The sequence below is a fragment of the Vulpes vulpes genome, chromosome X (genome assembly GCF_048418805.1).
Source record: "Vulpes vulpes isolate BD-2025 chromosome X, VulVul3, whole genome shotgun sequence".
Lineage (NCBI taxonomy): Eukaryota > Metazoa > Chordata > Mammalia > Carnivora > Canidae > Vulpes > Vulpes vulpes.
In genome coordinates, this window is record NC_132796.1 from 85,955,630 (window position 1) to 86,099,808 (window position 144,179).

General features: G+C 37.5%; 2 pseudogenes; one reads left to right on the forward strand and one right to left on the reverse strand.

Moving 5' to 3' along the window:
- Positions 1-40,511: 40,511 nt before the first annotated feature.
- On the forward strand, positions 40,512-100,656 carry LOC140596264 (protein GUCD1 pseudogene; annotated as a pseudogene).
- LOC112910717 (F-box/WD repeat-containing protein 2 pseudogene) lies at positions 72,180-73,524 on the reverse strand (annotated as a pseudogene).
- Positions 100,657-144,179: the final 43,523 nt, after the last annotated feature.

Here is a 144,179-nt window from a genome sequence, read left to right on the forward strand (position 1 = left end):
GAGTCATTAGTCCATTTGAAAATGAATTTTGTGAATGATGTAAGGATCCAATTTCTTGTTTCCATTTGGAAAACCAATTATTATAACATAATTTATTGAATAGTTTCTCCTTCACCCAGACACCTATAATACAAATATCTCTGCCATATAGTAAAGATACATACATTTTTTTTATCTCTGGCTTCTCTAATCTGTTCTAGTGTTTTATTTCTTTGCACTGTGCAATTTTTTAAAATAAATACTGGCATATAATAGACCTTGTTTTACATCTTATTCCTTTTCTTCAAATATGTCTTAGCTATCATTAGTCTTTCCTTCATAGACTTGCATATGTCCCAAAGCACATGCCAGAAGTAACTTATCAAGTACCACAAAAATTATTAATGGACTTTTGAACAGGGTTGGACTGAATCTAGACCAAATTCAAGAGAATTGAAATGTTGATAATTCTTAATATATCCATCAATGTGATACAGCTATCCATCTAAAAAATCTTGTTGGGGCACCTGGGTGACTCAGTTGGTTAAATCAGACTTTTGATTTTGACTCAGGTCATGATCTCAGGGTCGTGAGATTGAACCTCAGATGAGCCCCATGTCAGGCTCCATGCTCAGTGGGGAGTCTGCTTGAGATTCTCTCTCTCTACCTCTGCCCCTCTCCCCATTCATGCTCTCTCTGTCTCAAATAAATAAAGCTTTACAAAATAAAAAATTAGGGATGCCTGGGTGGCTCAGAGGTTGAGTGTCTGCCTTTGGCTCAGGGCGTGATCCCGGGGTCCTGGGATTGAGTCCCACATTGGACTTCTTGTGAGGAGCCTGCTTTTACCTCTGCCTGTGTCTCTGTCTCTCCCTCTTGTGTCTCTCATGAATAAACAAATAAAATCTTAAAAAAATAAATATCTTCTTTAATGACCTTCAAAATATTTTGTTATTTCTGCAAACAGAGAAAATTACAAGGCAATGACAGCAGAGCTGTAGATGGTCCAGATGTTAGTTTTAGTGGACAAGTACTTTCAAGTAAGTGATTAAAGTACATGGGCAAAAAGGATGGAACGGGAAGAAAAGATGGATAATTGCACAGAGAATTGGAATCTGCGAAAAAATCAAATGGATACTCTAGAACTGAAAGAATATCTAAATCAGGAAATCATTAGATACTTTAACAGCATCCTACACTTGAACAGAATCATGGAAAGAATCTACGAATGAAGGCGAGAAAAGGACACAGAGCACGTGGAACTTAATCACATGGTCGAAATATGTATAATTGTCCTATAAATAGAGGAGAGAAAAGTAATAGGAAAGAAACAATATTTGTAGACATAGTGGCCCCAGATTTTCCAGATATGATGAAAGGCCTCATTTCGCAGACTGGTAACACTCCGCAAACTCCAACCAAGATAAACGCACATAAAAACCTTAGGTTTATCCTAGCCAAACTGTGGAAAACCAGTGATGAAGGTAAAATCTTCAAAGTACTTGGAGGAAAAAAAGACATATTACCTTCAGAAGAAGAACAAAAAGATGGAGAAATGACATTTCAGTAGAAACTATGAAAAGCCAATGCATGACATCTTTAAAAATGCAGAGAGAGGGACTCATGGGAGGCTCAGTTGGTTAAGTGTCTAACTCTTGGTTTCAGCTCAGGTCATGATCTCAGGGTTGTGAGATCAAGTTCTGTATTGGGCTCCATGCTCAGCGTGGAGTATGCTTGAGATTTTGCCTCCCTCTCCCTCTGCCCCTCCCTCTGCTCTCTGTCTCTGTCTCTCTCATATATATATATAATATTTTTAAATGCATAGAGAAACACTTCTAACATAGAATTTTAAACCCAGGAAAAGAAGCATTCAAAAATAAATGAAATTAAGGGCATTATCAAATATGCAAAAGATAAAAAGAATTCACCAATCACACCTGTATTTCAAGAAATACTAAATGAAGTTCTTTTTAAAAATATTTTATTTATTTATTCATGAGAGACAGAGAGAGAGAGAGAGAGAGAGGCAGAGAGACACAGGCAGAGGGAGAAGCAGGCTCCATACGGGGAGCCTGATGTGGGACTCGATCCTGGGTCTCCAGGATCAGGCCCTGGGCTGAAGGCGGCACTAAACCGCTGAGCCACTAGGGCTACCCTTAAATGAAGTTCGTTTGACAGAGGAAATAATTCCAGGTAGATTGTAATTCTTTACTTCCAAATGTTTTGACCTCCAAGTTTAACTTTTAGGCCTTTAATACTTTGTGGGAAAATCTACTGTCTTTACATAGACCCTCTGATGACTTTACAGTTCCTATGCTGCCCGTGCCTGTATAACTATATAAGGATTTTCTGTACCCAGAAGCTATAAGACACAATCTCTAATCCTCCTGAACTGCCTGGAGCGTTAATTTGTTGTAATCTTTTGGATCTTGCATGCTAGGTGTTGTCTAAAGTAGATTCCATGTTTTCAGATGAATAGGCACTAATCCTAAGGGTGCTTTCTCAGACAAATAGAAGCTAGAGAGATATCATATTTTCCTTTAAAAGTGTTTGCACTTGAGATTAATGTGATGTTCTTATGTACTGGTGATAGTAGCTAGGAGGGTGTTGAATCATCAAGAACATAACCCTGATAGTCCTTCTGCTGGTAAGTGGTGCAATTTGACCAGTTAGTACCTAACATTTCAAATGTTCGCTACCATACAACATTTAACATCAATAAACATTCTTTAATCTCCAGCTTTGAAAGAAATAACATTTTGTAAAACAAATGTCTCACATTTGTTCTTATTTTGGTTCTGTTAAGTTTCTTCAAAGTCAATTGATTTTGAACAATTTTCGCTTATTAATAAAAGCTATCATTTTCAATTTAATGTATGAATCATTCTACTATTTTGAAACTAAGCTATAGCAAATCAGTTTTCATGTGGGCATATCCTCTGTGACTTGGCTGTCCCCAATGCATAGAACCTCTATCCTTTGACAGAATTGATTACCATATTGGAGAGGACACATAGGCTGAATACAGCTGCCTGCCTTGCCGTGGTATATGAAGTAGGTATCTAGCAGCCAAAGATCCTCTAATTCTAAGAAAACCCTTTTTAAATTTGCTTTCATTCGTTTGTAATCCAGGCCATCAGCATGGGCTGATCAACTGTTTCTTTTTAAAATTATTTCTTCATACACCATTTATTGAGAAAATGCTAACATAATATTAGATACAGAAAGGTCACTTTACTTTCATATAGGGAAGATCTGGATTCAAATACTGGCTCTGCTACTTATTAGCTAGTAAGTGAGATTTTGGGCAAACAAATACTATGAGACTCAATTCTCTCTCCTTAAAGATAGGTATCGCTACTCTAAGAACAAAGACACCTTTTACCTAGTATTTCCATTCCAGGGCAAGCGAAAGCCTAAGAAAGTATTATACATAAACTTTCAGTCTGTGATTTTGCGTATATCATAGCAAGACTATCTTCTTATCTTATCACTTGAATGAAATGAAAAAGAGCCACAGGACTGACAGAAACGAACATCAATATTCATGATGCTATTACATGGAGACAGAGCATTTATGATATTTTCTTAAGCTGTTATGTCTGGTTTATAATGAGTATCCCAGAATAAGCAAAAGGCTAGACTTTCAAGTCTCCAAAGAACCATTCAGCTCTATGCATCTGTCTGAATTTAAATAATGAAGCTCCGCATGCACGAAAAGGAAGCTCAAGGCAAAGGGAGCTAAGAAAATAGTGTGCTCACATGGAGAGATTTTTAGAGCAATTCTTCTGCTTGTTAAAATCCAATGTTTGTAAATTCACAGAGAGATAACACCTATGACGTAAACGATTGCTGGACGTCCAGTGGGAAGATATTCCCTTGTGACTTCTTGGTCCTGAAAGGGGGTCAAGGTAAAGTGAAGTTTTTGGTTCCAATTTCTGGGCTACTTAGCAGTGTCGGCAAACATCAGATCTTTTAAAAGTGTTAAGAGTTATATTTGAAGTCCAGTTACACATTCTTTATATACAGGGCCAGAGACAGGCGGAAAAAAGCAGAAGGCTATGGATGCTGTATTCAGCATGAAAATGTCCTGGCTCCTTTATTCTTGAAAGGACCTGATTAGATAGATAGTATCTAATCACAAACATAGAATTAACTCGAAATAAGGATCCTTTCTAGAGAAGACTTCTTAGAAATATCTTTAGGAAATTACATTATTTTTGTAGGAATATTAAATGTATATGGCATTTTTCAACATTTGGAGCTGCAGGATTCAAGGGCACAGTCAGCCTATGGCAATTTAAAGTAATCTATAGGTACATGAGTAAAGATTTATCTGTAGTCAGGGCCAGAGAGCCCATGTGAATGTTTTCTGCGGGCCAAGGATCTTAGGTTCAAACAAGAAATGATAGAGTAGATTTTTCCTAGGGTTCTTTTCACCTTGAATAACTGCTACCTAATAACAAAAGTCTTGATATCTGGCATTCAGGGCAACTTATTCATTCAAAGAATGCTACCACACACAAAATCTCATTCCCAAGTCTTTGTTGCATATGTTACAATTTTTAATATAATAAAAATCCAGGACAAATAAAGTGTACCTTTTCTACCTGTAGCAGAAACTATTTTCAGTAGTTATAAATAAAGAATGCTTTCTTAGTTGCATACCACTACTCTTTCTTTCAGGCTGAACACTTAGGTAGCATAAATAAAATGGTGTAATGGGAGTATGTGTGTGTGTGTGTGTGTGTGTGTGTGTGTGTCTGTGTGTGTAATGGGAGTATACGTTCATAGTTTCATATCATTTCGTTATTGTCATCATTGCTTCTTTTGCTAGATTATTCAAAACCTTAAGATGTATTAGTGGCCTTTTTAGGAAATTGTTTAAGGCAGCGCATACCATTTCTAATCACTTTGTTGTTTTCATATATACTTCTGCACTCAATCTCATGTTTTCCCACTTAAGCACTTTACTTACTTATGAAAATTGCCCCTCTTTGTCTTAACAGAATTTTTGGTTTCTCAGTCCAATTATTTAACTTAACAGACATTACTGAGCCTTACAATTTTCCCAGGTGGCTCAGTGGTTTAGCGCCGCCTTCAGTCCAGGGCCTGATCCTGGAGACCCTGGATCGAGTCCCACGTCGGGCTCCCTGAGTGGAGCCTGCTTCTCCCTCTGCCTGTGTCTCTGCCTCTCTCTCCTCTCTGTGTATTCTCATGAATAAATAAACAAAATCTATAAAAAAAATTTTTCCAAGAACTTAGGCTGCAGTGGTTAATAAAACTTGCTTCCTATCCTCAAATAGCTCAAGACCAAACTGGAGAAACAAACACATGTATATCCAACATTAACACATAAACGCACCATTACTGGCTTAGCATATCAAAAGTATAAAATTAAATAGGAAAGTAGATTATCTCAAAGAGCAAATTTTCAGAAATGTAAAAATTTCTCCTAACAGTTGACTATCATCTGTTACAGCTTAATACAACCCTGGTACTCATTATAATTTTTTTCTAGTATGCTTTTTAATATATTTCTGTTGTGCTTTTTTTGGAATCAGATTCTTTGGGGGGTGGTACAAAGCTTAGGACCCCAGGTTTATCATCTAACAACTCCAGTAAGAGTTACTTTTCTCAGGTTCTCTGCAATACATACATTACCGGCCCATAGTCACTATTAGGGGTCTTTTAGAGAGCCATTAGAGGTCAGTTAATCTGGCCTGTTATGAGTCAATTAAAATGAAGGTCATTAATTTTTTGATAACCTCAGAATCAGCTCAGTCAGTGGACTCCAACATTAGCTATACAATGGAATCATCTGGGAAACTTTTAAAACTACTGATGCCTACATACTTCCACCACCATCCCCACTCCCCCACTGAGATTCTAGTTTCATTGGTCTGGAATGCTGCCTGGGCCTAAGAATTCTTAAAAGCTCCTCAGGTTTTTCTAATATGTAGCCAAGAAACATTGCCTAACTCTATATTGTTTCCTCTGATTTACATACATTTTTCTTCCTCTGTATCTAAATGAAAGATTATAAATATTGATGTCTTGAAGGCCTCCATCCTCATGTTCAGAGCACAAACATTCTTCATGATAAGTTTCTCTCAAATTATGGGCTTCCTTGTCTTCTAGTTTTGTGCAATGACATAAAAACAGGCCACTGATTTTTTTTAAACTCCTTCTACCAAGAGAGGAAATCTATGTCCCTCTGCCTTGAGTCTGGGTTGACTTTAGTTTTATACCTATTACAAGCAAGTTATAGCGGTAGTGCACTGAGCAATTCTCAGTCTATGTCAAACAAAACCATGAGGCTCCTGGCTGGTTCTCTTTGAGCAACCACAGTAGAAGCCCTGAGCCACCATCTGAGAAGTCTTACCATCCTGGAGTTGCCAGTCTATCAAACAATTATGGGGAGGTTGCCTGTAGCAGTCTGGCCAATAGTTCTAGTCTTCAAATCATACTAGTTTAGGCACAAATTGTGTAAGTAAAGAAGTTTATAGCTGATTTTCCTTTCCCTGCTCTACTACTGTGTCACTCAAGTCTTTGAATCTTCCCAGATGAAGTCCCTGATATTGCAAAACAGATCAAGTCATTTCTGCCACTTCCTGTTCAGACTTCTGACCCATAAAATCATGAAAAGGTACAGATTTTGGTAACTGGAGAGATGCTATTGCTGAGCCAAAAAAAAAAAAAACCCAAAACAAAAAACATGTGGTGGTGGTTTGGAACCATGTAGTAGAAACTGGAATGGTTCTCAGACTATTGGTGTGAGCCTAAAGGGGCCTCAAGGAGGCTGCCAATGTGAGTTTAAAAAACCTGTGGGAAAAATGAAGTTAATAGCAGGAGGAGGGACGCCTGGGTGGCTCAGTGGTTGAGTGTCTGCCTTTGGCTCAGGGTGTGATCCCAGGGTCCTGAGATTGAGTTCCACATGGGGCTCCCTGCAGGGAGCCTGCTTCTCCCTCTGCCTGTGTCTCTGTCTCTCTTTGTGTTTCTCATAAACAAACAAACAAACAAATCTTTTTTAAAAAGTGGGAGGAAATGAGATTTTTGATGTGTACCGACAAAAAGTTTAGCAAAATTATCATTTATGATTATATGGGAAATGGAGAAGATATCCCTTATGAATTGATGGTCTGGCTCAGTATTTCCATGTAAGATATCAAAAGCATCAGTTTTTCTTGTTAGCTGAGTATCATAAGGTATGTTTAGAAAAAGGCTAAAGAAGGAATTATTTATAAGTTTCAAGCACAATTTACACAAAATATAAAGAATCAATAACTTACTGTTTTTGAAAATAAGACTATAACTACCAATTTTCTTAACAGAAGGTTATCAAAGAAAGGGCTTGTATTAGAGTTCTCCAGAGAAACAGAACTAATGGGATGTCTAGCTATCTTTCTACACATATAGATTTACATGAATATATATTTATATATTGTTAGTTATATTGGCTCACATGATCATGGAGGCTGATAAGTCTCAATATCTGTAGTCAACAAGCTAGAAAACCAGGAGAGCTGATGGTATGGTTCCAGACTGAAGGCCAGTAGGCTTGAATGCAAAGAAGACCTAATGTTTGAATTTGGGTCTGAAGCCAGAATAAAAACTGATGTCCCAGTTTGAAGCCAATCAGACAGGAGGAGTTCCCTCTTATTTAGGAGAGGTTCAAACTTTGTTCTAGGAGGGCCTTCAACTGATTGGATGAAACCCACCCACATAAGCTTTATTCAGTCTACTGGTTTAAATGAGAAACTCATCTGAAAAACACTCTCACAGAAACACTTACAGCAATGTTCAACCAAATATCTGGGAATGGTGCAGACCAGTCAAGTTGACACATAAAATAGCCATCACAAGGCTTCAAAGCAAAGACCAAGTTTAAGGTGCTACAAGAAAATATCTCCTGGTAAAGAAAATATCTCCAGGTAAATATTACTGTGAAACATTTTTTTTTATTTCTCCAAAAGACTTATGATAGCACCTCCTAGACCCTTCAGACAAAAGGACTTAGAGGAAGATACGACTTCAGATATCTTTGGCGAATACAATCTGTCACATGTCTGTAACTTTCCTCTGGGATTTATGCCACTTTTCTGATCAATACCTTATTTTCCTACAACAGCTATCCTTTGTACAGTTCTAACCACTTGTCAATAAAATGCAGTTATGCCTTTTTATTTTACAGAACATATACCCTAGAAAAATCTTAGCTTCATGTTTTAAAATGGCCAGTCTTTTCCAGAATAATGTAGTATAAACCAGTAAAACCAATTCATGTTATTGTTTTCACTTTTTAAAAAAGACTTCATTTACCTATTTGAAAGAGAGGGAGAGCATGCTCCAGCAGGGGAGGGGCAGAGGGAGAAGCAGACTCCCTGTTGGGCAGGAAGCCTGATCTGGAGTGAGGCTTGATCCCAGGACACCAGGGATCATGACCTGAGCTGAAGGTGGATGCTTAACTGATTGAGCTACCCAGGTGTCCCTGTTGTTTGCACTTTTAACTCTAGCATATAGATTAAAGGACAAAATTGTTAAACAAAGCTATAGATACAATACTTTGTGAATGATACACAATATTAAATGATGTAAACTATAACAAACAACATAAAATATGGGGAACAAATAAATGTGTAGAACACCTTTATGCAATTGAAATTGTTATCAATTTAAAATGGTCTGTTATAACTATAAGATGTATTATGGAAACCTCATGGTAATAACAAGGCAAAAACCTATAATAGACGCACAAATGACAAAGAGAAAAGAATTCAAACATACCACTATGAAAAATCATTATTTCACAAAGACAGCAAGAGAGGGGGATAAAAGAACAGAGAAACTACAAAATAATCAGAAAACAATTATCAAAATCGTGATTATCAATCAAAACTTACTCTAGATGCTAATAATTTAAGTTCTCCAGTTAAAAGACATAAAATGGCTTGAACAGTTAAAAAAAAACCCACATGACCCATCTATTTACTGCCTATAAGAGACTCACCTAAGCTTTAAGGACACTCATAGGGGTGAAATAACATATTCCATGCAAATGGGAAACAAAAGAAAGCAGAGGTCATAATGCTTATATGAAACAAAGTAGACTTTAAGTCAAAGGTTGTAACAAGAGACAAAGGTGGTCATTATATAATGATAAAGGCCCATTCATCAAGAGGATATAATAATTGTAAATATACACATACTCAATATCGGAGCATATAAATATGTTTAACAATTATCAACAAATCTGGAGGCAGAAAGAGACAGCAATACAATTAACAGTAGGTGATTTCAACATTCCACTTTCAACAATGGTTAGATCATCCCAACAGAGTATTAATAAAGAAATAATGGACTCGAAAGACACTTTAGACCAAATGGACCTAATAGACATATACAGAACTTTCCATCCAACAGAAGCAAAATGCACATTTTTTAAATCATGTATAGAATATTCTCTTGGATAGAACATTTATTAGGTCACAAAACAAGTCTTAACAAATTTAAGAAGATTGAATTAGTACCAAGTATCTTTTTTAGCCACCGTGATATGAAACTAAATAATCAAAAACAGGAAGAAACCTGGAATATCTCAGATATGTATTAAACAACACACTTCTGAACAACAAATGGGTTAAAAAATGAAAAGTGAAATTAAAAGATATCTTGAAACAAATGAAACTGGAGACATGACATACCAAAGCCTATGGGATGCAGTAAAAGTAGATCTAAGAGGGAGTTTTAAAGCAATAGTTGTCTATATTAAGAAAAAAGAAAGACCCAAATAATCAACCTAAACTTACACCTCAAGGAACTAGAATAAGAGCAAACTAAGCCCAAAGTTAGTAGAAGAAAGGAAATGATAAGGAACAGAGCAGAAATAAATTAAATAAAACTAGAAAGACAATAGAAAACACCCACAAAAATGAGTTCGTTTATTAAAAAGATAAACAAAATTGGCAAATCTTTAACTAGATTAAGAAAAGAAACATGACTCAACACAATTATAAATGAAAGAGGAGATATTACAACTGATACCACAAAAGTACAAAGAATTATAAGATGTTGCAATAAACAATTATATGTCAACAAATGAGATAACTTAGAAGAAATCAATATATTCCTAGAAACACCGAGACTTTAATATATATTCCTAGAGACTTTCAATATATTCCTAGAAACACCGAGAAATTACCGAGACTGAATCATGAGGTTGTAGAAACTCTTAACAGACCAATAATAAGCAAGGAAATTGAATCACAAATCAAAAATCTCCCAACAAATAAAACCCAGGACTAGATGGCTTCACTAATAAAATCCTTCTAAATATCTAAAGAAGAATTAATACTGATCCTTATCAAAATCTTCCCCAAAAAATGAAAAAGAAGGAACTCTCTCTAACTCATTTCACAAGGTCAGCGTTACCCTGCTACTGAAACCAGACAAGGACCCTGCAAGAAAAAAATATTACAGGCCAATATCCCTAATGAACATAGATACAAAAATCCTCAAGAAAATACTGGCAAACTTTATTCAATAGCACATTTAAAAGATCATGCAACATGATCAAGTGGGATTGATCTCTGTGGTACCAAGATGTTTCAACACATGCAAATCAATAAATGTGATAAGCCATTTAATAAAATGAAGGATAAAAATCATATGATTATTTCAATAGATGCTGAAAGTGCATTTTACAAAATTCAACAACTTGTCATGATAAAAACTTTCAATGCAAATGCAAAGGTTAGGTATAGAAAGAACATACCTTGTCATGATAAAAACTTGATAAAAGAACATACCTTGTCATGATAAAAACATGATAAAATAACATACCTTGTCATGATAAAAACTTTCAATGCAAATGCAAAAGGTTAGGTATAGAAAGAACATACCTTGACTAATAAAACCTATATAAGACAAGCCCTCAGCTGATATTATACTTGATGATGAAAGGCTAAAAGCCTTTCCTCTAAGATCAGGAACACAACAAAGATGCCTACTCTTGCCACTTCTATTCAACAAAAACTAGAAGTCCTAGCCACAAAACTTGGGCAAGAGATAGGGGGAAAAGTACATAATAGAAAGGAAGAAGTAAAATCATCTGTTTGCCAATAATATGATTTTATATATAGAAAAAGCTGAAGACTCCACCAAAAATTTTTTCTTCGGATTAATTTAATTCAGTAAAGTGGTAGGATACAAAATGAATGTGCAAAAAGCAGTTGTGTTTCTATCTGCTAACAATAAACTACCAGAAATAAATTAAGAAAGCATTTCCACTTACAATAGCATCAAAACCAATAAATATTTAGAGATAAATTTAACCAAGAGAGTAAAAGACTTCTACACTGAAAACTAGAAGATACTGATGAAAGAACATGAAGACAAATAAATGGAAAGATATTCTGTGTTCATGGATTGAAAGAATTAATATTGTGACCCATATTATCCAAAGCAATCTACAGATTCAGTGAGATCCCTTTCAAAATTACATTGACCTTTTTCATAGAAATAGATAAATTATCCTAATATTTGTATGGTACCACAAATGGTTCTAACAACCAAAGCAATCTTGAGAAAGAACAAAGCCGGTGGCATCATGGTCCCTGATCCTAAACTATACTACAAAACTCTAGCAATTAAGGCAATATTTTACTGGCATAGGAACAGGCACATAAACCAATGGAACAGCATAAAAAGCCAAGAAATAAACCCATGCATATGCATTCAACTCATTTTTGACAACATCAAGAATACACAGTGGAGAAAGGACAGTCTCTTTATGAAGGGTGGTGGGAAAACTGAAAATCCACATGCAAAGGAATGAAACTGGACCCCTATCTCATGCGATTTACAAAAACTAATTCTAAATGGATTAAAGACTTAAATGTAAGACCTGAAACTGTAAAACTGATAAAAGAAAACATAGAGAAAAAGTTCCTTGATGTTTGTCTTGGCAATGATTACTTGGATAAGACATAAAATATATAGGCAACAAAAGCTAAAACAAACACATGAGACTGTATCAAAGTTAAGAGCTTCTGCACAGCAAAGGAAGAAATCAATAAACTGAAAAGACAACCTACAGGATGGGAAAAATATTTGCAAATCAAATATCTGATAAGGGGTTGCTATCTAAAATACATAAAGAACTCCTACAACTCAAAAGCAAAAAAGCAAATAATCCATTTAAAAAACGGGAAAAGGACCTAAATAGATACTTTTCTGAAGAAGATATTCAAATGCCCAATACATACACGAAAAGGTGCTTGACGTTACTAATCATCAGGAAATGCAAATCAAATCCACAATATCACCTCACACCTATTAGGATGGCTGTTAATGAGAGAATAACAATTTGGTGAGGATGTGGAGAAAAGGAAACCCTTGTGTACTCTCAGTGGAAATGTAAACTGGTACAGTCAATTCGGAAAAGAGTATTGTAGATCCTCAAAAAACTAAAAATAGATCTACCATAGAATTCAGCAATCCCACTCCTGAGTATATATCTGAAGGAAATAAAATCAGTACTTCAAAAAGTTATCTGTACTATCATGTTCATTGCAGAATTATTCAAAATAATCCAGATGTGGAAACAACCTAGGTGCCCTTCGACTGATGAATGGAAAAAGAATTTGTGGTACATATATTTACAATGGAATATGATTGAGCCATAAAATAGAAGGAAATTTCCCTCTCTGGTCTCTTCCCATTCAGTTTTTCCTCCTTTCCCCTATGATCCTCTGTATTGTTTCTTATATTCCACATATGAGTGAAACCATATGATAGTACTTTCTCTGATTGACTTATTTCACTCAGCATAATACCCTCCAGTTCCATCCACATCAATGTAAATGGTAGGATGTCCTCCTTTTTGATGGCTGAGTAATATTCCTGTGTGTGTGTGTGTGTGTGTGTGTGTGTGTGTGTGTACCACATCTTCTTTATCCATTCATCTGTAGATGGACATCTGGGCTCTTTCCATATTTTGGTTATTGCAGACATTGCTGCTATAAACATTGAGGTGCAGGTGTCCCTTCAGATCACTATATTTGTATCTTTGGGGTAAATACTAGTAGTGCAATCGAGAGATTCTTAACTATTGGAAACAAACTGAAGGTTGTTGGAGAGGAGATGGGTTGCAGAATGGTGTAACTGGGTAATGGGTATTAAGGAGGGTACGTGATGGGATGAGCACTGGGTGTTATACACAACTGATGAATTACTAAACTCTATGTCTGAAACTAATGATGTACTGTATGTTGAATAATTGAATTTAAATTAAAAAGAAGAATTAGAAAGGAAAACAAGAAGGAAATCCTGCCATTTGTGATAATATGGATGAAACCGGATGGCATTATGCTAAGTGAAGTAGCCAGACAGAGAAAGACAAGTACTGCACAAATACTGTATAGTATCTATTATATATGGAATCTTAAAAAAAAGAAAAAAAAGCTGATTTCATGGAAGCAGAAAATAGAATGGTGGTTTCTATGGGCTGAGGGGAGGGGGAAATGAAGAGATGTATGTTAAAAGGTAAACCTTCAGTTATAAGTAGAATATATTCTGAGAGTCTAATGTATAGTATGGTGACTATAGTTAATAATAAGGTATTACGTGCTTGAAAATTGCTAACAGTAAATCTTAAAGTGTTCTTCTCATACACAAAACAAGAGTTATTTCTGTGAGATGATGGCTGTGTTACCTTGATTTCAGTAATTATTCCACAATGTATATCAAACCATCACAATATACACTTTGATTACACGCAATTATATTTGTCAGTTATTCTTCAGAAACAATGAAGAAAAAAGGAAGTAAGGTTTAAGATAATTCTTTTCCATAGTCCAAATCCTATTCAGTATGTTCCATGACCTAAGATTCTAGAAGTTGAATTGTGACCAACATCGTTAACTTAAGCAGTTAGTATTTCACTTAATATTTTTAGATTTTAATGGGCTTACAAAGTCAGTTATTTGGGGGCCCATATGGGGTAAGATTTTAAATACCTACAAAGGATGAAGATATTCTAATTTATGACTCCTTTGTCCCCCATGCAACCCTGTGGACCAGAATTTACATGCTTGTCAAAATATGAGAGAATTCTGATAACTTAATAAAAGTATGGTAATAATGTTTGCAAAAAGAAATATAAAAGTCTAGAATCTATTTAGTAGCTTGCAATATCTAGGATGTAATTTTGTCAAAAGGTGAATTTTTGCTAAGAGTGAGGTTGCCCTGTGAGACAATTTCCTTCAAAGTAAGCTAGTTCCTCAGGAAATAGTAAACATTTGACTAGCTTGGTATAAACTGACTTATATTATTGTGGTCATAAAAAGGCTTGTGGCTCTTTTTCTTGATTCTAAAGCTGACACACAACCAGATGAGTGGCCTCAAATGCCCTCATTCAAGTAGTCATTGCTTTAATATACCTTTCTTTAGCACCTACTGTGGATTAGGTGCTGTTATAGAGATACAAACCACACAAAGAGGAATAGGCCATATCCCTTGGCTGAGCTGCTCACCATCTAGTGGGAAAGCCACTTCATACAGATTTTAATATATTTAATATGTTAATATTAATATTAAATTAATATTTAAAATGTTAAATAATTGCAGTGATAGAGGAATGCACTAAATTATACAAGAGATCAGAGGAGGAAGACTTACCTCCTGTCATAAGAGTTCACAAAAACAGAAAAGAGACTAAAGAAAAAAAATCATGGACTTTTTGCATCAAAGGCTCCAAACAGTTCATTGTTGCTAGAATATAAAATGCAAAACAGCAAGTAGTGGGTGATGAATCCTGATTAATAGTCTGGGGCAAATTGTAAGAATCATACGTTATGTTATGGAGTTTGGACATATGGGGACTCACTGGAAGATAGGAGAATAACATCACCAAACTTGCTTTTTAGAGAGATAATTCTAGTGCCAAGGTGGACAATGAGCTAAAGAAGCTTAAGGATGAGAGACCTAAATGTGAGACAAGAGTCCATCAAAATCATAGAAGAGAACACAGGCAACACCCTTTTTGAGCTCGGCCACAGTAACTTCTTGCAAGATACATCCACAAAGGCAAAAGAAACAAAAGCAAAAATGAACTATTGGGACTTCATCAAGATAAGAAGCTTTTGCACAGCAAAGGATACAGTCAACAAAACTAAAAGACAACCTACAGAATGGGAGAAGATATTTGCAAATGACATATCAGATAAAGGGCTAGTTTCCAAAATCTATAAAGAACTTATTAAACTCAACACCAAAGAAGCAAACAATCCAATCATGTTATTAAACTCAACACCAAAGAAGCAAACAATCCAATCATGAAATGGGCAAAAGACATGAACAGAAATCTCACAGAGGAAGACATAGACATGGCCAACATGCACATGAGAAAATGCTCTGCATCACTGGCCATCAGGGAAATACAAATCAAAACCACAATGAGATACCACCTCACACCAGTGAGAATGGGGAAAATTAACAAGGCAGGAAACCACAAATGTTGGAGAGGATGCGGAGAAAAGGGAACCCTCTTACACTGTTGGTGGGAATGTGAACTGGTGCAGCCACTCTGGAAAACTGTGTGGAGGTTCCTCAAAGAGTTAAAAATAGACCTGCCCTTCGACCCAGCAATTGCACTGTTGGGGATTTATCCCAAAGATTCAGATGCAATGAAACGTCGGGACACCTGCACCCCGATGTTTCTATCAGCAATGGCCGCAATAGCCAAACTGTGGAAGGAGCCTCGGTGTCCATCAAAAGATGAATGGATAAAGAAGATGTGGTTTATGTATACAATGGAATATTACTCAGCCATTAGAAACGACAAATACCCACCATTTGCTTCAACGTGGATGGAACTGGAGGGTATTATGCTGAGTGAAATAAGTCAATCGGAGAAGGACAGTGTATGTTCTCATTCATGTGGGGAATATAAATAATAGTGAAAAGGAATATAAAGGAAGGGAAAAGAAATTTTGGGAAATATCAGGAATGGAGACAGAACATAAAGACTCCTAACTCGGGGAAACGAACTAAGGGTGGTGGAAGGGGAGGAGGGCGGGTGTTGGAGGGGAATGGGTGACGGGCACTGAGGTGGACACTTGACGGGATGAGCACTGGGTGTTTTTCTGTATGTTGGTAAATTGAACACCAATAAAAATTAATAAAAAAAAAAAAAGAAGCTTAAGGTTAGACACAGAGGAAAAAACTCAGAGGTTTTCTGAAGTCATCCAGTTGGGAAATGATGGTATCCTAGACTATAGTTCTGGCAATAAAATGAGCAGAAGTAGAAAAATCCAAAATACAGTTTGAAGGTAAATTTGGAAATCTTTGATGATGAATTAGACGTAGAAGGTAGTGTCAGAGAGGATAGAAAGTGGTGAAGAATGACTCCGAGGCTTTGAGCTTGGGAAAGGAAGTGAATACGAACACCATAAACTTAGAGAACATTGGAAAAGGGCTACTATTTTATTGCATAGACATGGGATGAGAGATGTCATAAACTCACTTTTTGACAAGCTGTGTTTGAAGTGCATTTAGGCTGAATATAAGATTCAGGTCTGGAACTCACATAGACTTTCTGAGGTCCATCGAGACCTGGTAGTACAAACAATGAGACTGGATAAGATAACCCCAGGGAAATGTGTGGGATAAAATGATAGTGGGGCAAGAAAAGAATCCTATGCCACATAGGTGTTTAATGACCCAGCAAGTCAAGAGAAGCCTGCAAAGGAGATGAAGACAGAATACAGAGGTAGGGCAAAGAGCAGTAGATGCCATGAGAGTGGATGAGATCACTAAATCACAATCAAAGTTAACGACAAAGTTCTTAACTTTCACTATACTTGAAGGAAGATCCCCAGAGGACTTGACATTTTCTAACTGAGCTTTGGGGATAAGGGCAACAATGGGGCCTAAGGGAGATGCTTTTCACCACAAAAAGCAGAAAAGGAGTTATGTGCCTAATTTACAGACCTACAGTTTGTTGTGTGGTATTGCAAGACAAGGCATTTGGTAGTAGGACAGAGGATATGATTTGCTTTGTCCTGTTTCCATTTAAAATGGACTTAATATGCTCTAAATTTTTGCTTGGGAAAAACATGTTTTATAATTGTATTAGTCGGGGCACCTGGGTGGCTCAGTGGTTGAGCATCTGCCTTCGGCTCAGGGTGTGATCCCAGGGTCCTGGAATCGAGTTCCGCATCAGGCTCCCCACTTGGAGCCTGCTTCTCCCTCTGCCTATGTCTCTGCCTCTCCCTCTGTGTCCCTCATGAATAAATAAATAAAATCTTTAAAAATAATGATAATAATAATTGTATTAGTCAGGGCTCTCCAGAGAAACAGGCCAGCAGGAAGACACACACAAACATATATATACACATACATATATACACAGGTGTATATATAGAGAAGTTTATTGTGTATATTATAATATATATTAAATGTGAGTATTTGCATGCATGTACATATAGTGTGTATATATATGCATGTACATATATATGTACATAGTATATATGATAATATAGTATTATATATGAATAGTGAGGAATGGAAAGAATCCGAGGTGACCTCAATGTTTATTGACCAGGCAGGATAAGAGAAACCTGCAAAAGAGATGAAGACAAAATAGAGAGATAGGGGAAAGAATAGTAGAAGCCACAAGAGTGGATGATATCACTAAATCACAATCAGGGTTAATGACAAAGTTCTTAAACTTTCACTAGTATATATAGTATAGTATAATATAATATAATATAATATAATATAATATAATATAATAGTATAATAATATATATAATATATTACTATTACTAATAGTAATATATTACTATTATAGTACTATAATACTAAGACTTTAATATATATTGTATATGTAGTATATACATATATGTGTACATATGTATATGTATACATGCATATATATATGTAGTTTTTTATTATGAGGAGTTGGTTCATTTGACTTTGTGATTATGGAGGCTGAGAAGTCCCACAATCTGCCATCTGCAAGGTGGAAACCCAGGAAAGCTGGTGGTATAATTTAGTTCAATTCCAAAGGTCTGGGAATCCAAAGAACTAATGGTATAAATCCCAGTCTGAGGGCACAAAAAGATGGATGTGTCAACACAAGGCGTGGAGCAGAAGGAATGAGGCAAAAAAGGGGAGACTTCCTCTTTCCTCAGTCTTTTGTTCTATCCTGGTCCTCAGTGGATTGGATGGCATCTACCCACATTGGGAAGGGCAATCTTTACCTAGTCCACCAATTCAAATGCTAGTCTTCCAGAAATATCCTCAGAGACACACCCAAGAAATGATGTTTAATCTGGGGACCCTGTGGCTAATCAAGTTGACACATAAAATGAACCATCACAATATTCATTTCAGTACTTAAGTGATACAAACATTTATTGAGTATCTGCTATGTTTCAGGCAAAGTACCTTCCGTCCTTAGAAACTCAAACCTAGTAAAGGACCCAGATATTGGAACAAATAAATATTGTATTGTGTATTGTGACCAATCCTGTAATACCAATAAGTGCAAAATGCTGTTAGAACTCAGTTAAGGAAGTAAATAATTCTTTTTTTAAAGATTTTATTTCTTTATTCATGAGAGACAAATAGAGAGAGATGCAGAGACATAGGCAGAGGGAGAAGCAGGCTCCTCACAGGGCACCTGATGCGGGACTCATTCCCAGGACCCCAGGATCATGACCTGAGCCAAAGGCAGACACTCAACCACTGAGTCACCCAGGTGTCCTGGAAGCAATTAATTCTGACTGAGTTGTAGTTTGGTGAGAATAGAATATATAAGGAAGGTGACAAGAATTGAACCTTGAGAGATCAGTAGTGCTTTGCCAGACAAACAAGAAGTGAGTAGAAGAAGCATTACAAGAAGAGTATACGGGGACCCACATCAGACTCCTTGCGGGGAGCCTACTTCTCCCTCTGCCTGTGTCTCTGCCTCTCTCTGTGTCTCTTATAAATAATAAAATCAATCAATCAATCTTTTAAAAAAGAAGAGTATACTAATGGTAAAAAAGAAATAAATATGAAAGTTCGGGAATGATAGAACGCAATCTAAAGTAGCTAGATATTTGAGTGGCGCCTGGGTGGCTCAGTCAGTTAAGCATCTGCTTTCAGCTCAGATTGTGTTCCCAGTGTCCTGGGATGGAGCCCTACATCAGATTTCCCGCTCAGCAAGGAGTCTGCTGCTCCCTATGCCTCCAACTCACCCCACCACCACCCCCACTTGTGTGCTCTCCCTCTCCCATAAATAAATAAATTCTTTTTAAAAAGTAGCTAGATATTTGAGAGAAAATAATCAATGAGAAAGAAAGGGTGAAGCAGTTTTGTGGAAAACCCTGAATTTACACTTGCTGATAAAGGAAAAACGGTATGCTTAAAACAAGAGAGCAACATTGTCAGATTTGTACTTTGGAGAGATTGAGTAAGTAAGAGATACTGGTGGCATGAGTTTCTTTGGAAAGAAGGGATCATATATAGGAGAACTTTGAGGGGGAGTGCAAAGGACTTGGCACTCTGACATTTCCCTTCCCTTATCATCACTAAGAGATTTCGTGCTTAATAGACTGTTTGAAAGGCAATGCACTTAAAAGGATAGAAAGGATGGCTAAATGAAGAATAGGTGTGAGATTTGGCAAGGCCATAGGGATGAGAGAAAGATCTGGCAGAGAGAGACCGAACTTGGTTTTATACGTCTTGACTTTGAGGTCTTGTGCTCACTCTATTCGGTTTTCCATTCAGATGACATAGTGACCATATGACTACTTCCTTCAATGACTCTCCATCATGTAAGTATTAAGTGGGGATTTACAATGGCTTATAAAGTCTCTTCATAATCTGAATCTGCCTTTCAAGTATTATATTTTGTCACTTCTCACTCCCCACTCTCCATCCATTACAGCCATATTGAACTATACCGTTCTAAAATGCTGCACTCTCTCCAACCACTGAATCCTTGTATCTTTGTTTATACATTGTCCTCCCCTCCACCCCTGACTAGAACATGATTTCCTGCCTCTTGCTCACTCCTACTTATTATCTGGGACTTAGCTTAGACTTCATTTTTTTCCCTGTAATTTGGCTACTTGTTTCTAGCAACTTCTATCCTACATGCACAGTGAGGTCAGGAACTTTATCCAATTCATCAGCTGTTTTATCCCTAGCACTTAATGTATTCTTTAAGACATCACAGATGCTTACTGGTGAGTAAGTGAAATTCCTGACACTCATTTGGGCAGAAGGGTTCTATAATCCATTAGATATGCAGATCTCTATTTCAAAAGAGAAATATTTTGAATTATGTTGATTATATATGTGTTAGTCGAAGTCTTTAAAGTGGACATCGTAACTCAGGGAGGCCACTCGAATGGGAAAACTATGGCTTAATGAAACTCAGGGGAGTACTCATGTTTAAGAACAGGTTGGACTCTGGGAAGAGACATGGAAAAAGTGGTCAGGAAAGTGTGAGAAGAAGAGAATAGAGCCTCAGAAACCAAGGAAGGAAAGAATCTCAGTAGCGTCAACAGCATTACACTGCAAGAACAACAATTTGGAAGCACCGACAAGAGGCCATTTGCTTGGGTAATCTAAAAATTAAGAGGGAAAGAAGCCAAGAAACAAAGGCTTCAGGATATATTTTTGAACCTCTATTTCCAGTGATCCATGTTTTTACATATTTGTGCTCTTGCAGCTTGTTATAGGTGTAATTGGGGAAAAAATCCAATAAATATTGGGATTTGAGCTTAGCGATGGAAAGTGATGCATCAACCTTTTTACCATTACAGGCACATTTCTGTGCACTCTCAGCCATGTTATAAATGAGGGAGCCTGCTATAAATGCTCAAAGCCCTTAACTAGCTAAATAAAATAAATATGCTCAAATACTTTGGGTTTTGCATTCAAATGAGTAAACATTTTGTACATACTGGGTTTCATGTTGAAAATATTTATGAGTAAATGCTCGTTGTAAGTTATGCACCTAAAATTCTAATTATAGATCATTATTCCTTTTGCAAACAACATAAATTTAATTTTAAAGTGAAAGAAAAAGATAATTCACAGTGCCTCACTTGATATATCTTCAGTATTCAATTATACCTCCAAAACATGCTTTTAACTTTTTAAAAAAGATTTTATTTATTTATTCATGAAAGACACAGAGCAAGGCAGAGACATAGGCAGAGGGAGAAGCAGGCTCCCTGTGGGGAGCCTGATGCAGGACTGGATCCCAGGACCCCAGGATCCTGACCTGAGCCCAAGGCAGACGCGCAACCACTGAGCCACTCAGATGTCCCTGCATCTGAGTTATCTTACTCCATACTTTCTTAATTGTACTCAACTTCAGAGAGCTTCATTAGGTAACTAGATTTCTCACATGAAGTAAATCTTTACTACTTCAGTTACTGGCAATAATGGTATGACAATTCTCACTTGGTCAACCCTGGGATCCATTCATCAAAGGCAGTCAGAATGGCATAATGGAAAGTCTAGGACCCTATCTCATTGTTTGTTTGTTTTTAATGTGCCTTCAAAAAACAATTTCAAATATCCAGAAAGGAACTTAGTAAGTTGAAGTTAGTAACTGTTGACAACACTTAAAACCAATAACTTCCAACTGACTTAATTATTCCAGCTTTTGTCCATATTTGGGGTCTAACATCATAAATATTACAAGAAAGAAATGAGAATGATGTTCTGTTAGGTAACAATGACACTGACTATGGCAAGAAGTTTGGATAATAATCAATAATGGAAAGACATAATTTTAATATATTTTGTTTAAGAACTTGAATCAATTAACATGCAAAAACTATATGGAGTTTATATTCATCAATTTACTTAAAGTATAACAATTTCTTGGGCTTCATCAAATTTATCCTTAAAACACACAGCCATATTTGTTTGTTTGCCCTTTGTCTCACCATACATTATCTTTACTCCATCCATAGTGACATGATTCAGTGCATAAACATTTTTTTAAATGATTTTGAATTTATTCGAGAGAGAGAGAGAGTGAGCAGGGAGAAAAACAGAGGGAGAGGAGATAATCTCCAGCAGACTCTGTGCTCAGTGCAGAGCCAGACCCAGGGCTCAATCCCATGATCCCAAGATCATGACCTGAGCTGAAACCAAGAGTTGGATGCTTAACTGACTGGGCCAACCAGGCACCCCTCAGCACATAAACATTTGTTTAGGAGCTGCTTTACATTGGTTGTCAGCATGATGTCTGAATGTTTTCATTATTTTAAAGATTATTTTTCTATGTATTCCTTTACTTCTTTTTTATCTTCTTTTTCTCGGGGGAAGGGAATATATGTAATTGCTTCACATTTAATGAAGTATAGTCCATTGTAGCTCATTCCAAAACTATTACTTTGGCTTATTCTGGAATTACTACCTTCTCCACAAAGCTCACATAAATTCCAAATGCAATGTCAAGAAACAATTTTATTGGTATTCAAGTGTTTCCTTTCATGGGGACTATAGCAAAAAATAAAAATAAAAAAATCTAACATTTGTGTAATCAGAGTCCCAGAAAGAGAGAAAAAAGAGGGTGAGAAAAAAAAGAAGAAATAAAGGCTGAAGTGTTTCCAACTTTAACAAACAACATAAATCTACAACTTGAAGAAGCTGAGTTAACAGGATAAACCCAAAGAAATTCATGTCAGGAAAAATAATAGTTAAAATTTTTGAGAGCAAAAGACAAAATCTTGAAAACAGTGACAGACACTTGACCTATGGGGGGAAAACAACTCAAAGGACAGGCAGTTTCTCATTTGAAACTATGGATAGCAATTTGAATGACACATTATTCAGGCGTTGAGAAGAAAGAGCTGTTGATTCAGAATTTTATATCCAGTGAAAATATCCTTCAGGGATAAAGGGAAAATAAAGCCATTCTCAGATGAAGGAAAAGAAATTTGTCACCAGTAGGCTTGCTCTAAAATAATGGCTAAAGGAAGTTCCCTAAACAAAAATAAAATAATAATGAATGCCTGCGTGGTTCAGTGGTTGAGCACCTGCCTTTGGCTCAGGGCATGATCCTAGAGTCCCGAGATCGAGTCCCACATCAGTCTCCCTGCATGGAGCCTGCTTCTCCCTCAGCCTGTGTCTCTGCCTCTCTCTCCGTGTCTCTCATGAATAAATAAATAAAATCTTTAAAAAAAAACAAAATAAAATAATACAACAAGGAACTTCAGAGCATCAAAAAGAATAAATACAGAAAGCAAAAAATGAATAAATACAACAGACTTTCCTTCTGCTCTTCAGTTTTCTAAAATAAGCGAGATGAAGTAAAAATTATAACACTGTCTAACACTTATAACACTGTGGTTTTAAATGTATGTAGGAGAACGATTTAAGGCAATGCTAATAGAGTGAGGGTAAAGCGACATAAAGAGAGATGAGTTTCTACACATCACTCAAACTGTGAAAATTACGGAACAAGCAGACTGTTACAGGTATGAATATAACATAGAATGCCTACAGAAACCACTGAAAAAGCTATATGAAAATATAACAGAAACAATCGATATGTTAAGATGGAATTCTAAAAAAATTAATGTAACCCACAGGAAAGCAGGAAAATGAAAACAAAGACATGAAACACACGAGGTAAAAACAGAAAACAAAAATTAAAATGGCGGAAGTGTCCGGGTGGCCCACTCAGTTAAGTGTCTGCCTTCGGCTGAGGTCATGATCCCCCAGTCCTGGGATCAAGCCCCACGTCAGGCTCCCTGCTCAGGGGGGAGTTTGCTTCTCCCTCTCCCTCTGCTCCTTCCCCATCCCTCTACCACCTACCCCCTGCTTGTGCATACTGTCTCTCTCAAATAAATAAAATCTTTTTAAAAAATCAAACGGCAGATTTAAATTCTATCATATCGAGACTTACATAAAACCTAAAGACTAGGGACATCTGGGTGGCTCAGCGGTTGAGCATCTGCTTGTGGCACAGGGTGTGATCCCGGGGTCCCGGGATCAGTCTGTGTCGGGCTCTCTTAGGGGACCCTGCTTCTCTCTCTGCCTACGTCTCTGCCTCTCCCTCAGCCTATGTCTCTGCCTCTCTCTGTGTGTTTCTCATGAGTAAATAAAAAAAATTTTTTTTAACTCTAAAGACTAAATATGCCAATGAAAAGACAGAGATTGGCAACCTGGATGAAAAAATAAAGAACCACTTTTACACTGTATATAAGAAGCACACTTTATTTTTTTTTTAAGATTTTATTTATTTATTCATAGACACACAGAGAGGCAGAGACACAGGCAGAGGAAGAGGGAGAAGCAGGCTCCAGGCAGGGAGCCCGACGCGGGACTCGATCCCTGGCTTCCAGGATCACACCCCAGGCTGCAGGCGGCGCCAAACCTCTGCGCCACCAGGGCTGCCCAAGAAGCTCACTTTAAATGTAATGCTAGATGTGGGTTGAAATTAAAAGGATGGGAAAAGATATATCTTACAAATGTTAATTATACCTCTCCTAAGACTAACATAACAAAAACAGAAAGAATACAAATTACTAGTATCAGGAATGAAACAAGGGCTATCACTACATCAGAAGGTTCATAAGGAAACACTATAAACAACTTACATAAGCTTGACAACTTAAATGAAATATACCAGTTCATTGAAAGTCTCAATCTATCACAACTGATACAATACAAAATAGATAATTCAAATGGTCATATTAGTCTCGAAGAAATTGGAGAATTTTTGTTTTTAGAAATTGGAGTTTTAATTTACAAACTCTCCCCACCAAAAAATCTCTAGATCTCAAGGGTTTCATTAGAAAATTCCACAAAATGTTTCCAGAATGAATGCCGAATGTACACAAGCTCTTCCAGAAAATAAGAGGTGGAAATATTTTCCATTTTATCTTACACAGCTAATATTACCCTGATACCAAAACTGGACAAAGGTAGTTAAAATGGCTATTATCAAAAATGACAAGAGATGACAAGTGCTGGGGAGAAGCCTTATACATTTTTGATGTGAATGTAAATTGATACAGCCATTATGGAAAATAGAATGGCAGTGCCTCAAAAAAATTAAAAATACAACTACCATATGATCTATCACTTCTACTTCTGGGTATATGTCCAAAAGAAATGAAATCACTATGGCAAAGTGACTTCTGCACCCTGTGTTCACTGCAGCATTATTTACAACAGGCAAAACATGGAAAAAATCTAAGTGTCCATCAATGAATTAATAAAGATAAAGTGATATAATACAGTGTGTATGAGTGTATATATATACACAGTATTATATCACTTATATGTGTAATCTAAAAAACAGAACTCAGAAATGGAGAACAGATTAGTGGTTTCAGGGGTAGGGGTTGGGGGGTGGGGAAAGACGGGTGAAGGTGGTCAAAGGATACAAACATCGTTTTAAGATGAACAAGTTCTAAGGATGTGATGTACATCATGGTGTCTATAGTTAACATACTCAATTGTATATCTGAAAAGTGACAGAGTAGATTATTAAAATTCTCACCACGAAAAAAGTAACAATGTAAGGTTATGGATGTGTTAACTAATCTTATTGTGTTAATCATTGTGCAGTATATACATACAACAAATCATTATGTTGTATATTTTAAACTTACACAATGTTATATGTCAATTGTATGTCAATAAAGCTGGAGAATAATACATACATAAATTGTTGATTCTCTAAAAAAATTTTAAAAAATGACTCCAATTGTATTTAGACATTGTATTTAACAGGAAAAGATTTCAAAATAAAATATTATTAATATCTTCCTGATACTTATAAAATTAATACTGTGCCCAAAATACACTGGACAAAATTTGGTAAAATTCAAAGGATAAATAAACAAATCTAAAATAAGCGGCACAGATTACAACATCTATCTCTCAATAATCTTCTCCCTGTGTCTTCACATTTCCTTTCCTCTGTGTCTATGTGCAAACTTCTTATGAAGACACCAGTCAGGTTGGACTAGCCCCCATTTCATTTTAACTTACCTCTGTAAAGTCCCTTTCTCCAGAGATCCCTGGGTGGCTCAGAGGTTTAGCGCCGCCGACCGCCCCCAGGCGCGATCCTGGGGTCCTGGGATCGAGTCCCACATCGGGCTCCCTGCATGGAGCCTGCTTCTCCCTCTGCCTGTGTCTCTGCCTCTCTCTGTGTGTCTCTCATGAATAAATAAATAAAATCTTTAAAAAAGGTCCTTTTCTCCAGATACCATCATTTTCTGAGGTACAGCTATGTGGGGGTGGGGTGAGGACTTTAACATGTGAATTTGGGTGGGGGAGCACACAGCTTAGTCTCTCCTAGGTGGATAATAAGGAAATAAACATAAATGAGAATGATATCACCAAAAATAGCAGAGTAGGGAACTCTGGGGCTCCATCCCTCCACAATGACAAAATGCTGGTGAAAACAATCAGAATCAAGTTTCATAGAATCTGAGATCTGATAAAAAATTTACAACAACTAGAGGAAACTTTAGTGAAGAAAGAAGCTGCTGCCCTGTGGTAAGAGAGCCCTGTGACATTTTAAGTAACTAACTACCTTCGGTTGTCTCCCATCCTTCAGATGCCCCATGGCTACAAAGATAGAAACCTATATGCAGGGGGCAAGATTTTTCATGCAGAGAGGCAGTGAGGACCATATGCTCAAAGAATTGTGGTTGTGTTGTGTTGTGTAGTGGCTCTCTAGGAACCAGTGCAAGGACTTCATTCATTTGTTCATTCATTCATTCATTCATTCATTCATTCATTTTTACAAATAAAGAGAATTCCTAGGCCTAGAGTATCTTCCAAAGTGGCATTTGCTGCCAGGTGGCATTTGCTGAGAGCCTTTGAAGCAAAAGTATTGGCCACAGCAGCTCAGGGCAAGGGACTAACAGCCAGGATAAGCAACAGACAGGCTACAAAGTCTGAGAGAAAAGGAATTGAGAAGGGAGATACATGGACAGTGCGGGGCGGGGTGGGGGGGAGGTGGAGTTGTTAAAGGCTCCCACATACACTGGGGAATAGAAAAGACTGACCACATGCTCAGGGTTGGATGCCTGCACAGAAAAGACTTGAGAAGACCCTGAGCTATCACCCCTGACTGACCATGAAGATCCAACAAGCATAAAGTGAAGGCCAAGGCAGAGTTGTAAATGGCCTAGGTAAGCACCGAAGGAGTGCCCCCCAGAGTGCCAGTCTGCCACACCTGGGAAAATACTTTATTGCTTTATTTTTTTCTCTTTTTTCCCTTTATTTTTCTTTCTATTTTTTTTCATTTGCTCCCAGAATTCAAGGAAACCATCAAAATGCTGGCTGGTCCAATAAACTAATAATGTAGAGTCCAACGGTGCCCAGGACAAATAATACAGATTTTACAAAAATGATTTAGAAAAGTAACTCAAGAAAACCAATAACAAAAACCTTTAACAAATATATGGAATTACAAGTGACCCCAAATAGCCAAGACAATCTTGAAAAAGAAAATGTTGTAGGGATCCCTGGGTGGTGCAGCGGTTTGGCGCCTGCCTTTGGCCCAGGGTGCGATCCTGGAGACCCAGGATCGAATCCCACGTTGGGCTCCCAGTGCATGGAGCCTGCTTCTCCCTCTGCCTGTGTCTCTACCTCTCTCTCTCTCTCTGTGTGACTATCATAAATAAATAAAAATTAAAAAAATAGAAAAAAATAAAAGAAAACGTTGTAAAACTCATGCTTCCAAGATGTCAAATCTTAACTACAAAGCTACTGTTGATCCAAGGATGAACATATAGACCAATGGAATAAAATTGAGAGTCTGGAAAAAAACTCATACATCTACAGTTGATTGACTTTTTTTTAAGTTGCAGTATAGTTAATAAACAATGTTTTTTTTTAATTTTTTTAATTAATTTTTATTGGTGTTCAATTTACCAACATACAGAAAAACACCCAGTGCTCATCCCGTCAAGTGCCCACCTCAGTGCCCGTCACCCATTCCCCTCCAACACCCGCCCTCCTCCTCTTCCACCACCCCTAGTTCATTTCCCCGAGTTAGGAGTCTTTATGTTCTGTCTCCCGTCAAGTGTCCACCTCAGTGCCCGTCACCCATTCCCCTCCAACACCCGCCCTCCTCCCTTTCCACCACCCCTAGTTCATTTCCCCGAGTAAGGAGTCTTTATGTTCTGTCTCCCTTCTTGATATTTCCCAAAATTTCTTTTCCCTTCCTTTATATTCCCTTTCACTATTATTCATATTCCCCAAATGAATGAGAACATACACTGTTTGTCCTTCTCCGATTGACTTATTTCACTCAGCATAATACCCTCCAATTCCATCCACGTTGAAGCAAATGGTGGGTATTTGTCGTTTCTAATGGCTGAGTAATATTCCATTGTATACATAAACCACATCTTCTTTATCCATTCATCTTTCGATGGACACCGAGGCTCCTTCCACAGTTTGGCTATTGTGGCCATTGCTGCTAGAAACATCGGGGTGCAGGTGTCCCGACGTTTCATTGCATCTGAATCTTTGGGATAAATCCCCAACAGTGCAATTGCTGGGTCGTAGGGCAGGTCTATTTTTAACTCTTTGAGGAACCTCCACACAGTTTTCCAGAGTGGCTGCACCAGTTCATATTCCCACCAACAGTGTAAGAGGGTTCCCTTTTCTCCACATCCTCTCCAACATTTGTTGTTTCCTGCCTTGTTAATGTTCCCCATTCTCACTGGTGTGAGGTGGTATCTCATTGTGGTTTTGATTTGTATTTCCCTGATGGCAAGTGATGCAGAGCATTTTCTCATGTGCATGTTGGCCATGTCCATGTCTTCCTCTGTGAGATTTCTCTTCATGTCTTTTGCCCATTTCATGATTGGATTGTTTGTTTCTTTGGTGTTGAGTTTAATAAGTTCTTTATAGATTTTGGAAACTAGCCCTTTATCTGATATGTCATTTGCAAATATCTTCTCCCATTCTGTAGGTTGTCTTTTGGTTTTGTTGACTGTATCCTGTGCTGTGCAAAAGCTTCTTATCTTGATGAAGTCCCTATAGTTCATTTTTGCTTTTGTTTCTTTTGCCTTTGTGGATGTATCTTGCAAGAAGTTACTGTGGCCGAGTTCAAAGAGGGTGTTGCCTGTGTTCTCTTCTATGATTTTGATGGACTCTTGTCTCACATTTAGATCTCTCATCCATTTTGAGTTTATCTTTGTGTATGGTGAAAGAGAGTTGTCCAGTTTCATTCTTCTGCATGTGGATGTCCAATTTTCCCAGCACCATTTATTGAAGAGACTTTCTTCCAATGGATAGTCTTTCCTCCTTTATCGAATATTAGATGACCATACATTTCAGGGTCCACTTCTGGGTTCTCTATTCTGTTCCATTGATCTATGTGTCTGTTTTTGTGCCAGTACCACACTGTCTTGATGACCACAGCTTTGTAGTACAACCTGAAATCTGGCATTGTGATGCCCCCAGCTATGGTTCTCTTTTTTAAAATTCCCCTGGCTATTCGGGGTCTTTTCTGATTCCACACAAATCTTAAAATAATTTGTTCCAACTCTCTGAAGAAAGTCCATGGTATTTTGATAGGGATTGCATTAAACGTGTAAATTGCCCTGGGTAACATTGACATTTTCACAATATTAATTCTGCCAATCCATGAGCATGGGATATTTTTCCATCTCTTTGTGTCTTCCTCAATTTCTTTCAGAAGTGTTCCATAGTTTTTAGGGTATAGATCCTTTACCTCCTTGGTTAGGTTTATTCCTAGGTATCTTATGCTTTTGGGTGCAATTGTAAATGGGATTGACTCCTTAATTTCTCTTTCTTCAGTCTCATTGTTAGTGTATAGAAATGCCATTGATTTCTGGGCATTGATTTTGTATCCTGCCACGCTACCAAATTGCTGTATGAGTTCTAGCAATCTTGGGGTGGAGGCTTTTGGGTTTTCTATGTAGAGTATCATGTCATCGGTGAAGAGGGAGAGTTTGACTTCTTCTTTGCCAATTTGAATGCCTTTAATGTCTTTTTGTTGTCTGATTGCTGAGGCGAGGACTTCCAGAACTACGTTGAACAGCAGTGGTGAGAGTGGACATCCCTGTCTTGTTCCTGATCTTAGGGGAAAGGCTCCCAGTGCTTCCCCATTGAGAATGATATTTGCTGTGGGCTTTTCGTAGATGCCTTTTAAGATGTCGAGGAAAGTTCCCTCTATCCCAACACTCTGAAGGGTTTTGATCAGGAATGGATGCTGTATTTTGTCAAATGCTTTCTCTGCATCTAATGAGAGGATCATATGGTTCTTGGTTTTTCTCTTGCTGATATGATGAATCACATTGATGGTTTTACGAGTGTTGAACCAGCCTTGCATCCCGGGGATAAATCCTACTTGGTCATGGTGAATAATTTTCTTAATGTGTTATTGGATCCTATTGGCTAGTATCTTGTTGAGAATTTTTGCATCCATGTTCATCAGGGATATTGGTCTGTAATTCTCCTTTTTGGTGGGGTCTTTGTCTGGTTTCGGAATTAAGGTGATGCTGGCCTCATAGAACGAATTTGGAAGTACTCCATCTCTTTCTATCTTTCCAAACAGCTTTAGTAGAATAGGTATGATTTCTTCTTTAAACGTTTGATAGAATTCCCCTGGGAAGCCATCTGGCCCTGGACTTTTGTGTCTTGGGAGGTTTTTGATGACTGCTTCAATTTCCTCCCTGGTTATTGGCCTGTTCAGGTTTTCTATTTCTTCCTGCTCCAGTTTTGGTAGTTTGTGGCTATCCAGGAATGCGTCCATTTCTTCTAGATTTCCTAATTCATTGGCGTACAGCTGTTCATAATATGTTTTTAAAATCGTTTGTATTTCCTTGGTGTTGGTAGTGATCTCTCCTTTCTCATTCATGATTTTATTAATTTGAGTCTTCTCTCTCTTCTTTTTAATAAGGTTGGCTAATGGTTTATCTATCTTATTAATTCTTTCAAAGAACCAACTCCTGGTTCTGTTGATCTGTTCCACAGTTCTTTTGGTCTCGATTTCATTGAGTTCTGCTCGAATTTTAATTAACTGTCTTCTTCTGCTGGGGGTGGGGTCTATTTGTTGCTTTTTCTCTAGTTCCTTTATGTGTAAGGTGAGCTTTTGAATTTGAGATCTTTCCAGTTTTTGAATGGATGCTTGTATTGCGATATATTTCCCCCTCAGGACTGCTTTTGCTGCATCCCAAGGATTTTGAACGGTTGTATCTTCATTCTCATTAGTTTCCATGAATCTTTTTAATTCTTCCTTAATTTCCTGGTTGACCTTTTCATCTTTTAGCAGGATGGTCCTTAACCTCCATGTGTTTGTGGTCCTTCCAAACTTCTTGTTGTGATTAAGTTCTAATTTCAAGGCATTATGGTCTGAGAATATACAGGGGACTATCCCGATCTTTTGGTATCGGTTCAGACCCGATTTGTGACCCAGTATGTGGTCTATTCTGGAGAAAGTTCCATGTGCACTTGAGAAGAATGTGTATTCAGTTGGGTTTGGATGTAAAGTTCTGTAGATATCTGTGAAATCCATCTGGTCCAGTGTATCATTTAAAGCTCTCGTTTCTTTGGAGATGTTGTGCTTAGAAGACCTATCTAGTATAGAGAGAGCTAGATTGAAGTCACCAAGTATAAGTGTATTATTATCAAAGTATTTCTTCAGTTTGGATATTAATTGGTTTAAATATTTGGCAGCTCCCACATTCGGGGCATATATATTGAGGATTGTTAAGTCCTCTTGTTGGATAGATCCTTTGACTATGAGATAGTGTCCCTCTTCATCTCTCACTATAGTCTTCGGGGTAAATTTTAATTTATCTGATATAAGGATGGCAACCCCTGCTTTCTTTTGAGGACCATTTGAATGGTAAATGGTTCTCCAACCTTTTATTTTCAGGTTGTAGGTGTCCTTCTGTCTAAAATGAGTCTCTTGTAGACAGCAAATAGATGGGTCCTGCTTTTTTATCCAGTCTGAAACCCTGCGCCTTTTGATGGGGTCATTAAGCCTGTTCACGTTCAGAGTTACTATTGATAAATATGAGTTTAGTGTCATCATATCTATTCAGTCCTTTTTTTTGTGGATTGTTCCACTGAACTTCTTCTTAAAGGGGAATTTTAAGAGTCCCCCTTAAAATTTCTTGCAGAGCTGGTTTGGAGGTTACATATTCTTTCAGTTCCTGCCTGTCTTGGAAGCTCTTTCTCTCTCCTTCCATTTTGAATGAGAGCCTTGCTGGATAAAGTATTCTTGGTTGCATGTTCTTTTCATTTAGGACCCTGAATATATCCTGCCAGCCCTTTCTGGCCTGCCAGGTCTCTGTGGAGAGGTCTGCTGTTACCCTAATATTCCTCCCCATAAAAGTCAGGGACTTTTTTCTCTTGCTGCTTTAAGGATCTTCTCCTTATCTTTGGAATTTGCAAGCTTCACTATTAAATGTCGAGGTGTTGAACGGTTTTTGTTGATTTTAGGGGGGGATCTCTCTATTTCCTGGATCTGAATGCCTGTTTCCCTTCCCAGATTAGGAAAGTTTTCAGCTAGGATTTGTTCAAATACATATTCTGGCCCTCTGTCCCTTTCCGTGCCCTCAGGAACCCCAATTAAACGTAGGTTTTTCTTCCTCAGGCTGTCATTTATTTCCCTTAATCTATCCTCATGATCTTTTAATTGCCTGTCTCTTTTTTCCTCAGTTTCCCTCTTTGCCATCAACTTGTCTTCTATGTCACTCACTCGTTCTTCCACCTCGTCAAGCTTTGTCGTTAGGGCTTCTAACTTGGATTGCATCTCATTTAATTGATTTTTAATTTCTGCCTGATTGGATCTAAATTCTGCAGTCATGAAGTCTCTTGAGTGCTTTATGGTTTTTTCTAGAGCCACCAGTAGCTGTAAAATAGTGCTTCTGAATTGGCTTTCTGACATTGAATTGTAATCCATATTTTGTAACTCTGTGGGAGAGAGGGCTGTTTCTGATTCTTTTTTTTGAGGTGAGGTTTTCCTTCTAGTCATTTTGCTCAGTGCAGAGTGGCCAAAAACAAGTTGAATTGGGAAAAGGAGAAAAAGAGAGAGAAGGAAAGAAAAGAGAAAAAGAAAAAAGAGGAAGAAGAAAAAAAAGGGGAAAAAGAGAAGAAAAAGAAAGAAAAAGAAAGAAAGGAGAAAAAAGAAAAAAAAGGGGTGGGGTGGGGTGGGGGAAGCAATCAGAAATCAAGAAGGAAGAAAGAAAAAAAAGCACAGAACAAAACAAAAACAAAAACAAAAACAAAAACACAACAACAACAACAACAAAAAACACGGGGGAGTATCTTCCGATTCTGTATACTTTAAGTCCCTTGACTTCCCTTGGAACTGGTCCGTATCGCTGGTCTTCTGGGGGAGGGGCCTGCTGTGCTGAGTCTCAGGTGTTAGCACTTGGGGGAGCTGCTCTGCCCCTGCCTGGTGCAGGGCTCAGTGGGGGTTGTTCACCCCGTGAGGCCCCGAGGAAGCCACAGTGGCGGGGGCAGCTCTGGGACCCTGAAGTCAGCCCCCGCAGTAGCTCCGGGGCTCTCCGTCTGCAGGGCCTGGGGGCTCCCGGGCGGGGCCGCTGATCTGCTCAGTTCCAGGCAGGAGCGTCCTTGCTGTCCTGGGCCCTCCTGGCCTCTGGCTGTCCGGGGGGAGGCCGGATCCTGGGCTGTGTCCCGGCGCCCTGCGCTCCGGAGCCTGCGCTGTTGGATTCGCGCTCCCGGCGGTGCAGCCTCCTCCGCGGAGCCGCCGCCCGAGCCCCTCCGAGCTGTTCCCGGAGTCGCGCCGCCCCCTCCGGGCTGAGCTTCTTCCTCCGCCCGAGCCGCCGCTGCCGAGCTGTTCCCGGAGCCGCGCCGCCCCCTCCGCGGAGCTTCTTCCTCCGCCCGAGCCGCCGCCGCTGAGCTGTTCCCGGAGCCGCGCAGCCCCCTCCGCGGAGCCGCCGCCCGAGCCCCTCCGAGCTGCTCCGGGTCCCGCCGAGCGCTGCAGCCCTTAGGGAGCTCGGCGCCCTCTCCCGGGGCGCAGTTCCTCTGTTGCTGTCCCAGGGAGCCCGAGGGCATCCCCGCCTTTCTGGGGATCCTGCTCCAATTCCCCGGGAGGCCTTTCCCCCGGGAAGGTTGGTGCAGCTCCTGCTCCTCCGGGACGGGGCTCTCCTGTCCTGGGGACACTCGCCCCGGCCTCAGCCCGGCTCCTCGCGGGGCCCCTCCCCCTTGGAGGCCTTTTGTCTCTTTATTTCTTTTTCCCCGTCTTCCTACCTTGATAGAAGCGCGAACTCCTCTCTGTAGCGTTCCAGCTGGTCTCTCTTTAAATCTCAGGCCGAATTCGTAGATTTTCAGGATGATTGGATGGTTTTCTAGGTAATTTGTTGAGGACAGGTGACTTGGAGACCCTACTCTGCCGCCATCTTGCCCCCGGTTTGGTCATAAACAATGTTATATTAGTTTCAGGTGTACAATATAGTGATTCAACATTTCTCTACATTACTCAGTGCTGTTCATGATAAGCATACTCTTAATCATCTTCACCTCCCCTCCGGTAACCACCAGTTTGTTCTCTGTGGTTAAGAGCCTGCTTTTTTGGTTTGTCTCTTTTTTTCTTTGTTTTGTTTCTTAAATTCCACATATGAGTGAAATCATATGGTATTTGTGTTTCTCTGGCTGATTTCACTTAGCATTATACCTTCTGGATCCATCCATGTTGTTGCAAAAAACAAAATTTCATTTTTTATGGCTAATAGTCTATAATATAGATATGTAGATATATAGATATCTCATGACTTCTTTATCTATTCATCTACTCATGTTTACTTGGACTCCTTCCATAATTTGGCTATGGTAAATAATGCTTCAATAAACATAGGAGCCCACATATCTTTTCAAATTAATGTTTTCATATTCTTTGAATAAATACCCAGTAGTGGAATTACTGGATCATAGGGTAGTTCTATTTTTAATTTTTTGAGGAACCTCATACTCTTTTCCACGGTGGCTGCACTGGTTGGCATACCCACAAGATTTCCTTTTTCTCCACATTCTCACCAACACTTGTTTCTTCTGTTTTTGATTTTAGTATGGCCATCTGATTTTTGACAAAAGTGCCAAAACCAATCAATGAGGAAAGAATAGATTCTATGACAATGGTGGATATCTACATGCAAAAATATGAAGTTGGATCATACTGCATACCATATACAAAAATTAACTCAAAATGGACCCAGACCTCAACTTAAGAGGTAAAATTATAAAACTTAGAAAGAAACATGCCAAAAAAATCCCTGTGATAGTAGATTTAGCAATTCTTAAATATGACAATAAAAGTGAAAGCAACAACACAACATATTGTACTTTATCAGGACTAAAAACTTTTATTAGAACTAAAAACCTATCAAAAGACACTATCAAGGACGTGAAAGTCTATAGAATTGAAGAAAATATTTGCTAGTCATATGTCTAGTAAAGGTCAAATTTCCAAGATATTAAAAAACCCCAAAACCAAAAACCTCAGCAATATAAAGATACACATCCCACTCAAAAAATGGGCAAAACTTTGAAGAGATATTTCTCTAAAGAAGATATGCAAATGACCAACGAATGCATGAAAAGATGTTCAACACCATTAGATAACAGAGGCATTCAAATCAAAACCGTAAGATATCACTCCATAACCATTAGAGTGACTGTAACAATAATAGTTTTAAAAGTGGGAAACAGCAAGCATTGGCAAGGAGGTGCAGATATTGGAATTCTCATACCTTAGTGGCAGAAATATAAAATGTATGAATCTTCATAATTAGTGGTGGGAATATAAAACAGTACCACAATTGTGAGAAAGGGTTTGGTAGTTTATCAAAGAGGTAAAGCTCGAAGTATGTGACCCATATATTCCATTCCTAGGTATATTTCAAAATAATTGAAAATGGGTATTCAAAATATTGTACACAAATGTTTATGGCAGAGCTATTCACAGCCATCAAAAAAAGGTGGTAACAACCCAAATGTCCATCAACTAATGCATGAAAAGACAACTTGTGGTATACACATGAAAAGGAATATTATTCTCTTATAAAAAGGAATGAAGTACTGACACATGCTATAACATGGAGGAACGTTGAAAACGTGCTAAGAGAAAGAAGTCAGACACAAAAGGTAACAAATTGTATATGACACTTACTGAAATTTTAAGAACGGATAAAACCATAGAGATAGAACGTAGATAAGTGGTTTTCAGGGGCTGGGAACAGGGACAAATGGGAAATGACTGCTTAATGGGCATGGGAATCACCTTTTGGGGTGAGGAAAAGGATTTGGAAAAGGATCACTCTTTAGAAGAGATGTTTTCTCAACACTGTCAATGTACCGAATGCCATTAAACTGTGTGCTTTAAAGTGGTTGATCTTTTGTTATGTGAATTTTTCCACAGTCAAAAGAGTTGAAAAAATGAACAAAACTTAGAGGAAATCCAATGAAACCAAAAGATAGCTATTTTATTTTATTAACTTAAATTCAATTAGCCAACATATAGAACATTATTAGTTTCAGAGGTAGAATTCAGTGACTCATCAGTTGCACATAATACCCAGTACTCATTATATCACGTGTCCTGCTTAATGCCCATCACCCAGTTACCCCATCCCCCACCCCCTCCCTTCCAGCGACCCTCAGTTTGTTTCCCATAGTTAAGAGTCTCCCATGGTTTGTCTCCCTCTCTGATTTCTTCCCATTGCGTTTTTTCCTCCCTTCTCCTATGATCCTCTGTGTTGTTTCTAATATTCCTCATATGAGTGAAACCATGTGGTAATTGTCTTTCTCTGATTGACTTATTTCACTCAGCATGATACCCTCCAGTTCCATCCACATGGATGTAAATGGTAAGATTTTGTTCATTCTGATGGCTTAGTAATATTCCATTGTACATATATACTACAAAAAGATAGCTATTTTAAAAAACTGATAAAGATCTACTCTTCTGTATTTACTCAAAAGGATTCAAAACATAAATACTCAAAAAGATTTGTACAATATTGTTTATTGTATCTCTATTTCGAATAGCCAGAAATGGAAAACAATGTAAATGTCTTTCAATGGGAAAATAGATAAAAAGGGGGATCCCTGGGTGGCGCAGCGGTTTGGCGCTCGCCTTTGGCCCAGGGCGCGATCCTGGAGACCCGGGATCGAATCCCACGTCGGGCTCCCGGTGCATGGAGCCTGCTTCTCCCTCTGCCTATGTCTCTGCCTCTCTCTCTCTCTCTCTCTGTGGCTATCATAAATAAATAAATAAAATTTAAAAAAAAATAGATAAAAAGGGTGCAATATTTAAATAATAGAATACTACTCTGCAGTCAAAAGGAACAGACTGCTGATACAAACAACATGACACATCTCACAGACACAATGTCGAGCAAAATAAGCCTGTCATAAAAGAGTATATAGTGTATTATTCTAAGTATATGAGACAAAATTATTGCATGGTGATGAAAGAGACCAGATCAATTATTCCCTCTAGGAAACTGTGATTGGAGAAAGGCATGAGAGAACCACCTGGGGTTATGAAAATATTTTACAACTCAATTCAGGTGATGGTTATATTTGCATATTTTTGTCAGTCATTCATTAACTCACACAATTAAGATCTGTTCATTTTAACCTATGTGAAATACATCTCAAAAATATAATATCTAGGGACGCCCGGGTGGCTTAGTGGTTTAGCGCCGCCTTCAGCCCAGGGCATGATCCCGGGGTCCTGGGATCAAGTCCCACGTCGGGCTCCCTGCATGGAGCCTGCTTCTCCCTCTGCCCGTGCCTCTGCTACTGTGTCTCTCATGAATAAATAAATAAAATCTTTTAAAAAATAATATTTAATATCAAGTTTATATGTACCTACCCTAAGGCACTTATGAGCTAAATCTTTTCTTCTCTTTGACTGTACTACTTTTAATTTAATCTAGCTGAGCAGATCCTGTGGGTAATGTCAACAAATCATATGGGCCAAGCAAGTTTACTAACGGCAAAATCTAGAGAAGAGATCTGAACTTTATTGGTCTTACGGATTTTTTTTTCAAAAGTAATATTCTTTAATGAAGCCTAAATATATTACACTAAGCGTCATTCCTTTGGTTTTGCAGTCATTCTAATTTTCCTGGTTTCTCCGTAATTTTGTATTTGTAGCTATTTCTATATATGGTATGTGGGGATGGGTGGAACATGCTACAAGTGTGGGCAATAAGACAAGAAGGTACAGTTGAGAACCATTTCAAACACCTTTTTAAAAAACCCTTGTAGGGATCCCTGGGTGGCGCAGCGGTTTGGCGCCTGCCTTTGGCCCAGGGCGCGATCCTGGAGACCCGGGATCGAATCCCACATCGGGCTCCCGGTGCATGGAGCCTGCTTCTCCCTCTGCCTGTGTCTCTGCTTCTCTCTCTCTCTCTCTGTGTGACTATCATAAATAAATAAAAAAAAAAATTAAAAAAAAACCCTTGTAAACATTTTTTTTAAATTCTGAAATGTACAGAAGAAAAAAAAGGCCTAAGTAAATACATATAGCCCATCAAACAGTTAGAAGATAAACGTGCATCTTGGCTATCCACATCAGGGAATAGAACTTTGTAAGAGGCAATCCTTACATTACCCTGTGTCCTTTCCTGATCACAATTTCTCCCCAGCCCTCTAGAAGTAATCACTATCTTGATTTTTTATGGTAATGATTTCCTAGTTTGCAGTTCTACATTTAACCATCATTGCATGCATTCCTAAAAAATATAATTTGATTTTGCCTGGTGTTCAACTTTATAAAAATGGAACTATGTCTTGTGGATTCTATGCCCTTTTCCTCTTTTGGCTGAAGTTCACTTTTGTAACATTCATCTTTTGAAGTGAGCTTAAGTCAAGCTTCTTCTTAAATCTTTAGAACTCATGCTGAGTTATTTTACATTTATGCTTATTTCATCTCTTGTTCTTGTAGTCTGTTCTCTTCATTGTCTTTTCTGGCCTTATACTCTGTTTTAACTGCTTTTAACTCTGCACCACATTGCAACATTTTCTCATCGGTATCCAGAAATAGAGAAGTTTGGGAATCTTTACTATATAACTGTCTGGGAATTAAAACATATCTAGCTTTGACATTTACCTAGGGAAAAGATATCTCAGGCAACTAACACAACAAATTTTTCTCTGTCCTCTATGAGGGCAAGGCCTTTATTAGATTATAGAATTTCTATCACTTAATTGCATGTTTACTGGTCTCATTTCATGATATAACAATGCGGTCATTAGTGTGACTATTTCAATTATTTTGATTCAGAAAAGGACTAAATTGGAAATCAAAATGACAGAATTTAAAGAATGTGTCAATTTAAATATTTCTTTTTTAGTTGAAATTGAAGAAATGTACCAAAGCTATAAAAAGTTAGCTCATGGCTTAATGTTAAGTATTATAAAAGAAAATTCAGAAATGTTAAGTGAAGTAGAGAGAACTTCTTGTTGAAAATAAGAACTACCCTTCCTTTGTCTCCCCATCCTCCCAAAAAAGTTAAGGCTACTTCACGTGATAGAAGCATATATGCACATACATGTACTCTTTGCTGAGTAATCCCATTCCACCATTGTATACTAACACCAACAATGAAAGTATAAGGGGAACTTACATTTTATGATTTTGGATGCTTTTAGAAAAAATGGTGAAATCACAAATGCCAGTATGTGTATTTTCAAATGGTTGTTGTAATGAAGGTGTATTTGGGAATAGTTGGTCATTACATTCTGTCTAGCAATTGATTTTCGTTTAGTTTGGAGTGTGTGTGTGGGTGGGTGTGTGCATGAGTTTAAGTGTTTAGATTTTTTTTAAATGACTGAATGAACTGATTATCATGATGTCATGCTGGACATACACTTATTTCCTTGATGAAAAACATAATTTAAAAAACACAATAAAGCATTGTACTTGTCTTATGCAACGGAAGGCAGGTTAGTCAATAAAAGCATTCCCCTTCTATTCCCTGAATAGATTTTTGCTTGATTCATAATGGATGTTTCAGGATCAATTGTCTTCTTTTTTATGTTGTCTTGTTGAAATGATTTGAAACAACAAGAAGACCATGATATATTTCCCCAAAGATTCCTTGCCCTCCAGCCAAAGACCACCAGGCACACACCTGTAGTTTAACACGCTGGATTTACTACTCATTGGAGTGAGGGAGGACGAACACCCTGGGGAACCACAGTGTGTCTCAGGAAGAGGGTGTTAGAAAGAACCTATTATGGCCTCCCTGCTTTGGTTGGGGAATTTGGGGGATTGGGTGCTCCTAAAACTCAGGGGCAATCCTATGTATCACAATAAACCGTCTTTAAAGGGAGGACAGACTAAAACTGATAAAGAAATAACATTCTGTCCAAGAGAGTATGTATACAATATTTTGTAGGTTGCACAGTGACCTTATTTCAGTCTGTGCTTAGATAATATTATGAAGGGACCTCATTTTGTCTTACTCTATCATGGTCACAGAGTGACCTTGTCTGATGTTGGTGTTCTGGGAAATTGCTTATGCCCAACAGAAGAACAATTTGGACTAGCTGTGTCAGGCCAGCTTCTGAAAAACCCTGAGGCCTAGCTTGAAGTGTCAGACCAGTTCCCAGATGTCAGGGGCTAGGTTTTTAATTTTTTCCCTTTCTCACACTTTTGTTTTACTGTAAAAAAAACCAGAGAATTGAAGATACTGCTCTTAAAATAATTTTTAAAGATATATAATGAGGTCAAAGACTCATTTTTTGGTGCCATCCTTACCCGTGAGATTTTTAGCAGAGGAGGAAAAACACCGTGTTTAATGAAGCTTAGATGCCAAGTGATAGAGGTAAGCAAGGATTATTTCTAATTTCAATTTTTAACTGAATCTTATTTTAATTCCCCTTTTTCCTACTTGGTACTTTATCAGTCTTTCTCCTTCTCTCTGGCTAAGTACAACCTTAGAAGAACCAGCTACCACCAGCAAGTTTAATCTTTCTAATTTGTGACATCTCCAGCAGGTTGCCTTTGGACTTGGTTGGCACCGTCGGCTCCTCTGGGTCTCTAGTCTACTGGCTCACACTGCAGATATTGTATTCACCAGCCTCCATAATCCCCAGAGACAATTTATTATAACAAATCTCTCTTTCCACACACACTCTCTCTCTCTCTCACACACACACACATACACACATACCCCTTCCCAGGGTCCTAAGACTTGCCCTAAGCATCCTCATTGACAAACCCAGAAGGATGAATGTGGCTGTGCACCCAGAACTATTGGTCCTCTCTAAATTTCTAAACTCACACTTTCACATCTTACCAAGTCACTGTCCCCAGCATAAATCAACACAGACTCATGTTCTTCCACGCCCGTGATGTGGAGTCCAACACACAGTTTCAAATACCAGCCTGACACTAGAATAGGCAAGTTACTCAAACACAGTGAGCCTCAGTTTTCTTATTTATAAAACTAGAGTTATATTAATAATTCATAAAGGGGCACCTGGGTGGCTCAGTCAGTTAAACGTCTGCCTTTGGCTCAGGTCATGATCCCAGGGTCCTTGAAGGAGCCCTGCATCAGGCTCCCTGCTCAGTGGGGAGTCTGCTTCTCTCTCTCCCTGCTGCTTGTGCTCTCTCTCTCTCTCACATACTTACTCTCAAATAAATAAATAAATAAAATCTTTATTATAAAAGGAAGAAAATCATGAATACATTTTAAGTTCTGCATGAGATAAGGCCTGTTGGACACAATCCAGGAAATGACCACTGCTATTATTATTACTGTTCTTATTACTGTTCTTATTATTAAAATTATTATGCTCACAGTCTCCATTCGCATCATACAATAGAGTGGCTGTATTTCATGTCCTTCAGACAATAACAGACAGTTCTCTGAAGTCATGTGGGCAAGGATTGTATGTTGCTAAATATAGATAGGTTTCATAAACTTTAAACACTGAAGTAGTGGTTGTATCCTTTTTGCTTGAGAATTCTATCCTAGGTGAGGCGCTAAAATAGCTGAATATAGACTAACCATAGTAGCAATGTTTTCTATGAAATATGATTCTGGATAATTCCTATTACACAGGAACAAACAAAACATTAAAATGATCATCAACCATTATTATGAAAGATTAGTTAATGGCTAACATATTTTTTTTTGATAAACAGACAAGTATAGCCTAAAATGGTTGCCCATCCAGATCATAAAAATATCTAGGGGTGCCTAGGTGGCTCTGTAGGTTAAGCTTCCTATCTCAGCTCAGGTCTGATCTCAAGGCCCTGGGATTGAGCCCCACATCAGGCTCCATCCACAGTGGGGAGTCTGCTTCTCCTTCTCCCTCTGCCCCTTTCCCCACTTGTGCTCTCTCTCTCAAATAAATAAAATCTTAAAAAAACATCTAAGTAATGCTTTAATAAACATCTGATTTGAACAATGTGATTTTCCAGGCATCTAGGTGCAAAAATGTATCTTTAACAATAACATGCAGTAGTCTTGTGCATTTGATTAAAAGAAAAATACACTAATAACATCACCTGACTGTTTTGTTTTGAAGTATAAAAGATTTAGGAATAAATATAATGAAAAAATGGGTTTTAAAATTTTATAATAGAACCCCCCCACTCCCCAACTTCTGTGACTACCAGAGAGCAAAATACTAATCTTGTATGAAATCATAGTCAGATTGCACATAGCATTCTATACAATTTTTCTGGTTGCAACACATAAAAGTAAGTTTTTAGAAGTACATAAATTTCAGCAGATGAAAATTCAATCAAGATGGCAACAAATTTCTTCAAAGTAACCCTCTGGAAGCAAGGTCTTCAATATTTTGAAGAAAAATTATTTCCAACCTTGAATTCTTTGTCAACTAAACAGAAGTGCAGAATTTTCACATGCACAAGTTCTCAAATATTTGCCTCCATTACATCCCTTGTAAGTATGCAATAGAAGTGCTCTACCAAAATAAGTGGGAGACAGCAAGAAACAGAAAGAAATGGGATCCAGAAACAGGGGATCAATAAGAGTGACTGAGGCTTAGTTAACACTGGTCTAAGTTGAAATAGAATGATGGAGGGCTCCAGTAAAACTATCTCCAGAAAAGAGACAAAATTAATAGATTACCAAAAGTATTTTCTCAGTACATATGTACTGAGAGGAAATTTGCATTTCCAGAAAATTAGTCATAAGTACATAAATTTTTAACGAGAAAAAAAAAGAAATTTCAGGAAATAGAACATTGTACCAGGAAGGATGTGTAATTATTTTCAATTCGTGGCTCAGATGTGAGTCTGATTTAATTGTAATGTCTATGCTCTGAATGTTGATCTAACCGTGCCAATAGACAGTAGTGGTGGAGAATTTCTTAATTAGTCTTGTAGAAGTGTTTTAATTTTTAATAATGGTTGAAATAATTAGTAAAAAATGTAAAGTGTCGCCCAAAGGGTTTAGTTCAGAATGTCTGGGTTTCTACTGATAAAAATTAAATAGATTTGATGTAGAGATCAAAACCACAGAACCTGGTCAGTCTGGCTCAGGGTGATTATGCCTTTTTAAATAAATCCATTCCGTATCATTTCTATGTAAAACACAGATTGATCTGTATTTTTATTTGCTTAAGGAAGCAGAAATTACTCAAATGATATATGCAATAAGGGGCTAATAGCCTCTAAATATAGGGGTTACAACTCAACACCAAAAAAATCAATCCTGCTTTAAAATTAGGCACAGGATCTGAATAGACATTTTTCCTTTTCCTTTTAATTTCTTTTTTTTAAGATTTTATTTATTCATTCATGATAGACACACAGAGAGAGGCAGAGACATAGGCAGAGGGAGAAGCAGGCTCCCTGTGGGAATCCCAGAATCCTGGGATCACGTCCTGAGCCAGGTGGAAGGCAGGGGCTCAACCACTGAGCCACCAAGGTACCACTGAATAGACATTTTTCCAAAGAAGACATATAGATGGTCAGCAGATACATGAAGAGACATACAACATAACTAATCATCAGGAAAATGCAAATCAAAACCACAATGGAGATATCACCTTACAACAGTCACAATGACTAGTGTTAAAATTTTAGACAAGAAATAGCAAGTGTTGATGAGGATGTGGAGAAAAGGGAACTCTCATGCACTGTTGGTGGGAATGTAAATTGGTGCAGCCGCTGTGGAAAACAGTATGGAGGTTCCTTAAAAAATTAAAAATAGACTATACGATTCAGTAATTACACTTCTGGGCATTTACCCAAAAACCCAAAAGTGCTAATTCAAAAAGGTATCTGCAACCCTATGTTTACTGTGGCATTATTTACAGTAGCCAAATATGGAAACAGCCTAAGTATCATCTATAGATGATAAAGAAAGTGGTGGTATATATACATATACAATAAAGTATTGCTCAGCCATAAAAATATAAAATCAAATCTTGTCATTTGGGACAACATGGATGGACAACATAGAGGGTATTCTGCGAAGTAAAATAAGTCATAGAGAGGAAGACAAATATTATATGATTTCACTTACATGCAAAATCTCAGGAACAAAACAGACAAAAACAGGAAAGAAAAAAAAAAGCCCTCCTAAATACAGAGAACAAATTGGTGGTTGCCAGAGGGGAAGGGGTTGGGGAAATGGGCAAAGTAGGTATAGGGGATTAAGTGCTACAAACTTCCAGTTATAAAATAAGTCAGTCATGGGGATGAAAAAAGTACAGCAAAGAAGTATAGTCAATAATATTGTAATAATGTTGTATGGTGACAGACAGTAACTACACTTAAAATGGTAAGCATTTTATAATATACATAAATGTTCAGTCACTATGTTGTACACCTAAAAAATGATATGGGAAGATGGAAAGTAAATGATTTATTTTCTCCATTTAATAGAGAAATGGAAATTTCTCTCCACAAAGAGCAAAAAGGGAAAAGAGGGGGAAGGATAAAAAGAAATACAGGCATTCAAAAATCTAAGTCTATCATGACCCCAGTAGCAGTAAGAACAGGAGGACATTTTTTTCTAATAAAAATATATTTTTTAAAAAAGGGGGGGCAAAAAAAAATAAAAAAGGGGGGGCAGCCCTGGTGGCACTGCGGTTTAGCGCCGCTTGCAGCCCAGGGCGTGATCCTGGAGACCCTGGATCGAGTCCCACGTCGGGTTCTCTGCATGGAGCCTGCTTCTCCCTCTCTCTGTGTCTCTGCCTCTCATTCTCTCTCTGTGTCTCTATGAATAAATAAATAAAATCTTTAAAAAAAAAGGAAGCAGAAATTAATTTTAGGTTATATCTCATCATCCACCAGGGCCCCTTGTTTTTGCCTTTGGATTGCTTTGTTCTTTTCTACGTATCTGATACAGTTTCACGTAGAGTAGTTTATTATGTGATTTTTTTTTTTTACTTTTTAATTCTAACCCGGCATCAATGGTATTGTTTAAGCATATGTAAATAGAAAGTTCATTTGCATATTTAAGCACCACTGAGCCAGGATATATAAACACAAACACCAAGTTCTTTTGTCAATATCAACTTGCATAAAATTAGAGACACAGATAAGCTGTTTATTTAGAAGCATAACCAGTAATCCTGAGGACACTCTGGGTGCTTGTCCTTTGGTACAAGTAGAGAAATTAGTAAAAATGCCCGCACTTGAGGTTTTGTAATTTCATATTGCAATATGAAAGTTTAGCCATGCAAGAATATTCATATTCTAGGATTAGCATAGGAGGCAAAGAACAGAGAAAAACCTATTTGCATGATGGAACAAGTCACAACTCTGAATTTGCATAGGCAGGCCTAGCCTCAAAGGTAGATATAGTCAATAATTAATTACCCATGTGATACGATTCACACCATTCACCCACAGTAGTCCTCTATCCAGCAGTGTAGAAAAAATCCACAGCTAGCAATTCAGAATTGAATGTTATTATATCACCTATGAGAAAATCTTTCTAAAAACGAGATGGGTTCCATGATTATTAGAAATTGTGCATTCTTTCTTTAGCTTTATTTCTTCTCTGACATGAAAGATGGGTCGGCAACATGGGAGTTCGGGGATTGAGACTCTGATATGTAGGAAAGGACAAGAGGATAGCAAAAATAGGGGAAAGAAAGGAAAGTCTAGGACGTTAATAATAAATTTTCCCTAATTTCATGATTTTTGTCTCCAGTTCTGATCAAACACGATCTCAAAACATGATAATAAATCATTCCAAGAGAGATCATAAGGTCAGTGGCATTATGATACAGACCTATTCTAAAAAGAAATCATTTGAAGGCTTGATAGTTGTAAGGTGGTTGGCTGCACACAGAGTCAATCATCAGGAAGTCTTAAGTGGGTTGTATTTTCTTCCCATGTCCCTCCATTCTACGTCCCCTCTCAACACACATCCCACAGATATTTTGAACCCTGTTTCCCATACCCTGAAGTTACAACTGTGCCAGACTGAACTAATCCCCTAAAATACAACGTTTCTTCTTCATTTTTTTATTAGTTCGAATCTGATATGTTCTTCCAAGTTTAGGTCCGTTTCAATTTCCTTTGAGACAGGCAAAGCTGGTTTCAGAGAATTAAGCATTGTACACTGTCTTGCATTGTACACTGCTAATTTCACTTGTGTGAGCCTCTCCAACTTCCCATGGTTACGTTCTTGTGGGTGAAATGATGTATTCTCCAAAGCTATGGGGATCTGAATCTTCAAATCTCGTGTGAATTTCAAATGTCTTATCCCATTCTACTCTATAAATACATTCACCTTTGTCAGATTATGTGTTCCAATCACAAGTTTGGAAAATATGGTTATGATACTCATTAGTGCCCAAGAATACTGATTTTCTACCCCTCTGTATGAACACAAGTATCTACCAAAGTTCTAAACATGCCCTCTTATTGTTTGTAATCCTTCTCTCTCTTGACTCTTTCCTAAGATTTTCGATTGGGTCCTCTACTCAAGGATTAACTAACCTCCAGACATGCTCAACTTTATCACTGAACATTTAATCCTCTTTGTTCTTATTTTTTTTAAAGATTTTATTTATTATTCATGAGAGACACACACACACACACACACAGAGAGAGAGAGAGAGAGAGGCAGAGAGACAGGCAGAGGGAGAAGCAGGCTCCATGCAGGAAGCCCAATGTGGGACTCGATCCTGGGACTCCAGGATCACGCCCTGGGTCGAAGGCAGGTGCTAAACCATTGAGCCACCCAGGGATCCCCTTCCTCTTTGTTCTTAAAAGAAGATTCTCCCCCTCCCTCATCACTCTTGTTGGATCCTGCATGTCATCCCATTTCCCATATGCGACAGAGCACAGAGCAGTGTGTGTAGCTGTGATGGGGCCAGGATTATAGAAGCGTTTGTTTGCTCTCTTTCCATTGTAGCATTTAAACCACTACTCTTCCACTGCCTAGATGTAAAAACATCCTGGGAAGGCTACTGAAGTGAGCCAAATTCCACATGTATAGGATCCGCTAAATTAAAAAAAGTTGACTGACTTCATAAGGCAATATTTTCAACCATAATTTCAACTATAATGATTAGCAGGTAATGTCACTTGAGTTTTATTACATAAACCAGAACTCTTAGATGGCCTGTGAATAGGTGAAATTAAGTTATTAACTTATTGGAATATGGTTATAGACATAAATCAAATGGGGATAGATGCATGGTACAAAATGGATATAATCTTTAGTTTTTCAGGAAAATATCGGGTATATGTACATTTTTAACTTGAAGGTACTATTCTAAATCAGGGTTTATATAAATTAAATAAATGTTAGAAAGATGGTTAATTAAAGTATTAATAACATAATTCACTTTGCATTGCAGTTTGCAAAGTTCAAAAGGATGGTTTAATTAAATCTAAATTCAATTTATTTTCATGAAAATTACGTTTTGACCATTTCCGTGATATTTAAGAGATGAGACAAAATCATATTAATCTATTTAAGAAACTAATTGCATTTGAATAATTATGTTTTAATAAACGAATAAGCACCATCTATGCGGCTGAAAATCTTGATCAAAACTGGTATCATTCTGAGTGTCTCAGAAATATGGCTCATTATCTCTCTGCAATCCTCCTTACAGACAGTTTCTATTGGAAATCGTCACTTTGTAAGAAAAAAATGTCCCCTGCATCCTCCTGAATTTCATAGTAAGTTTTCTTTAATACCTATCCTACTTTGGGTTCCCGCAGAAGCAGAAGCAGTCCCAGGGATTAGTGTGTAAGTGGTTCACGAGAGAAACGATCCCCCAGGGAGTATCAGTAAAGAAGTGAAACAGGTAAAGGAAGAATGTCAATACTGTGTTTTAATTAGCAGGTCGGGGTGTGGGTAACTAGTGTTCCGTCTTCCTAGGGACCTCTGAGAATGATTCATTTAAGGTGCTCCATGCAAGGGAGAGGAAGCAGGGGTGCTCATTCTTCCAGTTCCCGGCTATTGTTGGCTTAGGGTTGTATTAGTTTACCACGGCTGATTTTAAAAGCATCACAAAAGTCATATTATCTTGCTTGTTATTATGATGCCTAAGGTTATGATCATCAATCATCTTCCAGGTCTGTTAGTCGGGAGTCCACGGTGAATCGCGGTTCGGTAAAACCACAATGTCACTGATTTTTATATTCCCCAAATGAATGAGACCATATAATGTTAGTGAAAGGGAATAAAGAGAAAGGAGAGAAAATGAGTGGGAACTATCAGAGAGGGAGACAGAACATGAGGGACACCTAACTCTGGGAAACGAACAAGGGGTGGTGGAGGGGAAGTGGTCGGGGGGATGGGGTGACTGGGTGACGGGCACTGAGGGGGGCACTTGGCGGGATGAGCACTGGGTGTTACGCAATATGTTGGCAAACTGAACTCCAACAAAAAATTTTTAAATAAAAATAAAATAAAACCACAATGTCAGCCAGCGGCATTTCCCTCAGGAGGCCCTAGGGGCGAACATACTTCCTTGCATTCTCCAATTCTGGAGGCTTCCTGTGCCTCACAGTGCCCTTCCTTCAACTTCGAAGCCAGCAACGTTAAGCGAAGTCCTTCTCACGGACCATCTGCCTGGCTCTCCCTCTTCTGCCTCCCACTTCCATCACCCAGATAATTCAGGATGATCTTCCTAAAGCAAGGTTGTCTGATTGGAAACCTTGGATTTTTCTTATTGTGTGTTACCTGACAGAGTCGCAGTTTCCTAGAGTGAAGCTGCGGGCATCAGCAGGGGGCCCGTATGCTCCCTTCCAGAAGGTCTGTTTCCCAGCATTACATCCCCAGGCTCCTGGCCACACAGGAAGTCCTCCCGCAGAGAGTTAGGGCAGCTTGCAGCCGACGCTCCTTGGCATAGAAGGGAAGCCTATGCCTGGGGCACCAGCCTTCTCTGGCATAAATTCCTTGCCGTGATCGATCTTTTCAAGGAACACACTGTTTCACGTGTGGCCTTCTCAAACAGATACTGTTAATATCATGGCCCACGGACTTAATGACCTATATTGTTAGCCACCGAGTTATTATGGCCTCTGCCTCTTCTCCGCCGACTTTCAGGTGCCACCGCATAGCAGGAAAGAACTGGAACCCTGGCACCAGATGGTGCTTCAATCCTAGTTCTTTTACATACTTGGCAGTGCAGCTGGACAAGGTACTTACCATCCCCGTGTCTGTTTTCTCATCTATAAAGTGTCAATAATGCTTTCCTAATAAGGAAGCTGTGACAATTACAGAACATAATATATAAACAGAACTTAGATCACTCCCTGTGTTTAGCAAGAGCTATATGAGTATTTGCTGCTGCTGCTGCTGCTGCTGATGATGATGATCTGTTCATCTAAAGCACATTGCTCCTTATTTACCTTTCTCCCCCTCCCCCCCCAACTCCTGGTCCTTTCATTTGCTTGGATGACTTGAAAACCCATTAACCACTCACAGGCCCTTGACTCCCCAAACATTCACATGAGCTAGATTTTACTAACCCATTTCCATGGTGACGTCCTGAATTCTGATCCTACTCTCTGACCACCAACTTCTCTTTTTCCAGCTCATTCCTTCCCATTATACCTGCTTTATGAAACTACTGTGATTTTCTGTCACATTTTTTCAACTCTCAGTTCATTAGCTCTCAACTCAGTAGACTTTTTCCCAGCCTCGATCCAATGGCCGATCACTGAAGTATTCTCTGACCAGCACCCTTAGTTCTTTCTAAGCACCCTTACGGATCATCACATTTGGAGCAATCTTAAAATTAGTCTTCTCTGCTTCTGTATCAGAGCTTGGGTGTTGATGGCTGCACAAATGTTCAGATTAGTTTCTCTGCAAAATATTTTACTAAGTGAAAGAAGCCAATCTGAAAAGTCTCCGTACTGTATGTTTCCAACTGGGTGACATTCCAGAAAAGACAAAACTATGGAGACAGTAAAAAGATCAGTGATTTCTAGGAATTAAGAGGAAGGGAGGGATAAATAGGCAGAGCACAGAAGATCTTTAGGACCAGCGAAACAACTCTGTATGATACTATAGTGGAAGATATATGTCATTATATATTTGTCCAAACCCATAGGATGTACACCACCAACACCCTAATGCAAGCTATGGACTTTGGGTGACAATGATGTGTCAATGTAGGTTTAGCAGCTGAGCAACTGTGACAAATGTACTCTGGTGGCAGATGCTGAAAATGGGAGAGGCTATGCATAGGTGGAGGCACAGAGTATATGGGAAATCTCTACATCTTAATACTCTTTTGAACCTAAACTGCCCTTAAAAAATAGAATGTATCAAAAACATTGCTTGTTGAAACATTTTTTTATGATGGGTGCTGTAAAATTCATGTCAGAAAGCTCCTACACCTCATTAGTCTTGGTGTTGGTGTCTGTTTATTAACTTTCCTCATTCACATTGCCATTTTTTGGATCTTTGTACTATAGGTAAATTTCTCTTGTATCCTGAGTGTTTTGTATATAATAATTATGAGGCTCTGGATCCTATTGTTTCTCCTATTTCAGCGGGCAGTTACTGCGCGATGTAGCTTGAAGGCCAGGGTGGAGGCTCAGCCTACTTCTTGGCCCTGTTGCTATGAGACAGGAGGTGAAGTATGGTGGTGACTGGCCCACTTCACGTCACTTCATCTCATTAAGTTTCTTTATGCCCATTGGGAATGGAGGCTCTGATCACTGCTGGTCTGTGTTGACACTCCATGGCTTGGGAATTGGAGGACCACTGTCTTTTGCCCGGTGGCAGATTGAAGTTTAGTCCCATGCTTGACTGCGCTTACCACTGGTTGGGGAATGAGAACACTGCTACTGACTTTTGTCAGGGTTGGGGATAGAGTGGAGGATCAATTACTCCCCACTTGGCCCTACTGAAACCACGGGAGAGTAGTGTGTGGTTTTTCTGTTGACTGGATGGCTGGAGTACTGTGAGAGCTGCAAAAACTTTGTTGTTATTGGGTCAAGCTTTTTCTGGTCCTTGTATTAGAAGGAACAGATGTTTCTTGGATCATGTTTTTTTGGCCTGGGCTTGTTGGCAGTTTCAGGTTGGAGGATTCCATAGCACCTTTTCTTTGATATATGGGAGGCAATAGGAAAACCCAGAGAACTCAGGACCATGTCACTCCTCAAGTCCCCATGTCCTTAGGCAGACAATCTACGTTTTCCAACTTTCAGAATCTCCCCGTGCTTGTTTATTAATAGTAAGATGAAAAACATGGGAGGAATAGGGATGCTCCATCTTAGCAGAAATGGGTATCCCATTCCATGGAAGTTTTGTATATTTATTTATTTATTTATTTATTTATTTATTTAGATATTTTTAAAAGATTTTTATTTATGTGAGAGAGCAAGAGAGAGAGGGAAAGAGCAAGCACAAGCAGGGGGAGAGGCAGAGGGAGAAGCATACTCCCCACTGAACAGGGAGCCTGACACAGGGATCATGATCTGAGCTGAAGGCAGACCCTTAACCAACTAAACCACCCAGGTGCCCCTCATTCCATAATATTTTATTTTATTTTATTATTTTATTTTATTATGACTTTATTTATTTATTTGACAGAGAGAGAGAGAGAGAGCACAAGCAGAAGGAGAGGGAGAAGTAGGCTCCCCGAGGAGCAAGGAGCCCTATGTGGGACTGGGATCATGACCTGATACAAAGGCAGACACTTAACCAACTGAGCCACCCAGGCACCTTGCATTCCCTAGTATTTTAATTAACAAATTTATTTACTGAATAACTGCTGGATGCAAAACATCATGCAGGTGATATGAAGAAATTTAAGAATGCTAAGCCATATCCAATCCCTCTAGAAGTTTACAATATATGTAGTTGAATAGAACATAGTGACATAAAATGGAATACAAGTTTTATATAATAAAGATTCCTAGTAGTATAAAATGTTAAAACTATCAAAGTCAAAAGAGTTCAGTGTCGGATGAGGTAGACAAGAGGGAAAGTAAAATTTAAGCTAAGGATCATTACATTAAAAACAATTTCATTAAAAAAAAAAGCTACTGATGTTTTTAAAGGAGTTTGGGGTTTCCTGCTATCCAATCATTATGTTATTTTCTTACTGATTTGCTTGTTGGTTGAGTGGCGAAAATGGCCGAGGTGGGAGACAAAAACAAATCTAGGAAAGAGAAAGGATTTCATCCCGCATCTCCAATTTACTCTTTGATTTGGAGGACACTACCATTACATGAAGCATTCTATTTCCATGTAGTGATGCCTGCCAGTTCCCGGTATAGCCTTTCCTACTGACTTCCCTCCCTGCCTTCCTGTTTCCTTCCCTTTCCCTCCTTTCTTTCTTATTTGTATATTCATTCAGTGCACATTTGCTGAGCTTTTTAAAAAAATATTTGATTTATTTATTCACGAGAGACACACAGAGAGAGGCAGAGACACAGGAAGAGGAAGAAGCAGTCTCCATGCAGGGAGCCCAATGAGGGACTCGTTCCTGGATCCCAGGATCACGCCCTGAGCCAAAGGCAGATGCTCAACCTCTGAGCCACCCCAGGTGCCTCCCCTGCTTTTTTATTTTTGGTACCAGACAATATCACAGGTATAGCGTCTAAGATACTTCTTTCTTGGAGTTTGTTGTCTAGAAAAAGGCATTAGCAGAACACAGAATTAGCCACAATGCCAAATAATATGTTTCTACAATACCATCTAAGCAGTATAGGCAATACATGCAGTAGTAGGGTTTTTTGGGAGAACTATTGCTGTTTTCTATGATACCTTCTGAAAGATCATAGATTTTAACTGGCATATTCTCCACTTGCATTTCTCCCCACCACCCTTCTTAGCCACTCAGCCCCACCTCTCATATCCATACTTAAATTTGCATTCCAAATGAAGATTAGTAATCAAGCATGGCCTGTAAATTCAACCCCATGTTTCAGCAGCCAAGCTAAACAGTTTCTGGAACACTATAGAAGGAAGATCACGGGATACTGAAGGCAAGGTGATCAAAGCTTTTTTCCAAGAAAAGACGGGAGAAATGAAGGGATACATTTTAGCATCATCCCAAATTAATTTAGAATTTTTCACTTTATAGCCCAATCACTCAAGTATTAAAAAACCCTTCTATAAAAATTTGGTATGAAATGTTCCATTCAGCCCAGCAGTGAAATTTTTTCTTGTATTTGAGAAAAAGTGAAAAGAAAAACAACAGATGTTGAATTATAGGAATAAGAATTTTAGATGGTTTATTTTCTTTGGAATTCATGTAACTTTAGGACAGACCCATTTATTTAAATTACATTTTACAGATGGGTTGTCTGTGAAGAGATTCCTCCTGGGAGTGGAAAAAAGTAAAAAGAAAAAAAAAAGAAGGAAAACCTGAGTTCTGCTATGGTTCTTCATGTCTTTGAGCAAAATCCTCCTTATGAATAGATTGTTTTCTTTAGCCTACACTTCTACGAAAAATGTCAGGGTCTTGCCCCCATCCTGAGCGCACATAGCCTGCCTCTCTAATACCCAGCAGAATCAAAGTCTCTCTGCTTTTGGCAATCAAGTTTCCTTCTAGGTAGGTTCTTCCTGTCATTCTCTGTATGGGCTGCTTCTTCCATGACAGTCAAGTTCATTTTAGGAAGAAAACACCCTGCATGTCTCCTGTAACAAACCTTCTTTCCTTATTTTTTTAAAGATTGATTTGTATTTACCTGAAAGAGAGAGAGCACAGAGGGAGAGGGAGAAGCAGACCCCTGCTGAGCAGGAAGCCTGACATGGGGCTTGATCCCAGGACCCTGAGATCATGACCTGAGTCGAAGGCAGACACTTAACAAACTGAGTCACCAAGGCACCCCTCGTTCCCCATTTTTTTAAAGAAATTTGTGGTTGATCTTGCTTTCAAGATGGAATTTGCTGGAGGTAATTGTATAAATTGTACAAATTCCAATCATATTTCCTCACGATTGTTTCTTCCTATGTTTATTTTTTTGTGTGTGTGTTCTAATATTTTTATTTGTCTTCTTTGGTGAGGCTCAATCCCATGACCCTGAGATCATGACCAGAGCCAAAACCAAGAGTCAGATGCTTAACTGACTGAGCCACCCAGAGGTCCCCCACACCCTGCAACCCTTTCTTTTGATTCCACTTTATGATTCTCACCAATACATTTCTCCCTGTGGTAATTTGACTTAAGTATGATATATACTTCCACTTAATAACTGAGATTTTTAGATCCAGTATCTGAAAGACTGGTCTTTTCTCACATCTTGAAGGGTCTATAGAGCCTCTTTCAGGAATCTTTGGCCTCAGCAACAAAATTGTATTTTAACCAATCTGTCTCTGTCTTTTCAAGCTCATTTATTCTCATAGATTTGCTTAATTTCTTTAGTTTAAGTTATATTTCTAACCAGCATTTATTCTAAATTATTTCCTTCTCATTTCCTCTCCTCTAATTATATAACATGTTTATTTCAAAATATTAAAACTGTTCATTAAAATATAATAGACTGAATATGTACAATAGGCCAGACTATATATAAAAATAAAATTCTGGGACATCTGGGTGGCTCAGTCAGTTAAGCAACCAACTCTTGACTTGGTCAGGTCATGATCTCAGGGTCCTGGGATCAAGTCCCATATTGGGCTCGATGCTCAACAGGGAGTCTGCTTAAAGATTCTGTGTGTGTGTGTGTATGTGTATCTCTTTCTCTCAAATAAATAAATATTTTTAAAAAATAGAACTCAGATTCACAATCTGCATCATCAGCCTAGGGAAACAGCCCATTATCTACAGAAATCATCCCAGGAAGCCAGCATGCTATCTAAAAGTCAGACCTGTAGGAAATTGGGTCACTATCTATAACAACCAGTTCAGGAAGCTGAATATTGATCCCTATAAGAGTTGACCCCAGAGGGCCATAACTTGATTAATAACTGGCAGCTTCCCTAATCTTTGTCTCAGTTTCCAACTGAGGACCAACCAGAGAAAGCCAAATATGTATTCCCTAACCAATCACATGTGATGCCAGGCTTCTAGTTAGCCCACTTATGGCTTCCCCATGGCCATGGCCTCCAATCAGGGCATACTTGAAGCTGTCTCTTTTTTCTACTTAGAAAGCTTTCTCACAGCCCTCCCTGACTTGGAGTCTCTGCCAAAGCATAAATGGTGGTGGCTGAATCTCTTACTATATAACAAGCCCTGAGCAAACAACATTCACTTGTTCTCATTTGGTTGGTCTTCATTTATTTATATAACATTTTGCAAGGCCCCAAGGTCAGGCAGAGTGGAGGGTTATGGGTCTTTTCAGGTCTTTCTCAGACATGTGCCCAACCCTGAATAATTATACAGCCTTTTAGTTCTTCAAAAACTCACTGAAGTTTTTCAAAGGTCCTCATGGACACTGTATTCCTCCTCAGATCTTCCTTTTAGGTTTTTGGTCAGGCTCTTGTTTGTCCCAGCTGCAATGTCACACATCATTGCCCCTGACTATTTTCACCAAACCCCAGTGGTAATGCTTTCCCCAAGAAGTGAACTTTTGGTTCAATTCAAATAATGAAAAGGCCCTGTGATTAGGGCTTTTCTAGGGAGATGTGAGACAGGTGAAATAGGGACCATTCTCTGGGAATGGGGCTTTTCAAGAGGCTCTAGATCAAGTCATCTCCCTTTGTGGCTATAAGGCTGCTGGTTTTCACAGTGATTGTGAACTGGGGATGATGGAAGGCTGCTTTTTTTTCAGGGTTGCCACTGAGCTGAGGAGAGGGACTTGGAGTAGTCTAACTCAAAATGCCTCAAATCCTGCTATTCTCATGGAGGTCCTCCAGTTTTCTTGAAAATATCCTGCTGAGATTTTTGAAAGCCTTTTTTAAAATTTCCAGAGTTCTGAAAAAAGTTGATTTAGACCATTTTGGGGAGTCAGTGTCTTCATTGCTTTTATAGAGGATTATATTTATAGAAGTCCTCAATCCACCATTCCAGAAGTCCTCACATTTTTGCTGAACACTGATAGACGTGGTTTGCTTTTATTTTTCCTTTTGTTAGAATTTTGGCCCTTCTATTTAAGAGTGAGAATGACCTCTGATTTTCCTTTTCCTAAACTGTTCATGTCCCATTTTTGCAATTAAGTTTACATTAGCGTCATACAGAAAATACTATCTTTCTCCAGGTAGGATTTTCTTTAAGATCTAGCAAGCAGCTAGAAATGGATCAGATTATCTTAATCCAATAAGGAATTGAGATACTTTGAGGATAAGTTCAGTTTGTAAGTGTGGTGTATTTCTAGCTCTCCCTAACTCTGCTAATAGAGTTCTCTGAGGTCCCAGTTGATAGTCTGGGCTGTTTCCTAGGACCCAGGAACCGTCAGGTGCCATCATCACTATTTTTTTTTCATCCTTAGTACTATGAAGACAGTCAATAGCTATGCTTAGCTTTTCAATTTATTAGCAGCTGCTATCTGCTTGGCTTTTCTCTTTCTTGTTCTATGTCACTTAGAAATTATTGAATGTCTGGAGAAGAAAAGTTGCTCAGAATGTCTGGCTCACTTTGTTGTGTTTTCTTCCTTTCCTTAATTTTAGTCTGGTAAATCCTGAGCCTTTTCAAAACTGGAAACTCCCACTTTTTTGGTCTTTCCTCTGCTTTTTTGCCTCTTAAGAACAACTTCCCACACGATGTTGGGTTAACATCTCAAAGGGAGAGAAAACAAATTTTCTGGTGTTTCTTTATAGAAGGAAACTAATCGCATCACAAGATCCCCACCCTCATGACATCCTGCAGACCTAATTACCTTCCAAAGGCCTATCTCCAAATACCATCCCATTGGAAGTTAGAGCCTCAACACAGAAATTCTGCAAGGACACAATCTAGTCTGTAGGCCCATATTTTCTCCCACCCCTAGCCACCACCCATTCTGTCTCAAGGTTTCCTTTCACACTTTAGTCTGCATTTTCTAGAATTTTATATAAATTTATTCATAAAGTCTGTACTTTTTAATGGTTGTTTTATTTGTTCCACTCTGTATAATTATTTTGAGATTCATCCATGTTGTGGGTATCAATAGTTCATTCTCTTATATTACTGAAGAGTATTCCATTATGTGACTATACCATGGATTGTTGTTTGTTGATTTGTTGATTTGATGAACATCTGGATTATTTCTAATTTGGGTCTTTTAAAATGAAGCTGCTATAAATATTTTTGTATATCAATTTTTGTGGGAATATATATCTTCATCTCGAGCAAATAACTAGGAATAGAAAGACTGGATCATATGGTAGGTATAAGTCTAACCTAAAACAGTTCTGTCAAACCTTTTTCCAATGTGGTTGCATCATTTTAATTCCTACCAGCAGTGTTTGAAACTAGGTAGGGTCAATCATTTGAATTTTAGCAAGTCTAATATATGAGTAATGGTATTGTATTGTGGTTTTATTATGCATCCCTTAATGACGATTAATGTTGATCAACTTTTCATGTGCCTTTTCCACTCAACAGGTTTTTTTTATTAAGTGTCTATTAAACGTCTTACCTATTTTTAATTATTTTCTTATTATTGAGTTTTGAGAGTGCACACTGTGTTCTGGATAGAAGTCCTGTAGTAAACATGACTCAAATATTTTATCTTAGTCAGTGGCTTGCATTTTCATTCTTTTTTTTAAGATTTTATTTTTTTTATTCATGAGAGACATAGAGAGGCAGAGACAGGCAGAGGGAGAAGCAGGCTCCCTTCAGGGAGTCTGATGTGGGACTCGATCCCAAGACCCTGGAATCATGACCAGAGCCAAAGGCAGATGCTCAACCACTGAGGCACCCAGGTGCCCCTTGTGTTTTCATTCTTAATAGTGGTCCTTCAGGATAAGAGTTTTTTTATTTTGACAAAGTAAAACCTAGCCAATTCATTCTCTTATAGATGGACTATTGGTGTTGAGCCCTCCTGCAAAATTTAACTTAATGCAGACTCATACACACACAAATTCTGTGCTTTCTTCCAGAATTTGTACACATGTAGGGTTTACATTAGGATGTATGATCCATATTGGATTAATTTCTGTATTTGCTTTGAAGTATGGATTGAACTTCCTTTTTATAAGCAAATGGATATCTGATTTCCAGTTCTATCTGTGGAACTATTCTTTTTCTACTAACTTCCCTTCTCACCTGTGTCAAAGATTAGTTTTCCATATATGTATGGGTCTATTTCTGGACAGTAAATTCTCTTTCACTGGCCTATTTGTCTCTATTTGTATCAACATTTGTATCATTGATTAATGTGATTTTATAATATGTCTTGAAATTAGGTAACATTGGTTCTCAATATTTGTTCTTTCTCAAAGTTTTTTTGACTATTCCAACTTCTCTGGACTTTCACATGACTTGAGGAATGTCACTTTCTAGAAAAAAAAGAGTTAAGGTATTTTTATTTGAATTACATTAAATCTAGTGATCCATTTGAGGACAATTGATATTGAATACCCAGCTTGCCAGTCAATGAAGAAATTATATCTTTCCATTTATTTAGGCCTTCCTTTATTTCCTTTAGCAAGGTTCTGTCATTTTTAGCATAAACGTTTTTCAAGTCTTTTGTCAAGTTTATTGCCAAATAGTTCATATTCTCGAAGGTCTTTTAGATGATTTTTCTTTCAGTTTGCCATTGTTTATTGCTAGAATGTAGAAATAAATTGTTTCTTATATGTTGATTTTGTATCCTACAACCTTGCTAAATTCATTATTTCTATCAGCTTTGTTGTAAATTCTGTAACATTATCTACATAAATGATCATTATGGACATTATATCATGAAATATTTTTCCTGTGCCTCCAAAGGAGGGGAGGCACAGAAAAAATAATGTATTTCTTATTTATTTATTTATTTATTTATTTATTATTTATTATTGTATTTTGTATGTGTTTATGTTGTATTGTACATCAGGCTCTTGAAGTTATCCTTCAGCTAACTGAGGCCATTTTCTTTGCTTTCAATACTTTTTTTCTCTGTTTCATTTCTAGTTTTTTCTATCATGGTGTCTTCTAGTTTACTAATCTATTCTTTGGCAATAGCTAATCTGTCATTAACCTATCAAGCATAGTTTTCGTCTCATATAGTGTCATTTTCATTTCAAGACAGTTGATTTAGTTCTTCTTTAAAAAAACTCTTGCATGGGGATCCCTGGGTGGCACAGTGGTTTGGCGCCTGCCTTTGGCCCAGGGCGCGATCCTGGAGACCCGGGATCGAATCCCACGTCGGGCTCCCGGTGCGTGGAGCCTGCTTGTCCCTCTGCCTATGTCTCTGCCACTCTCTCTCTCTCTGTGACTATCATAAAATAAATTTTAAAAAAAATTAAAAAAAAACTCTTGCATATTTTAACTTCTTAAAAAATCTCTTGCATATTTAAACTTTTGAACATACAGAACACAGTTGCAATAACTTTTTAAATGTCTTTCTCAGTTAATTCTAACATTTGCATCAGTTTCAGGTTGCTTTTAACTGATTATTCTCCCCATATATATCTTTCTGCCTTTTTGTATGCCTGGTAATATTTCTTTTTAAATTTTTATTTATTTATTAGAGAGAGAAAGCAAGCGCACGAGAGAGAGAGAGAGAGAGAGAGAGAGAGAGAGAGCATGAGAAGAGGGAGGGGCAGAGGGAGAGGGAGAAGCTGAAAGCCCAACTCAGGACTTGATCCCAAGACTCCAGCTGGGATCACCACCTGAGCCAAAGGCAAATGCTTAACCAACTGACCTACCCACCTGCTCCATGTGCCTGGTAATCTTTGATTAAAAGTCAGATATTGTGAATTTTACCTTGTCACCTGCTGAATAATTTTTATTCCCATCAATATTCTTAAGCGTTTTTTCTGGGACATGGTGAATTTACTTGGAAACTGTTTTTATCTTTTTGGATCTTACTTTAGGCTTATTTGGGATGGGACCAGAGAATTGTTCAGTCTAGGGTGAATTATTTCCAGTTATTAAGGCAAGATCTTTATGTACACTGTACCTAACGTTTCATGAGTCATGATGTTTTCTTATCTTTTTGGTAGAAGTCAACACTATTTCTTTCCCTGTGTGAGCACCAGGCATCATTATCTCTAATCTTTTAGGACAGTCATTTTTCCAGTGTCAGTTAGTTTCCTTGCATACATTAACTTTCTAGTTCTTGGCTAAGTACTAGCAAGGGGTTTTCTGAGGACTCCTGAGTTTTCTCCCCACTCTGGCATTCTGTCCTGTCTAGGTGTTTTGGTCTCCCCACACTCAGCACCATTTCCTCATCTCAGGGAGTCCTGGGTTCTGAATTTGTATATGGTGGTCCAGGGAACATACATTCTAAACCCAGTGGGGGCAGGGGGCAGAACTAAATGATCCCTCTGAAGGGCCACAGGGAGACTTTCAGAGAAGTTCAACCACGGGTTGGTTGGTTAGCAGCACTGTGCCAGTCAGAACTTGGAGAACATTCTAAGGTGACTATGCAAAGTTTGCCCCTTGATCGATATAAAATTGTTACAACAATGATCAACATTCTTTCTCCTTGATTCATAGTCAAACCGAACATGGGCCTTGAATTAGTGTGCCAGAGAGCATGTGAGCAAATTGCCTTTTGATCAACCTATCAAAGAAAACAAAATGTTTCTGACAAAGACATATCACTCCCGGAACTGAATGCCAGAATTTTGCACTATGATTTTGATTAAATATGGACTCGTATTTACTTCTGTCAGGACTTTTTTCTGAAATCCTGCTGGAAGTTCAAGGGACACCATTCAGTGGACAAAATGTTTGTTTCCCACATGCCTTAATCAAAGAGTATATTAAAATTGTAAAAAACTTGCACATTGTGTTCTGGTTTGGAGGGTACATGAGTGATTCAGGTGTATTAAATGAATCTGCACAGCCACTGTCCGTTGTCAAATAAAGAAGTACATGAAAATTACCCATGGCCTACAGAATGTAATCCAAATAATTGAAATAGTATCCTGAAAGCCTGAGGGTGAATAGAATGGCTGCCTAAAGATATTGAATGGCCGCCATGTGAAAGAGTAAAATTATTCTGTTTGACTTAGGAGACATACAGTTCATATTAATGGTTCAAAATTTTCCTATGTTGATTTTGGTTTATTTGAAGAAAAAAATTTCTACCAAGACTATGCCATCTTGGAAAAAGTTTCTTCACATAATAATTATCATTTCGTTCACTCACAAATACTTTATATTTTCAAAGCATTTTAAAAAATATTTTGTTTACTTATTTGGCAGAGAGAGAGAGAACCAGGGAGCACAAGTGGGGGGCAGGGGGTGCAGTGGAGGGAGTTGGAGAAGCAGGCTTCCCACTGAGCAGGGAGGCGGACATGGGTCTTGATCTTAGGGTCTTGATCCCTGAGATCACGACCTGAGCCAAAGGCAGACATTTAACCAACTAAGCCACCAGGCACCCTGATTCTGATTCTTAAAACAATCCAGTGAAGTAGACAAGAGAAATAGTGTCAGTACCCTGATTGACATCAGCTTGTAAGAACCAATTTTGTGCATCTCTCACCAAGTCTATGTTCAGTGGTGTCATGGCAATAGCTTGAAATTGGCCATAGTAGAAGTATTAGCACTTTGCAAATCAACAAATGCTACAAAAACGTACCTGTCCCCAACAAATGCTACAAAAACGTATCTTCCAGCCAGCTGTGAAGTATTTACTAACACATCATTCGATAAAGATAAATAAGAAGGAGTCTGAGGTTTACATAAGTGAAGTGATTTCTCCAAAGCCTAGTAGCAAATAGGTGAATGAGTAAATGAATCAGCTTTGCCTTGGGACAGAGGTCAGAAAAACCACTGTCTGAGAGCTTACATCCTGTGTTTGCATGGCCTTCAAACTAAGATTGGTTTTACATTTTAAAAGGCAAAAAAAAAAAAAGTATGCAACAGAGGACATATGTCATAGGAAACTTGTCAAAGGCAAGCAGTTTAAAATATTTATTATTTGACCCATTACAAAACCAAGTTTGCTAATCAAGAGCCTCAGCTCTATCATACGCCCTATGGCAGAGACTGCTACTTGTCTATCAAATTCCATCCTCCATATCTTCTGTAGTAATTGAGCTGTAGCTGGACACGTGATTGCCTAGCTAAGCTATATTAATTACCCAGCATCCCTCATGTCTAGGTGGAGCTAAATGATGATGAACTTTCCAAAGGATGAGCTTGGAAGTGGTCTGTGCAATTTAAGTCATTTTTTAAAAAATGAAGATCTCTCTTGGATCACTATGCCTTTACCTTCCTGCTGACTGGAGAATTTGAAGGTTGGAGTAATGATGTTAAAAACTATTTACTAGGGATTGCAGAACTTTTCTACTAATCTGGGATCCCAGGATCAATTCGTGAAGCAGAGTCCATTTACTCACCCGGGAATTTTTAAATTTTCTTTCTTTCTTTCTTTCTTTCTTTCTTTCTTTCTTTCTTTCCTTCCTTCCTTCCTTCCTTCCTTCAGAGAGAGAGAGCTCATGCACACAATCAGGGGTGGGGAGGGGCAGAGGAAGAGAGAGAGAGGGAGAATTTTAAGCAGGTTTCATGCCCAGCATGGAGCCTGATATGGGGTTCAACCTCACTACCCTGAGCCGAAATCAAGAGTCAGATGCTTAACCAGCTGAGCCACCCAGGCGCCCTCCAACTCAAGGTTTTTTTTTTAATGTGAAAAAGAAATACATTCCTATCTTTTGTTAGCCATTGCATTTTTTGGTCTCTTTGTTATAGTGATTTAGCCTTTATCCTATGATGCTTCCCTCTTCCCTGCCTAAGGCTCTTGGCTGTGATACTCACCCTGCAAAAGACTTTCCCATGTCCCCAGATCTCTCTTCAATTACTATTTAAGCTCAATTACTTTGGCTTAAATGCTAGCGACTGGTGAAGCTAACACTTGAAACCAAGTGTTGCAATTTAATTATGATATAAAATAAGTGACTGTATAGTATGTGTGTACTGGAACTTAAATAAAAAGCTCAATATTTTCCCTGAGAGGAAAATATGGACAATAATTTCAGCTAGTCTTACTACGGTACTCTCCTGATATCTATGCTGGTGAGCAGAAAGGTCATGTTCATGCATTGTTATATTTTTACTGTTATAGTGGGCTTTCTCAGAGAAAATAGTAACAAAATTAATGTCTATGAGCTATTTTAAAAGTGAAGCCAGTTTCAGTGTTTCTTTATTCCACATTCTTGTCAGCTTTTGTCGTCTTATGTCTTCTTGGTGATAGCCATTCTAACAGGTGTGAGGTGATGTCTCATTGTGGTTTTGATTTGCATTTTCTCAATGATGAGTGATGTTGAGCACCTTTTCATGTACCTGTTGGTAATCTGTATGTCTTCTCTGGAAAAATTTCTATTCAGTTCCTTTGTCCCTTTTTAAATTGGGTTGTTTGGGGTTTTTTAGCTATTGAGTTGTATGAGTTCCTTATATATTTTGGATGTTACCCCTTTATTGGATATGTGGCTTGCAAATATTGTCTCCCATTATCTAAGTTGTCTCATACACTGTTGGTGAAAATGTTAACTGGTATGGCCACTGTAGGACTCTATGCAGAGGTTCCTCAAGAAATTAAAAAAAGAACTATATGATCCACCAATCCCACTTATATATATCCAAAGGAAATGAAACCATTATCTCAAAGAGATGTCTGTATTCCCAATGTTCATTGCAACCTTATTCATAATAGCCAAGGTATGGAGACAACCTAAGTGTCTGCCAATAGAAAAGTGAATCAAGAAAATGTAACACACACACACACACACACACACACACACACACAATGGAGTGTTATTCAGCCTTTTAAAAAAAAAGAAATCCTGTCAGTTGCAACAACATGAATGACCTTGGAGGGCATTATGCTAAATGAAATAAGCCAAACAGAGAAAGACGAATACTGCATGGTATCACTTATATGTGGAATTTTAAAAAAAGTTGAATGCAGTGAAACAATGAACAAAAAAAAATGATTATCAGGAGTAGGGGAAATAGGGAGACCTTGGTAAAATGATAACAAACTTTCAGTTATAAGATGAATAAGTTCTGAGGATCTAACATGCAACATCATCACTACAGTTGGTAATACTGTATTGTCTGAGTGTAATTTGTTAAAAGAGTAGAACTTAAATGTACTCACTTCCCTCCAAAAAAGTGAAGCAGTGGATATGTTAATTAACTCTATGAGGGGGATTGTTTCACAATGTATACGTATATCAAATCATCGAGGTTTCACACTTTTAATATATTACAATTTTGTCAATTATACTTCAGTAAAGCTGAGGAGGAAAAAAAGAGAAGTCAATTCAGTAGGCACTCCAATTTGCTCACCTAATGATGAGTATAGAAAGAATCTTTGGTCGCAAATGAAATCTTCAAATGACTTAAAATAGCTCACCATTCCAATCCTGCTCTCTGAGACCAATCTGTAAATTACATTACACCAACCTGTAATGGATAAAATGTATTTAAAGTAAAGTCATGCTTGTTTGGATAAATGGAAAAAGACTTTTTGAAATGAGAAATGCAATTTTGATTTAATTTGTTGAGGCACTAAATCAATAGATTGTGCAAATTGAAAGAGCACTTAGGCCAAACTTATAAATTCAGATCTTCTAATATTTCCAAGCCCTAGTCTGTATCTTCTTTCGGGTTCTTGAAAATTTTTGCTTGGCTCCCTAGTCTCTAGTTTGGTGGAGCCTATTTCTCCTGTTGTGTTTAGGCATTTAATAGCACAGAGGACAGAACCAATCACTATCTTTCTGCTTCTCCGTCTCTGTCTCTGTCTCTGTTTCTCTCTCTCTCTCTCTCTCTCTCTCTCTCTCTCACACACACACACACACACACACACTTTTTAAAGGAGGTTGGGTTGATCATAAGGCATTAGAAACTCTTGCATTTTATCTAAATACACTCCTCCTGCATAATGGTGTCGAAGTAGGTCATTGAGATGATGTGACTGTCTGTTGACCTTAATGCTGAACCAGGGGAACTGGCGGTTGCTCACCTACTTCTCTGTCCTTGGAATATACATTCCACCGATCATTTCACACCAGGAGCCATTTTAAGAATGTATCCTTGAGACAGTAACATGAGGTTGAGACACTCTGGACTGTGTATATAACTGAACCCAGCTGAGATACATATTATTAATATATAATTGTATAGAGATATAAACTTTTAAGATTCTATTGGGCAGATGCAGAGATCTACTTGTCTTGGGGCCATCCAAGACAAGCCCCATATGTAAGTTCCCTTGTATAATTAAACCTGTCACCTACCACTCCAGAGTAGTCTCTTTCTCCATAGTGCATGGCAATTTCGAATTTCACCTGGGAAACTCCTAAGTTGTGAACCAACAAGTGTTTACTCAAAGATACAATTTCTGTGATCTGCTGAAGAATTATCTTATTTAAATCTGGTTCAGTAGATTAGATAAGGGTACAAAACCAACTCCATAGGATTAGTCCTCTGGACTAGTTACTATCAAACAAAGCTAATCTAGACAGCAATCATCATGCTTGCTTCGAACCAAGATTATTAAGAAAAACAGGGATATAATACTCATTTCATCCTTTTACTCATTTAAAAATATTTATTCAGGGCTGAATGATACAGATTGAGATAATACTGGAAAAACAGCAGTGAAAAAAAAAAACAGACATGATTTCTGCCCTCATAAGAATTTACCTACTGTGGAAAATAACATCAAGCAAATAACATGTGAGTTGAATGTTATGAAAAGCAAAGCAAATGAGCAGTGGGATGCATAGTGGAGTTTTCTCCTTTCTCCAGGTAACCTTGTTAAAAATGAAGATATTCCTGGGAGAGCTGACTACTAATCTACTAATCAGTCATAAATGATTCAATCTTTAAAGCACTAGGATCAGCTGCATTTTCTCCTGAGAGTAGGGATCAGGAGAGAATGAACACATTGTCTTGGAGTCATGAGCAACTGGAAATGAAGAAAATATTGTGTATGCTAACTTTTTTTACCAGGGATTGTGGTGACCAGCTCACATGCCAACACATGCTGTGTTGCAAGAATCAATAAAATACCAACGAGTGAAGGAAGCTGGCTGCATGTAAGACGATATAGTGTGGGGGGTTGTAGAGAACTGGATCACGCAACTACAGAGCACAGTTGCCATCCAGCTGCCACTACAGGAGTATATATGGTCAATATTTCCAGATCTTTCAACTGTGAGAAAAGTCAGAAGTCTAGATTGCAATGTAAAATCTCCCAATTTTAAAATGTTGGCAGTTAACTTGTTACATGTTTAAGCATTTTTTAAATTATGGACTAAACAAAATATGTATCTGTAGCCAAGATGTGGCTTGGGAGTCACGACTTCACCATTTCTCTTCTATAAGTGAAAAGATTTGTGAAATGAGAGAGATAAGAAAGGGAAATGGACAGTTTTGAAGAGAGTGAAAAGGACGAAAAATGATGAGTTAGCAATGGTTTAAGACATTTCCCAGGTCACAGAGGAAAATATTAACTGAATGGTTTCTTTGGGCAAAGAGCACCCAGGAAATGGAGCTTTGCTAAAAAGGTGCTAAATGAAATATTTCTGCCCAGAGTAACTGCTATCCTCATTTGTGTGTTTATAGTTTCGTTGCTTCTTATTATAGTGGGATTACATGTGTAGATGTGTCAGGAAAACAGGACCATGACACATATTATGAGTGTTATGGACTAAACTGTAAGAAAATAAATTTCTGCTGTGTAAGCCACCCAGTCTGTGTTATTTTGTTATTGTGGCCCTAACAGACTTAATCCAATGTCAATACATGGTTTATGGTGGCAATCAGATCTTACATCCCCCGGAATCATTAATAAGGGTGGATGGAAGAGAATGTCAGAGAATGTGAGGACATTTGAGAAACAGAGCACATGTGGCTGCCAATTCATACCATGAAAGATTTAATGGAGAGTTCTATGGAAACTGTCATCTTTGCAAAAGCTGTTCTGTTAGTGGAAACTGCTTCTCTGAGACCATGCCCAAGCCCTTGGTGATGCCCTGGAGCCTGCCACTGATTGGTAAGGCCATTCATCAGAAAGATGAGCTGGCAATGAATGGAACAGAAGAGCAGAACAAGATAGGGCCCTCTAAGCTTCTTTGTCTATCACTATAACTCCCTTCCACAAAGTTCCTAATGTATTAGCTTCTGTTTCACTTCTGCCCTCCAAATGGCCAACTCAAATGAAGAATTATATAGGGAGGAGGATTCTTGAAAACATAGCTCCCACTTTTAATCGGGAAGAATAGTGCCATGCGGATGACACACCTCCATGCACAGAACAGATCATTAACAAGAAAGCTATTATTTACCTTTGAACTTATGAACAGTAGCATACTATATGTACTCGTCTATGGCTTGGTCTTTTCAACCAACATTATGAATCTGAAATCAACCATTTATGAATGCTGCCAGAGTTGCTTTCTTTTTTATTCATATAGAATATACCATTATTTATCCATTCTCCTGCTGATGTGCATTTGGGCTCCTCCTTGTCCATGTCATATGGCACTCATGTGTAAGAAGTTTTCTAAAGGTGTATGCATAAAAGTAGGATTCCTAGATATGTGAATTTTTGAATTTTTCAGATAATGTCAAATTATTTTCCAAAGTAGTTTCCCAAATTTGAATCCCAATGGTAGTATGTAAGAGTTCCTATTACTTCATATTTTGGAAAACAGTTGGAATGTGCAGGCTTTTTATTTTTGTGGTCTGGAAGGTATAAAACTGTATTTCATGTGCCTTTAATTCTCAATTCCTTGAACGCTAATGAAAACTAGCAAATATTACTGTAATTTTTGAGCTTCATTTTATGTGAAATTCTATTCATAGAGTTAGTCCATTTTGTGTTGAGTAATTTGTGGTTTTCTATGTTTAATCATAGGGGTTATTTATTATATCAGTAGTTTAGCAATTATATGCACTGTTGTAAATATCTTCATTTAATTTTTGACTTGTCTTTATATAGTGTTTTTGATGAACAGACTATCTTAATTTTAACATAATCAAATGCATCTGTCTTTTCCTTTATAGAATTTGTATTTTGTAGATTATAAAGAAATCCATTCTTACCTGAGATCATAAAGATATTCTTCCATACATTCTTCTAAGAAAGTTTTGATTTTCACATTTAAGCATTTAATCTACTGTGAATTTATTGTTGTGTGTGTGTGGTGTATGGTTTTTGTATTTCAATTGAATATACATTTATATTTTGTATCTAAAATGGATAAACCTTTCTCTCTAAACATTTCTCTCAGCACTATTTCATCACTTACTGAATGGTCATTCCCTTTCCTTTTACTTGCAATGGCACCCCTGTCATGTATCTATTGTCCAATTATCATCTATCTTCTTCCTCCTTTCCTCCCTCCCTCCCAGACTGCCTTCTTCCCTCATTTCCCTCCTTCCTTCTTTTCCATTATGATCCACTGATCTACTTATGTAGCCCTGATCCAGCACCATATCATCTCAATTTCTGTATTTTATATAAACTTTCTAGATAAAGTAATATTTTCATTTTACTTCTTCAGCAGTGTCTTCGCTTCTAGCTTTGCCACATGAATTCCAAGATCATGTTATCATGTCTAAGAAAAACACTGCCATTACTTGCATTGGAATGCATTGAATCTATAGATGAATATTGGAAGAAGAGACATTTTGTATTGGTTTTCCTATACAAGAACAAAATTAATTTTACCATCTACTTATGTCATCTTTAGTTATTTTTCAATACAGTTTTATAACTGCCACCATAATGTTCTTAGATATCTTTTAATACTTCAACTATAAGTGCCATATATTATGATTTTTAAACATCTTTATTGAAATATAATTCACATACTATGCAATTCACTCATATAAAGTGTACTGTTCGGAGCACCTGGCTGGCTCAGTCAGTAAAGCATGCAGCTCTTGATCTTGGAGTTGTAAGTTCTAGCCCCACGTTGAGTGCAGAGATTAATGAAAAATAAAATCTTAAAAAAAGTGTACAATTCAATGGTTTTTACTATAGGCACAGAATTGTGTCACCATTGCCACAATCAATTTTAGAACACTTTTATTTACCCAACCAAAAAATCCCAGTTCTGTTAGTCTTCAACTTCTAACCTTTTCCATCTGTCTCTGAGGCCTAAGCAGTGACCGATATACTTTCTATCTCCTTAGGTTTGCCTCCTCTGGACGTTTTATGTAAATGGCATCAGACAATCTGTGGGCTTTTGAGTCTGGTTCTTTTCATTAGCACAACTGTCTCTGTGAGTCCATGCCTTCAGTTGCTTTGGGCATATTCCTAGAAGGGGACTTGTTACATCATGAGGTAATTCTATGTTTGTTTTTCTGAAGGGCCACCATGCTGTTTTCCACAGTGACTGCACTAGTTTACATTTCACCAAACAATTGCAAGCTTTCTAATTTCTCCACATCCTTGCCAACATGTTATTATTTTTTTCAATAACCATCTGTGATGGTTAATTTTATGTGTCAACTTGTCTAGGCTACAGACAGATATCTGGTCAAAAATTATTCTTTTTTAAAAAAGATTTATTTATGTATTCATGAGAAACACAAAGACAGACAGAGACACAGGCAGAGGGAGAAGCAGACTCCCTGCAGGGAGCTGGATGCGGGACTCAATCTTGGGACTGCTGGATCATGCCCTGAGCCGAAGGCAGATGTTCAACTGCTAAGCCACCCAGGCATCCCTCAAACATTATTCTTTATGTTTCTTTGGAGGTCTGTTTTTAGATGTTATTAAAATTTAAACCAGTAGACAATGAATAAATTAGATTACCCATCATGATGTGGGTGGGCCTCATCTAATCACTGGAAGATCTTAATGGAAACAGACTGATCTCCTTTCAAGAAGAGGGAACTCTGCAGCAGAATGCCTTTGGATCCCAACCACAGTATCAACTCTTCCCTGGATCTCCATTCTGCTGGCCCACCTTGAAATTTGTGAACTCGCCAGTCTCCACAATCTTGTGAGCCAATGCCTTTAAATCAATCATGCAATCACACCTGTACATCCTATTGGTCCTGTTTTCATAGAGAACTCTGACAGAAGCATCATCCTAATTGGTAGGCAATGGTTTTCATTTGCATTTCCCTAATTATTTGTGATATTGATGATTCACCTGATTATATAAACTTTATTGGAGTATGATTTACATAACATAAAATATACACGTTATATGCAAACATTCATGAGTTTTGACAAATGTATATATCTGCATAACTGCTATTATACTCAATACAGAAAACATTTCCATCACTTCAACAGTTTCCCCTTAAATCTTTTCAATCAATTCCCCCAACAATCCTGGCCCCAGAGTCACTATAGATTCATTTGACTTCTTCTAAAATTTCATATAAAGTGAATCATACTTTATATATAGCTACTTGCTTTTTTTGAGTAATTTTGATTTTTTATTTGTTCTGATGAGATGGATATTCTTTGGATTTTATTTTATTTTATTTTTTAATAATAAATTTATTTTTTATTGGTGTTCAATTTGCCAACATACAGAATAACACCCAGTGCTCATCCCGTCAAGTGCCCCCCTCAGTGCCCGCCACACAGTCACCCCAGCATAACATTTCTAAGATACATCCATTTAATTAAATGCATCAGTAGTTCCTTCCTTTTTATCACTTAGTATTATTCCATTGGACAGATACAACTCAATTTTCTTTTTAAGATTTTAGTTATTTATTCATGAGAGACAGAGAAGATGGACAGAGACATAGGCAGAGGGAGAAGTAGGCTGTGAGGAGCCTGATGGGGACTCGATCCCAGGATCCAGGATCATGACCTGAGCTGAAGGCAGATGTTCAACCACTGAGCCACCCAGGGGCCCCCACCTCAATTTGTTTACACATTCATAATTTGGTGAGAAAAGTTTGGATTTTTTCTCTAATTTTTGGCAATTATTAATAAGGCTGCTATGAAATTATATCACAGTGTAGTTGATTTCTATTTATTTTTTAATTTTTTATTTAAATTCACTGTGCCAACATATTACATCCAGTGTTCATCTCATCACATGCACTCCTTAGTTCCTATCACCCAGTTACCCCATCCCCACACCCACATCCCCTTCTGCAACCCTTTGTTTGTTTCCTAAAGTTAGGAGTCTCTCATGGTTTGTCTTAAAACATGGCAAACATATCAGGAGTAAAAGAGCTATGAAGCTCCAGCCCCTCATTACCCCCCCATGGAAATATTAAAACACAAACAGAAAATGGCTGAACATATGTTTTGTGAGAAGATATGTATTCTTTAAACTTAGATATATGCCTAGGATTGAAATTGTGGGGTTGTATGGAAAATATATGTTTTACTTTATAAGAAATAGCTAAAATGGCATCCAAACTGGTAGTAGCATTTTATTAAAAAAATTTTTTTAAGATGGGTATGTTTTACAGGCAACCAATGAGCAGATTAATGAACCATATAACTCTCTTTACTTTAAACTAAAATTTGAGAAATATGACCCAAAATGCATCCTTCTATCCTGAACAACATAACCAAGTACAAATGAAGTCAATGGTGCACCCCATTAGCGTCCTAGGCTGTATACCAATAAAACAAGCCCTCCCTGGCCCTGAGCCCCTGCCCTGGGGCAAATGCAAGTAAATGATTGTGCATTGTGTGATGATACTGTTAGGCGAGAACTTTGGTTCATGCAGTTGACTAACTGCCATCGAGGGGGCACTGAAAACCCACACCCTCAGCACTTAAGTCAGTCAGCGATGGTAAGCTTATGGCATCAGTCATGCCCCTTCCACAACACCAGGTAATGGTGTGGTCAGGTATACTGGTGGCAAAGACCAAGCCTATATCATTGTGCCCATCCAATCCATCGGGCCAGGATGCTTCACCCGCGGGAAGCTTGAGCCTATCCTTGATTTCTGCTACTCTGGCAGAGACCAGTAGAGAATCGGGCTCTCTGTTTGCAAGTCCACGAAATACAGGGAATGGTTGTCAAACAGCAGGGCAAAGATATCTCTAAAGCCAAGCAAGGCCAAGTTTGCTATCTCAGGAGTCTTGATGACCCTGCCAATATCACAACTGGCAAAGCCTCATGGGTAGAGATGCAGTGCCAAACTACAATGTATCTTCCATCAAACTGAAATCCTGGCTGCAGGCAGATACTTCTGTCCTCAGAGACAGACAACATCTTTAAGCACTTACAATTGATTTCTCTCCCAGTTGGCCAAATCTTGATCTCATATTTGTCCACACGTGGGGGTATGTAGTCTCCAGGGCTGTGCAAAAAAGACTTCGCACTTTTGCAAAACCACCTTGGTGACCCATTCCATGCGCCATTGAGTGTGTTCAGGCTTATCCCAGGAGACAAAGCTCTTATTTCCACAGTGAAATATTCAGATCCATTCACCAAGGTATCTAGCTCATCATTGTAGTCAATGTTAAATACCGCCTCTGTGTGCCCCCAGAAGTGCTAGGTGCTGGCTCCAGAACTCCATTCCCAACAGGCCACAGTGTTGTCAAAGGAGTCTGTCACAAGCTTCTGCTCATCAAACCTCACTGCTGCACCACTGTGGGTCTGAATGCCATTAATGCACTCCCCTGTGCTCATATACCACAGTTTTGCAGACAAGTCATCTGACCGTGTGCAGAGAAATGCATCTTTGTAGTAGAGCACATACGCTCTGGCATTGTGTCCAATTAATGATGAGGTCTCAAAGGCTTCAAGGTCCTCCAGTTGCCTCTTTCTCAAATAGGCCTTCAAAGCTTCTACCAGTGCAAGGCATCCTGAACAGAATCATCTATGTACCAGCTCAAATTTTTACACGTGGTTTGCGACACCTCTGTATGGGCACTTATCACCTTCTTCCACTGTTTAGACATGAGGCAGCATGTGAGTCAAGCCCGAGGATCGAGCCATTTTAACAAATAAAAATGGAGCTCCTGGGGGAGGAGTTTGAAAAAGTCTCCAGGTTATTGGAGAGATGCCTGAGCTGGACTGCCCCACTCAGACTTATCAGGTGATCCAGAGTTTCATTCTTCTGCTAGTCCCTCAGAGAAAGACATGTAACAGAAATGTTACCAAGCCATGCCTCCAAGTCCCTTCTCTCCATGAAGTTATGGAAAAATTGACCTGAGCAAGTGCCCCAAGGGCCAGGGATCTCGTGCCAGGCTCACACCAAGTAGGTGAGTTGGGCTGCCAGAGCTTCCAGTAGCAGGTCCACTGGGCATCCCTGGCATCTGCAGGTAGTAAAAGAAAGACAAAGGACTGGCACCAGTGGCAGCATTTTTAACTTCCACCAGCAATGTGCAAGAGTTCTTAATAAAGAATTGTAGAGGCACCTGGGTGGCTCAGTTGGTTAAATGTCTGCCTTCGATTCAGGACATGATCTTGGGGTCCTGAGATGGAGTTCTGAGTTGGGCTCCCTGCTCAGTGGGAAGTCTGCTTCTCCCTCTAACCTCTGCCCCTCCCCCTGTTTGTGCTCTCTTTTCCTCTCAAATAAATGAATAAAGCCTTTAAAGAAAAGAATCTTTATATTTTGGCTAAAATGTTCTTTTAAAGATATATGTATTCAAGTATATCTTCCTATTCATTTTTTAATATGAAAAAATAAGCTTTATTAATCTGCCTTGCAATATATAAAATTTGTATGCTTGTATAAAAATATGCTCATGAAAGAAAAAACTTTTGGGGGCCTTATTTTTTTTCCTATTCAGTGGCTTAGCTTTTCACTTTCTTTATGGCACCTTTAAGTATATAAAAGTATGATTTTCAGAATGTCAAATTTGTTAACTTTTTTCTTTTATAGTTCATGCATTTTGTGACCCATTTTTGCCTGTGCCAAGAAAATCTTTTTGTTTGACTAAGGCTAGATAAAAATCGATCCAAAAAATTGTTGGATTACATATTCTGTGGGACAGGAATTGACACTGGGCTTAGTAGAAATGCCTTGTCTTACTGGGACCCCAGTGATGTCTGGGACCCCAGTTGGAAGACCCAATACCTGAGAATTATAATCCTTTGAAGACACTTATACTAATGTGTAAGTTAATGCCAACTCTCCATTGGGACCTTAGTTTGTATTATCAGTTGGTAAACCTACATATGGCATCTCCATGTGACCTAGAGTTCCTCAGAACATGGTGTCTGGGCAACTATCTCAAGAAAAAGGAAGAACAGTTATAAACTATATCCATTTTATGACCTACCCCGAAATCACACAACATTATTTCTACTACACTGTGTTGGTCAGAGAAGTCACAATTCCCTACCCAGATTCAACTGGGAGAGAACAGAAACCTCAACTCTCAGAGGGAGGAGACATCACTCACATTGTAACATACATGTGACATATATTTGCCATGGATCTGCCATCTACCACAATCTGTCCACTGATCAAAATAATTCACATTTCTCTTACATACAAAATTCACATGTGCCTCTTACAGAACCCCCAGACTCTCATCCCATTAAGTAACAGGTTCAAACTCAAGACCCAATTTCCCACCTAGATCTGTCCTATGTTGGATGAGGCTGCTCAGCCGTCATACCTAATCAACATATACATGTTGTCAAGTATAGCTCCTCTTGATTTGAAAATCCTGTGAATTAAAGAGATGTTATCTGTCACTCACACCCACACACAAACATACAAACGCCAACACGAAATGTTTGACAGCCACAGATTTTCCTTTGCAAAAGGAGGAAAGCATGAGGCATGTTGGAGTCAGTGGTCCATAGCAATTTAAGAATCCAGTCAGGTGCATGTTGCTAGTTCTTCGGTTAGGGCTCAGTCCTCCTACTGCCCGGTCATATTTCTTCATTACGGCATCAGGAGGGGTGGTTGTGTTGGGAGCAGCCCTAGGTAAAAACACCATGGATTTCAACTGTTCTTACTAAGTACAGCAAACTTTCTTGAACACTTCTTACATTGTTTAATGCCTTTGACAAATTTCCAGAGTCTTTAAATTGTAGTTGTTTTTTTTTAAAAATAATTTTGTCCATTTGTATTACTGCTTTTCCAGGACAGTAATGACCAAGATGGTCATTCAACATACTGGAAGTCCCTTCCACCTCTGCTTTCTTCACCTTCATTTTTGAAAAAAAAAAAAAAAAAAAACTTTCACTGAGTAAGGAATTTGTGCTCCACCATGTTCTAGCTCATATTTTCAATAAAAAAATCTATCATCATTCTTATCTCTGTTCTGGTGCATATAATAAGCATGTTCTCTCCTCTAAATGCTTTAAAGATTTTCTCTATATTGATGTGTTTACATGATTTGATTTCAGCATAACTGAGGGTCACTTTCTTCATGTGTCTTATGCTTAGAGTTCATTCAGCTTCCTGAAACTGTAAGTTGAATATTTTCATCAACGTTGGAGTCATTGACTCAAATATTCTTTCTGTTCCCCCACTTTCTCCTCTCCTTCAGGAACTCCAATTCCACATATATTGGCAGCTTGGGTTTTCTTTTATTGTGCATGTATGCCCTATTTATTTTTCCCCTCTGCTTCATTTCAGATAGTTTCTATTATAACACTTGCATTCATTAATCCTTTATTTTGCACTGTCTGCTCTGCTGTTAATAACATTCCGTGTATTTTTTTATCTTAGACATTGGGATTTTTTTCTCTAGGAATTTTATTTGGATCTATTTATATTTTCCATGTCTTTATGTAATATATTCAATTTTTTCTGTAATTTCTTAAAAATATGGAAATTATACCAATAACTATTTTAATGTCTTTCCTACCTAATGTATAATATCAATTTGGGGTCATATATGACTGATAAATGTTTTTCATTGTTAAGTTTCTATGTTCCTTATTTATTGCATGCCTTGTTAATTTTGGCTGGATAACAGCCATTGTGAATTTCATCTTGTTTGGTGATGGATATGCTGGCATTCCTAAAAATGTTCTTGAGCTTCATTCTGGGACATATTTAAATTACATGGAAAAAGTTTTATACCTTTGGGTATTATTTTTATTGTTGTTAGGTGACACGAAAGCAGTGTTTAGTCTAGTCTTACTTATTTTTTCCCATTCCTGAGGTAAAAACAAAAATGAAAACAAACAAAAAACTTCTGAGAATCTACTCGATGCTCTTAATTATGAGACTGAGATTGTTCACTCTGGATAGTGGGAATGGGCTTTATGCCTAGCCTTGTATAAGCTCTGAAGATTGTTCTCTGTAATTCTTTTATTATGATTCTTTCTGCAACCTCACACATATGTAACGATCAATATTTAACTAAGTACTCTAGGAGAGGGGTACCTGGGTGGCTCAGTCTGTTAAGTGTCTGCCTTTGGCTCAGGTTGTGATCCCAGGGTTCTGGGATTGAGCCCTGAGTTGGGCTTCCTGTTCAGCAGGGAGTCTGCTTCTCCCTCTCCCTCTGTTCCTCCCTGCCTGCTCATGCTTTCTCTCTCTTCTCAAGTAAATATATAAAATCTTTAAACAAAATACTCTGGGAGATTGCTTTGCAGATATGGACTTGTTTGTGCAGTACTCCCTTCACTACTTGTCCCTATGAATTCTAGCTGCCTTGACCTCCCCACACTCCCAGCTCCATCTCTTCAACTCAGGGAGACTGCTGTATTCCACTAGAGTCGCCCATCCTATTCTCTGTGGCCTGGGGATTTGCTCTAGGCACTACTTGGGCAATATTAGGGAACAGATTATTTCTTCTCTGATTCTTGGAGATCAATGGCCATCATTACCCAGTGTCCAGTATTTGGAGGATCAATTTTAATATACTTGCATGGTTTATTTGTTGTTTCAGATGGTAAGTCAATGATAAATGTAACTATTGTATTCACCCACATATTCTTCATATTTATTGCTTGAGATTCTTTCATATAATTTTAAATCATCACTGATATAATTTTGCCTTCAATCTGAAGAACTTCCTTTAACTAGTTTTTGTAATCCATGACCACTGACACTGAATTATCACAGCTTTTTTTTTTTTTTTAATTAATTTTTATTGGTGTTCAATTTACCAACATACAGAAAAACACCCAGTGCTCATCCCGTCAAGTGTCCACCTCAGTGCCCGTCACCCATTCCCCTCCAACACCCGCCCTCCTCCCCCCTTCCACCACCCCTAGTTCGTTTCCCCGAGTTAGGAGTCTTTATGTTCTGTCTCCCTTCCTGATATTTCCCAACATTTCTTCTCCCTTCCTTTATATTCCCTTTCACTATTATTTATATTCCCCAAATGAATGAGAACATACACTGTTGTATCACAGCTTTTGACTAATCTTGAGTTTTCATTGTGCCTTCTAACATTTTTTTGTTTTTTCTTTCAGCACTTACTGAGTTTCACTGTCTTCCGGTATACATTTCTTTTCTGATCATATACCTGCCATCTTTTTTTTTTTTAAGATTTATTTATTTATTCAGTCAGAGAGAGCGAGAGAGAGGCAGAGACACAGGCAGAGGGAGAAGCAGGCTCCATGCAGGAGGCCCGATGTGGGACTCGATTCCGGGTCTCCAGGATCACACCCCAGGCTGCAGGTGGCGCTAAACCGCTGCGCCACCAGGGCTGCCCACCTGCCATCTTTTAAAAAGAATCTTTTCTTGGGGTACGTGGATGGCGCAGTTCATTGAACATCTGACTCTTGGTTTTGGTTTAGGTTGTGATCTCAGGGTCATGAGATGGAGCCCCACGTGGAGCTCTGCACTCAGTGGGGCATCTGCTTGAGATTTTTCTTTCTCCTTCTGCTTCTTCCCTTCCTGCTTATACTATCTCTCTCTCTCTAAAATAAACTAATTTTTTAAAAATAATTCTTTCTCTTTGTGTATTCATCCTTCTTTTGGTTGATTGAATGACTTTTTTCCTTGTTACTGGTTTTCAGTTATTTGATCATGATGTGCTTTGGTGGTGTTTTTTTTTTTTTTTTTTTTCCTGCTTGAAGTTTGCTGAGATTCTTGGATCTATATTAATACTTCTTTTCAAACCTGGAAAACTTCAGCCATTATTTTCTAAATTTTTTGCCCTTGTTCACTTCTGATATTACAGTCATACATATGTTAACCAGATTCCCTGATGGTCTGCCAAATTTATTCATTATTTTCTAACATGGTAGCTCAGTTTGGATAGTTTCTGTCTCTGTATCTTAAAGAGTCTATCCTTTATTCTTCAGTATTTAACTCACTGATTTTCTCATCCAGTAAGATTTTCATTCTCAATAATATATTGCTCAGCACTAGAATATTCATTTGGCTCTTTCTGCAGCCCTGGTTTCTCTCCTTATTTTCCTGTGTTTCTGGAATTTCTTGGGCATCTTTACAACAGCTGTTTAAAATGTTTGTCTGCAAATTCTACCATCTTTCTAATTTCTGGGTCGGTTCCTATTGACTTATTTTCCTTCAAGTTATAGGTCACATTTTCCTGCCTCTTTGCATGTCTATTAATAGGAATTGGATGCTTCAAGAGTGTGAAGTTTATGCTGCCAAGTAGTGGAAATTTGTTATCTCGCTTTAGCCAGTATTGGATTGTGTTATGATTGGCATTAAGTGTACTTTTGGATCAGCCTGATTCTTTTGAAGCCAGTTTTAGGCTTTGTGGCATGAGTTTGGGGTGGCACTTACTCTAGGGCTTGCATAGTCCTGTCTCTAAGGTATGACACTGGTGGGATCTCAACTGAATTATTTAGATGCATGGCAAATTTCATACTAGCTGCTTAGAATCAGACTATTTTGCTGCCCTGGGAAATCTCTGAGAATTGTTGTCTCAGAGCTATTTTATTTTGATTTCACCACGGATTTTCACCTTCTTCATGGGTGCCAGTATTGCGCAACAGACTCGGGGAATCACCTACAAATACTCTAGAACACTTTCTTTGAATAGATCCCTTTTGTTCACAAATGTCAAGTGCCTCAGCCTTCCCAAATGCCAATATCTATCTTCTTAAATCAGTGAAATGTCTATTCTGTGCTTAGCTTTTCACTCCTTGTGCTTTTGGTCCAGAGAGTGTCTCCAGGAAGAGAGACGAAATGATCAGAAAGCTCATCTCATTATTTTCACTCCTCACCAGGGTAAAAGTCATTCCTTTTCTATTGTCTAATGTTTGTAAACAGTTGTTAAAAATACTCTCCAGCTTTCTAGTTGTTTTAGAAGAACTAGTACCTTTTACATTTATTCCATCAAAAAAACCCACATTTATTCCATCATACTAGAAGCAGAAAATGGAAACTGACTTGTAAAAAATTTCTCTTATAAGTTGTTCGATATTGAATTGTACTTTCTAGTTTTTTGATACTGGTATATAGAAATGAACTTCAATGTTTTACATCCAGTAGCCTTACTTTTCTAAGCGCCTTCTGATACTTTATCTGTGGTTTCTTTTTTAGTTTTTGATATAGCCCATTTTATCATGTATAAATAATAACTTTTTGTTTCAAGCTTTCCAAAACTTACACTTTGTGCTTCTTTTCATTGTTTCCTACGCTGCGAGGACTTCTGGCCCATGAAAAATACAAATACTGATAGTGAGCTATACTATCTTGTTCCTGATTTTAAAGTAAACACTACCACCGTTTTTGCCATAATGTCTGATGTGCTGTATAAAGTTCTCTTAAATACTCTATACTGCATTGAGGAAGTTTCCTTCTATCCCTTTGTGTGTCTCAGGTGTGAGTCATATGGCATTTCAGATTACCAGGGGTCAGAAACAAGCTCAAGACCAATTGTTTAGCAAGTAAAGGCTGAAGTACAAACTCCTAATTATACTTAAATTAACCAAGACAAGACAAGTAAAAAAAAAAATCAATGAATCAATATCAATGTCCCCAACAGCAGTGTTCTGAAGTCATCAATTGTCTTGAGCCTGATACTAAATTTATTTCCCAATGGAGGTGTTTAGGTATCCCCAGCTTAGGTCATAAGTAGTATCAGAGTAAAAGTGTCCCTAAACTACAGAAGCAGTCATTGTTGGCTCAGGGAGCAGTGCTTGTGAGCTATGATATAATCAAACACAGTCTTTCCATTTTAGATTGCTAGAGACAAGAAGTGCAATTATCAACTTTATTTGCCAGCTGACCAAACTGAACTATTGAGATAATGCTAGAAAAAAGATACCATTCATTCTTCCTTCAGAAAATGTTTGCTTTGTCAGAAAATATGCTAGAAATGGAGAAATCACAAGAGAATTAAGTTCACATAGTCTCTGTCTTTCCTCACAGAGCCTGAAGTCTATTGGACTCATGGCTGATTTAGGTCTATAGTTTTCCTTTAGAGCTGCTCCATTTCTGTTCTGTGACACTTTCTTCCCATTCACATGCCCATTCAGATGGTGCAATGCCTGCCTGCCCAGATATTGGACTGCCCCTCTTTCTACTTTCTACTCACAAAATAAATGTGTGCTATAATCTGTTCACAGAGGTTCCCCAAATTCCTCTGTTCACAGATCACTTAGTGTCTCAATAATTGTGTTCACTTTCCACCCCCACCAGACCAAAAGAAGATCTCAATTTCAAACAAATTAGTAGTTAATTTCAAACAATTTGGTAAGTGATATTTTTTGCAGTTTGTTTCTAATTTCAGTGTAGTTAATATACAGTGTTATACTCATTTCAGGTGTGCAGTATAATGATTCAAAAATCCCCTAAATTGGGGATCCCTGGGTGGCTCAGCGGTTTGGTGCCTGCCTTTGGCCCAGGGCGCGATCCCGGAGTCCTGGGATCAAGTCCCAAGTCGGGCTCCTGGCATGGAGCCTGCTTCTCCCTCTGCCTGTGTCTCTGCCTCTCTCTCCTCTCTCTGTGACTATCATGAATAAATAATAAAAAAAATAAATAAATCCCCTAAATTACTCAGTGTTCATGAAGATAAGTGTACTCTTAATCGCTTTCACCCATTTCACCCATCCCCCCATCCACCTCCCCTATGGTGGCCATCAGTTTGTTCTCTACAGGTAAGAGTCTTTTTTGGTTTGTCTCTTTTTTATTTTATTTGCTTTTTTTTCCTTAAAATTCCACAGCTGAGTGAAATCGTATGTTTGCCTTTCTTTGACTGAACTATTTCACTTAGCACCATACTCTCTAGATCTATCCATGTCATGGGAAATGGCAAGATTTCATTCTTTTTTTATGGCTGAGGAAAATTTCATCATATATATTATATATAATATATATATAATATATATATACTATACATATAAATGTGTGTATACATATATATACTCCATTACATATATATGATATATATCACATCTTCTTTTTCTATTCATCTATTGATGGACTCTTGGGCTGCATCTATAATTTGGCTATTGTAAGTAATGCTACAATAAACAGAGGAAAGCATTTCTTTTCAAATTAGTGTTTTCATATTCCTTGGTTAAATACCAAGTAGTATTAGTATTTAGTAGTGGAACTACTGGATCATATGGTAATTCTATTTTTAATTTTTTGAGGAACCTCCCTACTGTTTTCCACAGTGGCTGCACCATTTTGAATTCCCACCAACAGTGCATGAGGGTTCCTTTTGCTCTACATCCTTGCCAAAACTTATTGTGGTTTTTATTTTAGTCATTCTGTCAAGTGTAAGATGATATCTTATTGTAGTTTTGATTTGCATTTCCCTGATGATGAGTGATGTTGAACATCTTTTCATGTGTTTGTTCGCCATATGTTCATCTTCTTTAGAGAAATGTCTGTTCATGTCTTCTGTCCATTTTTAAATAGATTGTTTGTTTTTTGGTGAGTTGTACAAGTTCTTTATATATTTTGTATACTAACCCTTTATTTGGTATGTCATTTGAGAATATCTTCTCCCATTCAGTAGGTTGTCTTTTAGTTGTGTTGATTATTTCCTTGCTGTGCAAGCATTTTATTTTGATGTAGTCCCAGTAGTTTATTTCTGCTTTTGTTTCCCTTGCCTCAGGAGACATATCTAGAAAAATGTCACTATGGCAGATGTCAGAGAAATTACTTCTGGTCTCACCTTTCCAGTCAGAGAGTCCCCTTTACCATTTCTTGTAGTGCTGGTTTAGTGGTGATGAATTCCTTTAACTTTTATTTGTTTAGGAAACTATATGTCTCTTTCTTTTCTTAATGCTAGCCTTTTGGAAAGAGTATTCTTGGCTGCAGTTTTTTTCTTTGAGCACTTTGAATATATCATGTCATTCCCTTCAGGCCTGCAAAATGTCTGCTAAAAAATTAGCTGATAGCTTTAAGGTATTTGCCTTGTATGTAACAGTTTTCTTTTCTCTTAGTGCTCTTAAAACTCTCTCATCATATTACTATTTGCCATTTAAATTATTATGTGTCTTGTTGTGGACCTCTTTGGGCTGATTTTGAAGGCTGTCTGTACCTCCTGCATCTGGATTTCTGTTTCTTTCACCAGATTTAGGAAGTTTTCAGCTATTGTTTCTTTAGTAAATTTTCTCTCTCTCCTCCTTCTGAGAACTCTATAAAGCAAATGTTTTTATGCATGATGTTCTGGCTAAGTTCCGTAAGTCTATTCTTATTTTTTATTGTTATTTTTCTTTCACCTGTTCAGCCTGATTGCTCTCCATTACTCTGTCCTCCAGGTCACTGATATGTTCTGCTTCCTTTAGTTCATATATTTCATCTAGTGTGTTTTGAATTTCAATTATCAAGTTCTTCAAGTCTAATTTATTCTTTTTATGATTTCTATTTTTTTGTTAAGGGTACCATTGACATCCTCCACTCTTTTCTCAAATCCAGTGAGGGTCTTTATGGCAATTACTTTAAATTCTTTATCAGGCATATTACTTATCTCCATTTCATTTAGGTCTCTTGCTGTGATTCTTCCCTGTTCTTTCATTTCAGACATTTTCCTCTGTGTTCTCATTTTTCCTGTCTGTGTCTCTGTGTTAGGAAATTCAGCTTTGTCTTCTGCTCTTCAAAGTACTGTCCTTATGAAGAAGAAGTCCTATAGTGCCCTGCAGCGCAATGTCTCTTGTTCACCAGAACCTGGAGCCTCAGAATTGTCTGATATGTGTGTTGAAACACAGTGGGGGGATCACTGTTAGCAAGTTAGGCAGTGAGTGCTGGCATTGCATTAGTTCCTACAGATGTCCATGTGTCTAGGCTGGGGGGTTAGAGAGGGAGACGGTGCCCTAAAGTTCCTTTGCTCTTGGAGAAGTGTCCCAATGATCCCTATTCCTATAGCATGTGCTCTGAGATTAGTGAACAAGTCTTCCTCCCATACCTCCAAAGTGTTTTTCAAACTGCTGATTCCGTGCTGTATCTCTGCAGGGCTGTTTGTTATGCTGTCTCTTTAAGTGCAGGACTCAGTTTCCTCTTGCCCTCCTGGCTCTTCCAAGGGCCTGATGATTTTTTTAAGAAAGATTTTATTTATTTATTTGAGATAGAGAGCATGAGCAGGGAGAGGGGCAGAAGGAGAAGCAGACTCCCCACTGAGCAAGGAGTCTGATTCGGGGCTCAATCCCAGGACCCTGAGATCATGACCTGGGCTGAAGGCAGATGCTTAACCAACTGAGCCACCCAGGTGCCCTGAGCCTGTTGATTTTTTAAGGTTCTAGCTTTTAAGCCCTGCTAATTGTAAGAACTCATGAAATTTGGCCCCTCTGGTTTTCAAAGCCAAATGTTATGGGGATTCATCTTCCCATGTGGGCTCCCCTGTGTGAGAATCTCTTTCTCTCCTCTTTCCATGCCTGCAGTGTCCCTCCTCCCATAGATGGACCTGTAGGTCCATTTATCTCCCGATCCCTTTTGTGCCCTTCCTGCCCTCTTCAGTGTAGTTCTTCTTTACATTTAGAGGCAGAGAGTTGGTTCTGCCAGTCTTTAGGTTGTGTTCTGGGCTATTTACACTGATATGGGTGTTATCTAGTTGTATCCATGGAATGAGGTGAGCTTACAGTCCTCTTGGCCATCTTCCCTGGAAGTCTTAGAAACTCTTTATGTCCTAACAGCTTAGTGGCAACCTGAAAAAAAACTGTATACATAAATTGAGGAAAATATATTTATATTTCACTTACTTATTATTCACTTACTTATTATATTGCTTACTTACGTGATACATGTTCCTCCTCAATGTTTTAAACTTTTAAAATCATCTTGGATATCATCATTTCATGTTCAACATGGTTTTCACACAGTACTTGCTTTTCAATCACAAGAACTGCCAAAATCCCAGCTTAGTAAATGTCTGATGTCATCAGAAACAATGTAGCACAATCTAATGTTGAAATTGTGAAATATCTTGAGCTAGTACTCAGTGTGCTGACTGGTATGTGTCAAATATCATACTGTTTCCCTTTAAGTTTTAAAATATCCCACAGCACCCCTGTGAATTTCCTGTATCTTCCTGTGGTACATTGGTGTAATTTGGAAACCATATCTCGTGTCCTTTTCCCTGTTTTGAGTGTTCCTTCATTTTACTAATGAATCTGATGAGTAGCCAACTTGGTAATGGATGGCCATGGTTTTAATATACTACCATTCTTGGGTAAATTCTTGTTATAAAAGCAACCTTATGATCCTATTCAAAGTAAAACAAACAAACTCCAAGTATTGTAATTGGGTGGTGAGGAAACAATTTTAGATGTGGCTAGTGCATATCTTGACTCCTTCATTCCTACCTAGAAGTAGGCAACCTATTTCATCCTTCAAAAGAACCACTTCTGTTCAGGTCTACTATTATCACCAGAGAATGTCCAGATTTCCTCTAAAGATACAGTTACCGTAGGGACCAGACCACTGCACTCAAATCATTGGCTCTGTCAGTTACTAACTCTGTGACTTTTCAGGCTACTTAACTTCCTTGTAACTTACTTTTCCCATTTTTAACATGAAGACAAAAATAGCACTTATTGCATAATCCAGGGGGAAAAGATTAAATGAGGTATTGCATATATAACATTTAGAACAGTTCTTGTCCCAATTAAGTGCTCAGTAAGTGTCAATCATTATTATAGGCAGAAATAATAGGGATCAGCGGTCTCCCATGAATGAAAGCTATATGAATGAGTGGATCTATGCCTTCCTTTTATCGTTTGCCTAGATCCAATAATAGGATAATGGATATTATCCAGTATAGGATAATGGGGAATCTGTAGTCTTTACCTATAAAAAAGTGATCTCAGCAAGTGTTTCTGGTTATATGGGTCATCTTGATTTTTTCTGGCTTTTTATACTGACCAAGTTGTTGGCAATACTAATACATCTTGAGTTATGGGGATAGAACTATAGATATGTGTACCAGGACTTGATGATCAGCCATATTTGGCTTTGAGAGAAAGGGAGTGAAGAGAGGAGTGAGGGGAGAGACAGAGAGGGTGAAAGAGCTTATTAAGGACTGACTGATTGGCATTCAGTTGAAAATAAAAGAGAGGAGAAGGTAAAAATGTACAGATTTTTGAATCCTTGAAAGGGTCTAATGCTAATTGCTCTATCTTTAGATCATTGTTCAGTTTACATTAAAACTATAAATGTGAGGGAAGAAAAAATAAAACAAACTTTGTAACTTGAAAGTCTTGAGTAATATGGTATTTCTATTTTATAATACCCAGGAGTAGAAAGAATCATAAAATCTCTACCAGCTGATATTGGTTTACTCAAAACAGCACACCACCCAAGACAGCTGATAATCCCCGGCCTCCTGGATAACCCACTGAATTTTTTAAAGAATTTCCAATAATTTAGCTATATCTTCTTTTTCTAATCACTTGCATATTTCCAGAGAATATTTCAGGGACACTTTTAGGGGAAAGGGGCTACCTTGAGAACATTCTAGTTTCAATTATCTCTATCAAGAAAAAAAAAGCACAAGGAAATGTCCCCAATGTCCTTAAAGGCTTGCCCTTATCAAAAATTGTTATATTCTTTTGGGTTAGGGCATTGAAAGTGATGCTAAAACACAAATAGATTCTCTGATAGCAATATTATTGACAAAAATTCACTTAGAAAATCTATGAGGAAAAGGTGAATTGTAAAAGATGTCAGTTTGGGAAAGAGAGAGTTAGAAAAAGGAGGAAATCAAAGAAAATTCTCAGATCCAGTTAATTTCTCTGGATGTATCCTGAAGGCAATTAGGACGTCGTGGTGGGAGGAAGGTGATGGGGGACTAAAGAGTTATTAATTTTGCACCTTTGTTTCTGGGGAAAAAAGAAAAGGCTCCTCATTGTCTCTAAATTGGCTTCATTTTAAGGCTATTGCTTTCAGGACTTGATTAATGAATCCAAAACAGATATTTTTTAATCAGTTTTTTAAACAGTCTGTAATGCTTTGGGAAAAAACTCAGTATTTCCCAGAAACATTAAAAAAAAGCAGTTTGTACATTATCAATAAGAATAACTGACAATGTTCCTCCTTCAGTGACTTGACCAAATTACCAACCTGATAGGATTTTTCTTAAAGAAAGCTGAGAAGATGTGTGCTGAAAACCATTATGAATATATTAGCAGAAAGTTCCAAGCCAACTACAAAGTTGAATATTCTATTGACCTACTCTTGTTTGGATCATTAGGATGCATCTACTGAGGAAGAGCCTGGCTGACTATAACAAAGGGAGTGTTTTCCATTCTCCATGGGAGCTTTCACTGGCTCCATTAAAATGAAAGCCGCTTTATGGAAGATGCTTGACCCCTCAAATAAAGACATCTCTGCAAAAGAGACAGGGCAAAGCATGAAAAAGAGGCAGGGCAAAGTCACCCAGGTGCCTCGTCCTAGGCTGCCCTCTTATAAATGTTTAAAGGAGGTGTAAGTTTATTGATAGTGTTCTGTAGTTGGATCATGCTGACATTGGTCTCTGGAGCAGACCTGCTGCGGTTAGCTCTTCTTTGAATGTTTATCAGTAGGTGTGGCACTAGCGTCACGAAGGCCTGCCATCTGACTTCCTGCATCATACCAAGCATTTGTAGAGGACTGCCATGGACTAAGCACTGAGCTAAGCACTTTACATGCATCATAGGGCTCATTTCATCAGACCCACAGCTACATGATGCAGCTGCGTGATACTTCATATTGGTCTCTGTATTACTGAGGAAGAAACTAAGGTGAAGTCATCTGTTCAGGTCAGAAACAAACCGGTGGCAGGGCAGGGATTTAAACCCAAGAAGTCTGGTTGCAGAACCTATTCTGCTGACTTCTCACCTCACTATATCAGAATACATAACCAAATCAGTTTGATTTCTTTGAAAAATGGGATTTGAATGTATATATCACTTTTTTAGAGATATAAAATTCAGAAGTTTAGAAATCTAGAACGTAGAAATGATTTAATCCACCCCTACTCTCTGTTCTTTTACAAGTAGGGAAAAGGAGGCACAGAGAGGAAAGGTGGCTTCATTTGGGGTTGAAAATATATGGTTGCTATGGCTTGAATGTTTGCATCCCCCCAAATTCGTATGTTGAAATCTTAATGCCCAATATGATGGTATTAGAAGGTGGGGGGCCAAGGCACCTGGGTGGCTCAGGGGTTGAGCGTCTGCCTTCGACTCAGGTCATAATCCTGGGATCCTGGGATCCTGGGATCGAGTACCACATCAGGCTCCTTGCAGAGAGCCTGCTTCTCCCTCTGCCTGTCTCTGTCTCTCTGTGTGTGTCTCTCATGAATAAATAAATAAAATCTTAAAAAAAGAAGGTGAGGCCTTTGGAGGTGCCCAAATCCTCAAGGTGAAGTCCTCATGAAGAAAGTTAGTAGTGCTTTTATAAGAGACCCCACAGAGCGCCTAAGACCCTCTACCACATAACGACATAATAAGAAATCTGAGACCCAGAAGACGGCCCTCATCTGAGCACACTGGCACCTTGATCTCGGATTTCCAGCCTCCAGAGCTATGGGAAATTAATTCCTGTTGTTCATAAACCACCTGGTGTGTGGCATTTTGTTACAGCAGCCTGAATGGGCTAAAACAATGGGAGAGCCAGGATTACATCAGACTTATGGCTCTTTATGTTCTCTGTATTATTCTGTCACAATTTTCCCCCTTCTTCCCTTCTTCTATTCCTCCTTCCTTTTCTTCCTTCCTGTTTCTCATTCTCTTTTATTCCTTTTTTCCTTCTTCCGTGTGCCCTTTGAATTTGTGTAAACCAGCATGTTTAAATGGCTGCACTGAGTACACTATAATTTCTTTTCTAGGTGTCTAGTTCCAGGTAAAGGCAAGTGATCCAGGGTAAATGGAGGAGCAGGAATAAGCAGTGTCCCTCAAAGGACAGAAGGTACACAGATCATATTACTGAGAAAAGCCACCATATCACACAGAACCATAAAATACTGTTTTATTTTTTCACTTTTAAGAAACCATCTTCTTCTTAACCTTATTAAAAGATTATTTACTTACAATGTTGTGCCCCCATTTGGATCACAGTTTGAGGCCTGTTGAGATATATAAACGTGTATACCAACCTCCACTGTCAAGATATGCAGTACTCCCATCTTCATGGAAGATTTTCCTGTGCCCCTTCTAGTCAATATCCTTCTCCAGCCTTCAGCTCAGAGAATCACTGTTTTTTCTGTGATTGCAGATTAAATTTGGCCTTTCCAGTGCTTTATAAAAAATGGAATCATAGAGTAGTATTACTTTTTTTCTGGTTCCTTTACTTGAGCATAATGGTTTTGTGGTCCATTTATGTTATTTTGTGTTATCAGTCACCCATTGTTTTTTTCCCTCAGCATGATTCCATTGTTGTCTAGACCACAATTTGCCTATCCATTCACCATTTGATGGATATTTATTTGGGTGATTCACAGTTTTTGGCTAGGACGAATCAAGATTTCATGAACATTCATGTTCAGATTTTTGTATGAATATGTATTTCATTGCTTTCCAATAGATTTCCTTACAGTGGAATTGTTGGGTTCCATGCTATTCATTTAACATTTAAGGAGCTGTCAAATTGTTTCCCAAAGTGGTTGTATCATTTTATGCTCCCACCATTAGTGCATAAGAATTACCTTTGCTCAAAAAAAAAAAAAAAAAAAAAAAAAGAAAAAAGGATTACCTTTGCTCTACATACGTGAACACTTGGCATTTTTTATTTTATTTTTTATTTCATTTTTTATTTTAACTATTATGAACTTATCTTCTTATTACTGACTTGCAAGGATTCTTTACATATGCTAGATACAGATTCTTTGTCAGATAGAAGTATTGTGAATAGCTTTGGAGCTTTTCTTTTCAGTATTATAGGTGTTCTTTGAAAAACAAAGTTTTCAATTTTGATTAGATCCAATTTATTAATTTATTTTTCAGAGTTCATACATTTTGTGTCCTTATAAGAAAACTTTGCCTTCTCTAATAAGACTTTTCTCCTATGTATTTTTTCCAGAAGTTTTATAATTTAAGCATTTACGTTAAGGTCTGTGATACATTTGAGATAACTTTAGCATATGGCGTTAGGTAATTTTCAAAGTGATTTTATTTCCATATGGATAGCCAATTGTTTCAGCACCATTTATTAAAAAGACTTTCCTTTCCCTACTGATTTATATTGGCACGTTTATTGAAAATAAATCAACCATAAATGTAAGGGTTTATTTCTGGACTGTATTCCATTTATCTGTCTTTCTATCCTTATGCCAGTATCATTAATGCAACTTTTCATAAGTATTGAAATTTGGGAATGTAAGTCCTCCAACTTTGCTTTTGATTCATCTCTTTATCCTCTTTTCAATTTCCAGCCTTCATTTAGAATAACTAATTATTTATTTAGGATTTTATTTGTCGGGATCCCTGGGTGGCGCAGCGGTTTAGCGCCTGTCTTTGGCCCAGGGCGCGATCCTGGAGACCCAGGATCGAATCCCACATCGGGCTCCCGGTGCATGGAGCCTGCTTCTCCCTCTGCCTGTGTCTCTGCCTCTCTCTCTCTCTCTGTGTGACTATCATAAATAAATTAAAAAAAAAAACCCTTAAAAAAAAAGGATTTTATTTGTCTCCACAATTAGCTTATTAACTAACCATCTGTGTTTTACTCTTTTTTTTTATTTTTAATTTTTATTTATTTATGATAGTCACACAGAGAGAGAGAGAGGCAGAGATACAGGCAGAGGGAGAAGCAGGCTCCATGCACCGGGAGCCCGACGTGGGACTCGATCCCGGGTCTCCAGGATCGCGCCCTGGGCCAAAGGCAGGCGCCAAACCGCTGCGCCACCCAGGGATCCATGTGTTTTACTCTTATAGTCATTGCTCTAAGTTTTATAATATATACCTTTACCTTATCATTGTCTAACCTCAAATAATACTGTATTACTTCATGTCAAATATAAGAACCTTTCAAAAGTAGGCTTCCATTTCCCCCTTCCTTCCTTTTTACTAATATTAGTACACATACACTAATTAAGATACATATACTAAGATACATATTATATACTGTATATATGTACATATGGTATAGAGTAATATATGCTCTATACACATAGTATATACTATTCTATACTATGCTATATGATGCTATACTATACTGTATATACTATACTATATTATGTGTACTATATACACATAGTATAATATAGTATATATTAGTATATTATATTAATTAGTATATATTATATATATAATCCAGTCATGCGTCTATTAGAATACTTGATATTGTGTCATGTTTTACTTATGTTATCTTGACTTATAAGTCTTTGTACTGTGCTTTGTGTTGTATAATTTTTATTGCTAGATCTTCAAGTTCATGTATCTGTTTTCCTATAATGTCTAATTTGATATTAATCTCATTTAGTAAAATATTAATTTCCAATATGGCATTTTCACCTCTAGATTTAAAAAAAAATAATTTGCTGTTTTCTCATTTTCTTTATATTTTTCTTTAAATCACTGGATATATTAAGCATATGGCAGACATTTTAGTAACTTGCAGATACCTTCTCTGATTGTTCTATAGTTTTTTTGTGGTGGGTCTACACTATCCTTTGGACCAGAGCTAATTTTGTTCCACTACTAAAGCCTAATCCTAGGGCCCATGCTGAATGCTCTGTGTTGTCAGTGAGGTCTCTTCACCTTGCCTAATAGGAACTCAAATGATCCCTTGCCCTGTGTGAGCTCCGGGATAGTTTGGCTTACAGCACTTGTAATTATTTTTTCTCGAGAAGTTGGACTTTCCAGACATCGGGGGATTTCACCTTATATATATGCAAATGAACATTCAGCTACTCATACAAATCTCTAGATGTCTTTTTCTTTGTAGCTCCCTCTTTTGCAGTATTCTGCCTTTCAAATTCTAGCTGCCTCAGCCTCTTAAAACTCATATATTATTTTATTGAACTCAACAAGTACACCAGGCTCTGTTTGAGTTTCCCCTCCCTGCACTGAGGCCCAGAAATTTCCTCCTGACAGAAAGCCAGGTAATTTTAGGGCTTAGCTAAGCTCTTTTTCTTTTTTCTGGGATCATAATCCTATGTTATCCATTTCGGTCTAATAACTGAAAACAGATGTTGCATGTATGTGATCCAATTTTCTAATTTTTTATGGCTGGAAGTTAATTTTATATACCTTTACTCCCTTATAGCCAGAAGCAAAAACTGACATTATCTTTTGGGGAAAAATTGAAATGCTCCAATATGGAATGTATATATTAGTTTTAAAAGATGCCTTCTGGAAAATGATGGAGTAGGGAACTACAGGATTTCATCTCCACAATAGCAACTAATGAGCTGGTAAAAACTGTCATGATCAACTTTTACAGAACTCTGGAATAGAGTAGAATTTTTGAAACAACCAGAGTAAGGCTTAATGAAGTAAGAAGGTGCTGCCTTGCAATAAGACAGTAATGTGGCATTTTAAATAGCCAACTCCTAGACTGAGAGTGGCCATGAGGTAATGGTGCAGGTTGCTAGTATCAGTGAATGATAAAGACCTTATTCTTAAAGAATTGTGGTTGTCTTATTTGAACTGCCTGATTGCTCATGAAGGACAAACCCATGAGCTTGCATCTGTTTTGCTTGATGAGGAGGAGTGTTCCCAGGGCAGGGATGGCTTTTTGAGTGGAATTTTCAGAAGTATTTAAAGGTGCAAGTTTTAGTTCTTGGCAGATTGTGGCAAGAAAACAAGAGTTGGGGCAAGCAACAGGCAGACCATAAATCCTGGGAAGGATGATGTTAGGAAAGAAGATATGAGATGGAATAAGGGATTTTTAAAAGGCCCTATATATACCAGGAATTAAAAATGGCCATGGGTATGACCAAGACTGCCCACTTCCTCAGGGAAGTCCAGAGAAAACCTAATCATCACCTTTTGCTGATCTAAAGACTCTGTGTAAGCAGGAAGTGAAAGCTAAGGCAGAGTTATCAGTGTCCTAGAAAAGTCCTAACACTTGTTCAATCTGTAAAGACTGGAAGATTTATTTATTTATTTATTTATTTATTTATTTATTTATTTATTTATTTATGCTTCAGATTTTTTTTAATAAAAAAACTGTCAAAAAACTGTAGCTGACCATTTGACTAATGGAAGACAGACTTCAATGATCACACATGACAACGATTACAGATTTTACCAAAAAAAGTTTTAAAAAGTCACTAAACAAGTAAAAAAAGCCATTAAAAATGGCAAAACAAACTCCAGAGAAGGAAGGAAATGTGATTTCTACAGTTTCCACATTATAATGTTCAAAATGTTCAATTTTCAATAAGAATAACAGGGTATGAAAAGAAATAAGAAGCTATGATTCATTCACATAAAAACATATAGAAATAAAAACTGTGAGGAAACCCCAGCACTGGACATTTTAGAAAAGGAAATTAGATCAACTGCTTATATACATTCAAGGAACTGAAGGAAACCATAAACAAAGAACTAAAAATAAGCCAAAACAGTGATGTCAAATAGAAATTGTCAATAAAGATATAGAAATTATTAAAAAGGATTGGAATAGAAATTCTAGAGCTGAAAGGTAAAACAATTAAAATTTAAAATTCGCTACAGGAGCTCAACAGCAGATTTGAGCAAGTAGAAGACTAGCAGTCTTGAAGATAAATCATTCAGCTATCCACTGAGGAGTAGTGCTCATGCACTGCTGATGGGAATAAGAATTAGTGCAGCCACCATGGAAAACAGTATGGAGATTCCTCAAAAAATTAAAAATAGGAGTGCCTGTTTGGTGCAGTCAGGTGAGTGGCTAGCTCTTGGTTTTGGCTTAGATTGTGATCTCAGGGTCATGAGATCAAGCCCCATGTGGGGCTCCACACTCAGCACAAAGTCTGCTTAAGATTCTCTCTCTCCTTATCCCTCTGCCCCTACCCACAACATGCACTCTTGAAATCTATCTATCTATCTATCTATCTATCTATCTATCTATCTATCATCTATCATCTTTAAAGAAAAATTAAAAATAGAACTACTATATGAACCAGCAATTCCACTTCTGGGTATTTATCCAAAGAAAATGAAAATGAACTAATAAAGATATATGCATCCTCATGTTTATTATAGCATTATTTACAGAAACTAAGACATGGGAGCAACCTGTGTCCATTGATGGATGAATGGATAAAGAAGATGTGGTATATATATTTAATGAACTATTATTCAGCCATGAAAAGAATGAAATCTTGCCATTGGCCACAACATGGTTGAAACTTGAGAGCAGTATGTGAAAAGAAATAAATCAGATAAAACAAATAACCTTATCATCTCACTAATAAGTGGAGTCAAAAAAATAGCAAGCTCATAAATACAAAGAACAGATTTGTGGTTGCAGGTGTGGGGAGTGGGTAGAATGGGTAAAAGTAGTCAAAAGGTACAAGATTCTAATTAAAAATAAGTCACAAGGATGCAATGTACAGCATGGTGACTGTAGTTAATAAAGATATAGAAATTAATACTGTATTGCCTATTTGAAAGTAGCTAAGAGAATAGATCTTAAAAAGTTCTCATCATAAGAAAAAAATTGTAATTACCTATGCTGATGTAAATTAACTAGACTTGTGGTAATCATGTCACAATTTATTCAAATATTGAATCATTATGTTGTAGATCTGAAAGTGATGTTATATGTAAATTATACCTCAACTTTCTTAAAGGTGAAGAAATTAAAGGGTATATTTAGAGACTTTGGAAAAAAACTCATAGTTTATCTGTTCTTTCATTGGTAAATTTAATGTTACAATTTCTTATCATAATATGAATTTGTGTTAAACTTTTAATCTTTCCATATCAAGTATTTTGATATATTGATAATAGTTGAGTTTGTACACTGCACATGCATCGTCAGAGCTGTCACTGTGAAGCTAGCTTAGAAATTACTAAAAGTGTACTGCAGCCACAAGGAGAATTACCATATACACGTGAAGACAAAAGATTATTTAGGGTGTTACCTCAACCTTTAGTTAGCTTGATCAAGAAAACAGAGAAGACTCAAAACTACTAAGGTCAAGTTGCACCTGGATGGCTCAGTGGTTGAGTGTCTGCCTTCAGCTCAGGTTGTGATCCCAGGGTCCTGGGATTGAGTCCTGCATTGGGCTCCCCACGGGGAGCCTGCTTCTGCCTCTGCCTATGTCGCTGCCTCTCTCTATGTATCTCTCATGAATAAATAAAATCTTTTTAAAAATGATTTTAAAAATTGCTAAGATCAGAGATGAAAGCAGGGACATTACTACCAACCTTATGGAAATATAAAAATAAAAATAATTTTGAGGGCATCTATGAATAACTACATGTCAACAAATCAGATAGCCTGGAAGAAATGGACTGATTCTCAGAAAGACACAAACTACTGAAACTCACCCAAGAAGACATAGGATGTTGCTCCTATCTGCACCTACTAGAATGACCTACATGCTATAACAAGGGTTTAAACAAAGTGCTTGGGGAGGAGGTTACTTAAAAAAGACAGATTGATTTCAACTGAAAGAATCAGGGTGGGTTTAATAAATGTGGCATGGAGGTGAGCTGCAATGAATAAAATGAATTTCGTTAGATGGAAAATGTACTTCAGGTAGTGGGAGTAGCTGTGAGTAAATACATGGAGATATGAGCTTATGCTGCTTGCTTGTTAAACTTTGTGGGCAGTGTGGTTGTAGTCTGAGTGTGTAGAGGGCTCCAGTTGGAGATTAGATTAAAAAAAAAAAGTATGTTGGGACTAGTGGATAAAGGGAGTTAAAGTGCTGTATTTAGAATCAAATCTGAATGATATGGTGAGCAATCCATACTTTTTTCCTCAGGGGAATGAAGTGATATGATTTCTATTTGTAGACACATGCTTCTATAGGTAGTGTAGAGGATATATGATATATTTAAGGGGACAAGACACAGTAAGAGGTATTAGATTAGCATTAGTGAGGAATAATGAGTACTTGACACAAGACGATGGTAGTATGAATGAAAAAGATAGTTTTCTTTATTTTTTCTTGTTTTATCTCATAAAACAATGCTTGAGAGATTGCTTTCTCTGGAGACAAACTGTATCTATGTGTCATCTACAGAGTGATTATGCCCAAATGAGTTTGGCCTTATATATTATGAGTATGTGAAGGAAGTCTTATTCCTGTCTACTTAGAGGTTAGCCTCCAAGAAAAAATAAGATGAAATGGAGATCCATTTGTACCTTGTTATTCTGAGCTTGAGGACATCAACCATGACACTTTTGAACATGATAGATTAAAAATAAGAGCCCTATGGAGGCTTTGGCTGGGTCAGTAGAGCATATGACTCTTGATCTTGGGGTTGTGAGTTTGAGCCCCACATTGGGTGTAGAGATTACTTAAAAATAAAATAAAAAGTAAAAAAAAAATAATTAAGGGCCTATGAATACTTTGTAGGTAGAGCCTGTATTTTATATTAATAATTCAATGCAAAGCTTGTTCAATTGTATGAGTATAGTAATTATTTTTTCTTAGTGAATAATTAAAAACTATGAACTTCTCTAATGGTTGTGGTTTATAATTACAGTAACCACATGTTATAGGTTTTCTGGAGCAGTTCCAAGTAAGGCAGCCAAAGTTCAAAACACCTTTGCAATTTTCCTCAGAAACCCTGCATATCTGGGCCTTCCTTCTGTTTTTTTTTTTTTTTAATTTTTTGTTGATTACATTACTAAGCACAGAACCAGAGCAGTAAACATCCACCCCCTACCCCTTTGTGGACAGGTACATCTAAAAATGATCCAAATGTATAAATGAATTAATGTGCTACAATTATTTGACTTCTACTGGGGGAACAAACAAGTTCCCTACGTCATCAGAACTACCCACCAAGCTCAACAGAATCCAATGATGATAAATCAAATGTAGAGTGGATAGATCTCACGAAAGAAAAACACGCAAGTACCTAGAGGTTTGTTGGGCATCTGTTATTGTTTTGTTGGTTGTTTTAGTTGTTTTTGATGACTTGCAAACACTAAAAATGATTGATATGAGAGAAAGTAATAGGACATCTTACCTACTATATATTCATTTTCCTTCAGCCTTACATTTGACAATCCTTCTGATGGAAATAAACTGAAGACAAATAAGAAAATGAATGCCGTCTTCTCCCCCCCGCGCTGGCGGCGGCGGCTGTGGCTCTGGCTGTGGCGGTGGAGGAGGAACCCGCCACGCACCAGCCTTGCTCCCGCCCCACTCGGAGCCGAAGCTGCAGCCGGGCGGGGGCCAAGGGCGCCCCGCGTGGCCCGGGGCCTGAGGACGGAGGTGGAGGCAGCGGGGCCACCGCTGGAGCCGGGAGACTTTGTGCAGCTGCCCGTGCCCATCATCCAGCAGCTCTCCCACTGGGACTGCGGCCTGGCCTGCTCCAAGATGGTGCTGCGGTACCTGGGCCAGGTGGACGACAATGAGTTTGAGAGTGCCCTGCGGGAGCTGCGGCTAACCAGAAACATCTGGACCATTGATCTGGCCTACCTGATGCGCCACTTTGGCGTGAGGCACCGCTTCTGCACACAGACCCTGGGTGTTGACAAGGGCTATAAGAACCAGTCCTTCTACAGGAAGCACTTTGACACAGAGGAGACCCGGGTGAACCAGTTGTTTGCACAAGCCAAGGCTTGCAAGGTGCTGGTGGAGAAATGCACAGTGAGCATGCAGGACATCCAGGAGCACCTGGCACAGGGCCACGTGGCCATCGTGCTAGTGAACTCTGGGGTACTGCACTGCGACCTTTGCTCCAGTCCTGTCAAGTACTCCTGCTTCGTCCCCAGTGGCCACTGCTGCTTCTGTGGCACCCCTGACTACCAGGGCCACTTCATTGTGCTGTGCGGCTACAGCCGGGCCACGGGCTGCATCTTCTACAACAATCCAGCCTACGCTGACCGAATGTGCAGCACCAGCATCAGTAACTTCGAGGGAGCCAGAACCAGTTACGGCACAGATGAGGACATCCTCTTAGTCTACCTGGACAGCTGACAGCAGGAGCCTGGTGTGCCCAGGCCCTGGCTCCCCACCCTGCCCCACCCTAGCCCGGCCAACTCAGGAGGCCTTGGCCCAGGCCCCAAGATGCTCGAGCTTGGATGCAGAACTGCAGCCTTGGCCTGTGTGACAAAGCCCCAGGAAATTCTTGATGCTGGAGGCATGCCTGCTTTGTCTGCAAGCGTTGCGTGTGTCATCTTGCCACTTACCTTACGCACCTGCTGGTTGGTGGAGGTGTCCCCAGAGCCTCTGAGTAGAGCTTCTCCTAGGACCCCAAGCCTGACTTGAACTGTGCCCAGGGGACTTCCAGCCCTGTGGGTGCCCTTGTTGCCTGCATACCAGATCCAGGGCACAGGAGATGCCTGAGCTTGTCTCCCCACAGATCTGGGGGCTGAACGCTGGAGATGCCATTTGTCAGGATGGTATCCACGTGTTTAGAGACCATGTAGCCAACTCTGGCCCCCAGGACTGTGGGCTGCTTCAGGCCTTGCTAGGAACTGCCTACCCCCAGAAGTGCTACAGACCTCCCTGGGCCCTTTGGTGGATGCCACCACTCCCTCCCGCCACAGATGGGAACCCACCCAAGTTCCTGTGGCTGGTTGTGAGGCCTCTGGGCCCTGGAGATGGCTGGGCCTCAGGCCAGAAGGACCCTGGGCCCCGTACCCCTCACCCTCTAGGTACCATAGCACTGTGGAGTAGAAGGCCCTCGGGGGAGTAGACAGGGCCTTGACTCTTGCAAGCTGGCAGTGCTGAGTGTACAAGAATGCCTGACCCAGAAGGCCAGACACAGCCAGCCACCTGTGTCCCAAAGATCCCTCCTAACCCATGAGGTCTCCTGACCCTAGCATAAGCCCTGATAGTGGGGCCCATTATCCGGGTGTGGGGAGCCCCAGGCCTCACAGGGCTGAGTGCTGGGGTGCTAGGCCTGCTGTTGAGGCCATGGTGGGAGACAGCCGTTGGCCTCCCACTCACCCTAATATTCATGCCAGGACCTTTTGCACAGAATGTTGAGGCTTTTCCGTCTTGACAGAGAAGGATGGTACCTGCCCAGGATCACAGAGCACTGCACATAGCATGGACTAGAGCTGTTTCCTACTTTTTAAATTTTTTTTCTTTTCTTGGGGGGTGGGGCTTGTTTGGTTTCTTTGAGAATTAAGTTTTTCCACTTGTGGGGAGTGAGAGTTACCCTCAAGTAAGACAATAATAGTGAGATTACAGGTACTTCGGAACCACTGACACCTCTCTTCACAGAGCAGAGAAGCCAGCCCAAGTTCCCTTTCAAAGAGAAAGGGACTCACAGCTGGGGGAGCTGAGTGCCAGGGCCCCTCACCCTACCTTACAGACAAAATCTGGCCATCAGTCTGGGGAGAGTTTGTCCAGGACAGTGATGGGGTTGGGGTTTGAATCCAGATCTGCTCCGAAAAACAAAGGGAACTGGATCATTCCCAAAGGAGACGAGGACACCCACCCGTCATGAGCTGTCTAGTAGAGGAGCAGGGCTGCCCCAGCAACCACACTGCCCCGTCCCCCTGCGTCTTGGTCTCTTGTTGGCCAAGGCATGATGCAGTGGCAGCTGCTACCCCTCTGGACTGCAAACAGGCTCAGCATCTTCTCCCAGCAGCCAGCTGGCACCTCCCCACCATGGCTGCTCTGAGGGCCAGAGACGGGCTCTGCTGAAGAAGGCCGTCAGACCACCCAGCCTATTGGTCCTCAACACCAGATGCAGCCTTTGGCCCAGAGGGAGGCGCTGTTAGCTGGTTAGCTAATAGGTTAGCCACCTTGGTGTCGGAGATTAGCAGTGTCTTCAGACTGGTCTTACTCTTTTGCCTTAATGTTGGGTGGCCCAAGATTCCAGGGAGCTCCAGTTTCACACCCAGGAATACCACGTGTGGCAGCTGTGGGATTTGGAAATCCTCAGGAAGGGTCTGGCTAAAATTGTGGTGAGAATAGACGCATCAAGGAAAGCCATGAAGAAGTTATGCTTTGGATGACTGGTGGGACTGTCATGGAAAGCAGCCTCCACAGAGGGTGGTCACAGCATCTGAGTCCCCGGGGCCAGCCACATATTAGAGGTCACCCTCTAGAAGATTAACAAGAAAGCTACCTGTGCCTGCGATAGTACCGTCTGCCTGGGAGGGTCATGGGAATGGGATGCAAATGCAAACCTGTTCTTGCACATGTCATGAAAACAAGGCTGGAGAAAACCCAGGCTTCAGGAACTTCTGCCCATGGCACGTGGCACCCATGACCCCTGCCCACATGCAGGGAGCCCAGCAAAGCCACACTGGACAGTTGGTTTTGTTCACTCCAGCCACACAGGGACAAAAGGGGTCTTTTGCATTGCAGAGATTTTCTACATATATATTTTTTGTTTGTAATGAGCTATTCTCAATAAACATTATTCTCGCTGCAAAAAAGAAAAAGAAAGAAAGAAGAAAGAAGAAAGAAAGAAAGAAGAAAGAAAGAAAGAAAGAAAGAAAGAAAGAAAGAAAGAAAGAAAGAAAATGAATGCCTGTACTTTTGGTCCTGAATAATCTTGTTGTTTCTGAAAGCATAAAAATCATGGCCATTAGTAATACCATCTCTAGGCAGCTCTAAATTAAAAAATGAAAAACACATTTTGATTGGTATGTAGGCTGAAAGTTCACATTTGGGGCTCTGTGGAAGACAGAGAAAGGTTACATGAAGAGGAGAGGAGGATGAGAGTTCAAGAGGTATCTACCAATGACATTTAAATGATAGCAAAGCTATTTCTGAAACAACAGGGTAAAAGAGACGTGTTGCAGACCGCGGAAGAGAATGAAAAACCCTGTGAAGAATCTAACTCCTGCATTTCCAGAATGAAATGCAAGAACTAATTGACTCAATGAAGAGCTTGCTCTTCAGAATACTAACCGAGACTTCTCATTTTCTGCTGCTCTAGCTGACAGATTTCACATTTTTACTCAACTGGTGTATTAATAAAACAATGTACTGTGTGGTCTCACTTTCATGGGCTTCTCGTTGACATGTTGACATGAATTTTCATTATTCTTTTTATTATGCAACCTGAACACACCTTTGGTTCTTTTCCATGAGTTCAAGCTGACAAGAAAGATTTCAACTGTCTGAATGTAGATTCCCAGAAAGGGAAAAAAAAAAAAAACTTTGTCAATAAGGGTTATGGAGGGAAGTTTAACTTCAATGGATAATTGGAAAAGAGAGGGAGTGTAGCTGCCTTATATATGAAAAATGAAAGGAACTTAGAAATAGAGAGAGAGAGACAGAGAAACAGGGACAGAAGAAGAGGGAGAGAGAAGAGAGGGAGGGAGAGAAGGGAAAGGAGAGATAAGAAAGAACAGAAAGAAAATGAAGAGAAAGAAGGAAGACGGCAGGAGAGAGAGCGAGAGCGAGAGACAAGGAAGGGAAAGAAAGAGCTGTTAAAACTGTCAAGGGGGTAAAAAGGGAAGGCATTGCCTTTAAAACAGCAGGGTTTCATCTGCCTTTGGCAGGAGTATGTAGTAGTCATTGAGGAGGATTTCTCCACGGGAGGCAAATTGCCTGTGGATTCTGAAAATTACACTGTACTTATAAAACATTGAACATATCCCTGGTTACAAGTACTTAAGTATGCAATTTGGTACTTCTTAGGGAAAGTTTCACATTACATAAATTTGTGCTTCAGAGCCTTCTTCCCATCCTGGGTGCAGGCTGAAAAACTGAGAGGTGATGTAGCTTTTATACCAATTGTTATGTAAATCTGCCTTTGGCTTTGCCTCAGGTGGAAAACATTCTCAAATCTGTAAAAATTAGCATAGTTGGGGAAGTCATGTTTTGCCTAAATAAATGCTCTTCCTCTCAAATCAACATGCACTCTCCATTAACAACAGGCTTTCTCTGAAAGTCAAAGGAGGCAGGATGGGTGAGTGGTGGTGGAAATGACAGATTTGATGTGTATTTCCTTTACTATCTGGGGCTAGAAGAAACTCTACTCCTAAGAAGGTACAGAGCTTGAGGCAACTCCTCTAGGAACTCACATTGAATAAGTGACAGAGATGAAACTAGATCTCAGGTCTCATGGCTGCCAGACCATTGCATTACACAAGAGCTCACAAACAGCATACAGTCTCTTCCTTCCATTTACCTGCTTCCCTACCCTTGTATGTCACCCTCACCACCTACCAGCCTGGAGATCCTGTCAGAGCCTAAGCAAAAATTTACCTGTTTTGTGAAACCTCTGACTAACTCCATTCTCCAGCCCACACTGATCATAGACTTACTCCTCTGGCTCTCGGCGCAGCATTTCAGTTTTAATTTTTATGTGTGCGCAGCATTTCAGTTTTAATTTTTATGTGTGGTTACGCCCCTAATAATGTAGTACTTGGGAATTATTCTTGATTATTTCATGGGGCTTGTTTTGTCTCTTCAATGTAATTGTGGACTCTTTAAGGGACAGGAGTCTGTTTTCTGCCTGCTTAATAACAACTCCCAATCCTTTGCCACCCACCCACCCACCCACAACCTTACATGGAACACATTCATCATATCAGCAAGAGAAAAACCAAGAACCATATGATCCTCTCATTAGATGCAGAGAAAGCATTTGACAAAATACAGCATCCATTCCTGATCAAAACTCTTCAGAGTGTAGGGATAGAGGGAACATTCCTCAGCATCTTAAAAGCCATCTACGCAAAGCCCACAGCAAATATCATTCTCAATGGGGAAGCACTGGGAGCCTTTCCCCTAAGATCAGGAACAAGACAGGGATGTCCACTCTCACCACTGCTATTCAACATGGTACTGGAAGTCCTCGCCTCAGCAATCACACAATTGATCTATCTTGTTATAACCAGAGTTTTAAGTGAATCGCAGGCACTTTCAAACCCATTTTTAAAGTGTGTGGTTTTCCCCTTTGTACATTTCTCAATTTTTCAAATTCTATACAATGACTCTGCATTACCTTTAAAGTAGAAAATTATGTGCTATTAAAAAATGGAGGTCCGCATTTTTTTTTTAAATGATTCCTTTCCTCACAGCATCGGCTGGTACCTCTATTCCAAGGCCTCCTAAACTACAACTCTCCCTGGACATTTCACCAAAGTCATGTACATGTATATCTCACTGTTCATGACCAATAGGTCTCTCTTCAAACTCTGTGCCTTGAATCTATTCCATGTTAGTGTTTATTCAATCAGCTGACCTTTATTTATCAAGCGCCGGTAATCACTAGGAACAGCTCCGGGTCTTGGGTCTACATCAGAAGTTAAAACAGACAAGGTTATCCAAGGAAGATAAGTGGGCAAAAAGGTATGACAAACGGATGAAAAATCAATAGATCTGTGATTTCGAATTGAGAAAAGTAAATAACAGATTCAGGTTTTAAGTCAGAGCTAGAAGGAATGTGAATGAATTTCCAGTCTTTCAGGATCTGTACTAGGTTCTAGGGGTAAAGTGTTGGGGGAAATGATTAACAACATTGAAACCACACATGTAATCTCTGTGGTCATGGAACTTCTCTTAGAGAGTTTGAATCTTGAAAGAGAAGTTTTTCTCTTTCAGTAGACCTTTCAGAGAACCAGCATTTGGTTTTGTCAGTTTTCTCTTTTTGTTACTATTTGTGCATGAAATTGATTTTCTTTTATCTATTATCTATTTATCATTTCCTTTTTCCAGTTCTTTGAGTTGACTCTGTTGTAGTTTTTCTACCTTCTTAACTTGGGTACAAATGCAATTTTTATTTTTAAAATCCTATCTTGTAAGCAAAGATTTTAAGAATATACATTTTTCTTTTATGTACCATTTCAGCTTCATCCCTAATCTGAAATGGAGTGTTTTTATTATTGTTTAGTTGCAAGTGTTTTATTTCTATTATGACTTCTTCTTTGGGCTATTAATAGCCTAAATTTTTTTGTTTGTTTTTTATTTTCTAGACATTTGAAAGTTACTCTCTTTTTGTTGATTTTATCACATAGTCATCAGCAAAAATAGGCTACATATCTTGTTTTTAGACCTGTTTTGTGACTTATAGGTGGTCAATATCTGTGTTATATGAATGCGTATCATCTAAATGATAGGTGCAGATATATATTCTCCAGATAGAGCTTTTAAACTGTTTTCCATATCTTTCATATCCTTATTTGTGTCTTGTCTGTGTGATCTATCAATTTCTGGGAAAATTTGTGCTAAAATCTCCTAGTATAATTAGGTATAATTACAGATTTGTTTATTTTCCTATGCAATGCTCTCCATTTTTCCTCTATATTTTAAGCCTCAGTGACTACAGAGGCCTGTTAAATTTTCTTGTATCTTGTCTTTCCTTATAACCTCTAATTTGAGCACATTGTTCTTCTCAGAATTCATTAATGATGCATTTGTCAGTGCATCAATCTTGAACACTTTTGCATGATTTCCATGTTTGGGATCTACCTTATATCCCACCTCCTATTTCTACTAATTCTTCATTGTGAGATTTCCCCATGAATTGTTCTTTCACACCAATCTCATTTCTGGACATTTCCTCCACAGAGTCTTCCTATTCATCCAAACCTGTACTTATCACTCTTTTCTTAGACTTCCAGAGAACAATGCTTTTGAAGGGCACTTGATGGCTTTGTGATTTCACTGGACTGGAAAATCTTTGAGGGAGAAGCTATATATTTTGCATTAAAAGGTATATGATATAGTTGGAATTTAATCCATCTATGCTGCTTAAGAGTTTTATTGGCACTGTATTCTAAATGAAGAAGTTGAGGGATCCCTGGGTGGCGCAGCGGTTTGGCGCCTGCCTTTGGCCCAGGGCGCGATCCTGGAGACCCGGGATCGATTCCCACATCAGGCTCCCGGTGCATGGAGCCTGCTTCTCCCTCTGCCTGTGTCTCTGCCTCTCTCTCTTTCTCTCTGTATGACTATCATAAATAAATAAAATTTAAAAAAAAAATAAATGAAGAAGTTGATGTTTATTTGCCAAGTTAAATGGAAACCAAGACTGAAGATACAATATATTCAAATACCTGGCATGGTAGCTTAGTTTGGTCTAACTATGCAAATACTATTAACCTTATGTTTTGTGGGGAGGGATAACGATTTTTCCTACTGTTGGTATATTAATTCCTGTATTTAAGACAAATAAAAGGAAGACTTTTATCCATCTAATAAAATAAACTGAAAAGAGAATAGCAATACAATTCTAATAGCTAAACCACAGGTGATGCACACTTCTGCATGCTAGATATTACATTATCACTTACAAATTCCTGCTTATATTTGACCTGCATCCAAATCAAGAATAAAATGGTAAGAAATAAGTCTTTTCACCTTCTTTTTTATGAAAAAGATCAAGTAAATTTAAAGGGAATTTTCAAAAGGTTAGTTGCTGGTTCAATTTGTTTCCTGACAGTTTATTACATGCTTCAGTACACAGGATGTTTTCTGCAGAGTGATCACTAATCAATGTCTTATTAAGAAATGGTATTTCTTATAAATCACAGAAAGAGCATCTGTCTCAATACCCTAAATCCTTTTCTCAAAGTTTGATTTTGGGAAGATCAATTATCTAGCATGGAATATCCTCCATAAAAAAAAAGACTACAATGGGGGCTGTGCCATTATAGTCAAAGCCCTATTATTTGAGAGTACATCTTCCACAGAAAATCTTACTTTTAATTTCTTCGAATATTCTGATTGGTGTATATATGATTTTAGGATAGTTCATACAATTACTTCTTCTAATCTAACTTGGAACCATTAAGAAATGAGATTTATAATTCAACTTGAATACTAGGCAGCCCTTACCTGTCTGTTTATTCCAAAAGTTGAATGCTTTTTTGGAGGTGGGTGGTTACTTATCCTCCACTCCACTTGTTCTATGTGAGAGGACTTTCCCTAGTGTAATACTCTTGGCCTTTCTCCCATCAGAGGAGAAGTGGCTTAGCTGACCAGTAAGCCTGGTAGAATGAACTGTGCAAGCATGGTTAAGCCCTTCTCTCCCTCAGCACTGGATTTATTGTCAAGTTAAGAACATGTGCTTCCATGTCACCTCTACATCATGAAGTAATGACTATGCCCCAACACAGGACAGGCCTGAAGTTCACCAGATGTGCTGAATATTCTCTCCCACTTTGTTGAAGATTAGTTGACCATAGAGTTTTGGGTTCATTTCTGGGTCTCTATTCTGCTCCATTGATCTCGGGGTCTCTTTTTGTGCCAGTTTCACACTGTCTTGATTACTACCGCTTTGTAATATAGCTTGAAGTCCTGAATCGTGATGCCTCCAACTTTGCTTTTCTTGGTCAGGATTGCTTTGGCTATTTGGGGTCTCTTGTGGTTCCATACAAATTTTAGGATTGCTGTTCTAGCTCTATGAAAAATGCTGGTGGCATTTTGATAGGGGTTGCATTCGATGTGTACATTGCTTTGGGTAATATAGACATTTTAACAATGTTTGTTCTTCCAATCCATGAGGATGGAATTTTTTCCCATTTCCTTGTGTCCTCTTTAATTTCTTTCATAAGTGTTCTATAGCTTTCAGACTACAGATCTTTTACCTCTTTGAGTAGGTTTATTCCTTGTTATCTTATTGTCTTTGGTGCAATTGTTCGTGGGATCAATTCCTTGATTTCTTTTTCTGCTGCTTCATTATTGGTATGTAGCAATGCAACAGATTTCTGTATGTTGATTTTATATCCTGTGATTCTGTTAAATTTGTGTATTAGTTCTAGCAATTTTTAATGGACTCTACGTATAGAGTTTTAATGGTTTTCTATGTATAGTATCCTGTGGTCTGCAAATAGTGAAAGTTTGACTTCTTCCTTGCTGATTTGGATGCCTTTTATTTCTTTTTGTTGTCTGATTGCTGAGGCTAAGACTTCCAGTACTATGTTAAATAGTAATGGTGAGAGTGGACATCCCTGTCTTGTTCCTGACTGTAGAGGAAAAGCTCTCAGTTTTTTCACGTTGAGGATGATATTTGCTGTGGGTCTTTTGTATATGGAGTTTATGATGTTGAGGTATGTTCCATTTATACCTACTTTGTTGAGTGCTTTTATCAAGAATGGATGCTGTATTTTGTCAAATGCTTTTTCTGCGTCTATTGTGAAGATCGTATAGTTCTTACCCTTTCTTTTATTAATGTGCTATACCACATTGATTTATTTGTGAATACTGAACCACCCCTGCAGCCCAGGAATAAATCCCACTAGACCATGATGAATAATTCTTTTAATGTACTGTTGGATTCAATTTGCTAGTACCTTGTTGAGAATTTATCTGCTCGAGTTTCCAAGCTTTTAAGCAGAGTAGGACAATTCAGGTGGGTTAACTTTGGTATCCCTGAGATAAGAAAATAGAGATGAAAGTCTAGAGAGGAGCAGCCTAGGTGGCTCAGCGGTTTAGTGCCTGCCTTTGGTCCCGGGCATGATCCTGGAGTCCCAGGATCGAGTCCCACGTCGGGCTCCCTGTGTGGAGCCTGCTCCTCCCTCTGCCTGTGTCTCTGCCTCTCTCTCTGTCTCTCAAGAATGGATGAATAAAATCTTTTTTTTTTTTTTGGATGAATAAAATCTTAAAAAAAAAAAAAAAAGAAAGTCTAGAGAGGACAAGGGGACCAGAGTTCAAAGAACAGAATACCACACAAGAGACTTTCACAGACGGAGAATACTAGGGATCTTCAGAGGATGCCCCTATGGTATTTGGCTGAGAACTGGTAAGTGCATATGTATGAGGAAATTACATGAGGTGGGGGCAGTGGAAAATATAACAAAAAAAATCCGGGACGACTGACCCATGTTCATATGGGGCCAGTAATAATGCCTCTTTTCATCAGCCAGATTGGAAAAACACATAATCCATGTGGCAATGGGTATAGAGTTTAAGAAGTTCTTGCCTCAGCAGATGGGAATAATTAGCCCTAGGACAATGTTGTTGTCCCTCCTAACAAATTATAAAAGACTCAAAATGATCAAACTGATTCTGAGTATTTTAATTTCATCCCAAGATAAAGCTCAAGAATATATACAGGAATGCAAAAAATATCCAGTTCCCAACAAAGTAAAAATTCCAATGTCTGACATATAATTAAAGACTACAAGATCAGCAAACAAATGGGAAAACACACAATAATAAGAAAGTAATCAATTGATTAAAACTGATCCAAATGTTGGGATTAGTGGAGAAAACATGAAAAATTATTGTAACTATATTGCATATGTTCCAAAAGTTAAGACTCATATGAAATATCTGGAAGTGAAAATGAAAAATATATAAGATAAAAAATATACTGAAGGAGATTGACAATAAATTAGACATTGCAGAAGATAAGGTTATAAAGATACAACAATATAGGGCACCTGGGTAGCTCAATTGGTTAAGCGCCTGCCTTCCACTCAGGTCCTGATCCCAGGATCCTGGGATGGAGCCCCACATCGGGCTCCATTCTCAGTGGGGAGTCTGCTTCTCCCTCTGCCTCTCTCTCTCTTTGTGTGCTCTTGCTCGCTCGCTCTCTCTCAAACAAATAAATAAATCTTTAAAACAAAGTTGTAACAATAGAAACCATCCAAAATTAAACACACAGACAAAAAATAATTTAGTGAAATTAAAAGAGCATCCACATTGAACGACTACATTGTACACCTGAAATTAATGTAACATTGTGTTTCAACAATACTTCAATTAAAAGAAAGATCCAACTAGGTGCAGTCTGTAAGAAACTTGCTTCAAATATATATAATAATTTAGGCAGATTGAATGTAAAAGAATGGAAAATAATAAACTCTACAGGCATAAAAAAGAGCATCTGTGATCTGTGGGACTATTTCAAGTAGCCTAATATACATGTAATTAGACTCCTTAATGGAGATAGTGGTGATGCAAAATATATTTGAATAAATAATGATGGGCATAATCTCCCCAGATATATGAAAATGTTCAGTCTGGAGAAGCTCACAAACACCATGTTTAGGAACATGAAGAAATCTATACCAACTCACATCATAATCAAGTTCCTGTAAATCAGGGGTAAAAAGTAGAGGGGGAAGCATCCAGAAAGTTTAATACTGCCATTAAAGCAGTATTTTTGAGAATTTTCTAGCACTAAATGCCTACATTAGAGGACAAAAATATTCTTCAACATTAAAATCCTGTAAGAGAAAGAGCTTATTAGACATCAAAATAAGCAGACAAAGTAAACAGACAATGGAAATAACAGTTAAAAGGGGAACTCAATAAAATAAAAAAAAAAAAAACACAAAAACAATAGAACCAAAAACTGACTCTGAGAGGATCAATTCAATTTATAAACCTCTAGCCAGACAGATCAGGAAGAAAAAGAAGGAAGACACAATTTACCAGTATTAGGAATGAGAGAGGTACCATCACTACATATTCTTCTAAAAAATGATAAAAATGAACATTATGAACAAATTTATACCTACAAATTCAACAACTTAGATGAAATGGAAAAATTCCCTGAAAGCCATGAACTACCAAAGCTCAGTCAAAAAGAAATATACAACCTATCTATCAAAAGTAATTATTTTTTGGTTAAAAATCTTTCCACAAAAAAAAAAATCTCAAAGCCTATTAGCTTTACTGGTGAATTGTACCAATGACTTACAGGAAAAAATGTCATTTCTACATTTACACATACACATACTTTTCCAAAGCATTGAAGAAGAGGGATATTTCTCACTCATTTGATGAAGCCAGCATTATCCTAATAGCAGAAACACACACATGCATTACAAGATAAGAAAACTACAGGCCTCTGTGAGATTTCTGTTCATACCAATATACCTTACAAATATTGATTCAAAAACAAGTGATGTAAAGAAACAGGAAATAATTTTTATCAAATTGAATCTAACAATATATAAAAAGATAATAGATCATGACCAAGTGGAGTTTATCCGAGGAATGCAGTTTTGGTATAACATTACAGAATCAATCAATGTAATTCACTATATTAACAAACCAAAAAAGGGAAACCATATGATCATCTCAATAGACATAAAAAAGAACTTGACAAAATCAAGCATCCATTTGTAATGAAGAACAAACTCTCCAAGCAAAATAACTCAGACAGAGAAAGATAAATACTATATGATATCACTTACACATGGACTCTAAAAAAAACAAACTCACAGAAAGAGAGACCAGAATGGTGGTTATCAGGGTGTTGGGGGTCGGGGGGGCTGTAAGGGAAGTGCTGGTCCAAAAGGACAAACTTCCAGCCAGTAAGATGAGTAAGTTTTGTGGATCTACTATATAACGTAATGATTATAGTTAATAATATTGTATTATATACTTGAAAGTTGCCAAGAGTAGATCTTAAATGTTCTCATCACAGAAATTCAATGATAATTATGTGACAGGTGTTAGGTAATACTGTGGTAATCATTTTGCAATATATGTGTATCAAATCAGCACATTGTTTACTTTAAACCTACACAATGTTATGTGACAATTACAGTAGTCCCCTTTATCCAGGGTTTCTGTTTCTGCAGTTTCAGTTGCATGTCTTCAACCATAGTCTGAAAGTAGATGATCTTCCTGCTGATGCATCTTTAGAAGGTCATCAGTAGCTTAAAGCTACGTAACAATGCCTACGTCATTCTCATTTCATCTCACCATATAGGTATTTTATCATCTCACATCATAGGAAGCAGGTTGAGTACAGAACAGTAAGATATTTTGAGAGAGTAAAAGTGATCATGGTTACATAGCTTTTAATACAGTATGTTGTTATAATTGTTCCATTTTATTATTAGTTATTGGTGTTAATCTCTTACTGTGCCTAATTTATAAATCACACTTTGTCATAGGTATGTATGTACAGAGAAAATATAGTATGTATAGGGTTTGGTACTATTCAAAGTTTTAGGCATCTACTGGGCAACTTGAAATGTATTCTCCATGGATTGGGAAGGTTAGTGTCTATCTCAATAAAGGTGAAAAAAAAAAAACCTCTTATCAAACTAGGAATAGAAGGGAACTTTCTTAACCTGATAAAAGGAATCCACAAAACCTACAATTATAATCATACTTAATGGTGAAAAACTGAGTGCTTTCCTCTTAAGATTAGAAGCAAGGCAGAGATGTCCACTCTCATTCTACTCAACATTGTATCAGAGGTTCTGATTGGTGCAACTAGACAAAAAAGAAATAAAAGGCATAGGGGGATCCCTGGGTGGCTCAGCGGTTTAGCGCCTGCCTTTGGCCCAGGGCGTAATGCTGGAGTCCCGGGATCGAGTCCCACGTCCAGCTCCCGGCATGGAGCCTGCTTCTCCCTCTGCCTGTGTCTCTGCCTCTCTCTCTGTGTCTCTCATGAATAAATAAATAAAATCTTAAAAAAAAAAGGCCTGTGTCTCTGCCTCTCTCTCTCTATGTCTATCATCAATCAATCAATCAATCTTAAAAAAAAAGAAATAAAAGGCATCCAGATTGGGAAGGAAGAAATAAAATGGCATGTCTACGTAGAAAATCCATTAAAGTCTACAAAAAACTTGCAGAACTAATAAGTGAGCTTAGAAAATGTGAAGGATTCAGGTGCCTGGGTGGCTCAGTTAAACGTAGGGCTCTTGGTTTTGGCTCAGGTCATGATCTCATGGGTCATGAGATTCAGACTCACTTTGGGTTTCATGCTCAGAGGAGAGTCTGCTTGAAGATACTTTCCTTCTGTCTCTCCTCCCCACTCATGCCCTATGTCTCTCAAATAAATAAATCCTTAAAAAAAGAAAATTTGAAATATACCTTACAAACCTATGAATCAAAGACAATTCCATGGAGATAGGACAGTCTTTTAAATAAAGGGTATAAAGAATAGGATATTCATAATGCAAAAATATAAACTTTGATCCAGATCATATACAAAAATTAACTCAAAATGGATCAGAGAGCAATTTACAACATAAAACTTTAAAACTTCCAGGAGACAACATACCACCTGGCAGGGAATTTTTGTGACTTTGGATTAAGCAGTTTCTTAGATACAGATCCAAAAGCATAATCACAAAATGACAAACTGGACTTCATCAAAATACCCACTTTTTGGGCAACCCTGGTGGCTCAGCGGTTTAGCTCCGACTTCGGCCCAAGGTGTGATCCTGGAGACCTGGGATCAAGTCCCACGTCGGGGTCCCTGCATGGAACCTGCTTCTCCCTCTGCCTGTGTCTCTGCCTCTCTCTCTGTGTGTCTGTCATGAATAAATAAATAAAATCTTTAAAAAATACCCACTTTTTGACACTGCTAAGGATGAAAATACTAGCTGCAGCCTAGGAAGGAATACTTGCAAATCATAATCATATAAAAGACATATCCAGAATATATGAAGAACCCTCAAAACTCAATAATATGAAAAGAAATAACCCAATTTAAAAATGGGCAAAAGATTTCAATAGTCACTTTACTAGAGAAGATATACAGATGGTTAATAAGCGATGAAAAGACCCTAAGCTTTATATTCATTAGGGAAAAGCAAATTAAAAGCACCATGAGATACCATTGCACATCTAGTAGATGGTGAAATTTAAGATATCTGTCCATACCAAGTTGTGGAGAAGATATGGAGAAACTGTAATTCTCATCCACTGGTAGTGGGAATGTAAAAAGGTATAACTTTGGAGAACAGTTTGGCAATTTTATAAAAAGTTAAACATATACGTACCATATGATCTAGTCATTCCATTCTTAGATATTTACTCAAAGGAAACAAAATCTTATCTTCATGCAAATATTTTTCATGGGGGTTCAAAGAATCCCCAGATTTTGGTTCATAATCACCAAAAACTATAAACAACCACCATGTTCTTCAAAAGATGAATGAATACTCTTGGTATATTTATACAATAAAATATATATAACACTACAATAAAAAGGAATGAATCATTGATACACACAATATGGACAAATCTCAAAATGATTATGCTGAGTGAAAGAAGCCAGATGTAGGAGTCCATACTGTTTGATTACACTTATATAAAATTCTACACAGTGCAAAATAGTCTATATAACAGAAAGGAGATTGATAGTTGCCTTGGATAGGGTGGAGGGGCTCACGAGGAACAAAAGGGAGAATCAAGATATACGAAGAAGTTGGGGTAATGACTATCTCAGTACCTTGATTATGGTGATGGTTTTACAAGTGTTTTTGTATGTCAAATCTTATTAAAATGTACAACTTAATTATATGCAGTTTATGTTATGTCACTTATACCTCAACACTATTAACAAATTCAAATAATAAATCAGTCAAAAATCAGGAAACAAAATGGTAACCTCTGAATGAGTGAGTTTGCATCGTTGAATGGTATTTATATACTCTGACCCGATCTTGCTTCATAGCTGTTCCTTAAGTTTTCCAGTAGTGTGGTATGATGTCATTAGGCTAGTAAACTATTTTGTAGTATCTGTTCATAATGGGCATGGGAACAATTCTTTCTGTTAAAAAAGTAATTACACTTTTATTCTTTTATGCTAATAGGTGGCACTTTGCTTAGTCCAGAAAGGAAATAAGCAAATCACAAACTAAGGACATTATTTAAACAACAGCTGCAAATTATATCCCCAAATAGGTCACCATATTACTCGGTTGAGCTGCAATAACAAAATACCATGGGCTCTGGGGCTTTAAAAAATAGAAATGTATTTTTTTCTCTGTTCTGGAGGCTGGAAGTCCAAGATCAAGACATCAATAGGGTTGGTTTCTAGTGAGACCTCTCTCCTTCGCTTGCAGACAGCACGTTCTCATTGTGTCCTGACATGTTTTTTTCTTTATGCAGGGCAGGGCAGGGCAGAGAGAGTTCTGGCGCCTCCTCCTCTTCTTATAAGGATTCCAGTCATATAGGATTAGGGCCCCACCCTTATGACTTTAGTGAACCTTAATTATCTCCTTAAAGTCCCTACCTCCAAATAGGAGATATCGACAGTCACATTGGCAGTCGAGCTTCAACATGTAAATTGGGAGGATATAATTCAGTTTATAAGAATTACTATGTCATTAACAATAATAACAGTTCACATTTATTGTAGATGGCCTATATTCCAGGCACTCCACTAAAAGCATTCCACGTTAAGTCATTTAACTCTACTGACAAGCCTATGAGGTAAGCACTATCAGCACCCCATTTTATAAATGAAAAAAAAAGAAGCTCAGAAAAGTTCTATCACTATATTTCCTGAAGATCTCTGCACAATTGAATTACATGCCATAAATTGCATGCAATTATTCTATTAAAATACACATCTACTAGAATGTAAACTTTACCAGACAAACATATTTTTCTACTTTTTTTTTCATTAAGGTATTTCAAGTGTTTAGAAAACTGCCTGGTACATAGAAGGTGGTTGATAAATATTTATTGAATTGAATCAAATTGAGCTTGTCCTTAGTCAAATAATTAGCATATCATAGAGCTAGATTTTGAACATAAGTCTGTCTTACTTGGGTCCAAATTCCTAATCAATGTTTTATACTTATTTTTTATTAAGCAGAAGAATAAAATCTTAAAGTCTGAATATTCAGAAAAGCATGAAAGGAATTCTTTTCAGACAATATGTTTGGTAAAAGATTAAAAAAGGAACTGGACATCACCGATCTCTCCACTAGATATACTGTGTCCCACCTCTGGCATTTAATCTTTTCTCCAACATAGAGTAACTACTTGTATAATTGTCTTATCTTCCTAGCTAGGTTGAAAACACTTGGATGGCAAGAACTGATTCTTACATAACTTTTTATAATGTATAATGTAAGTTCTTGCATCAAATGTTTGCTAAATCAAATTTATTTATTTATTTAAGAACTATATGACAGTAGACCTCAGCTCCAGTCCCAAAACAGTCTCTAAATTAGTTTGTGACTTTGGGTAAATCACATCACTCCTTTATATAGTCACTTAGATTTCTTTTAACTCTAATATTCTGCAACTAAATCTAAGTCCAGTCTTGGTAAACCAGACTTAGAGCTAAATATCTGAGATAGAGACAAATCATAAAAGACATTCATTGAAACAAACACATCAGTGCCACTAAGAAATAAGACTCATGTCGGAAATAAGTTTCATGAACATTTTATTTCCTCAAATGTAATGGACATAATAGCTATCTGAAGCACCCTATTTGGGGGACTTAATAAAGAGAACACTCTTATACTTTTTTCCTAAGTAACAAAAGAATTTTTTAAAAAGATTTTATTTATTTATTCATGAGACACACAGACACACTCACACACACACACACAGAGAGAGAGAGAGAGAGAGAGAGAGAGAGAGGCAGAGACACAGGCAGAGGGAGAAGCAGGATCCATGCAGGAAGCCTGATGTGGGGCTCAATCCTGGGACTCCAGGATCACGCCCTGGGCTGAAGGCAGGCGCTAAACTGCTGAGCCACCCAGGGATACCCCCTAAGTAACAAAAGTATTAAATATTGACAGAACTCTGATAAAATCCTTTCAGACATGTCCACAAAATGGAAAAAAGTGAATCGTACTTATTCAACTATGAAGAGACAAAACCACAAATAATTATTATAGGCACACATAAAACGTTTGTATTTGGTTTGGTTTATGAGACACACTTTTACTACTTTCTCAGCAATCTGGTCCAAAGTAACCAAATCCATTATGGATAGAGCACTGACATGCAAGTCACTGGTTGCAGGTTGCAAGTCACTGCTCCCACCCTTACAAGAGAAACGCTGAACAAACTGAAAATCAAAGAAACCCATCAAAAAAACTTGGTTTGCAGGAAAACCACCCCATGAATAATAGATAGCCAAGCGATCAGGAAAACCATCTGATATCTGCTTTCTTGAAGCAGAAAGTGCTAGAGCCATAAACTGGCAAGAATACCTCAATGGTCATTCTGATAAACTGTTGGAGGCTAAATGTGGATGAATGTGAAAGGAAGAAATAACTGAGGGTTGTAGACTTAGGAGGGACTTTTATGAGTTTGACCTTCAACACCTCTATCAGTTTCTCTATTAAAGAGCCAAGAAAAATCCCTCGATGTCTCTGGCAGGAGTTGGGGAAAGTAACCATTTTGAAATATGCCCAGAGCATTCTCCATAAGAAAGGCCAACTCTCAGGGGGAGAAGACCTCACCAGAACCTTCTCCCACCTGAAGGGATGATATATCTCCCATTGCAACCCACTCTAGTATTATAGTCTCACCAAAGAAAGAGTGGGAGAACTTTACAAGAAGAAACACTTGTGAAGATCAAAGACTAAAGGCGTAAGCCTACTGAACAACTAAATTTAATCAGAAAATTCTAGAAAACTCTGCCTCCCCTACACATTACAATGACACCAATAGGACTTTAGTATACTAACAGTGGATTACCACTGAAAGAGTTACGAAACAGAGTATCTCTCTGAGAAGAAGTTGTCCCCAACTCAAGGAGACAAAAAAATGAGGAAATTATAGGAATTTGATGCTTTTAGTATCTACACTAAGCTACACCAAGCATATAACACAGTGTAATTCTTAGAAAAATTAACCAATTCTCACACTAAAGTCCTGTGTATGTCAGTCCCTCTTACCGAATGCATTCAATCTGATTTTTAACAACACAAAATACCAGGTATACTGAAAAGACAGAAGGAAAAACATAGTCTGAAGAGATAAAGCAAGCATCAGAATCAGACTCAGGTATGACACAGATTCTGGAATTATCAGGGAATTTAAAATAACTATAATTAATATGCTAAGGGCTCTAATGAAAAAAGCAGACATTCAAAAAAAAAAGAAAAAGAAAAAAGCAGACATTCAAGAAATGGTGAATAATATAAGCAGGGAGATGAAAATTTCTTAAAAAAAAGAATCAAAAAGCAATGCTATGCATTAAAAACTCCAACAGAAATGAAGAATGCCTTTTTTGGGCTCATCAGTTGAGTAGACATAGACAAGGAAAGAATTAGTGAGCTCAAAGATAGAGTAAGAGAAACTTCTCAAGTTGAAATATGAAGGAAAAAAGGAGAAAACAACTGGAACATCCAAAAATTTCAAAGGAAATAACTGAAATACCAGAAGAAGAAGAAAATAAAAATAGAAAAAAATATTTCAAGTAATAACATCTGAGGAATTTCTAGAATGATAGTCACTAAATCATAGATCCAGGAAGTTCAGAAAAGGCCAAATAGAATAAATACCAAAACACCACACCTAGGAATATCTTATTCAAAGGACAGAAAAACAAAGACAATATAAAATTAAAGGAAATATAATTTTAAAGGTGCTAGGAAAATTGGACATCCACATGCAGAAGAATGAAACTAGACCACTCTCTTGCACCATTCACAAAGATAAACTCAAAATGGATGAAAGATCTAAATGTGAGACAAGATTCCATCAAAATCCTAGAGGAGAACACAGGCAACACCCTTTTTGAACTCGGCCACAGTAACTTCTTGCAAGATATATCCAGGAAGGCAAAAGAAACAAAAGCAAAAATGAACTATTGGGACTTCATCAAGATAAGAAGCTTTTGCACAGCAAAGGATACAGTCAACAAAACTAAAAGACAACCTACAGAATGGGAGAAGACATTTGCAAATGACCTATCAGATAAAGGGCTAGTTTCCAAGATCTATAAAGAACTTATTAAACTCAACAACAAAGAAACAAACAATCCAATCATGAAATGGGCTAAAGACATGAAGAGAAATCTCACAGAGGAAGATATAGACATGGCCAAAAAGCACATGAGAAAATGCTCCGCATCACTTGCCATCAGGGAAATACAAGTCAAAACCACAGTGAGATACCACCTCACACCAGTGAGAATGGGGAAAATTAACAAGGCAGGAAACCACAAATGTTGGAGAGGATGTGGAGAAAAGGGAACCCTCTTGCACTGTTGGTGGGAATGTGAACTGGTGCAGCCACTCTGGAAAACTGTGTGGAGGTTCCTCAAAGAGTTAAAAATAGACCTGCCCTATGACCCAGCCATTGCACTGCTGGAGATTTACCCCAAAGATTCAGATGCAGTGAAACGCCGGGACACCTGCACCCCAATGTTCACAGAAGCAATGTCCACAATAGCCAAACTATGGAAGGAGCCTTGGTGTCCATCGAAAGATGAATGGATAAAGAAGATGTGGCTTATGTATACAATGGAGTATTACTCAGCCATTAGAAACGACAAATACCCCCCATTTGCTTCAACGTGGATGGAATGTAGGGTATTATGCTGAGTGAAATAAGTCAATCGGAGAAGGACAAACATTATATGGTCTCATTCATTTGGAGAATATAAATAATAGTGAAAGGGTATAAAGGGGAAAGGAGAAAAAATAAGTGGAAATATCAGAAAGGGACACAGAACATAAAGACTCCTAACTCTGGGAAACGAACTAGGGGTGGTGGAAGGGGAGGGCTGGGGGTGGGGGTGACTGGGTGGCGGGCACTGAGGTGGGCACTTGACAGGATGAGCACTGGATGTTATTCTGTATGTTGGCAAATTGAACACCAATAAAAAAATTATTATTAAAAAATAAAATAAAAATAAAAATTAAGGACAGCTTATCTAAAGATGGAGAAAAATGTACAAACAAAAGGAAAGTGGTATGAGATATTTAAAATATTAAAAGAAAAACCCCAGAATCCTATATCTAGTGAAATTACCCTTAAATATGAAGACAAAATTAAGCCTTTTGTAGACCACGCCTTAAAAAATTAACAGAATTTATCTCCAGGAGACTGGTCCTCCAAGAAACGTTTAAAGGAAATCTTCAAGGAGAAGGGAAATGTATTAGGTCTACATAAAAGAAAGGAAGAGAATCAGAGAAATAAATAAAGGCAAAATAAAATCTATTCCTTTTCATATTCTTGGCTTTTCTTAAAGATAACTGTTTGCTGAAAATAGTAATAGTCACCATGTATTGGGTGATTATAGCCTATGAATAAACGAAATGAATGGCAGCAATATCATACAGGCCAGGAGGTAGGAATGTGAGTGCTTGGTTATAAAATACCAACACTATGCAAGAAATGGCATCATGTATTTTAAAGTAGACTTAAGTTAGTTTAGATTGTATATTGCAATCACTAAAATATTTTCAAAAAAGTATAATTGATACACTAAGAGTGTGTACCTATATAAAATGTAATAATATAAATGCTCAGTTAAAAATCAGAAAATGTTAAAAAGTAAGTTTCTCGTAATAGAAACCAGTTACAGACATAGATAATATTAATTCAAATCTATCAATAAGTATTTTAAATATTTGTGATCCTAACACACCAATGAAAGATAAGATTGTCATAGTGGATTAAAAGAACACTCAATTATTTGTTTCCTACAAGAAATTTATTTCAAATATAAAGACATATAGATAGAAAATAAAGGGATGGAGAAAGATATACCATGCTAATACTAATCATAAGAAAGCTATAGTAGCTATATTAACGTAAGACAAAGAATTCAGAAATAAGAAAAAATATTGAGGATAAAAAAGGACACTACATAATTTTGAGGAGGTCAGTTCTCCAAAACGATCTAAGAATCAAGTCTATGTGCACTTAAACACTGGGCACCAAAATATGCAAGGCAAACTGATAGTACCAAAAGGAGAAATAGCAAAAACCACAATTATAGCTGGACATTTTAATACTTTCCATCAGTTACTAATAGGTCAAGCAGGCTGAAAAAGCAATAAGCACATAGTTCACCTGAATAGCACCATCAGTCAAATTGCAATTTATAGAATACACCAACAACAGCAAAATATACATTTTTTTCAAGTTCACATAGAACACACAGAAGACAGATCAGACCTATGCCATAAAATACACTTAATAAATTTAAAAGAAAATAAATTATAGGAGCACCTGGATGACCCAGTTAATCATCCAACTCTTTGTTTTGGCTCAGACCATGATCTTGGTCATGAAATTGAGACCTGCACAGGGCTCTGGGCACAGAGTCTGCTCGAGTTTCTCCCACCTTCTGACCCTCCTGTACATGCTCTCTCTCTCTCTCTCTCCTAAATAAATAAATAAATAAATAAATCCTTAAAAAAAGAAAATAAATTATAAGAAGTATGATCTTATACCACATTGAAATTAAACTAAAAATCAATAATGGAAACATAGCTGGATTCTCAAGTATTTGAATATTAAACCATATTTTTTATTTTTTCCTTCTTTTTTATTTTTTTACTTTTTAAAATTTAAATTCAATTTGCCAACATATAGTGCAACACCCAGTGCTCATCACATCACATGCCCTCCTTAATGCCTGTCACCCAGTTACCCCATCCCTCCACCACCTCCCCTTCTGCAACCCTTTTGTTTGTTTCCCAGTGTCAGGAGTAAATCATATACAACAAATGGGTCAAAGAAGTCTCAGAAGAAATTTATAATATTTGAACAAAATTAAAATACTTGAACTAAAAACGTCTATATAAATTTGTGAGATAAAACAAAAGGAGTGCTTAGAGGGAGATGTATAGCACTAAGTGCATATATTATGAAAAAAATCTAAAATCAACAACCTAAGCATATACTTTAAGAAACTAGAGCAGAAAAAGCAACTGAAGCCTTATGCAAGTAGGAGAAAATAAATAATAAACATTATAGCAGAAATCAATAAAACTGAAAGCAGGAAAATGATAAAGAAATTCAAAAAAACCAAATGTTTTTTTGAAAAGATATATAAAAATTATGAATTTCTAGCCAGGCTAAGCAGGAACAAAAGAAGACACAGACTTCTGATGTAAGAAATAAAAGAGAGGTTATCATTTTTGGTCTCAGGTGCATTTAAAAGTAATGAATACTAAGAAAAAAAAGATGTTCACAATTTGATAATTTAAATGAAATGAATCAATTCCTTATAGACACAAACTACCAAAACTCACACAACGAAAAATAGATAACCAGAAACTATCTGTCTGAAATAGATAACTAAAAATGAATCAATAATTAATAACCTAATAACCTTCCAAAAAAGAAATCATCTAGTCCAGATGATTTCACCAGTAAATTCTAGCAAACTTTTAGGGAAGAAATGACACTAGTTCTTCACAATCTCTTACCAAAAAATAGTAGCAGAATGAAGATTTTAGAATTCATTCTATCAAGCCAGCATTACTCTAATGCCAAAATCAGATAAAGAGATTACAATAAAGAAAAGCAACAGACCGATAACCGTGATGAACACAAAAGTAAAAATCCTTAAGAAAATGTTACCAAAAATGAATCCAAAAGTGTATTAAAAAAACATAAACCATTACTAAATCGTCTGTGGGGCTGTTTCAACATTTAAAAATTAATCACTTAATGTAATCCACCACATCAACAGAGTAAAGAATAAAAATCATATGATCATATTAATTGATGCAGAAAAAGCATTTGACAAAATCCACCACCCACTCATGGTAATAACTCTCAGCAAACTAGAAATAGAGGGGAAATTTCTCAATTTGATAATGAACATCCACAAAAAGCCTACAGGTAATATTATGGTTAATCAGAAAAGAATGGACACTTTTCCCCTAAGGTCGGGACTAAGACAATATGTCTTTTTTCAACACATCTATTCAACATCATAATGAAAGTCTTAGCTAGTGCAATAAGACAAATAAAAACATGAAAACTATACAACTTGAAAAGGAAGAAATAAAACTATGTTTATTCATAGACAACATCATTGTTTATGTAAAAAACCCCTAAAGAAGAACAAATGATTTCTGGAACCACTGAGTATAACAAGGTTGCAGGATGCAAGGTTAATATATTAAAGTCAATTGCTTTCTTATATACCATAAATGAACAATTAGAAATTTAAATTTAACATAACAATATGGTTATTAATAGCACATCTCCAAAATGAAATACTCAAGTATTTACCTAACAAAATATATATAAGAACTATATGCAGAAAGCTACAAAACACTAATTTAAAAAATCAAAGATCTAATTAATGGAGAGATGAACTGGAAAATGAATTGGAAGACTTAATATTGTTACAATGTAAATTCTCCCCAAGTTGGGGCACCTGGGTGGCTCAGTGGTTGAGAGTCTGCCTTTGGCTCAGGTCGTGATCTCAAGGTCATGGGATCGAGTCTTGCATCGGGCTCCCTACAGGGAGTCTGCTTCTCTCTCTGCCTATGTCTCTGCCTCTCTCTCTGTGTCTCTCTTGCATAAATAAATAAAATCTTAAAAAAACCTCTCCCCAAGTTGATCTATAGATTCAACACAATCTGATTTAAAATCTCAGCAAGATATTTTTAAATTATTGACAAACTTAAATGGTAAGACAAGGAACCTAGAATAGCCAACATAATATGAAGAAGGATAGAGTTGGAAGACTTACACTAAGGCTACAGTAATCAAAATAGCATAATGTTGGGTGAAAGAATAGATACATAGATCGATAGAACAGAATAAACCATCCAGAAATAAACCTATACCTATATAGTCAGCCAATCTTTGATAAAAGTAGATAGGCAATTCAATGGAAAAAAATAGTGTTTTCAATAAATTGTGCTAGAACAATTAGACACCCATATGTCAAGAAAAAAACCTAGATATACATTTTAAATCTTACATAAACATGAACTTAAAATGGATCCTGGGACAACATTAAAAAAGAAAAACCTCTGGCATTTCTAGAAGAAAACATAAGAGAAAATCTATATGACCTTGGGTTTGGTGCTGAATTTTCAAATAGAATACTCAAAAGAGGAGTCATCAAAGAAACGATCAATTAGATTTTATCAAAATTCAAAACACATGCTCTGTAAAGGACACTGTTAAGAGACTGAAAAGTCAAGCCACAGCCTGGTAGAAAATATTTGCAAAATGCATATGTGATGAAGGGTTTGTATGTAAAATGTACAAACACTTAAAACCCAATAATAAGAAAACAAGCAACTTGAGTAAATAATGGACAAAAAAGCATATTAAGGAGAGAATAGACAAATCTCCCATGCAGAAGAATCCCAATAATTTATGTAGGTACTCTGCCTTTGAGGAGATGGAGAAAAATACCCAACTCCTTAAGCATGAGCTACACTTTGTGACTTCCTTCCAAAGAGCATAATATAGAGAGGAAAGGCAACTTTATAGTGGAGACAACTGACAAACACTACCTCAGCCCGGTGGTCAAGGTTAATAAGAGTGATATGTCATGTTGGTGGTCTGTACTCTTGATATAATGTGATGAGAATGTCACTTGGCTTTGTGTTCTGCCCTGAAATTCAAAACCCCAATGAGAAAAAATATCAGACAAATTCCAATAGAGGGAGTTCCTATAATATTCCTAACCAGTACCCCTCCAAACTCTCAAGATTATTAAAAACAAGGAAAGCCTGAGAAACTTTCACAACCAAGAAGAGCCTTAGGAGATAAGACAACTAAGTGTAACATACAGTTTCCTGGATGCAATTATGGGTTAATAAAATCCATGGAATATCAATATTATAACTAATAACACTAATTATGGAAATACTAAATATGGAAAATTAGTAAAATCATGGAATGACAAAATAACTTTAATTTAAAAATCAGGAAATCTGAATAAAGTATGGACTTAAATGAATAATGTATCAATATTTGGTCATTAATATTGACAAATAATCATACTAATATAAGATGTTAATAATAGGGGAAACTATATGGTATGTGGGAACTCTGAATGATCCAGTCAATTTTTCTATAAATCTAAAACTGTTCAAAAAATCAACATAGAAAATTAACATAGGTAAGAATCTAGCCTGAACAGAGAGCCTCTTCCCGCCACCACAAAATAAATTCCACAAAGTCCACCTCTTCAAAACAGTACCGCCAAAAGGAAAAAAAAATCCTTAGAAGTTAGAAATTCCCCAAGAGAATATTCCCACAAGAGTTCATAATGCTGAATTTTTGCTCTATCTACAAGGCATATTTTGAGTGCATACATTCTTTTCTAATTCTTTCACCCCTTTCAGGTCAGTGGAACTCTATTCCAGATCCTTTTTTGATGGTTTCATTTTTCTGGAAAAAGAGAGAGAGAGAGAGAGAGAGAGAGAGAGAACTGACTTTAAATCTAACTTTTGCCACATTTACTGGTTCTATGCCCTTGGAAAATTGATTCAACCGATCACCACCAAAATAATAATAATCCCCTTGCTTGCAGTATTATCATTGTGATTGGGGAAAATAATTATCCTTTCTCTTCATCTAATTTCTAAGGACAATCAATTCCCTTTAACTAACCAGTTAAAGGTAGCAATAATGAATGAGAAAACAAAGCAAAACAAAACAGTAAAGCCACAGAGATTCACCAGACACCCACAATGGAGTTGGGGAGGAGACCAGGGAGCAGCTGCTGTTTGTATGGTATTTTGTGAATAAAACCTCCCATTGACAATTCATCAAAAGGCTACATAAAATTTTTAATGGCTTTTCATTTATATTTAGATTCCTGATTGATGTTTCTTTGAATGAAATATGAAGCAGTATAGATTTTTATACATAATAAGTCCTCAGAAAAGTATCACTTAGAAAAAAAGAAAAACAAAACAGGGTCATGTTAAATAAGAAGCTGGCAACAGGGGTGCCTGGGTGGCTCAGTGTTTGAGCTTCAGCCTTCAGCTCAGGTCCTGGGTTCGAGTCCCACATTGGGCTCCCGGCGGAGAGTCTGCTTCTCCCTCTGCCTATGTCTCTGTCTTTCTCTGTGTGTCTCTCATGAGCAAATAAATAAATCTTGAAAAAGCTGGCAACACAGTGGGAGAAAAGTTACCATTAGAGAAAGCCACAATTATTAAGTTGTTAATTAAAAGATGCCCACTAGGAAATGAATTGATCTAGTAGTAGATAGCATAGCAACTCTAGTTTCTAGGGCAGAAAAACTCTGGCCTTTACCCTTTAATATCTAAGTTTATGGACATACTCCACCCTCAATGAATACAAGAGTTTTGTGAAGCTTTTTGGCATTGATCTGATATCTATAGTTTTATTTTTGTCATATGTGTGCATTTTTTTTGTTCATTCATGTTCAGAGGACTCCCTTTTACTAGACTTCAAGTTTCTATGTAAAAGGGCATTAATTTCCATAATACTTCTGCCCTCTCTCCTAGAGGAGGAGGAGTTATTTACTTGGTTAGTGAGTTTAGGACAGAGAACTGGATGTTTTTGGCTCCGACATATCTCTTTGGGAGATCTGTCTGATTACAAAGTAGGGACATTCTGCTCTGCTCTCAGCCATATAGAAGAGTAAGTGGTCCAATCTCTACATCTGTTAGGGGTGGTCTGGAGGTGTTTAAGCTGTGCCTGTGATCTTTCCAGGATGTAATAATGAAAGTCATTGTCATTAGCCAGTCTAATGCATGCTCTCCAGTTTCTCTTTTTTGTATGTCTCCATTGATTTAAAATTTAGGAAATTGTTAAAAACAAGACAGGCCCAAAATGGAGTCACTTGTACTAAGCCACGTGTCACCAAACCAAGGCTTAATACTTAATGTAATTACAGTTTTGACTCTCCCAGAAATAGAATTTTAACCAGTCAATCAGGAATCATCTGGTCAACACTAGTGAGATAATCTGCCTGATAAGACTGCCATCCCCTAAAGGAAAGTGAACTTGCTACAACCAATCTGCTTTTTGCTAGTCTTCTTTTTCCCATTCCCTTCTACTTATAAAAGTCTTTCATTTTGTACAGATCCCTGTAGCTCCTTTCAATCTGCTAGACAGGCTGCTGTCTAATTGTCATGAGTCATTGAATAAAGCCAGTAAAATCTTTTAAATTTACTCAGCTGAATTTTTTTAAACAAAGTTAAAAAATGTGTCATTTATTATTTCTATTCCAATGCAACTCTCCCCAAAATTACATCTTCATAAAAGAACTCTTGCATCAAGTGTGCTAGCCAGAAATTGAGCCATGACTCGGCATTTCCATTTAGCAAATCATTCCAGACTTACTGGCAAAGGGTATTATGCTGTGAAAGTTGACACTTCTATTGGTGGCATAAAGACTGTCATGGGAAAGATGTGCCAGATAGAAGTGATGCATAATACATATAACTATAGATGATTGTCTATTAAACTAGATACCATAAATATAATTCTTGTCATCCAAATTCATCACAACATATAAAAGATACTATTATGAGCAATGCGATAACAGGGACAATGAAATACTATACTAACAAAGTCCTAAAAGCTACTAGTAAGAAACATTTCTGACCTATTTCTTTTTTTAAAAAAAATATTTATTTAAACTAAAAAACAAAAACCAGTTCACCCATTTCTCCCACTCCCTTGCAACCACCAATCTATTTTCAGCTTTTTAAAAAAGATTTCACAAATAAGAAAGATATATGGGATTTATCTTTTACTGGCTGAATTATTTCACTTAGCATAAGGCCTTCAAGGAACATCCATGTTGTCACAAATGTCAAGATTTCATTTTTTTATGGTTGAATAATATTACATGTTCTTTATACATTTATCCATCAATGGACACTTAGGTTGCTTTTGTATCTTGATTGTTGTAAATAATGCTGCAATTTAACACGGGGGTATATATATCTTTTCAAATTAGTGTTTTTATTATTTTAAAGTAAATACCTAGAAGTATAATTCGGGTATCGTATGATGGCTGTACTTTTAATTTTTAAAAGACATTCCATATTGTTTTCCATAGTGGTTGCACCATTTTACATTCCTACCAAGAGTGCACAAGGGTTCTCTTTTCTCCACATACTTGCCAACACTTGTTATTTCTTTTTTTTAAAAAAGATTTATTTATTTATTCATGAGTGACACACAGAGAGAGAGGCAGAGACACAGGCAGAGAGAGAAGCAGGCTCCCTACAGGGAGCCCGATGCAGGACTCGATCCCGGATCCTGGGATCATGCCCTGAGCTGAAGGCAGGCCCCAACCACTGAGCCACCCAGATGTCCCAACACTTGTTATTTCTTATCTTTTATAATAGCCATTCTAACAAGTGTGAGATGATATCTCATTATGGTTTTGATTTGTAGTTCCCTGATGATTAATAATGTTAAGCATTTTTCATGTACTTATTGGCCATCTGCATGTCTCCTTTGGGGAAAAAAAATGTTTATTCAGATCTTCTGACCATTTTTAATTCGATTGTTTGGGTTTTTACATTTGTTTTTGTGCTATTTAGTTCTATGAATTCCTTATATATTTGAAATATTAGTCCCCTATATGATACATGATTTGCAATTATTTTGTTCCATTTAGTATGTTGCCTTTCATTTTGTTGATGGTTTACTTTGCTGTACAAAAGCTTTATAGTTTGATGTAGTCCTGCTTGTTTATTTGTTTGTGGTGTCAGATTTTTAAAAAAATCATCACCAAGACCTATGTCAAGGAGCTTACTGTCTATATCTTCTTCTAGGAGTTTTATGGTTTTAGGCCTTAAATTTAGGTGTTTAACCCACTTTGAGTTGATTTTTATATATGGTACAAGATAGCCATCCTGTTTCAATGTTTTGCATGTGGCTGTCCAATTTTTTCCAGCACAATTTATTGAAAAGATTGTCTTTTCCCTGTTGTATACAGGCTTCTGTTATAAATTTATTGACCATATATGTGTGGGCTTATTTCTGGGCTCTATCTGGGCTCTATTCTGGGCTCTATTCTGTTCCACTGATCTATGTCTTTGTTTTTATGTCAATACTATACTGTCTTAATAACTATAGCTTTGTAATATAGTTTGAAATCAGGGACATGATGCTTTCAGCTTTATTCTTTTTTGTTCAGATTGCTTTCGCAATTTTTCAAATGGCTGGATTCTCCAACCCACCCCAAACTAAACACCAAGTTTGATTTTCAGCTCCTCTGTTGGATATGAATAAATGCATCTCTTCTTGGACATAGACATAGTATCTTGGCAAATTCCATTCCAGTTATTTCTTAATGATTTGAAAGTCCATTGCTTGGGAAAAAATTCCATCATACACATTTATGCTTAAAATAACCTGGGGATTTTTTTGCTTGCAAATTCTTGTCCCTACTATGCAACAGTTTTCTATGTTAGTAACTGTGAAAGAGAACCAAGGTGGGGAGCAATACTACAAATTGAGTAATGGTATAAGTATATGCCACAAGTCTAATGGTAGTAAGTTTTATTAATCAGAATAATACTTTGTTATGGAAGCGACAATGCTAAATGAATCCTTATTATTTTTTTATTAGCTAATTTCTCACCTATAGACAAACTGTCAGCCTGCTAGTAGTTAAACTTTGTTATATTATTATACTTGTTTTTCCAAATTGAAGGAAAAAGATGTACCATTTTTCTGTTATATGTTGGATTATGTAGGGAATGTTTGTGAACAATTCATAAAAATGAAGAAAAGAGTTCCTGTGGTTGTTTTGTGTAGTATCTTGGCATTTGTATTGATAGTTAAAATTTCACTTCTAAAAAAATAAAACTCCCATAGTGCTAGATTTGATGTGTGCCCAATTTGAACAAGAGTTGATTGACTACCTGTAGAATTTGTTCAAATGTTCCTCTTGTAAGGAAATACAGTAATCTTAAATTACAAAAAGAAAAGAAAGAAAAAGAAAGAAGTCAGATTAAGAAAGACAAATACCATGATTTCACTCATAAGTGTAACTTAAAAAAATGAATAAACAAAAAGCAGAATCTGACCTATAAATACAGAGGACTGATGGTTGCCAGAAGGGAGAGGAGGAGGAGTTGGGCAAAATGGGTGAAGGGGAGAGGGAGATGCAGGCTTTCAGTTATGGAATGAGTAAGTCATAGGGACACTAGGCAAAAGATAAGGGATACAATCAATGATATTGTAATAGCTATGTAATGGGACAAATGGGAGCTACACTTGTGGTGAACATATATGTATAAACTTGTTAAACCACTGTGTTGTATATCTGAAACTAATCTAACATCATGTGTCAACTCAAAAAACAATGAGATGCCACCATTTTCCATCCATATTGTCAGACAACACATTTTTCCTTTGACTTAATAGTTATTTGATTGATTGGCAGCTATATCTGATTGCTAGGTGTGATAAATATAGATAAAACTTGTTAAATTTGTATGAATAAAATTCAAGCTTTTGTGAATATCATTTATATATAGTTATATTTTTGTGATACTGAACTTACGTATTCCTGTAAGATAGATTTCAGTGATTAAACTACATTATTCTTACTAGTCTCCCTAGTGACAGGATTGTTGCAGTGCAACTAGTGCAAAATAGAATGAGGCAAAAGCAAAACATGCCACAGTAGAATTAAGTCCAAGATTAGGCCCTGATTACTTTACGGCTTTAGCTCAAGGGTCACCAACCAAATGGTCAATACTTATCAAGTGCTTACTACTTACTTTCTTTTCATTACTTTATCCATTAAATAGAGATATTAATGCATTTCATAGAATTATTGAGACGATTAAGTAACATCATACTTGTACTTAACAATAGTACTTATATGTGGTAAAATTTGTTTTATCATTTTTTATACTGAGTGATTCTTTAAGTTGGTGGCAATGACTTTGCCTTCTTTTATAAGCTTTTTGAGGATTTTCAGCAAGGAGAGAAAACTCCAGAAAGAGTTCGTACCCAAACCCTTCTCCTTATGGAATTTGCTGTCTATGTTTAATCCACACTTTTAGGACTTAGCTCAATATCTACTCATAACTCCAAATAAGCTCAAAGATTTAGGTTAGGGTCTGATGATCTAACCACTCTTCCCAAGCACAAAGTTAAGCCAATTATTATATATTTGACCTGAAGAAATTTAATGCTCAATAACTTACTTAGAAAAGAAGGCAGGAACATTGAATTTAATTAATTGAATTAATTAAGAATTGAAGAAGATAGGGATACTGAATTAATTTAATATTGATGGAATCAACCATAAAGTTGCTTATTTGCATATCAAAATAGAATTTGAGAATCTTAGAAGCATGTCAGTTGCAGTTGCTTCCTGGTAAATGAGCATGCAATGCTACTCTTGATTAAAATGTTCAAATTGAGACATTAATTAGCCATATTCCAAGGTAGCACAAACCTCTCCTTGTTTCAGGGAAGATATTGGCATTATCAAAATAAATGTGATATATTTCTTTAAGCTTAGTTCTTCAAAGAGTAATTTTACATGGTTATTAAGTATATCGCAATAAAATGGTATAAGTACCCTGATTACTATGCTACTTTGAATAAAATTAATTTAGTATGTCTTAAGCATATGGATCTGAAATAAATTAATGCCAACATTATTTATATATCGCCTTTAATACATCCATTCTGGCTAATGTTAAATTTCTCCAGAAGCTTTGAAAATTATCTAGAGGTGCAATATTAATGGTGACATTTTGTTTACTACAAAAGCCCATTAAAACACTGTTGGTCATTTCACATCAAATAGAAGAATGTGGGGAAGGAAAACAGAGAGATACATTAATTAGTAGCTTATTAGAAAGGTTCTAGACACCGAACTTGAAATATTTTTAGAAAAATCAGCTATCTTAACTCTCCAAATGCTATTGGGAATTCCAAAAACAGAAATAGTTAGTTTGCTAAATGGATAATGTATAAAATTTCACACAAAGAATATTCTAGTCCTGTATAGTGCTGGATTATGCAAAGGAATAAGGCAAACAGATTATTATTGCATTTTTAAAATTTCAGTGACAATTGGGTTTTGTTTAACTTATGATAACTAAATCCTCATAAAAATGATTTGTTCAAATAGGTGTTTTGTGATGGAGTGATAACCAGTTTTAAATCATTATAGAAGCAGGTTAATATTGTTTTACAAATATACTGAGGTTATTTTTTTTTACTGAGGTTATTTGAATGCATATTTTGCTCAAGCACAAAACCCAAAACCTTTGTAACAACATGATGTGATGACAGTGACAAACAGATAATTACATATGCTGTTCATTTCTTAATCATTTCATCACTAAAAATAACAATTTTAAACATCTTAGTAAAGCAAAAATTAAGAAGGTGACTTGTGCTATTGCACATGTATATTTTTCCATTCATGTTTTCCAGGCTTTCTAGGGCAATGAATGATCATACAGTCCCTTGTTTCTTTTATCCAACAAACATTTTTTGAGGATTTAGTATACACCAAGTTATATATTATTATATATTCATATGAAGATTATATGAATTTAAATGCAAAATTCTTGCTTTTTAAAGATCTCATGATCTAGTTTTATGTTGTTAAAAAATGGATAGCTAAGTTTGGTCAAAATCAGTCAATACTTTATTGTCTAACATACCAATTGTGCTTTAAATATCTAGCAAAGAGAGGTGCAATATAAAAAGAGAAAGACAAAAGGACATAGCTAAGAACCAGAAATATAACAATAATGAAAGGCAGTTAAATTTGCTATTCTCGGGCAGCCCGGGTGGCTCAGCGGTTTGATGCTGCCTTAGGCCCAGGGTGTGATCCTGGAGACCTGGGATCCAGTCCCACATCCAGCTTCCTGCTTGGAGCCTGCTTCTCCCTCTGCCTGTCTCTCTCTCTCTCTCTCTCTCTCTCTCTGTCTCTCTCCCCCGTGAGTAAATACATAAAATCTTAAAAAAAATTTTGCTGTTCTCTGGAGCATGTAGTGTGGGCCAGGAGTTTGGTTACTGAAATGTATTAAAGACTAAACATTTTCTATTTGAAATGGGATCAATGCCAGTCATTATAAAGCCAGAGGTCGAGGGTGTGGCACACTAATCACTAAAGGTAGGACAGATCTCTAAGTACCTCCACCAAATGTACTTAAATGCATGCTTGTACAGGCTGGTTCAAAATGGCAATGTAGGATGACCGAAGTCACCTCCTCCACAGAACACACCAAATTATACCTTTTAATAGAATGATCCTCCTGAAGAACTCAGGGCTGACTGAGCAGCTACTGATCAACCAAAGACAGAGAGAATGCCAAGAGAACAGCAAGAGAGATGGAGACACAGTAAAAAAAAAAAAAAAAAAAAAAAAAAAAAAAAAAAAAGAAGTCCTGCCCTCAACACTGAAAATGTCAATGGGGAGGAATAGTGTTCAGGGACCAGAAACAGATCCCTTTGTCCTTGAGCACAGAAAAAAACCTGTGGTTTAAAAGAGCAACTAGTATTTTTATTTTTTTATTTTTTTATTTTTTATTTTTATTTTTTTTTGAGCAACTAGTATTTTTAAAAGACAACACTACAACCCTGCCATGTGGCAGAATTGCTGTGGAAAAGCTCTCCAGGTCAGAGAGACTGGAGAAGGATACAGTCTGCTTTCTCATTCTACCTTGGAAACCTGATATGAAGAAGAGTCTGGACACCGCGGTGGGCAGGTCCAGTCATCTCGGTGGGCTTCCAACTTCAGGGAGTCTAGGATCCACATTCCCACACCAGCTGTAGATGTGCTGAGATGCAGAAGAAAAGCTGTGGTTTAGAGGGGCCAGAGGACTGAGGCAATGCTCTCTACCCTCCATTTCAAGGGCCCAGACTGGAGCAGGATCTGACTGCCATCAGGGGCAGGTTCAGATGCCATAATTGGAAAGCCTAATGCCATAGGGTGGGTTCAGTAATCAGAGGGAGCTTTCAGCCTCAGCAAGCCCAGGGTCCTGAAGCTCATGCCAGCCCCAGTCACCCTGGGGCATTGAAAAAAAAGCCAAATTAAAAGAGTTTAGGAACTGCTGGAATGTTCTCTCCCCCCTCCATCTTAAAAGCCCAGATGTGAGCCAAGTCCAGCTCACAGTGAGTTTGTGACCTCACTGAGCCCAGGATCTACAAGCCCACACCAGCTGCCCTATGGTGCTGGGGCACAGCAAACAAACCATGGTTTTGTGTTTTTTATTTTTGTAAATTTTTCTGCTTTATTATTTTCTTTTACTTTTTAAATTTGTCTCATTTTGGTTTTGTTTTTTTATTTTATTCTTTTCTGTTCTCTTTTTTCTTTTCTTTTTCTGAATTCCTTTACTTTTATTATTATTATTTTTCTTTATTCTCTTTGTAAAAAGCCACAGTTTAAAAGAGTAACTAGCATACACAGCCACAGCTCCAGCCAGCAAGCAAGACATCAAACACCCAAAGTCTGCATAGGGGTTACCATACATAAAACCACTCCTGCAACTTTAGGAGAAGTAGCCCTTTTGCCTAATCCATAAAAACAAACACAGAAAGTCAAGCAAAATGGGGAGACAAAGGAATATGCTACGAAAGAAAGAACAAGAAAACATCTCAGTAAAATAATTAAATATAACAGAGATAAGCAATGTGCCTGATAGAAGAATTTAAAGTATTGATTGTAAAAATACTCATTGGGCTGGGGAAAAGAATGGAAAAACTCAGTGAGAGCTTCAATAAGGGGATAGAAAATATTGAACAGAATCAATCAAAGCTGAAGAATACAATAATTGAAATACAAAACACACTGGAGAGAATTCATAGTAGACGAGATTCTTCTGCAAGAATGTATAAGGGATCTGGAAGACAGGGTAATAAAAAGCACACAAGCTGAGCAGCAAAAAGAGAAAAGAATTTTTAAAAATTAGAATAGATTAAGGGATCTCTTGGACAACATCAAGCAAAAAACATTGGTATTATAAGGGTCTCAGAAGAAGAGAATGAAAGAAAAGTGTAGAAAACATATCTGAAAAAATAACTGAAAACTTCCCTGAAGCCCATAGAATTCCAAGCAAGATGAACCCGAGGAGGTCCAGACCACACACATAATAATTAAAATGTTGAAGATTAAAGATAAAGAGACACTCCTAAAAGCAACAAGAGAGAAATAAAAAGTTACCTACAAGAGAAAACCTATAAGATTATCAGTTGGTTTTACACCAGACATTTTGCAAACCAGAAAAGATTGGCACGATATATTCAAAGTGATAAAAGGAAAAAACCTACAACAAAAATACTCTACCCAGTAATCATGCAGATTCACAAGAGAGATAGAGTTTCCCAGAAAAACAAAATATAAAGATGTTTATCACTAGTAAACCAGTCTCACACAAAATGTTAAACGTACTTCTTTAAGTGGCAAAGAAATGGCCATAATCAGACATATGAAAAATATGAATAAAAAGATGTAAAATATGACAACATATACACAAAATATGGAGCATGGAGTAAAAAGAGAAGAGAAGGGAAAAATAAAAGTAAGGGGATTTTTTTGTTTATTTTTAGAAAGTGTTTAAATTTAAATGACCATCAATTTTTTTAAAGATTTTATTTATTTATTTATTTATTCATGAAAGACATGGAGAGAGAGGCAGAAATGTAGACTGAGGGAGAAGCAGGGTCCCCCACAGGGAACCCAATGTGGGACTCGATCCCAGAACCCCAAGATTATGTCCTGAGCTGAAGGCAGATGCTCAACCACTGAGCCACCCAGGCATCCCATGACCATCAAATCAATAACAGACTGCTATTTACTTAGGATGTTATATATGAACCTCATGGTAAACATACCCCAAACCCGTCATAGATACACAAAGCACAAAGAGGAAGAAAGCCAAATGAAACACTAAGGATACTGATACTTATCAACTGCAAAGAAAGAGAGCAAGGAAAGAAGAAAAGAACAGAGAGGAACTAAAAAAACAACACAAAAACAAATTTTTAACATGGTAATATGCACAAAGTTATCAATAATCACTTTAAATGTAAATGGCCTACATGCTCCAATCAAAAGACAGAGTGAGGGAAAGATAAAGAAAAACAAAAGATGAGATGAGCACAGGGTGTTATGCTATATGTTGGCAAATTGAATTTAAATAAAATTTAAAAAAAGAAAAACAAAACAAGACCCATCTATATGCTGCCTACAAGAGACTCACCTCAGACCTAGAGACTTATACAGAAGGAAAGTGAAGAGATGGAAAAATAGTCATCATGTAAATAAAACAAAAAAAAATGTCAGAGTAGCAATACTTATATCAGACAAAATAGACTTTAAAAAAAGACTGTCACAAGAGACAAAGAAGGGCATTCCATAATGATAAGTGGGTCTATCCAATAAGAAGAGATAACTATTGTAAATATCTAGTCAGCCAACACTGGAGTACCTAAAAAGATAATGCAAATATTAATGGACATACAGAGAAAAATTGATAGTAAGATAATAATAATAGGGGACTTTAACATTCCACTTACATCAATAGATGGATAATCTAGTTAGCAAATCAATAAGGAAACAATGTCTTTGAATGCACACTTAAACAGATGGATGTAACAGATATATACAGAATATTCCATCCCAAAACAGCAGGATACACATTTTTTTCAAGTGTACATGGAACATTCTCCAGAACGGATCACATATTGAACCATAAAATAAGCCTCAATAAATTTAAGAAGATTGCATCATACCATGCATCTTTTCTGACCACAATAGTATGAAACCAGAAATAAACCGGAAATATGTGAAGACTAAACAATATGATACTAAACAACCAATGGGTCAATGAAGCAGTCAAAGAAGAAATAAAAAACTACATGGAAACTAATGAAAATGAAAACACAATGATCCAATATCTCTGGGACACAGTGAAAGCAGTTTGAAGAAGTAAGCAGAGAGCAATACAGGCTTACCTCAAGAAACAAGAAAAAAAAAAGCAACAAAAACTAATTTAATGTTATGCCTAAAGGAACTAGAAAAAAGAACAAGCAAAGACCAAGGTGAGTAGAATAAAGAAAATAATAAAGACCAAAGCACAAATAAATAATGTAGAGACTAAAAGAACAAGGGAGGGACGCCTGGGTGGCTTAGTGGTTAAGTGCCTGCCTTCGGCCCAGGGCATGATTCCGGAGTCCCGGGATCGAGTCCCGCATCGGGCTCCCTGCATGGAGCCTGCTTCTCTCTCTGCCTCTCTCTCTCTTTGTTTCTCACGAATAAATAAAAACTTTAAAAGAACAAGGGAAAAGAAATCAATGAAACCAAGAGCTAGTTCTTTGAAAAGGTAAACAAATTTGACAAACGTTTAGCCAGACTCATCAAGAAAAAAAAAAAAAAAGAGAAAGGACCCAAATAAGTAAAATCAGAATCAAGAGAGAAGTAACAACTGATACCACAGAAATACAAAGGATTATAATAGAATACTATAAAAATTATATGCCAACAAATTGGACCACTGAGAAGTGGATAAAATCCAGAAACATACAATATTCTCAAACTGCACCAGGAAGACATAGAAAATATAAATAGACTGATTACAAGTAATGAAACTGAATTGGTAATAAAAAAAACCTACCGAAAAATAAAAGTCCAGAATTCACAAGTGAAGTTTACCAATCAATTAAAATAGATTTGATACCTATTCTCCTCAAATTATTTCAAAATACAGAAAAGATAAATTCCAAATACACTTTATGAGGCCAGCATTTTCAAGTGTACCCATCAGGCCACCCTGATACCCAAACCAGACAAAGATGTCCCCTAAAAAAGAAAACTAGAGACCAATATCCCTGATTGCCACAGATGCAAAAATCCTCAACAAAATATTAGCAAAGCAGATACAGCAATACATTAAAAAGATCATTTACCACAATCAGGTGGGATTCATTACTGGGATGAAAGGATGGATTGATATTCACAATATTCCACTAAAAAACTACTAGAAGTAATTAACAAATTCAGTAAAGTGGCAGGATACAAAATCAATATCCAGAAATTTGTAGCACTTCTATATACTAACAATGAAGTCACAGAAAGAGAAATTTAAAAAAATACCATTTAAAATTGCTTGAAAAAGAATAAAATACCTAGGAATAAAATTAACCAAAGAGGTGAAAGTCCTGTACTCTGAAAACTATAAAACAGTGATGAAAGAAATTGAAGATGATACAAAAAGATAGAAAGATATTCCATACTCATGGATTGGAAGAATTAATATTGTCAAAATTTCCATATTACCCAAAGAAATCCACAGATTCAATGCAATCCCTATCAAAATACCAATGGTATATTTTTTAAAAACTATAACAAAAAAAATTCTAAAATTTGTATGGAACCATGGAAGACCCCAAATGGCCAAAGCAATTCTGAGAAAGAAGAATAAAGCTTGAGGCATTAAAATCCCAGATTTCAAGATATACTACAAAGCTGTAGTAATAAAAACAGTATGGTACTAGCCCAAAAACAGACACATAAATCAATGGAACAGGATAGAGACTGTAGAAATAAACCCACATATTATATGGTCAATTAATCTATGAAAAAGGAAGCAAGAATATGTAATGGGAAGAAGACAGTGTCTTCAGCAAATGATATTGGGAGAACTGGACAGCTACATGTAAAAGAATGAAATTAGATTATTTTCTAACATTATACAAAAGAAAACCTCTCAAAATGAATCAAGGACCTAAATGTGAGGTCTGAAACCATAAAATTCCTAGAAGAGAGCACAAGCACTAATTTCTCTGACATCAGCCATAGCAACATTTTTCTAGATATATCTTCTAAGGTAAGGGAAATAAAAGCAAGAATATACTATTGGGACTACATCAAAACAAAAGCTTCTGCACATCAAAGGAAAATATCAACAACAAAGAAAGACAACCTACTGAATGGGAGAATATATTTGTAAATGATATATCCAATACAAGGTTAATATCCAAAATAAATAAGGAACTCGTACAACTCAACACCAAAAGAACAAACAATGCAATTAAAAAATGGGCAGAAGACCTGAACAGGCATTTTTCCAAAGAAGACATACAGATGGCCAATAGACACATGAAAAGATGCTCATCATTACTCACCATCAGGGAAATGCAAACCAAAACCACAATGAGATGTCATCTAACACTTGTTAGAATGGTAAAGAGGAGAAGAAACAAGTGTTGGTGACGATGTGGAAAAAAAGAAACCCTTGTGCACTCTTGGTGGGAATGTAAATTGATACAGTCACTGTGGAAAACAGTATGGAGGTTTCTCAAAAAATTTAAAGCAGAAATGCCTTAAGATTCAATAATTCCACTTTTGGGTATTTTGCCAGCAAAAATGAAAACACTAATTCAAGAAGGTATATGCACCCCTATGTCTACTGCAGCATTATTTACAACAGAAACCTAAGTGTCTGTCAATAGATGAATGGATAAGGACAATGTGATATATATACACAATGGAATATTACACAGCCCTCAAAAGGGTGATATTACCCCATTTGAGACAACATGGATGGACCTAGGTGGTATGGTGCTAAGTGAAATAAATCAGACCAAAAAAGACAAATATTCTATAATTCCACTCATGAATGGAATCTTAAAAAATGAATAAACAAACACAAAGCTGAATCAGAACTATAAATGCAGACAACAAACTGATAGTTGCCCGAAGGGAAAGGGGTGGGAGTTGATCAAAATGGTTGAACAGCAGAGGGAGTTCCAGGCCTCGCATTATGGAAGGACTAAGTCACAAGAATAAAAAGTAAAGCATAAGGAAAACACTCAATAATACTGAAATATCTATGTAATGGGACAGATGGGAGCTACGCTTGTGGTGAAGAGCATAAGGTTTAAACTTGTCAAATCACTAGTATACCTGAAACTAATGTAACATTGTGTCAACTCTACTACAATAAAAAATAAAATAATAATTATAAATAAGTCACTAGAGGACAGAGAGAATATTTAATAAACGGAGCTGAGAACATTTGTTATCTATTTGCAAAAAATCAAAGCATATGTTTATATCTCACCATCTAGAAAAATAAATTTCAGTCGATTAAGCCTTTTAAAATTCAAGGAACAACTTTAAAACTTTGGAATAAAATACAGGTGAATATCTTTCTGACCTTAGGATAAGGAGAAATTTTCAAAACGAGTCACAACACCAGAATTGAATAGTTTGGTAAATGTGACTATAGTAAAAGGGTGAATATCTGTCCATTAAGAGATAATGTAGAAACTGAGAGAAGATACTACAACACAAGTAACTAGCAAAGGATTATGTCAGGATACATAAAAAATTCTCATAAAGTCAAAAGAAAAAATGATGCCAAAATCTGAACAAATATTTTGTAGGATAGAAACACTTGTGAGGAATAAACATATAAGGTATGTTCAACTTCAGGGGCACCTGGGTGGCTCAATCGGTGAAGTGTCTGCCTTCAGCTCAGGTCATGATGTCATGGGTCCTGGGATTGAGCCCCGCGTTGGGCTCTCTGCTCAGCCAGGAGTCTGCTTCTCCCTGTCCTTCTGTACTTGCTCTCTCTCAAACAAATAAAATCTTAAAAAAAAAAAAGATATGTTCGACTTCACAAGTAAGGGAAATACAAATGCAAACTACAATGTGATAACAGTATGTCCTCATTTTGATTTACAAAAAGTGAGAAGTGTTGGAGAGGATCCAGTGTCGCGTGCACAGGATCTCTTATATATTGCTGTTGAGAGTATAAATTGGTATAGCTACTTTGGAAAACACTCAGGTATTTCTATAAAGATGAATATTTACATACTTTATAAATCAACAATAACATGAGAACTCTTGTACACGTGTGCCAGAAACATTTACAAGAATATTTACAGCAGCACTGTCACAAAAGATGAAATATCCAAATGCTTAGTGACTGAAGAATAGATAAATTATGGTACATTTATATAATAATATTCTAGAGATATGTGCAACAAAATGCATGACTCTTAGCAACATAATGTTGAATGACAAAGCAAAATTTTATATGGTGCTATCTCTTTTAAAATATACCAAAAAACCAAATGCATAAAACAATACAACTTTAACAAACAGAAAAGCATTGCAGAGTACTGGCTACTTTTGGACTGAAGGGGATGGGACAAAAGAGTAGCATGCAGTGTATATTATAATTGTCAAATAAACAGATAATAATAAATACAACTCATTGTTTCTACATTAGCAAATGAAAGGGAAGGAGTTCATATAGAACATTATAAATCTAAGCTAAGGTAAGGAATGGAGAATGAAAAAAGAATAAAGTAAAAAAAAAGAAAAAAAAAAAAAAAAGAAAAAAGAATAAAGTGATGATAGATTGAAAAATTTTTAATGTTAAAATATAATTCAAAATAGGGGTGCCTGAGTGGCTCAGTAATTTAAGCTGATGACTTGATTTTGGCTCAGGTCATAATCTGGGGTTCCTGGGATCAAGCCCCATGTCAGGCTCCACACTCAGTGTGGAGTCTGCTTCAGGATTCTCCATCTTCCTCTCTCTCTGCCCTCCCCCTGCATGCACATTCTATCTCTCTCTCAAAGTAAATAAATCTTTAAAAATATATATGTAATTCAAAACATATCCACATTAAAAATAAATGCAAAAGGATTAAACTTGCCTATTGGAAACAAAGATTAATTGATATATATTTTTTAAAGCCAGAAATCCATTGCTATAAGGAAACCTACTAAAATAAACTGTCACGGGAAGTTTAAAATTAAGAATAATTTTTAGGGGATCCCTGGGTGGCACAGCGGTTTGGCGCCTGCCTTTGGCCCAGGGCGCGATCCTGGAGACCCGGGATCGAATCCCACATCAGGCTCCCGGTGCATGGAGCCGGCTTCTCCCTCTGCCTGTGTCTCTGCCTCTCTCTCTCTCTCTCTGTGTGTGTGTGACTATCATAAATAAATAAAAATTTAAAAAAAAGAAAAAAAAAGAAAAATTTTTAAAAAGTTATACTAGGTAAATACTAGCCAAAAAAAGATGGCACAAAAATCTTAACACTAAAATATATAAAATTTGAGTTAAAAAGCATTCGTAGTGATAGAGGCTTACCATCTGATATTAAAAAAATAAAACCAATCAGAGGGATATTATTAGTATGAACCCAAATACATATAATACCATCGTGTGTGTGTTTGCGTGTGTATTAGGTATGTGTGTGTTGATAAAACTGGAAGCAAAAGTTGACAAACTCATAATTATAGTTGAAGATATTTAAGTCACTTGTATAAAAAAGATAAACCAAACAAAATGTAAGTAAAGATATAAAGATTTTGAGCAGTAGCAGAAATAAAGTTAATCTAAAATACAACACAACACATATTATCTTTCCCAGTACTCAGTGAACATTATCTTTCAAAAAAGAAAAAACAATTTATTGGAGTTAAGTGGAAATTTCAAAGAGTTAATATCATGTAAATTATAGTCTGAAAACATTGCATTAAATGAGAAACACAGAGTGTAACTATAAGGAAAAAAACATGTTTAGTGAATTTAAAACTCCCTTCAAAACAATGAAAGTTCTACATATCAAAACTGAAGTGGTACTTACAGGTAAATATGCAACATTAAGTATATATACTTAAAAACAAAAAAATAGAGAAAATAATTGAGTAGAGTATTGAAATAAAAAAGCTAGGAAAAGAACCAAAGACGGGTGGGGTCGGGGAGCATGAGGGAAGTAAAAAAAAAAAAACAAATAGAAAATTCAACTACTAGAAGCATCACCAAAACCTCTTGAGAGTATCAGTAAACCAAGGGTGGATGACATTTCAAAAGTGTTAATAAATAAACACATCGAATATGATTTGGAGAAAATTCTTGTGAGCTGAAAACAGAATTACCTACATCAAATTATGAGAGATACCCAGGTAACCCCTCAAAGCCTTGAGAATAACTTTATAACTTTTTTATGCCCAGAACCATTAAGAATAGAGAATGAACCCGTAGCTTGAAAAAAAAAATCAGTATTCTGATAAAGCCATCATATTGTCATCTCACACCTTCAATATATCTAGGACCTTTAATATTTCACAGAGTGATTTCACATAGATGATTTCATTTTTAGAAATTTAGAATCACAAGATGTGCATCTGTCATAGGTATGAAAATGCTTATAGGGTACTTAGAAGAGAGTTACAATCAGCTGCTGGTTCCTGCAGCCTTCCTGAAGAAAGGGCAGCAATCCAGTATTTATAAATATGCTTTCCCTTGAAGTAAATGCAGTAACAAGATTAGGTCGATAGATATACCAGTGCTATTAAGGTGTCAAAGGAGAACCCCATAAATTATAAGCTCAGCGTTAGTTAGCTAGACCATTTTCAGAAGTTCACTTTTCTAATCTTAAAATCCATCATAAAAACAATAACAGGAGGATATCTGTTTACCTGCTGCCTTCAAACTTAAGAGAATTTTACTTGTTCATTTGGGAAAATTTAAGAAAGAGAAAGTTCAAGGCAATAATGTATTATAGAAACTTCTTGTGCATAGCAGTCTAGTTATTTGGAATAAATTGATTACAGAGCATGCATGGCCTTTGTTTTTAACAAAATATTTTACTTTGTTACATTCATTTTCTTTTCTTAAAAGCAACTTTGCAATCCTGAGGAATACTTGATGCCATATATGAATAAAATTATTGCATATATTTTAATCTTCCACATGAAAGATCTTTCCACAAAAAATAAACATTTTAACATAAAGCTAAGAAAAACGGTCTTGTCAAAGAAGTAATAGAAGGAGATTTCTAGTCAATGCCTGCATATTTAATTATTTTGTGAGCACAAGAAAAAGAATTCTCTTGCTTTGGTATACCCCTGACACCAAAAAAGCAAAAACAGAGTCTTTCATAAGTGGCATCTGGCCAGCAGCTGCTGTCATAGCCTCTCCTGCCTTCTTTTTTTTTTTTTTTTAAGATTTTATTTATTTATTTACTTGAGAGAGAAAAGGAGAGAGAGAGAGAGAGAGATCACAAGTAGAGGGGAAAGGCAGAGGAAGAAGCAGGCTCCCTGCTCAGCAGGAAGCCCAATCTGGGGCTAGATCCCAGAACCCTGAGATCATGACAGCCGAAGGCAGAAGCCTAACTCACTGAGCCACCCAGGTCCCTGCCTCTCCTGCCTTCTGAATATATTTTGTACAAAGTAAAACACACAACTCCTCAGAAAACTAAGATTATAGACATCTTTTTGCCTAAATTAGGAAGGAATTTCCACTAACCACAGATTTTCCTAAACTTAGGATGAGGCCACACTCATAATAAGTTAAACATATCCTAAGTTGAAGGGCGCCTGGGTGGGTCAGGTGGTTAAGCATCTGACTTTGGCTCAGGTCATGATCCCAGGGTCTTGGTATTGGATGCATGGTTGGTTGGGGGGGGGGGCACCAGGCCCCGGGTTCAAGTTCTGCTTGTCATTCTGCCCCTCTCTCCACTCATTCTCTCTCTCTCTCTCTCTCTCTCTCTCTCAAATAGAACAATCCTTTAAAAAATTATCCTAAGTCGAAAATGCATTTACTCTACTTTACTCTACCTAGCCTACTGAACATCAAAGTTTAACCTAGCCTACCTTAAGTGTGCTCAGAACATTTACATTAGCCCACAGGTAGGCAAAACGATCTAACACTGCTTGTTTTATGACAAAGTGTTGACTATCTTACATAATTTATTAAATGCTCTACTGGAAGTGAACAGCCAGATGGTTGTAGGCCCTTGTGATGGCATGGCTAACTGGAACATGCCACTGCCCAATATTCCAAGAGAGTTATCATATTGCTAGCCCATCACAGGATCAAAATCCAAAATTTGGATTTTGTAGTCTCTACTCAACAGGTATCACTTTGGCACCATTGTAAAGGTGAAAAACTGTAAGTCAAATCATCCTAAGTTGGGGACTGTCTGTATAACGTAAAGGGGTTTGATTAAGCATAGACACGTGTGTGCACTTGCACACACACAGTCATTGTGATCTATTTCATGAAACAGAGCAGTTATGTGGGAAAAAAGGTAAGAACACAAACTTTTCCCAGACTCAGAGAAGTAGTTGGAACAGATACACAAAAATGTAAAAAAAATGTAAACAGTGGGTTATTTTATTTTCTTCTACTTTTGGAGTTGGTTACTATTTTAACAATAACTGTGATTAGTAACCATGTGGTTAAAGCATGTGGTTAAGGCATATACTATATATTAAATGACAATATTTACCAGAAAGATGGAGGTTAGAACACTGCGTTCTAACATACTCCTTTATGATCACAGTAATAAAAATCAACTGAAATAATCAAAAGCATCTTTAAAAAGAGGGTAAACACTCACCTGCTATATATAATTTAAAGAATTACCACTAGCTAATTTAAAGGTAGAATAAGATTAATCAGAGGCCCTGAAAAACTTCCAAATATTATTTCATAGATAAACAATACAGTGTGTGTATAATTAGAGAAGTCCCAGCCCAATCCAAGCCAGAAAGAACCTCCTGAACTGGAAGGTGTGGGCTGCAGATAGGATAAGACTGGAAACCAATGTGGAACAGGCACTTGGAGCAAATTCATTACTGCAGATTCAGACCACTTGGTCTCACCAGTGAGCTGACTGCAAAGTTGAGTCTGACCACATCTAACCCAAAATCTGGCAGTGGTAGGATTTTCCTTCTCCCAGCTTCCACCAGTTACCTGCAATAATTGACAGTGACACTAGGAAAGAGACCTGACACAGACATGTTCTATAACTGGAGTAGAGTTTAGAGCAGAGGAAAAATAGGTACACAATTCTTAATCATGGAATCTCACTTCACCAAACAATGAAGAGGAAGCAAGCAGAGACTAATTTTCCCTAAAAGGACAGCCCCCAAATTCTAAACTCTTCCCCACTCAGGTCTCAGTATCATGAATTTGGTGATATAAATACACATAAATGCAGGCCTTCTGCA